General features: G+C 44.1%; 3 pseudogenes; 1 reads left to right on the top strand and 2 right to left on the bottom strand.

Moving 5' to 3' along the window:
• Positions 1-26,374: 26,374 nt before the first annotated feature.
• Positions 26,375-30,544, bottom strand: LOC133052960 (PI-PLC X domain-containing protein 1-like; annotated as a pseudogene).
• Positions 30,545-30,598: 54 nt separating this feature from the next.
• On the top strand, positions 30,599-35,810 carry LOC133052959 (PI-PLC X domain-containing protein 1-like; annotated as a pseudogene).
• A 153-nt stretch (positions 35,811-35,963) lies between these two features.
• LOC133052958 (melanoma-associated antigen B2-like) lies at positions 35,964-122,207 on the bottom strand (annotated as a pseudogene).
• Positions 122,208-144,179: the final 21,972 nt, after the last annotated feature.

Here is a 144,179-nt window from a genome sequence, read left to right as displayed (position 1 = left end):
TGTCATAAATATAGTGTGTGTGATGTCATAGATACGGTGGCTATGATGTCACATGTATATTTGATATGATGTCATATACACAGTGTCTAGACTTTCCTGGTGGCTCAGATGATAAAGCGTTTGCCTACAATGCGGGAGACTCGGGTTCAATCCCTGAGTCAGGAAGATCTCCCGGAGGAGGAAGTGGCAACCCACTCCAGTGTTCTTGCCTGGAAAATCCCATGGACGGAAGAGCCTGGTAGGCTACAGTCCATGGGGTCTCAAAGATTCGGATGTGACTGACCAAATTCACTTTCTTTCATGTACAGTGGATGTGATGTCACATGTAGTGGATGTGATGTCATGAATACAGTGGATTTGATGTCCTAACTACAGTAGTTTGGTGTCATAAAGAGTGGATGTGATGTCATATATAGTGCATATGATGTCACACATACAGTGGGTGTGACATCGATACAGTTGGCTTGATGACACAGATACAGTGGATGTGATGTCATATATAGTGGGTTTGATGTCATAAATACTGTGTTTTGATGTTGTAAAGATTGAATGTGATGTCATGTGTAGTCCATGTGGTGTCATGCATACACCAGACTGATGTCATACGTAGAGTGGGTGTGATGTCATCAACAGAATGGGTATGATGACAAAGATACAGTGGATTGGTGTCAGATACAGTGGGTGTGATGTCACACAGAGTGGCTGTGTTGTCATACTCACAGTGTGGGAGATGGCACATATAGTGGACATCATGTCCTAAACATAGTGGTAGTGAAGTCATAGATGCAGTGGCTGTGATGTGACATGTATAGTGGGTGTCATATCATATAATGGACTTGATGTCATATATTGAGGGTGTGATGTCATGAACACAGTGGATGCGATAGAATGGTTGTTGCTGAACCTCGAAAAGATGCCGGGATTCTTGGCCTCCAGAAATGAGGCTTGATCGCTCAGAGGCTTTGTGTAATAAAATTTTATTAAGTATAAAGGAGATAGAGAAAGCTTCTGATATAGGCATCAGAAGGGGGCAGAAAGAGTACCCCCTTGCTACTGTTAGCAACGACGTTATATACTCTCAAATTAGTTATTAAAATGAATCAAAAGTATGTCTTGATGTTTTAAAGTCCTCACTAGACCTATTCCCATAATTTACATTTGAAAATACCAGGATTAGTCAGAAGATATTTTCCAGAGATTGTCCTCAAGCAGGATACATTATTGTTATATAATCCTAAGGAATGTAGAGGGAATGAGGGAAAAAAAAAAAAAAAGTCTGTCCTTTTTTCCTCCTTGAGAATTCCAGACCTCTCACTCCTTGGCTCTCCTTGGGGACCCCTGGACTTCCTGTCAATCTGCCTGGGAATCGACTCTCTCATGATGTCACAAATACATTGGTGTGATATCATAGAGAATGAATATGATACCATATATAGTGCATATGTTGTCATATATATAGTGAGTATGATATCAATACAGTGGGTGTGATGACACAGTTACAGACGATGTGATATCAGATATAGTAGGTGTGATGTCAGATATAGTTGTGTTCTCATCCACAGAGTGTGTGTGGTGTCATATATAGAGAATATGATGTTATAAACATCATGGGAGTGATGTCACCGTTACAGTGGCTGTCACATGTATAGTTGAAGTGATGTCATAATCAGTGGATGTGATATCATATACAAGGGTGTGATGTCAGGAATACAGTGGTGTGATGTCATTTATACAGTGGGTGTGATGACACAGATACAGTCGATATGATGTCAGATATAGTGGATGTGATGCCAGATATAGTGGCTGTGTTGTCATACACACATTGTGTGTGATGTCAGATGTAATGAATATGATGTCCTAAAATAGTTGTTGTGATGACACACATATAATGGCTGTGATTCACATGTATAGTGGATGTGATGTCATGAATAACGTGGATATGAAGTCAAAAACACGGGAATGATTTCATAAAGAATGGATGGTATGTCATATATACTGCATGTGATGTCATATATATGGGGCTGTGGTGTCATATGTACAGTGGGTATGATATCATCGATTCAGTGGGTGTGATGACAGAGATACAGTAGATGTGATGTTAGATAAAGAGGTTCTGTTTTCATTCACATAGTGTGTGTGATGTCATATATAGAGTGGATATGATGCCATAAACATAGTGGGTGTGATGTCACATATAGTGGATGAAATCATAGATACAGTGGATGCAATATCACATAGAGTGGATGTTTTGTCATCAATACAGTCTGTGTGATGTCATAGATATAATTTGTGGGATATCATAGTTTTACTGGTCATGATGTTATATGTAGTGGACAAGATAGCATGTGTTAAAAATAAACTCAAAATGGATTAAAGATCTAAATGTAAGACCATACACTATAAAATTCCTAGAGAAGAACATAGGCAAAACACTCTCCGACATAAATCACAGCAAGATCCTCTATGAGCCACCTCCCAGAATATAGGAAATAAAAGCAAAACGAAACAAATGGGACCTGATGAAACTTAAAAGCTTTTGCACTACAAAGGAAACTATAAGTAAGGTGAAAAGACAGCCCTCAGATTGGGAGAAAATAATAGCAAATGAAGAAACAGACAAAGGATTAATCTCAAAAATATACAAGCAACACCTGCAGCTCAATTCCAGAAAAATAAATGACCCAATCAAAACATGGGCCAAAGGACTAAACAGACATTTCTCCAAAGAAGACATACAGATGGCTAAGAACACATGAAAAGATGCTCAACATCACTCATTATCAGAGAAATGCAAATCAAAACAACAATGAGGTACTATTACACGCCAGACAGGATGGCTGCTATCCAAAAGTCTACAAGCAATAAATGCTGGAGAGGGTGTGGAGAAAAGGGAACCCTCTTACACTGTTGGTGGGAATGCAAACTAGTACAGCTGCTATGGAAAACAGTGTGGAGATTTCTTAAAAAACTGGAAATAGAACTACCAGCAATCCCACTTCTGGGCATACACACTGAGGAAACCAGATCTGAAAGAGACACGTGCACCCCAATTCTGCCCCCTCCAGGTCCGCGAATTCCACACCGCCTTCAACCTGAAGAGAGCAACCACCTCGCCTGGAATGTGTCCTGGTGCCTTCAACGTCCCTGATGACGCCACGGTGCTGGCAGGCTGCAGGGGCCCTGCCCCCCGAACCCGGGATCACAACTACAAATTTCCACAGTTCTCCACAGCTCCGGCCTTCTTCTGGCTGTCTCACTCTCCACATGGCCCTGGGCTTGACCCCGAGCTGGGGCAGCAGTTAAGGGGCTGGACATGACAACACGGCAGGTGGCATGTCCAGCCTGTCCACAGGCTGCCGTCACCCTCTGGAGATAGCTTGATTCTTCTGGGGGTGTTCTGAGACTGAAGAAAACGGTGGGGAATGGCCTGGGGCACGGCGTACATTCCAGCCTGAATCACCCAGGCACTCGGGCCCCCTAGGCTGCTGGAGCTGTGAGTCGTACCCAGGTTACTGGGCAAAAATCTCAACCAATCACAGAGAAGGTAGTGGGAGGCACCTTCCAGGGACACGCCCCTAGCCCAGACGGAATTGCTCCAGAGGGTCCTGGGCTCCAGCGCCCACACGTAGCTCCCTTTGCTCCAGTCAACGTGCTTGTCCACATACTTTCCCTGCCTTGTATCTGGCGCCTTCCGGGTGCCAACGGCAATTTACTTGGCCTCCGGAAATTCAAACCACGAGTTCCTTGCTTCCATATCGAAAAAGCACATTCCCGTGTCCCAGACGACCTTTAACCATTGAGAGCTCTCCCAATGTGTCCAATGAAAGGCAGGGGGGCAATGTGTCAGGTGCATCCAGGGGAGATCCGACTTTGTCAGTCCACACAGTCGGATGATGCTTTCTCAAACTTGAGAGGCCAACACAGGCAATCTCTGCTGAACCACAGCAGGGAACAGGCGTCCTTCCGTCCCTTGCATGAAAGACATGAACACTGCACAGGACTAAGACAACTTGGCCACACTTTGGAGAGAGGCAGAAACAAGGTATGCTCTTCCTGGCATGAAGGAACTCCCAGAACCCTGTTGGAATGCCAGTCAGTGAGATATTAAGGACAGCACTGCATTAAGGGTCATGATTCTTTGGTACTAGAGGAATTGAAGCCTGCCCATTTACCATATAGAGGCCCTTTGCAAGTTGTTCTGTTCTCATCCAGCCTCCACATGAGAACACATCACAGCCTACCCTGTCTCCCCAGCCCTGTGGGGATGGGAGCAGTGAGAGAATCAACCTAATCCATGCTTTGCATAGTCCTTATACCCAAGGGTCCTGCAAAGAATACAAAGAGTGATGTTTCAAACTGGCAAACTCTGCAGGTAGCAGCGGCTTATGCTGCAGTGCCTGTTTGTCTCCCAAAGCTCACAAAAAAGGCAAGGTGTGCTCATGTGCCTGGTCATGCCAGGGAATGTTCCTACACTTGAGAAGGACAGAAATGTCTCTGTAGCTGGGCGTCCAAAGGCTGTAGGTCCTGCCTCTTCTGTGCCTGGGAATCTACCCCATTCTCTTTTTCATATTCTGTGCATTCTCCCTGACTACCCCCAGTTGCTTTCTCCCAGCATTTCCTTTCTGGCAGGGATCCAGGGTGCAGCAGCTCGTTTCCAATTACAGCTTGCTTGCTTGGTGAGATCCTTGGGCTCATTTCCCTGGCTTCCATGCTTCAGCTGTCCCATGGTCTGTGTACTTTACACAAGTTCTTTCACGTTTTTGGTGTCCATTCTTCCATCTCCCAGCCCAGCCCGTTCTGATAGCTCATACACAGACACACGCATGCAACCTTAAAGGAGACTTGCACATATATAGAACTATAGGTCTACTTATCCAGAATAATGGAATTTATAAGCACCCCTCTTTTTTTTTTTCCTGATCACATTCTTTCATTCGCTATTCAATCAAGTCAATGTCCTCTTCCACCTCTATGACTTTCCCTGGAAGGCTTTACAGTCCTTGGATTTGCTCGTGAGGGGAAGCGACCTATAAAGAGGTGGGTGGGTTTGGGAGTTCTCCCCATGGAGAGCTGAGTGATGTGCCCCTGTGTTCTGTGTCCTCCCTTTATGTTGGACAGGTTCACAGTGCCCATCACTTTGGCATGCTTCCTTTCCCTGGGCTTTCCTTCCAGGAGCCACACAGAGATGGCCAGGGGTTTTGCACTTGGCTGACTTCTGTTCAGTTCAGTTCAGTCTCTCAGCCGTGTCCCACTCTTTGCAACCCCAAGGACTTGTAGCACTCCGGGCTTCCCTGAACATCACGAACTCCTGGAGCTTCCTGAAACTCATGTCCAATAGTCAGTGATGCCATCTAACCACCTCATTGCCTGTCATCTTTCCCCTTGTACCTTTGATCTTTCCCAGCATCAGGGTCTTTCCCAATGAGTCAGTTCTTCACGTCAGGTGGTCAGACATTGGAGTTTCAGCTTCAGCTTCAGTCCTTCCATTGAATAGTCAGGACTGATATCCTTTAGGTTGAACTGATTTGATCTCCTTATAGTCCGAGGGACTCTCAAGAGTCTTGTCCAACAACACAGTGGAAAAGCATCAATTCTTCAGCACTCACCTTTCTTTATAGTCCAACTATCATGTCTATACATTACTAATGGAAAAACCATAGCTTTGACTAGATGGACTTTTGTCATCAAAGTAATGTTTCTGCTTTTAAATATGCTGTCAAGGTTACTCATAGCTTTTCATCCAAGGAGCAAGAGTCTTTTAATTTCATGACTGCAGTCACCATCTCTAGTGATTTTGGAGCACCCCCCAAATAAAGGCTGTCACTGTTTCCAGCATTTCCCCATCTATTTGCTATGAAGTGATGGGACCAGATGCCATGATCTTAGTATTTGGAATGCTGACTTTTAAGCCAACATTTTCACTTGCTTCTTTCTCTTTTATCAAGAGGCATTTCAGTTCCTCTTTGCTTTCTGCCATAAGGGGGGTGTCATCTGCGTATCTGAGGTTGTTGATATGTCTCCTGACTATCTTGATTGTAGCTTGTGCTTCATCCAGCCTGGAATTTCGCATGATGTACTCTGCATATAATTTAAATAAGCAGGATGACAATATATAGCTTTGACACACTCCGTTTCCAATTCGGGACCAAACAGTATGAAAAGGCAAAAAAGACGTGACACTGAAAAATGAACTCTCCGAGTCAGTAGGTGCCCAATATGCTACTGGAGAAGAGTGGAGAAATAGCTCCACAAAGAATAAGGAGACAGAGCCAAAGAAAAATGTGACTGATGTTGGAAGGAAAATCTGATGCTATGAAGAACAACATTGCATAGGAACTTGGAATCTTAGGTCCATGAATCAAGGTAGTTTGGAAGTGGTCAAATAGGTGATGGCAAGAGTGACCATTGACATTATAGGAATCAGTGAACTAAAATGGACTTGATTGGGTGGATTAATTCAGATGACCAATATATTACTATGGGCAAGAATCCCTTAGAAGAAATGGCATAGCCCTCATAATCAACAAAAGAGTCTGAAATGCAGTATTTGGGCGCAATCTCAAAAAGGACAGAAAGATCTCTGCACATTTCCAAGGCAAACCATTCAATATCACAGTAATCCAAGTCTATGCCCTAACCAGCAATGTTGAAGAAGCTGAAGTTGAATGGTTCTAGGAAGACCTACAAAACCTTTTAGAACTAACACCAAAAAATATGTCTTTTATATCATAGGGGACTAGAATGTTAAAGTAGGAAATCAAGAGATGCCTGGAGAAAAAGGCAACATTGGGCCTGGGAGTACAAAAGGAAGCAGGGCAAAGCCTAACAGAGTATTGCCAAGAGAATGCACTGGTCATAGCATACACCCTTTGCCAACAACACAAGAGAAGACTCTACACATGGACATCACTAGTTGGTCAATACGAAAATCAGATTGATTATATTGTTTGCAGCCAAAGATGGAGAAGCTCTATAGAGTCAGCAAAAAGAAGACCAAGAGCTGACTGTGGCTCAGATCGTGAACTCCTTACTGCAAAATTCAGACTTAAATTGAAGAAAGTAGGCGAAACCACCAAGCCATTCAGGTATGATCTAAATGAAATCCCTTATGATTATACAGTGGAAGTGACAAATAGATTCAAGGGATTAGATCTGATAGAGAAATGCCCTGAAGAACTATGGATGGAAGTTCATGACATTGTTCAGGAGGCAGTGATCAAGACCATCCCCAAGAAAAAGAAATGCAAAAAGGCAAAATGGTTTTCTGAGGAGGCCTTTCAAATAGCTGAGAATCTAAGAAAAGCTAAAGGCAAAGGAGAAAAGGAAAGCTATAGCCATTTGAGTACAGTGTGCCAAAGAATTAGCACAGAGAGATAAGAAAGACTTCCTCAGTGATCAATGCAAAGAAATACAGGAAAGCGACAGAATGGAAAAGACTAGAGATCTCTTTGAGAAAATTAGGGATACCAAGGTAAAATTTCATGCAAAGATGGGCACAATAAAAGGCAGAAATGGTTTGGACCTAACAGAAGCAGAAGATATTAAGGAAAAGTGGCAAGAACACAGGAGATCTATAAAAAAAAAAAAAAATGATCATCATGACCCAGATAACCACAATAGTGTGATCACTCTCCTAGAGCCAGACATCCTGGAATGCAAAGTCAAGAGAGCCTTGGGAAGCATCACTACCAACAAAGCTAGTGGAACTGATGGAATTCCAATTGAGCTATTTCAAATCCTCAAAGATGCTGCTGTGAAAGTGCTGCACTCAATATGCCAGCACATTTGGAAAACTCAGCAGTAGCCACAGGACTGGAAAAGGTCAGTTTTCATTCCAATCCCAAAGGCCATGCCAAAGAACGTTCAAATGACCACACAGTTGCCCTCATGTCACACTCTAGGAAACTAATGCTCAAAATTCTCCAAGTCAGGCTTCAACAGCTTGTGAACCATGAACTTCCAGATGTTCAGGCTACATTTAGAAAATGCAGATGAACCAGAGAGATCAAATTGCCAACATCAGTTGGAACATCAAAAAAGCAACAGAGTTCCCAGAAAACATGCACTTCTGCTTTAATGACTACCTCAATGCCTTTCTTGTGGATCACAGCAAAATGTGGCAAATTCTTATAGAGGTGGGAATAGCAGACAACCTTACCTGCCTCATGAGAAATCTGTGTGCAGGTGAAGAAGCACCAGTTAGGACTGGACGTGGAACAACGGACATGGAGCTGACTTAGAGCATCCTTTTCTCAGCGTGCACCTCTCAAGATCATTCCTTCCCAATGCCGTGCTTGTCGCAGGGCCAGCACGCCCTCCCCGGAGCTGACACCTTCTGAGCAAGGTTCCCCTGCTCTTCCTAACTCTGTACTTTTCTGTTTGCAACTGTTTTCCTTTTCACCCAATTGCTATCTTCCTGTAGCAGGAAAAGGCCAAATCGATGCTGGGTCCCCCAAAAGGTCAAAGAGAATGTGACAGGCCTCTCACTCTGATACAGTGCCATGAAGACGGTGCACATGGATCCAGAGGGGCTCTGCCAAAACGAAGCAGTGAACCCACAGCTGAAATTGTAAGCTGGCCTCCCTTCATGTCGGCTCTACAGTTTACTACTACCAACAGACAGAGAGCCCCACACGAAAGGCACCCTGGCATGTCTGCCTGCCCTACGCCCAAAGCTCTCCTCTCCCTTGTACAGGAAGCAGCATTCCGCTCCTAAATGCACCAAGAGGGGTTGATTCCACCAGGCCTCACTGACTTGCTGAATGGCAAGGCTCTCTTTCTGCTGCCCTCGCTAGCCTGTGGTAGGTCTGCCTACAGCACGGGCATTCCCTAACTCTTCTACACAGTGTGGGCCACCGAACCCACCTAATGGTTGGGCCGGGAGAAATCCAAGACACTCACTTAGAATCCAGGGTCCCTGTGAGAGTCACGTGGTGCAGGTCTCCTTCAGGAACTCTATTAAGAAAGCAGAAGTTGTGCTCCTGTGAGGCTTTCAGGACTCTCCTTCAGGTGCAGACTGACACCTTTTACCCTTTGCCCTCCATGGCCAAGGAGGAAACTGCCAAGAAAGGAGGAAATTAATGTCAAAACTTCTGGAGCAAGCAATGGGGCCTATTTGGCAGGACTGCTATGCACTAAACCCTGGAGCCTGAAAACCAGCAGGCTCTGAACTGCCAACTGTCTCTCACTGCCCCAGGGTCCCTGCATACAAACGGCCCACCAACCGTGCTTCATTGCTGTTCTCTCTCTCACAGACACACACCAGCACAGGGGCACACTCATGCACCCCACACAATTGCTTTTCTCACCTTTCTGCATGGCCATTAACCAGGAGGTGCCCGGATGGAGGCCATACCCATGCCGTATCTCTCCTGGGATGCTTGGGCTTGCAAACTGAGCACTTACCTTAGCATGTTATTTGTCTTGCATGGTGCCAATATGTGCCACCCTGGGGGTGGGAGGGTACTGGCTGACAGGCTGATGCTAGGCAGCACTAGCCCAGGACCTCCAGCTATCTCGTTCTCACATGTGTGAGAGAAGTAAGTCTCCAGCGAAGCAGGCTCTCTTTCGTTGCCTCCTCCTCCCAGTCTCTACCTTTTTCTCAAGGACCTTGGTCTCTTCACAATCCTGGGTCCTGCACCAGCCATACCTACCGTTCCCATGGCAGCCAATGCCCCACAGACGGAGGGGTCCACAGGCAGTGGTTTTAAAGCCCCACACCACTTGATCTACTCTGGGTGACTCCTCAAACCCTCTACCCCTGCTTAACAACACACACAGAGAAAACAACACAGGAGAAATTGTGAGCTTGTTTATGTCTCTTTCTCTAATTGCAGAGTTGTGCACTCACTGTCAGGAGCTGTCCCTGGCCATCCTTCTTTCATTGCTGTCCTGGGCATGGGCACCACACAGATGCATGGGCCAGTCTCCCCTAGGCTGTGGATGCCTTGGGCCTCCTCTTCTGGTTGTTGCACGTCTCATGTTCTGTCACCCTCATCTCTGTGTCTGCAGTGTGCCAGAACCATGCACCACCCACAAACACAGGCGACATGAACCCACGCCTGTACACAGTCACGTGCGAGGCACAGGGACAGAACCATTACAGAGAACACATGTTTCAGTGCCTGAGAACCAGTGATTCACACGAAATACAGAGATTTCCATAGTTCTCATGGGAAATTCCCCATTCTGATCTTCAAATGTGAGATACAGAGAAGCCCAACTTTATGAAAGAGTATTAGCACCCAGATTTTTATATAAGAGATACAGAGAATTCCATATCTCATGGCAGAAAATTGTCTTGGTATATGTGTGAGAAATACAAAGAATTCCATATTTCATGAAGAAACAGTGATGCCCATGGTGGTCATGGCGACCTCATTCAAAAGGACTTATGGCAGGACTGTTAGAGTCAGTGCTCCTGAAGCCATGGCAGGCCACTGTCCACACACGGCTCCACCAGAGACTCCTGAACACCCATTGGCCTCTCTCGCGGCCTCACTGCTCCTTGCTCCTGGGCCCTGGTGCACAGAAGTTTGTGTCTGTGCCTTCCAAGTGTCTGTTTCCCTTGTCCTCTGGAAGCTCCGTAACCAAACCCAGTGGTCTCCAGAATAAAATATGCTGGGAGGTGTCAGTCCCTCTGCTGGATCCACAGGGTGGGAAATCTGTTTTGGGTCCTACAACTTTCATAACAGTGAGAGGACTTCTTTGGGATAATTTTTCTCTAGTTTATGGGCTGTCTGCTTCCAAAACCTATGGGAATCAGTAAAAGCAGTGCTAAGAGGGAAGTTGATAACAATACAAGCCTACCTCAACAAACAAGAAAAACGTCAAATAGACAGCCTAACTCTACACCTACAGCAGCTGGGAAAATAAGTTAAAAAATCCAAACTCTAAATTAGTAGAAGGAAAGAAATTACAAAAATCCGAGCCAAAATAAATGAAAAAGAAAGGAAAGTGGCAACAGTAAAGATTTACAAAGCTAAAAGTTGGTTCTTTGAGAAGATAAACAAAATTGACAAATAATTAGCCAGACTTATCAAGAAAACAAAGGAGAAAAATCACATGAAGAAAATTAGGAATGGAAAAGGGGAGTTTACCACAGACAACACAGACATACAAAGGATCATAAGAGACTATTATGAGCAACTGTATGCTAATAAAATGGAGATCCAGAGGATATGGACAGATTCTTAGAAAAGTTCAACCTTCCATGACTGAACCTGGAAGAAATAGAAATTATGAGCAGGACTATTACAAAAACTGAAGTCAAAACTGTGATCAAAAACACCCAACAAACCACAGCTCAGAGACAGATAGCTTCACAGGTAAATTCTATCAAACATTTAGAGAAAAGCTAATACCTATCCTCTGAAACTCTTCCCAAAATATGCCGAGAAAGGAACACTTCCAAACTCCTTCTATGACAGCACAACCACCCTGATACCAAATCCAGACAAAGATATCACACACACAAAAAATAATAACAGGCCAATGACACGGATGAACATAGATGCAAAAATCATGAACAAAATTCTAGCAAACAGAATGCAACATGACATTAAACGGATGACAAGTATGATCAAGTCAGATGTATCCAAGGGATGCAAGGATTCTTCAATATATGCCAATTGATCAATGTGATAGGCTATATTAACAAACTGAAAGACAAAATCCAAGTGATAATCTCAATAGATGCAGAAAAAGCTTTTGACAAATTTCAGCACCCTTTTATTGTAAAAACTCTTCAAAAGTAAGTATAGACGTAACCTGACTCAACATAGTAAAGGTCATACATGATAAACCCACAGCAAACATTATTCTAAATGATGAGAAGCTTATTGCATTTCCTCTAAGATGAGGAACAAGAGAAGGGTCCCCACGCTAGCCACTATTATTCAAATACTTTTGGAACTGCTAGCTACAGCAATCAGAGAAAACAAAGAAATAAAAGGAATCCAGATTAGAAAGGAAGAGGTGAAACTCACACTATTTGCCGATGACATGATACTGTACATAGAAAACCCTAAAAATAACATCAGAAAATAACTAGAACTAATCAATGAATTTAGAAGTTGCAGGATACAAAATCAATACACACAAATCACAAACATTCCTATATATTAACAATGAAAAATCAGAAGGAGAAATTAAGGAATCAATCCCATTTACCACTGCAACTAAAAGAAAAAAATACCTAGGGATAATCCTACCAAAAGAGGCAATAACACTGTATACAGAAAGTATAAGACACTGATGAAAGATATCAAAGATGATATAAACAGACAGAAGGATATTCCATGCTACTGGGTTGCAAGAATCAATATTGTGAAAATGACTGTACTACCAACTGCAATCTACAGATTCAATGCAATCCCTATCAAATTACCAATGGCATTTTTCTTGGAGCTAGAATTAAAAAATTTCACAGTTCGTATGGAAACACAAAAGACCCTGAATAGGTAAAGTAACCTTGAGAAAGAAGAATGGAACTGGAGGAATAGACTCACCTGATCTCAGACTATACTACAAAGCTACAGTCATCAAGACAGTATGTCACTGACACAAAAACAGAAATATTGGCCAGTGGAACAAGAGAGAAAGCTCAGAGAAAAACCCACACACATATGGGCACCTTATCTTTGACAAAGAAGGCAAGAATATGCAATGGGAACAAGACGGCATCTTCAAGAAGTTGTGCTGGAAGAACTAGACAAGTAAGTGCAAAAGAATGAAATTAGAAAACTTCCTAAAACCATACACAAGGGTAAACTCAAAATGGACTAGAGACCTAAATGTAAGACCAGAAACTATAAAACTCGGAAGAAAACATGGGCAGAACACTGAAGGACATCAATCATAGAAACATCCTCTATGACAAACCTCCTAGAATAAAGGAAATAGAAACAAAAATAAATAAGTTGGAGCTAATTAAATTTAAAAGATTTGCATAGCAAAGGATACTATAAACAAGGTGAAAAGATCACCCATGGAATGGGAGAAAATAACAGCAAAGGCAACAACTGACAAAGTATTAATTTCCAAAACATACAAGCAGCTCATACACATCACTATCAGAGAAACAAACAACCCAGTCGAAAAGTGGGCAAAAGTCCAAAACAGATATTTCCCCAAAGAAGACATATGGATGTCTAATAAACACATGAAGAGATGCTTGACATCACTCATTATTAATGAGTGTTAGTCGCTCAGTCGTGTCCGACTCCTTGCAACCCCATATCAGGTTCTTCTGTCCAAGGAATTTTCCAGGCAAGAATACTGGAGTGGGTTGCCATTTCCTTCTCCATGGGATCTTCCCAACCAAGGGACTGAACCCGGGTCCCCCACACTGAAGGCAGACTCTCCACCCCCTAAGGCATTAGGGAAGCTCATTATTAGAGAAATGCAAAACAAAACTACAATGTGGTATCACCTCACACCAGATGGAATGGGCATAATCAAAAAATCCAAACAACAAGTGCTGGAGAGGGTGTGGAGAAAAGGGAAGTCCCGTGCACTGCTGGTCAGAATGTAAATTGATAGAGCCACTATGGAAGACAGTATGGCAATTCCTCAAAAAACAAGGAATAAAACCACCTTTTGACCCATCAATCCCACTATTAGGCATACATCCTTCAAAATCCAAAGCTAAAAAGACACACACACCCCAGTGTTCATTGCAGCAGTATTGACAACAGCCAAGGCATGAAAGTAAGCTAGATGTCCATTGACAGAGAAATGGAGAAAGAAGCTTTGGTGTATATATACAATGAAATTTTACACAGCCATAGAAAAACAGGAATGCATCTGAGTCAGTTCTAAGAAGGTGGATGAACCCAGAGCCTATTATACAGAGTGAAGTAAGTCAGAACGAGAAAAACAAATATACATTAACACACATATGTGGAATCTATGGAAGGATGGTACTGATAAATTTGCTTGCAGAGCAACAATGCAGATGCGAATATAGAGAACAGACTTAGGCACAAATGTGGGGGAGCAGAGGGAGTGGGTGAGATCAATGGAAAGAGAGTAGCATGGATGCATATGCACTAACATATGGAAATAGAGAGCCAATGGGAATCTGCTGGATGAATCAGGGAACTCAAATGGGGGCTCTGTAATAACCTAGAGGGGTGGGAATGAGCGGGAAGTGGGAGGGATTCAAGAGGGAGGGGACATATGGACACCTACACCTATGGTTAATTCAGGTTGATGTATGACAGAAATCAAACCAATACTGTAAATAAGAATCAATCAATGAAAAAATATTTTTTAAAAAGCTAAAAAATCATTATTTGGAAATTATTTAGAATGCCACAGTTGTGAGAAAAAAATAAAACTTAGTAAGTGGTCTATTGCCTTCCAGGTTCTGTTCTCTTCATTTTTGAAAAGTATGAGATAGGGGAGTTAATGTCTTCATGATACTGTCTCTGCTGTTCTGTTTATCATTATACAATGGTTATGCCACTTTCCATAATAATGAGGGGGCTCCACTAATGTTGGTCACAGGAAACACATATTGAGGCCTTCATTTGGACCAGGAACTCTTCTCTGTGATGTGTGCCTGTTGACATGAAACCCCATGGTCTTTCATTCAGTTAGGAGACACTGTGTTCAATCCATACACAGATTCATACACAGTAATCTTTCCTGCAGATGGACATGTTGATCTGTCTTTTGATCCAGAGGACACGAGACACCGCACTGTATTCCAGATTGGGGGTCAGATACAACACGTCTCTTTTTCTCTCTGGCCTGGGCACCGATCTGATTCAGCTCTTGTCAGGAAGGTGACTTTGGGCAAATTCATTCACTCGTTAACCGCTATGTGTTTCTGCTTCCCCAGCTGCTGAAAAGGATGGTAGCAGTAAAAGTGCTTAACCTCATAGTGTTGCTCTGAGTACTCAAAAGATTTTATTATACGTGTACACATGGAGAGCTAACCACGGTTCAGAAGGGTGAGCTTATCTCCTTGCCTCTCTTCACTTCCGTTTCTGCTTGTACTCACATTCCCTTGTCCCTGCCCCCAGCCCTTCCCCCTCCCAGCCAACTCCACTCTCTCTCACCTGTGCCCCATCCGCAGACTCTACATCCAAAAACATGGCTGTAAATCTCATGATTTACCTCAGAAAAGATCCATACCATCACCCTTGGATTAAAAAAATCATGAATATTAGTGGAAGAAATCAGAAACACACTAAAACTGGCAGTGTGAAAACTACATAAGAAATAAAGCATTATTGGTGAAAGTTTGACTATGAACATTTTCATATCTTCGTCAGATTCAGATTTTCAGAATTCGATACAAGATAATTATACTTGATAGAAATAATGCCAAAAAATAAAAGTAAAAAACGATGTTATGAGGTTTCTTGGCCTTTAAATATCCCTCTACAAGGTTTTTAAAACTTTATATACTCATGTTCTATTACTGTCCCATGCCCACTTATTTCCTATCATTATACCAATCATGTGAAGGGGTCATTAGACCTGTAACTTCATATAGAATATGCACTAAATGTTTCCATACGAGCACACAATGAAACCTCAGTGTTGCATTTAGGCTTCACAATATCCCCATAAGAAGAGGCGAATACTCATTATGCTGAAAAAGAAAAATCCTTCCCCCGTCCCCCCATGCCTAATACACTCGGTTCTTGAGGCCCTGAAGGGCTGAATTGACAGTGCTAGGTCCATGCGGTGAGTCAAAGGTGCTGCTGACACTGCGTCCATGCAACAGGGAAATGTGGAACAGCAACAGTATTAACAACAGTAATGACAGCAGCTAGAATTGACTGGAACGTACCATATGTCAAATATTGTTCTGATGATTTCCCATGGCTTAACATGGTCAGTGTTCTATACTGTCCCATGACGTAGTTAACTTTACTCCAAGCTAGTGTTTCCATGGGGCTAATGGAGGAATGAGGCACAAAGACACTAGGTAACTAGGTCAGTGTCACCCAGCAGTAAGGGAGCCACTGTTCTGGATGCGTTGTGGAACATTGTGTGCTTCTGTTTATTCAGTCAAGGGTAAGATGCAACGGCTATGGCAAAATATGCAGAATAACAGCTACCACATAACACAAATATATATCACATTATGGAAAGGCACACTAAATAGAAATCTGATTTCTTCAGAAATCTTTCAGATACAGGCTTGGCAAGACTGGAATCAGAATGTTTTGTAGAAACGATGGTCTGAGAGTCTCCTGAGAACAGCAGACAGAATGGCAGTGAGTCTGCTAGACTGGAGGTCTTGGGTTTGTGTGTCAGAGACGGCAATAAACCCCTGTCACCTACACAAGCTCCCAATGGAGACAGAGGATGGAAGTAGGCAACAGAAGACCATTCCTCTGCTCTGGTAGTGCCCAGACAAGTTGTCCTTGTCAATCAGAACTGAGGGATTCTAAAAAAAAAAAAGAAAGAAAGAAAAAACTGCAGATTTCACGACCTTCGCTCAGAGAATCTCACAGCTACAAGAGTGCTCTAGAATCTGTGAGTTTTCACTCGGCTTGGGAAACTCTCAGGGACTTTATTAAACCCCTTTAGTACCGAGACTGTCAGCAAAATAAGGGAAATAGTGATCAGAACAGATATTAGAAAAAAAAAAATAGAGATTATCAACAAAACCCAAAGGTGGCAATGTCAAAAGTTCAATACAAATTCATAAACTTCTACTCATATAGACCAAAAAAGGCAAGAAAGCTAAAGACAACACTTACAAATATTGGGAGTAAAATACGTTTCAGATCCCACAGAGATTACAATGATTCTACGACTGATTCTACATAACTACATCTGGCAATTTTGGGGAAAGGAAATAACTAACTACGTTAAGAAAAAAGAAATTGATAATCTGTTTAAAAACCGAGCTTGCAGTTGAAAAATTTGCAGAAATCTCCAGACCCATGTGGTACCAATGGCACAAAAGAGAAAGGGACGGAAAAAGTGGGTAGGGACAGAGAAAAGGTGAATATATTCTAATACAATCAGTCACTCAAGGTATTTGAGCCAAATCCAAGCAATGTGATGAAGCCATTGGCTTTTACTTTCTCATTGTCCTCCAGCTTCCCCGTCCTGCCTCCCTCCTTTACCGCAGTTGCTTTCGCCTTCTTAAGTCCTGCCCTCCATCAAGAGTAGCATGATTATGATGCATGATTCCCACATTAAAACTGATATCCACTGGCTGACTGACATTCAGCGTGGATGCTATCATCCCTGCAGCTGGTATACTGAAGCTTTCTGTCTCTCATCATACTAGAAGGTTTCACTCCTAATTTCAGGTATAGCTAGGAGAGACTGGGCAGAGCACATGTTGGAGCCTTGAGTCCTTCATCTGTGAAATTTGCATGACGACAAATTGTGGGAGAAACAGAGACAGCAGCACCAGACCCCTTTCAATGAGTCCTAAGCCCACTGAAACATGCCAAACCCAGAGTATCACAGGAATCCTTGGCATTCAGAAGCATGTCAGGTGGATTTCCCTGCCAGGACATTAAAGTGTTGTCTTTATTGTTCATTTTGCTTGGAATGGTCTTCCCTTAGGTAACACTATGGCCTGCCCTCACTTCCTCCAGATCTCTGCTTAATTGCCATCTTTCAGGGAGACTTTCCCTCATTATCTTGAGTAAAATAATAACATCATACATACACACACCCTTTCCGTGATCTAGCAACTCATGTCCATTGAGTCTGTGATGCCATCCAACCATCTCATCCTCTGTCGTCCCCTTCTACCCCATCTTTGATGTACATTTCTCTAATAATTAGTGATGTTGAACATATTTTCATGTCTTTTTTTAGCCACTTGTATGTCTTCTTTGGAGAAATGTGTGCTTAGATCTGCCCATTTTTGATTGAGTTCTTTTTTTTTTTTTTTTTTGGATACTGGCCTACATAAGCCTTTTGTATAATTTGGAGAATAATGTCTTGACAACTAATGAGGTTTGTGACTTACACAGGAGGCAGTGATCAAGACCATACACAAAAAAAACAAATGCAAAAAGGCAAAATGGTTCTCTGGGGAGGCCTAACAAATAGCAGAGAAAAGAAGAGAAGCTAAAATCAAAGGAGAAAAGGAAAGGTATACCCATTTGAATGCAGAATTCCAAAGGATAGCAGGGAGAGATAAGAAGCCCTTCCTCAGCAATCAATGCAAAGAAATAGAGGGAAAAAATAGAATGGGAAAGACTGGAGATCTCTTCAAGAAAATTCGAGATACCACAGGAATATTTCATGCAAAGATGGACACAATAAAAGACAGAAAGAGGATGGACTAAAAGAAGCAGAAGATATTAAGAAGAGGCGGCAAGAATACACAGAAGAACTACAGAAGAAAGATCTTCATGACCCAGATAAACAAAATGGTGTGATCAGAATCAAAGGATCAAACCCAGAATATATATTCGTACCCAACATAGGAGACGCTCAATATTCATAATGCAAATGCTAACAAGCAGGAAAGGGGAAATTAACAGTAACACAATAAGAATAGAAGACTTTAATACAACATTCACGCCTATGGATAGATCAACCAAACAGACAATTAGCAAAGAAACACAAATTTAAATGATACAATGGACCAGTTAGTCCTAATTGATATCTATAGGACATTTCACCACAGAACAATGAAACTCACCTTTCTTTCAAGTGCACATGGAACATTCTCCAGAATAGATCACATTCTGGGCCATGAATCTAGCCTTGGTAAATTCAAAATAATCGAAATCATTTTGAGCATCTTTTCTGATTACAATGAGGTAGGATCAGATGTCAACATCAGGAAAAAAAAACTATTAAAAACAAAAACATATGGAGGCTAAACAACGTGTTTCTGAATAACCAACAAGTTACAGAAGAAATAAAAAAGAAATCAAAATATGCATAGAAACAAATGAAATTTAAAACACGAGAACCCAAATCTATGCCATTCAGTAAAGCAGTGCTAAAGGGAAAGTTGATAGCAATAAGAGCTTACCTCAAGAAACAAGAGAAACATCAAATAAATGACCTAACTTTACACCTAAAGCAACTAGAAAAAGAAGCAGTGCAGAACCCCAGGGTGAGCAGAAGGAAAGACAAGATAAAAATCAGGGCAGAAAGAAGTGGGGAAAAAAAAAAAAAAAGAGAGAGATGATAGCAAAACTCAACAAAACTAAAAGCCGGTTCTCTGAGAAGATAAATAAACTCTACAAACCACTAGCAGGACCCATCAGGAAGAAAAGGGAGAAGAATCAAACCAGTCAACAAAATTAGAAATGGAAATGAAGAAATCACAACAGACAACACAGAAATACAAAGGATCACAAGAGGCTACTATCAGCAGCAGGAAGAAATGGACGAATACTTAGAAAGTATAACCTTCTAAAACTGAACCAGGAAGAAAGAGAAAATTTTACCAGACCCATCAAAAGCATGGAAATTGAAACTGTAATAAAAAAAAATCTTCAGACAAACAAAAGCCCAGGACCAGTTGGCTTCACAGGTGAATTCCTCCAAACAATTAAAGAGCTAACACCTATCCTACTCAAACTCTTCTAAATTATTGCACAATGTAAACCCCCAAACTCATTTTATGAGGCCCCCATCACCCTAATCCCAAAACCAGAGAAAGATGCCACAAAAAAAGAAAACTACAGGCTAATATCACTGATGAACATACAGGAAAAATCTTCAACAAATTCTAGCAAACAGAATCCAACAACATATCCAGAAGGTCAGACATCATGACCAAGTGGGTTTATTCCAGGGATGCAAGGATTCTTCAATATTTGCAAATCAGTCAATGTGATATATTGCATTAACAAACTGAAAGGTAAAAACCATATGGTTATCTCCATAGATGCAGAGAAAGCCTCTGACAAAATTCATGCATTTATGATAGAAACAGTCAAGAAAGCAGGCACAGAAAGAACACAAATCAACATAATAAAAGACATATATAATAAAATCATAGCAAACTTTATCCTCAAAGGTGAAAAATTGAAAGCATTTCCCCTAAAGTCAGGAACAAGACAAGAGTGCCCACTCTCACCACTACTATTCAACATAGTTTTGGAAGCTTTAGCCATAGCAATGAGAGAAGAAAAAAATTAAAGGGTATCCAGATTGGAAAAGAAGAAATGAAACTCTGTTTGCAGATAACATGATCCTCTACACAGAAAGCCCTAAAGACACCACCAGAAAATGACTAGAGCTAATCAATGAATACAGAAAAGTTGCAGGATATAACGTTAATACATAAATCCTTTGCATTTCAATACACTAACAATGAGAAAACAGAAAGTGAAATGAAGAAGCAATCCCTTTCAGCATTGCGGTGAAAAGAATGACATATTTAGGAATAAAACTACCTAAAGAAACGAAGGACCTATACATAGAAAACGTTAAGACACTGATGAAAGAAATCAAAGATGACAGAAATAGATGGTGAAATATACCTTGTTCATGGATCTGAAGAGTCAACATAGTGATAATGCATATACTACCCAAGGCACTCGTAGATTGAATGCAATCCCTATCAAGCTATCACTGGTATTTTTCACAGAACAAGAACACATAATGTCACAATGTGGATTGAAATACAGAAAACTTCGAAGAGCCAAAGCAATCTTGAGAAAGAAGAATGGAAGAGGAGGAATCAATCTGCCTGACTTCAGACTATATTACAAAGCTACAGCCATCAGGACATTATGGTACTGGCACAAAGACAGAAATATAGATCAACAGAACAGAAGAGAAAGCTCAGAGATAAACCCATGCACCCATAGACACCGTATCTTTAACAAAGGATGCAAAAATACACAATGGAGAAAAGACAATCTCTTTAACAAGTGGTGATGGGAAAACTGGCCTACCAAATGTAAAAGAAGGAAACTAGAACGCTTTCTAACACCACACACAAAAATAAACTCAAAATGGATGAAAGAATCAAATGCAATACGAGAACGTGTAAAACTGGAGCCTATTATACAGAGTGAAGTATGTCAGAAGGAGAAACACCCATAGAGTATATTAACACATATCTATGGAAACTTGAAATATAATAATGATGACTGCATACACGAGGCAGCAATAGAGACACAGATATAAAGAAGAGACTTTTGGACTCTGTGAGAGAAGGCCAGGGTGAGATGATTAGAGTGACTAGCATCAAAACATGTATGTTATGATATGTGAAATAGATCACCCATCCAACTTTGACGCATGACACAGGGCACTCAAAGCCGCTGTACTGGGGAAACCTTGAGGGAAGGATTGGGTAGAGAAGTGGTAGGAGTTTCAGAATGGGCAAGACATGTACGCCCATGGCTGATTCAACTCCTTATATGGCAAAATCCACCACAATACTGCAAAGTAAGGAGCCTCCAATTAAATTAAATACATTAATTTAAAAGAAAAAGACCCACGTGCATGTTGTCTACAAGAAACCCACTTCAGACCTAAAGACACATACAGACTGAAAGTGACAGGATGGAAACATATATGCCATGCAAATGGGAATCAAAAGAAAGATGGAATAGCAATCCTCATATCAGACCTTAAATGAAAGAAGATTACAATAGATAAGGAAGGACACTACATAGTGATGAAGGGATCAATACAAGATGAAGACATAACAAATGCAAACATCTCTGCCCCCAACACAGGAGCACCTCAATACATAAGACAGACATCAACACACATTAAAAGAGAAATTGACAGTAAAAAAATCAGAGTTGACTTTAACACCCCACTCACAACAATGGACAGATCATCAAAAAAGAAAATTAATGCAGAAACACATGTCTTAAATGATACATGAGATGAGATGAATCTCATTGATATCTTCAGGACATGCCATCCAAATGGAGAAGAATACACCTTCTTCTCATGTGCACAGGGAATATTTTCCAGGAGAGACCACATCTTGGGTCCCAAATCAAATCTCAGTAAAATGAACAAAACTGAAATTGTATCAAGCATCTTTTCTTACCAGAACACTATGAGACTAGATATCAATTAGGAGAAAGAAAGAAAACTGTAAGAAACACAAACACATGGAGATGAAACAACACGTTTCTAAATAACCAACAGATTGCTGAAGAAGTCAAAATGGAAATCGAAAATTTTCTAGAAAACAAGGACAAAGAAAACACGGCAGCTCACAATCTATGGGAGGCAGGAAAACAAGTTCTAAGAGGGAAGTTTGTAGCAATACAATCCTAACTCAAGAAACAAGAAAAGCATCAAACAGACAAGCTCAATTGACTCCTAAAACAACTGATAACGAAGAACAATAACAACAGCAAGAAAAAAACAGCCAAAATTAGTACATGGAAAAAAATCATAAAGATTTGAGCTGAAATAAATGAAAAATATTTGAAAGAAACAAAAGCAAAGATTAATAAGCTAAAAGCTGGTTCTTTGAGAAGATAATATTGACAAACCTTTAGCCAGATTCATCGAGAAAAATAGAAGAATGAAATCAACAAACTTAAAAATGAAAAAGGAGAGGTTACAACAGAAAATGCAGAAACACAAAGGCTTGTAAGAGACTATTATGAACAACTCTATGGCAATAAAATGGATAATCTGGAATAAATGGACAGATGCTTAGAAAAGCTCAATCTTCCAAGACTGAACCAGGAAGAAATAGAAATTATGAACCACTCAATTACAAGCTCCAAATCGAAGCTGTGATCAACAAATTCCAAACCGCAAAAGCTCAGGACCAGATGGCTTCACAGGTGAATTCCATCAAACATTCAGAGATGAGCAAATGCCTATACTTCTAAAACTCTCTCAAAAACACTGCAGAGAAAGGAACACTTCCAAACTCATTCTACAAGACTACCATCACCCTGATACCAAAACCAGACAAACACAAGACCAAATAAGAAAACTACAGGCCAATATCACTGATGAACATAGATGCAAAAAATTCTCAGCAAAATTTTAGCACACAGAATTCAACAACACATCAAAAATCATGATCAAGTTGGCTTTATTCCAGGGATGCAAGGATTCTTCAATATTCGCAAATCAATCAATGTGACACACCATATTAACCACAGCAAAGCTAAAAATCATATGATAACCTAAATAGATTCAGAAAAAGCCATTAAATTTAAAAATTTTCAATTATTAAATTAAAAATAAATAAACTTTAAAAAGAAATAAACTAAAAAAAGGAAAAAAAAAGTTGAAATAACTCAAATTGTCCATCAAAATGAATAAATAAAACAGGCAATACAAAATTATTTGGCCATCAAAAGAATGGAGTTCTTATAAAAGCTATAACATGCTAGAGCTCTGAAAAGATAATGTCAATTAAAAGAAGCCAGGAACAAAAGCCTGTGTATTGCATATTCTGTTCGTGTGAACTCGTGTGTCTCAGATTAGGTAATTCTCTAAAGACCGAAAATAGAGGAGTGAATGCAAGGGCCCAGATGAAGGGGGAAATGGAAAATGACTGCCAATTGGAGAGTGTTTCCCATTGGAGTGATGAAAATATTCTAGAATGAGGCTGTGGTTATGGTTATTCAACCTATGAATATGTTACAAATCAATGAATTATACAGCTTAACTAGTAAATTCATGGTACAGGTACATCATGTCAATGAGTCAAACTTTTTTTTTTTTAACTACTGAAATTAACTTCTACATCCAGGAATATTATCCTTCAAAAAAAAAGGAGAACTCCTTCTCACAGGAACACAAAATTGGGGAATTCATTTTCAGCAGATACCTTGTCCGTAACAAATGTTAAAAGAAGTTATTTACACAGAATAAGATGATATTTAAGAGAAACTATGAGTTAAGAAAGAGTGTTATGTTGAAGTTTGACAGAAAACAACAAAATTCTGGAAAGTAATTATCCTTCAATGAAAATTTAATTGAAAAAATAAATGAAAGCAAAGTGAAACGAAGGTTTTCTTCTTATTATTAATTGGTTAAAGATAAATGCTTCTTTGGGTTTCTCTGTTTTTCACTGATTATGAATCTTCATAGTTAATGTGGGTTTCACGTATACAAGATCCAGTTTCACTCAGTGGTAAAGAATCCGCGTGCAATGCAGGAGCTGTGGCAGATGCGAATTCCATCTCTGGGTCAGGAAGATCCCCTGCAGGAGAGCATGGAAACCCACCCCAGCATTCTTGCCTGGAGAATCCCCGTGAACAGAAGAGACTGGTGGGCTCACAGTTCATGGGGTGGCAAAGAGTTGGACACGACGGTGCAAGTAAACAACAGCAGACACAGATTTCTAATAGAAACTCTGAAGATACAAAATATAGATGAGAAAATTATCAGCCTAAACAAAGGAAAACAAACAAACAAAAATCCTAGAATGTAGAGCTGAATTAGAAAAGGTTTTAGGCAATAAAATATCTCCCAACACTAGTGTAAACAATGTGTTCCACACAAGGGAGAGGAGTCATTTTTAATACTCACTCAATAGAAAAACATTCTAGTTACATACATAAATTAAAGGAAATTAAAATGTCCAGAAAACATTGTATAAAATCTACTCATCATTTTGTATCTCATTTTAGCCTCCAACTAATAAAAATAGATTAAAAAAAAAACATTAAGGGAATTTTTAAGAAAAAACGTCTGTGAAAATTTAAGCAGCCTCCAAGGAAAAGAGTTGGACATGACTGAGTGACTGAACTGAACTGAAGCAGTCCCAATGAATGTAAATTTATTTTCTTTTCTCCATAGGCTCAAAGTAATTGACAATTAAGAATGAATTTCACTTTAACACATATTTTTCAATTTCACCAGGATGTTTTATATACAAATATAAGATTTTTCAAGCTAAAAAGGTTTGTACCTTGCAGTGAATACTTTGTTTCACTGAGTTAGACATAAAGACACATTGTGTGTCTCTATCTTGACCATCTTTGTGGTATCACCATGCATTTAGAATCAACTGTTTGAATGTGGGGTCTGTGAAGGTCTCAGGTCCCATACTGTTGAAGCCTAGCTTGAAGGATCTTGAGCATTATCTTGCTAGCATGAAAAATGAGTGCAGTCGTGGGGTAGTTTGAACATTGTTTGGCATTGCCCTTCTTTGGGATTGAAATGAAAACTGACCTTTCTCAGTCCTGAGGCCACTGCCAAGTTTTCCAAACTGGCTGGCCTATTGAGTGCACCACTTTAACAGCACCGTCTTTTAGGATTTGAAAGCTCTCAGCTGGAATTTCATCACTTCCACTAGCTTTGTTCATACTGCTGCTTCCTAAGGCCCACTTGACTTTGCACTCCTGGATGTCTGGCTCTAGGTGAGTCGTCACACCATCGTGGTTATCCAGGATAATAAGATCTTTTTTTTTTAAATTTACAGTTCTTCTGTGTATTCCTGCTACCTCTTCTTAATCTCTTCTGTTTTACTTAGGCCCATAACGTTTCTGGGCTTTATTGTGCCTGTCTTTGCATGAAATGTTCCCTTGGCATGTCTAATTTTCCTGAAGAAATCTCTAGTCTTTCCCATTCTACTGTGTCTCTGTGGTTCTTTGCTTTATTCAAATCCCTTGTGAGTATACTCTGGAAGGGACACATAGACTCAAGGGTTAGGCCTGGCACACACGGCACCAGAAGACCTATGGATGGAGGTTCCCAACATTGTGCAGGAGATGGTGATCAAAAGCATCCACAAGAAAAAGAATTGCAAAGAGGCAAAGTGATTGTCTGAGGAGGCCTTACAAATAGATAAGAAGAGAAGAGAAACGTAAAGCACACATGGAAAGATATAGCCACTGCCATACTGCCTCCCCCGCCTCCCGATCTGGGGGTCACCATCTGCTGCTCTCGGTACCAGGGGGAGGGGACAACCCAGACTCTCCTACTGGGAAGCCACGGACCGGGTGTGTCTCCCTGAGGATGTGATTGTATAAATCATGCACTCACCTTTAATCATCACCTCACACTCTGCATTCGCCAAGAGACACACGGAGGACCGAAGAGACCATGGACCCTGCTATCTGGCCACACCCCTGCAGTCTCCAACATTCAGTGGATGGGCGGACAGATGACCAGCCCCGCAGGACAGGGCTGAGAATAGCCTCCGCAATACCCAGCTCCTAAACGCGCCGTTCATCAGCCCCAAGGCGGCTTCCGATTTAGGCTGGTGACGGCACACGACGTGACTGAGACGCAGCCCCCGTGATGCCCAGCTCCACCCACGCGCCGTCCGGCGGCCTCGACGCAGCTTCCAGTTCAGCCCAGTGACGTCACAGGATTTGAACAAGGAGTGTCCTCCGCAATGCCCAGCCCCTCAGTGCGTCGTCCGTCAGCCCCGAGGCGGCTTCCAGTTCAGGCTGGTCACATCACAGAACGTGACTGAGACGCAGCCTCAGCGCTGCCAAGCTCCAGACGCGCCAGTCTGTTAGCCCTGGAGCAGCTTCCGGCTCAACTTGATGACATCACCAACAAGCCTGACAGCCGAGATGAAGTCGTCTGCGATGGTGTTGGTATAGCCGGCAGCTGACCCCGGGCACTGGCCCCGCACCCATGCGCAAAGGTAGTGGAGCCAGGGACCAGGCCGGGTGGATGAGGACAAAGTGCAGGTTCTCCATGAGGTTGATGCCGACCATGAACAAAAGAGGGGCTGCAGTTCATGGTGCGAGATGTGGGATCCGGTGCCCACGTGTGCAGTCACTAACCCACGGAGTCATGTGGCCAACCAAACCGTGTGGTCACCGGCTCACATGATTGGCCACCCACCCATGGGGGTCACTAACCTGAGAGGTCATGTGGTCACCTGTCCACATGATTACCCCCTCATGCCATCACCCACCCACGTGGTCACCCACTCACTGGGTCAGCAACTCACATGGTAACCCACCCTGCAGGCAGGATCTCAAACCGGTCACCCACCCACACACTTACCCACCCACGCGGTCACCAACCCACACATCTCCTGCCCATGTGAACAGTAACCCATGGGTCACCTGCCCACGCAGTCACCAAGCTGTGCCATCACCCACCCAGACTCTGGCCTCCTCCGTGGTCAGAGATTCAGATGTCCGACAGAGACCCAAGTTCAGACAGCAGGGACTCACAGAGGTGTTGACTGATGAATTTCTCCTGTTACAGAGGGCAGGCGGGCTGGACAGTGACCCTAGAGATGTCCACGTCCTGACCTCGTGTGGTGTACACAAAAATGTCCGCACGGATGTTCACGTCCTGTCTACACCCTGACCCACTGTGGTAGACACAGTAACATCCCCAAGGATGTCCATGCCATGGTCCCCAGGTGGTGAACAGAATAACGTCCCCCAGTATGTCCTGTTCCATTTCTCCTCTTGAACCCAAACCCAGCCCTATGTGCTAGGACAAGCGTGTGACCAGGTGTCCTGGTATGAAGGCAGCACTCACCTAGGTGGCTGCAGCTCTTCATGTGCTCCAGGTAGTGGACGAGGTCTAGGTGCTTCACCTGGTTCCCCCACCAGTAGGGGATACCAGGCCACAGTTCTGCATGCTGACTCATGGATGCCTCGTCCTTGTATGACAGGAAGACCTGCTGGCCCTGGGACCACGGCTGGCGCAGAGTTGGCACCTCCTGTGGGGAGAATCATCCAGGTGCCCATGAGACGTGTGCACAGGGGTTATTGGGGTGCCTTGTGACACAATGTGTCAGGTATTGGGGGTGTCCCAGAAGCTACAGCAGTGTGTGGATTATTGGGGTGTCTATGAGCAGTGATGGACTGGTTATTGGGTTCTCTGTGAGAAGAGACAGTCAAGGGTGGAATAATGGCATGTGTGGGTAGAGACACTAGTGGGTAGATTACTGGGGTGTCTGAGTGGAGAAGGTGGTGGGTGGGTTATTGGGGTGTCTTGAGCAGTGATTGGTAGATTTTTGGGGTGTTTGAGTGGAGACAGTGGTGGGTAGATTACTTGGGTGTCTTGAGCAGTGATGGGTCAATTATTGGGGTACATACCTGAGTGGAAACAGAGGTGGGTGGATTATTGGGATTTCTGATAGGAAATGGCAGGTGGATTACTGGGGCAACTTGAGGCGTGATTGATGGATTTTGGGAGTGTCTGAATAGAGACCGGGCAGGGTGCATTATTCGGGGTGCCTGTGACCAGTGATGGGCTGGTTACTGGGGTGTTTGAGTGGAGACAGTGGTGGGTGGATTACTTGGGTTCTGTGAGCGGTGTCACCTGGTATCTGAATCAGCTTCATGCAGCGAGCAGATAGTTGGATTACAGTGAAACCTAGTGCTCCCACTGCCAGGAGCATGGGGAGCCTGTGGCCCCTGCAGACCCCACGGAAACACAGCATGTCCCCAAAGATGTTCTTGATGCAGCCCATCACGTATTCATGCAGGTCCTCCATCATGCCCTCGGAGTTCCTGCATGCCAGGATGACCACCTCCTGGGGATGGTTCTCCAGCCACTCTGAGATCTCCGAGAGGGGGTTCTGGACGGGGGTGGAGGAGAGGGGCCTTGTAGTGAGAGACAGAGGGGCGTGGGTGGGGACTTCTCCCCGCACAGCCCCTCTACAGACGGGTTGGAGGTCTTCACACACAAAGACATAAAGCATGGTGCCTGCTCCCAAAGGACCCAGCCTCTTCTGAGTGGCAGTGGGGAGCTGTGGCATTGCTCTGGGGTGTGTGTGTGTGTGTGTGTGTGTGTTTCTGTGTATGTATGTAGATGCTCTGGTAGGTACAGGTGCACACACATGTGTGCATGTGTTCAGGGTCTGTGTGTGCACGGATATGCATGTGTGTGTGTGTGTGTGTGCACAGCAGCAGAGAGCAGTGCTTATAATACTATGTGAAGTCTGTACTCCAGGGAGCGTGGGAGGCCAGCGGCCAGAGTGAAACATTAAGTGACTTGTCCAGCAGCTGAGAGAATGGACTGGACACCCCAAAACTGGTAGACACAGGAAAAGATGTGTCAGGGGCCTGATTTAGCCAAATTCTGGGAGATATTCCAGAGTCCTGGGGTACAGCTGTGGGTTCAGAAATGCATGTTGGTCAGGAATTCTGAGTGCCTGATGCCAGAGGTCAGCCCTCTCCTGCTGGAAGTGGACGTCTGTCTGTACCCTTAGAGATCAGTGTCTTCTAACTGGAGTGGACCTGTGTGGTCCCCTTAGAGGTCTGCCTCTCCTGCCTGGAGTGACCAGATGTCCATCTGAGTGGACGTGTGCCCATCACCTCAGAGGCCCTCCATGTCCTGCCTGGACCAGACATGGGTGTCCCTGGCTGGCGGACCCCCGTCCATATCCTCTGCCCCTGCCCCCACCTCCATGACGGCCGTCGTGTACACCATGTGGCCAGAGTGCAGGTTCCCCTCGGTGCCCTCCTCTGTGTGCACCATCTGCAGGTCCTCACGCCCAGCATCCAGCTGCTTTCGTGATGCTCAGCACCTGCACATAGAGGTCGGTCACCTGTGCTGGGCACAGAGGGCAGCCCCCGCTCAGGGGCTGGGCATGCACTGAGGATGCCCAATGAGGGCCACATCATCCACTGTGAAATCAACAGTGTTGGTGCTGCCCTGCTTCTGGGAACAGGGTTGAGGCCCTGCTTCTGGGAACAGGGTCTCCAGGGTCACTGGTCACATGGAGCACACAGCCCGGGTCCAAATTGTGGTCTTGGGGGCAGTGTTCTTGCAGAGTCCAGCCTCACCCTCCTCTCAGGCAGTCCCTGGGTGGAAGCGCCCTGTGGGTTCACCAGCCCAGGCTCCAAACACCCAAGCTGGACCCTTGGACATGAGGACACACAAGACCCATGGTATCAGAGTCATCCTATTATAACTTTCCCCCCTCCACAGTAATAGTCCCCCACTACAGTAAGGGTCCTCCTTGATTATGAATCCCCTCTCCACAGTAGGGCTTCCCTGGTGGCTCAGCTGGTAAAGATTCTGCCTGCATTGTGGGAGACGTGGGTTCAGTCCCTGGGTTGGGAAGATCCACTGGAGAAGGGAAAGGTTATGCACTCCAGTATTCTGGCCTAGAGAATTCCATGGCCTGTCTAGAGTCAGACATGACTGATCAACTTTCACTTTCTCCACAGTGACATCCCCCCTACATGGTCATAGCCCTATTTATTGTTGTATCTCCCCTCTATCATATTAGTCAGCTCTCTACAGTAATGGTGCCCCTTGTGCAAATAAAGTCCTACCTCTATGTAATCACCCCCTCTATAGAATAATAGTCCTTCTCCCTGAAGAGCTCATCCTCCTGTAATACTCCCCTTTCCTCGTCACAATAACCTTTCAGAATAAAAGTCTCTTCTCTAATCCAAATAGTCAACGAGATGCAAGTAGAACACACAGCAAAACAGTATGTCAGAACCCCAAGCACCACGCCATGGGGACCCCTGTGGATGTGTGTGCCCCGCCACATAGGGCTCCTTTGGTGTGTCTGTGTCACCATCCTGGGGACACCTGAGGGTGTGTGTCTGTCTTCCCCTCACAGAGGAGACCTCCCCATAATACAGGTCACCTGCCTCCTGGGTGTCCTTTCCACAACTCTCCACCTAGCACAGGTCACCTGCCCACTCCCGAGTCGTCCTGTCTCCACATCCCTGGACCTCTGTTCCATCATAATCCGGGTCAGGGTGTCACAAGCGCTTCATCTTCCCATTTGCACTGGCCTGAGATGGTGGTGGGTTCATTGGGATGGGAGGAATAATGTCCCATCGCCTGTGGACACCAATCCTGTACTTGCAAGACACTTTCCCATCTCCCAGGCACATAGGTGTGGGTCACCTGTCCTCTCTTCCTTGTCTCTGAACCCCAGCAGTCTGGTTTCCCAGTGCAGATTCAGGAGTGCTCAGCAGTAGTGCCACCCAGCTGTGAGGCCTCAGACAGCACCCCAGGGAGCAAGCCGGGTGCCCCTGCACACCCTGATGGCGCTTCCTCCTGTGAGTCAGCTGCCCCCTCTGAGTTCTCAGCTGACTCAGGTGAGCAGGTGGGGCACGTGCCAGTGAGGTCCGCTTCTGCCCCCGCCGGCCCACAGTGAGACACTGGAGGAGGCCCCGTGTGACCTCATGCAGTAGACTGAGGTAGAGAACCCACCTGGGCCCAGGTGCCCCCAGGAGCAGGGGCCCACCTGGAGGGGACAGATGGCTGTCAAGCACAGCTCTTGCCTTGTGTAATTGCTTCCTCCTGGGAGATCCCCGGCTGCTGGAATCCTTCTCAGGGGATCTGATGGGCAGAGAGCCAGGGCTGGAATATGGGCAAACCTCATTCCTGCTTGCATCAGGTGCCTGCAGCCTGGCCTTAAGAGCTCACATCCAGAGGAGGGAGTGAGCAGTAGGGCTTCCATCAGAACCTGGGAGTCCTGCAGGACTGGGGTCCCTCTGCTCTGAGGGTCCCTTGGTGCCAGGGTCTCTCTGTTCTATGTCCCTCCAGGGCAAGGTCCCTCCATCCTGGGGGGCCCCAGTGCCATGGTTTCAAGTGGTATGGTTGCCAAGGAGAAGTGGGCTGTATGTGGGGTGGGGGACACGGGTGGTGGTCTTTCAAGGGGTGTTGAAGGTCATTTGCTGCAGCAGCACCTAATTTAATCCTTGTAGAGGTGGATGGCAAGTGCCTGTGTGTAGCTGACAATATTCATATGAGTCTTTGCTTTTTCTTTTAATTTGGATTGGGTGGGGGCACTGTGACTTCCTTTCCCAATTTTTCCCCATGTTTTATCCTCATATTTTCTTTTGTCTGTCATGACTCTCTACAGAGAACACAGTACCATTTTCTGCTACTAGTTTATATTAATATTAGTTTTTTGCGTTTTCTTTTATTTTGGATGGAGAGAATCTATTATTTTCTTTCCTTTTTTTATCCTTATGTTTTCTTGTTTTTCCATTATGACTCCTTGTAGAGGACACAGTACATTTTCTGCTACAAATTTATATTAGGGCTTCCTTGTGGCTCAGTTGGTAAAGAATCTGCTTGCAATGCTGGTGACATGGGTTCGATTCCTGGGTTGGGAAGATATCCTGGAGAAGGGAATGGAAACCCACTCCAGTAATCTTGCCTGGATAATTCCATGGACAGAGGGGTCTGGTGGGCTACAGTCCACTGGATAGAAAAGAGTTGGGAACAACTGAACAACTTTCACTTTTCAATTTATGTTAGTTATTTTTTGCTTTTTCCTGTCTTATTTGTGTGGCGGACAGATGTTTCTTCCTTTCATTCTCCCCGCTTGATTCCTTCTTGCCTTTCCTAGTACTGTTTCTGGGGGTGGGCACAGACCTTTGTGGGTCTTGTGTGTCCTCATGTTCAAGGGTCCAGCTTGGGTGTTTGGAGCCTGGGCTGTTGAACCCACAGGGCGCTTCCACCCAGGGACTGCCTGAGAGGAGTGTGAGGCTGGACTCTGCAGGAACACCGCCCCCGCCAAGACCACAATTTTGACCCGGGCTGTGTGCTCCATTTGACCAGTGACCCTGGAGACCCTGTTCCCAGAAGCAGGGCCTCAGTCCTGGCAGCACCAACACTGTTGATTTCACAGTGGACGATGTGGCCCTCATTGGGCATCCTCAGTGCATGCCCAGCCCCTGAGAGGTGGGCCGCCCTCTGTGCCCAGCACAGGTGACCGACCTCTGTGTGCAGGTGCTGAGCATCACGAAGCAGCTGGATGCTGGGCGTGAGGACCTGCGGATGGCGCACACAGAGGAGGGTACCGAGGGGAACCTGCAGTCTACCACATGGTGTACACGATGGCCCTCGTGGAGGTAAGGGTGGGGGCAGGGGGTATGGACGGGGGTCCGCCAGCCTGGGACACCCACGTCTGATCCAGGCAGGACGTGGAGGGCCTCTGAGGGGATGGGCACACGTCCACTCAGATGGACATCTGGTCACTCCAGGCAGGAGAGGCAGACCTCTAAGGGGACAACACATGTCCACTCCAGTTAGAAGATGCTGACCTCTAAGGGAATGAACACACATCCACTCAGATGGACACACGGTCACTCCAGGCAGGAGAGGCTGACCTTTAAGGGGACAACACAGGTCCACTCCCATTAGAAGACATTGATCTCTAAGGGGACGGATACACTCCTCCTGGCAGGAGAGGGCTTACCTCTGGCATCAGGCACTCAGAATTCTTGACCAACATGCATTTCTGAACTCACACCTCTAGCCCTGGCCTCTGGGGTGTCTCCCAGAATTTGGCTAAACCAGGTTCCTGACACGTCTTTTCCTGTGTCCCGTTTTGGGGTGTCCAGTCCATTCTCTCAGCTGCTGGACAAGTCACTTAATGTTTCACTCTGGCCTCGGCCTCCAGTGCCCCCACAACAGAACCTAGTGACCCTTGGAGGTTCTGGCCTGGGCCTCACTGTGAATGTACCCTGCTGGCCTCCCATGCTCCCTGGAGTACAGACTTCTCACAGTATTATAAGCACTGCTCTCTGTTGCTGTGCACACACACACACATGCATATCTGTGCACACACAGACCCTGAACACATGCACACATGTGTGTGCACCTGTACCTACAGGAGCATGTACATACACACACAGAAACACACACACACACACAGACCCCCCAGAGCAATGCCACAGTTCCCCACTGACACTCAGAAGAGGCTGGGTCCCTTGGGAGCAGGCGCCATGCTTTATGTCTTTGTGAGTCAGGACTCCCCAACCAGTCTGTAAATGGCTGAGCTGGGGGAAGTCCCCATCCACGCCCCTCTGTCTCTCAATACAAGGCCCCTCTCCTCCACCCCCTCCAAGAACGCCCTCCTGGAGATCTTGGAGTGGCTGGAGAACAACCCCTAGCAGGTGGTTATCCTGGCATGCAGGAACTTCAAGGGCATGATGGAGGACCTGCACGAGAACCTGATGGGCTGCATCAAGAACATCTTTGGGAACATCCTGTGTCCCCGTGGGGTGAGCAGGGGCCACAGGCTCCCCATGCTCTTGTCAGCGGGAGCACTAAGCTTCACTGTAATCCAACTATCTGCTCGCTGCATGAAGCTGATTCAGACTCCAGGTGATGCTGCCCACAGAACTCCAGTAATCCACCCACCATTGTCTCCACTCAAATAACCCAGTTACCAGCCCATCACTAGTCACAGGCATGCCCAATAATCCACCCTGCCCGGTTTCTATTCAGACACTCCCAAAATCCATCAATCACGCCTCAAGTTGCCCCAGTAATCCACCTGCCATTTCCTATCAGAAATCCCAATAATCCACGCACCTCTGTTTCCACTCAGGTATGTACCCCAATAATTGACCCATCACTGCTCAAGACACCCAAGTAATCTACCCACCACTGTCTCCACTCAAACAACCCAAAAATCTACCAATCACTGCTCAAGACACCCCAATAACTCACTCATCACCTTCTCCACTCAGACACCCCAGTAATCTACCCACTAGCGTCTCTACTCAGACATGCCATTATTCCACCCATGACTATCTCTTCTCACAGAGAACCCAATAACCAGTCCATCACTTCTCATAGACACCCCAATAATCCACACACTGCTGTAGCTTCTGGGACACCCCCAATACCTGACACATTGTGTCACAAGGCACCCCAATAACCCCTGTGCACACGTCTCATGGGCACCTGGATGATTCTCCCCACAGGAGGTGCCAACTCTGCGCCAGCCGTGGTCCCAGGGCCAGCAGGTCTTCCTGTCATACAAGGACGAGGCATCCATGAGTCAGCATGCAGAACTGTGGCCCAGTATTCCCTACTGGTGGGGGAACCAGGTGAAGCACCTAGACCTCGTCCACTACCTGGAGCACATAAAGAGCTGCAGCCACCTAGGTGAGTGCCGCCTTCATACCAGGACACCTGATCACACGCATGTCCTAGCGCAAGGGGCTGGGTTTGGGTTCAAGTGGATAAATGGAACAGTACATATTAGGGGACGTTATTCTGTTCAACACATGGCGAACAGGGCATGGACATTCTTGGGGATGTTACTGTGTCTATCACAGGGGCTCAGGATGTAGACAGGATGTGAACATCTGTGTGGACATTATTGTGTCCACTACACGGGGTCAGGACGTGGACATCTCTGGGGTCACTGTCCAGCCCGCCTGCCCTCTGTAACAGGAGAAATTCATCAGTCAACCCCCTGTGAGTCCCTGCTGTCTGAACTTGGGTTTCTGTCGGACATCTGAATCTCTGACCACTGCAGAGGCTAGAGTCTGGGGGGTGATGGCACAGCTTGGTGACTGCATGGGCTGGTGACCCCATGGGTTATTTGTCACATGGGCAGGAGATGTGTGTCTTGGTGACCCTGTGGGTGGGTGACCATGTGGGTGGGTGACTGGTTTGAACTCCTGACAGCAGGGTGGGTTACCATGTGAGTTGCTGACCTGGTGAGTGGGTGACTGCGTGGGTGGGTGATGGTGTGAGGGCGTAATCATGTGGACAGGTGACCACATGACCTCGCAGGTTAGTGACCACATGACCTCGCAGGTTAGTGACCCCCATGGGTGGTTGACCACGTGGGTTGGTGGCCACTTGGAGGGATCACCACATTATGAAGTGACCCCGTGGGTGGGTGACCGACCATGTGAGTCGGTGACCACATGGTCTGGTTTGTCACATGACTCTGTGGGTTATTGACTTCACATGTAGGCGGCTGACCCCACAGCTGGCACCATGAACTGCAGCCCCTGTCTTGTCCCAGGCAGGCTGTTCATGGCCGGCATGAACCTCACATTGAACCTGCAGCTTGTCCTCATTCCCCTGGCCTGGTCCCTGGCTCCACTACCTTTGCGCATGGGTGCGGGGCCAGTGCCCGGGGTCAGCTGCCGGCTATACCAACACCATCGCAGGCGACTTCATCTGGGCCGTCGGGTTTTTTTGGCGATGTCATCAGGTTGAACCAGAAGCTGCTTCAGGGCTGAAAAATGGCACGTGTCTGGAGCTGGGCATCACGGAGGCTGCGTCTCAGTCACGTTCGTGTTACCAGCATGAAACGGAAACCGCCTCGGGGCTGACGGACGACGCACTGAGGGGCTGAGCATTGCGAGGCCACTCCTGGTTCACATCCTGTGACGTCACTGGGCTGATCCGGAAGCTGCTTCGAGGCCGCCAGATGGCGCGTGGGTGGAGCTGGATGTCACGGAGGCTGCATCTGAGTCACGTCCTGTGCCATCACCGGCCGAAACCGGTAGCCGCCTTGGTGCTGATGGATGGCATGTTTAGGAGCTGGGCACTGCAGAGGCTATTCTCAGCCCTGTCCTGCGGGGCTGGTCATCCGTCCGCCCGTCCACTGAATGATGGTGACTGCAGAGGTGTGGCCAGGTGGCAGGGTCCATTTTCTCCTCGGTCCTTCGTGTGTCTCTTGGCGAATGCAGAGTGTGAGGTGATGAATAAATGATTTATAAAATCACATCCTTAGGGAGACACACCCGGTCTGTGGCTTCCCAGTAGGAGAGTCTGGGTTGTCCCCTCCCCCTGGCACCGAGAGCAGCAGACAGTGAACCCCAGATCGGGAGGCGGGGGAGGCAGTATGGCAGTGGCTATATCTTTCCATGTGTGCTTTACGTTTCTCTTCTCTTCTTATCTATTTGTAAGGCCTCCTCAGACAATCACTTTGCCTCTTTGCAATTCTTTTTCTTGTGGATGCTTTTGATCACCATCTCCTGCACAATGTTGGGAACCTCCATCCATAGGTCTTCTGGTGCCATGTGTGCCAGGCCTAACCCTTGAGTCTATGTGTCCCTTCCAGAGTATACTCACAAGGGATTTGAATAAAGCAAAGAACCACAGAGACACAGTAGAATGGGAAAGACTAGAGATTTCTTCAGGAAAATTAGACATGCCAAGGGAACATTTCATGCAAAGACAGGCACAATAAAGCCCAGAAACGTTATGGGCCTAAGTAAAACAGAAGAGATTAAGAAGAGGTAGCAGGAATACACAGAAGAACTGTAAATTAAAAAAAAAAAAAAGATCTTATTATCCTGGATAACCACGATGGTGTGACGACTCACCTAGAGCCAGACATCCAGGAGTGCAAAGTCAAGTGGGCCTTAGGAAGCAGCAGTATGAACAAAGCTAGTGGAAGTGATGAAATTCCAGCTGAGAGCTTTCAAATCCTAAAAGACGGTGCTGTTAAAGTGGTGCACTCAATAGGCCAGCCAGTTTGGAAAACTTGGCAGTGGCCTCAGGACTGAGAAAGGTCAGTTTTCATTTCAATCCCAAAGAAGGGCAATGCCAAACAATGTTCAAACTACCCCACGACTGCACTCATTTTTCATGCTAGCAAGATAATGCTCAAGATCCTTCAAGCTAGGCTTCAACAGTATGGACCTGAGAACTTCACAGACCCCACATTCAAACAGTTGATTCTAAATGTATAGTGATACCACAAAGATGGTCAAGATAGAGACACACAATGTGTCTTTATGTCTAACTCAGTGAAACAAAATATTCACTGCAAGGTACAAACCTTTTTAGCTTGAAAAATCTTGTATTTGTATATAAAACATCCTGGTGAAATTGAAAAATATGTGTTAAAGTGAAATTCATTCTTAATTGTCAATTACTTTGAGCCTATGGAGAAAAGAAAATAAATTTACATTCATTGGGACTGCTTCAGTTCAGTTCAGTCACTCAGTCGTGTCCAACTCTTTTCCTTGGAGGCTGCTTAAATTTTCACACACTTTTTCTTAAAAATTCCCTTACAGTTTTAACATCTTCATTAGATACAAAATGATGACTAGATTTTATACTATGTTTTCTGGACATTTTCATTTCCTTTAATTTATGAATGTAACTAGAATGTTTTTCTATTGAGTGAGTATTAAAAATGACTCGTCTCTCTTGTGTGGAACACACTGTTTACACTAGTGTTGGGAGATATTTTATTGCCTAAAACCTTTTCTAATTCAGCTCTACAATCTAGGATTTTTGTTTGTTTATTTTCCTTTGTTTAGGCTGAGAATTTTCTCATCTATTTTTAGTATCTTCAGAGTTTCTGTTAGGAATGTGTGTCTGCTGTTGCTTACTTGCACCGTCGTGTCCAACTCTTTGCCACCCCATGAACTGTGAGCCCACCAGTCTCTTCTGTTCACGGGGATTCTCCAGGCAAGAATGCTGGGGTGGGTTTCCATGCTCTCCTGCAGGGGATCTTCCTGACCCAGAGATGGAATTCGCATCTGCCACAGCTCCTGCATTGCACGCGGATTCTTTACCACTGAGTGAAACTGGATCTTGTATACGTGAAACCCACTTTAACTATGAAGATTCATAATCAGTGAAAAACAGAGAAACCCAAAGAAGCATTTATCATTAACCAATTAATAATGAGAAGAAAAACCTTCATTTCACTTTGCTTTCATTTATTTTTTCAATTAAATTTTCATTGAAGGATAATTACTTTCCAGAATTTTGTTGTTTTCTGTCAAACTTCAACATAACACTCTTTCTTAACTCATAGTTTCTCTTAAATATCATCTTATTCTGTGTAAATAACTTCTTTTTAACATTTCTTACAGACAAGGTATCTGCTGAGAATGAATTCCCCAATGCTTTGTTCATATGAAAATATCTCCTTCTCCTTTGTTTTTGAAGGATAATATTCCTGGATTTAGAAGTTAATTTCAGTAGTTTAAAAGAAAAAAAGAATACATTTGACTTATTGAAATGTTGTACCTGTTGCATGAATATACTAGTTAAGCTGTATAATTCATTGATTTGTAACTTATTCATAGGTTGAATAACCATAACCACAGCCTCATTCTATAATATTTTCATCATTCCAATTGGGAAACACTCTTTTGCTGGCAGACATTTTCCATTTCCCCCTTCATCTGGGCCCTTGCATTCACTCCTCTATTTTCGGTCTTCAGAGAATTACCTAATCTAAGACATACGTGTTCACACGAACAGAATAATGCAATACACAGCCTTTTGTTCCTGGCTTCTTTTAATTAACATGATCATTTCAGAGCTCGAACATGTTATAGCTTATATAAGAACTCCATTCATTTGATGGCCAAATAATTTTGTATTGCATGTTTTATTTATTCGATCACCAGTTGATGGTCATTTGAGTTATTTCAATGTTGTTTTCCTTTTTTAAGTTTATTGCTTTTGAAAAATTATTTTTTAATTTAATAATTGTAAAATTTTAAATTTAATGGCCTTTTCTGCATCTATTTAGGTTATCATATGATTTTTAGCTTTCCTGTGGTTAATATGGTGTGTCACATTAATTGATTTGCGAATATTGAAGAATCCTTGCATCCCTGGAATAAAGCCAACCTGATCATGGTTTTTGATATGTTGTTGAATTCTGTGTGCTAAAATTTTGCTGAGGATTTTTTGCATCTATGTTCATCAGTGATATTGGCCTGTAGTTTTCTTATTTGGTCTTGTCTTTGCCTGGTTTTGGTATCAGGGTGATGGTAGTTCTGTAGAATGAGTTTGGAAGTGTTCCTTCCTCTGAAATATTTTTGAGAGAGTTTTAGAAGGATAGGCATTTGCTCATCTCTGAATGTTTGATGGAATTCACCTGTGAAGTCATCTGGTCCTGGGATTTTGTCTTTTGGGAATTTCTTGGTCACAGCTTCGATTTGGAGCTTGTAATTGGGTGGTTCATAATTTCTATTTCTTCCTGTTTCAGTCTTGGAAGATTGAGCTTTTCTAAGCATCTGTCCATTTCTACCAGGTTATCTATTTTATTCCCATAGAGTTGTTCATAAGAGTCTCTTATAATCCTTTGTGTTTCTGCATTTTCTGTTGTAATTCTCTCTTTTCATTTCTAAGTTTGTTGATTTCATTCTTCTCTCTCTGTTTCTTGATGAGTCTGGTTAAAGGCTTGTCAATTTTTTTTTTTATCTTCTCACAGAACCAGCTTTAGTTTGTTGACCTTTGCTATTGTTTCTTTCATTTATTTCAGCTCAGATTTTTATGATTTCTTTCCATGTACTAATTTTGGCTATTTCTTTGTTTTGTTTTGTTTTTCTTTATCAGTTGTTTTAGGAGTCAATTGAGCTTGTCTATTCAATGCTTTTCTTGTTTCTTGAGTTAGGATTGTATTGCTACAAACTTCCCTCTTAGAACTTCTTTTCCTGCATCCCATAGATTTTGAGTTGTTGTTTTTTCATTGTCATTTTTTTCTAGAAAATTTTCGATTTCCATTTTGACTTCTTCAGCAACCTGTTTGTTATTTAGAAACGTGTTGTTTCATCTCCATGTGTTTGTGTTTCTTACAGTTTTCTTTCTTTATCCTAATTGATATCTAGTCTCATAGTGTTCTGGCAAGAAAAGATACTTGATACAATTTCAATTTTGTTCATTTTACTGAGATTTGATTTGGGACCCAAGATGTGGTCTCTCCTGGAAAATGCTCCCTGTGCACTTGAGAAGAAGGTATATTCTCCGTTTGGATGGCATGTCCTGAAGATATCAATGAGATTCATCTCATCTCATGTATCATTTAAGACATGTGTTTCTGCATTAATTTTCTTTTTTGATGATCTGTCCATTGTTGTGAGTGGGGTGTTAAAGTCAACTCTGATTTTTTTACTGTCAATTTCTCTTTTAATGTCTGTTAACGTTTGCCTTATGTATTGAGGTGCTCCTTTGTTGGGGGCATAGATGTTTACAATTGCTATGTCTTCATCTTGTATTGATCCCTTCATCACTATGTAGTGTCCTTCCTTATCTATTGTAATCTTCTTTCATTTAAGGTCTGATATGAGGATTGCTATTCCATCTTTCTTTTGATTCCCATTTGCATGGCATATATGTTTCCATCCTGTCACTGTCAGTCTGTATGTGTCTTTAGGTCTGAAGTGGGATTCTTATAGACAGCAGGTACATGGGTCTTTTTCTTTTAAATTAATGTATTTATTTTAATTGAAGGCTACTTACTTTGCAGTATTGTGGTGGTTTTTTCCATATATAGAGCTGAATCAGCCATGGGCGTACATGTCTTCCCCATCCTGAAACCCTTACCACTTATCTCGCCATCCTACTCCTCAGGGTTTCCCCAGTACAGCGGCTTTCAGTGCCCTATGTCATGCATCAAAGTTGGGACAGGTGATCTGTTTCACATATCATAATATAAATGTTTCGCTGCTAGTCTCTCAAATAATCTCACCCTGGCCTTCTCCAACAGTGTCCAAAAGTCTCTTCATTATATCTGTGTCTCTTTTACTGCCTTGCATATGTGGTCATCGTTACCATCTTTCTAATTTCTATATATATGTGTTAATATACTTTATGGGTCTTTTTCCTTCTAACATACTTCACTCTTTATAATAGGCTCCAATTTCATCCACCTCATTAGAAGTGATTCAGATACATTCTTTTTAATAGCTGAGTCGTGTGTATCATGGTTTTCTTTTCCATTTGTATGTTGAAGGACATCTAGGTTGCTTCCATATCCAAGTTATTGTAAACAGTGCTGCGATGAGCATTATGGTACTCATGTCTTTTTCAGTGCTGGTTTCCTCAGTGTGTATGCCCAGCAGTGGGATTTCTGGGTTGTTTGGCAATTCTGTTTCCAGTTTTTTAAGGAATCCCCACACTCTTCTCCATAGGGCCATTCTAGTTTGCATTCCCACCAACGGTGTAAGAGGGTTCCCTTACTCTGCACCCTCTGCAGCATTTATTGTTTGTAGACTTCCTGATAGCAGCCATCTTGACCAGTGAGAGATGATCCCTCATGTGGTTATGATTTGCATTTCTCTGATAATGAGTGATGCTGAGCATCTTTTCATGTGTTTGTTAGCCATTTGTATATCTTCTTTGGAGAAAAGTCTCTTCAGTTCTTTGTCCCGTTTTTTTGATTGGGTCATTTATTTTTCTGGTGTGGAGCTTCTTGTATATTTTTGAGATTAATTCTTTGTCGGTTGCTTCATTTGCTATTATTTTCTCCCATTCTGAAGGCTGTCTTTTCACCTTTCTCATACTTTCCTTCCTTTTACCCAAGCTTTTAAGTTTAATCAGGTCCAGATTGTTTAATTTTGCTTGTATTTCCATTACTCTGAGAGGTGTGTCATAGACGATCCTACAGTGATTTATGTAAGGGAGTGTTTTGAATATGTTCTCCTCTGGGAATTTTATAGTGTCTAGTACTGCATCTTTCATCAATTTTGAGTTTAGTTTTGTGTACAGTGTTAGAAAATGTTCTAGTTCCCTTCTTTTACATTTGGTAGACCAGTTTTCCCATCACCACTTGTTAAAGAGATTGTTTTTTCTCCATTGTATATTTTTGCATTCTTTGTTAAAGATACGGTGTCTATGGGTGCGTGGACTTATCTCTGAGCTTTCTGTTTTGTTCCATTGATCTATATTTCTGTCTTTGTGCCAGTACCATACTGTCCTGATGGCTGTAGCTTTGTAATATAGTCTGAAGTCAGGCAGATTGATTCCTCCTCTTCCATTCTTCTTTCTCAAGATTGCTTTGGCTCTTCGAGATTTTCTGTATTTCAATCCACATTGTGAAATTATGTGTTCTTGTTCTGTGAAAAATACCAATGATAGCTTGATAGGGATTGCATTCAATCTATGAGTGCCTTGGGTAGTATACTCATTATCACTATGTTGACTTTTCAGATCCATGAACAAGGTATATTTCACCATCTATTTCTGTCATTTTGATTTCTTTCATCAGTGTCTTAACGTTTTCTATGTATAGGTCTTTTGTTTCTTTAGGTAGTTTTATTCTTTTCACCACAATGCTGAAAGGGATTGCTTCTTCATTTTACTTTCTGTTTTCTCACTGTTAGTGTATCGAAATGCAAAGGATTTATGTGTATTAATTTTATATCCTGCAACTTTTCTGTATTCATTGATTAGCTCTAGTCATTTTCTGGTAGTGTCTTTAGGGCTTTCTGTGTAGAGGATCATGTTATCTGCAAACAGAGAGAGTTTCATTACTTCTTTTCCAATCTGGATACCCTTTAATTTTTTTCTTCTCTCATTGCCATGGCTAAAGCTTCCAAAACTATGTTGAATAGTAGTGGTGAGAGTGGGCACTCTTGTCTTGTTCCTGACTTTAGGGGAAATGCTTTCAATTTTTCGCCTTAGAGGATAAAGTTTGCTATGATTTTATCATATATGTCTTTTATTATGTTGATTTGTGTTCTTTCTGTGCCTGCTTTCTTGACTGTTTCTATCATAAATTTGTGAATTTTGTCAGAGGCTTTCTCTGCATCTATGGAGATAATGATATGGTTTTTACCTTTCAGTTTGTTAATGCAATATATCACATTGACTGATTTGCAAATATTGAAGAATCCTTGCATCCCTGGAATAAACCCACTTGGTCATGATGTCTGACCTTCTGGATATGTTGTTGGATTCTGTTTGCTAGAATTTGTTGAAGATTTTTCCTGTATGTTCATCAGTGATATTAGCCTGTAGTTTTCTTTTTTTGTGGCATCTTTCTCTGGTTTTGGGATTAGGGTGATGGGGGCCTCATAAAATGAGTTTGGGGGTTTACGTTGTGCAATAATTTAGAAGAGTTTGAGTAGGATAGGTGTTAGCTCTTTAATTGTTTGGAGGAATTCACCTGTGAATCCAACTGGTCCTGGGCTTTTGTTTGTCCAAAGATTTTTTATTACAGTTTCAATTCCCATGCTTTTGATGGGTCTGGTAAAATTTTCTCTTTCTTCATGGTTCAGTTTTAGAAGGTTATACTTTCTAAGAATTCGTCCATTTCTTCCTGCTGCTGATAGTAGTCTCTTGTGATCCTTTGTATTTCTGTGTTGTCTGTTGTGATTTCTTCATTTCCATTTCTAATTTTGTTGACTGGTTTGATTCTTCTCCCTTTTCTTCCTGACGGGTCCGGCTAGTGGTTTGTCCAGTTTATTTATCTTCTCAGAGAACCGGCTTTTAGTTTTGTTGAGTTTTGCTATAGTCTCCTTTTTTTTTTCCCACTTCTTTCTGCCCTGATTTTTATCTTGTCTTTCCTTCTGCTCACCCTGGGGTTCTGCACTGCTTCTTTTTCTAGTTGCTTTAGGTGTAAAGTTAGGTCATTTATTTGATGTTTCTCTTGTTTCTTGAGGTAAGCTCTTATTGCTATCAACTTTCCCTTTAGCACTGCTTTACTGAATGGCATAGATTTGAGTTCTCGTGTTTTAATTTTCATTTGTTTCTATGCATATTTTGATTTCTTTTTTATTTCTTCTGTAATTTGTTGGTTATTCAGAAGCAAATTGTTTAGCCTCCATATGTTTTTATTTTTAATAGTTTTTTTTCCTGATGTTGACATCTAATCTTACCTCGTTGTGATCAGAAAAGATGCTCAAAATGATTTTGATTATTTTGAATTTACCAAGGCTAGATTCATGGCCCAGAATGTGATCTATTCTGGAGAATGTTCCATGTGCACTTGAGAGATAGGTGAATTTCATTGTTTTGGTGTGAAATGTCCTATAGATATCAATTAGGTCTAACTGGTCCATTGTATCATTTAAATTTGTGTTTCTTTGCTAATTGTCTCTTTGGTTGATCTATGCATAGGTGTGAATGGTGTATTAAAGTCTTCTATTCTTATTGTGTTACTGTTAATTTCCCCTTTCCTCTTTGATAGCATTTGCATTATGAATATTGAGCTTCTCCTATGTTGGGTACGTATATATATACTGGGTTTGATCCTTTGATTCTTATGTAGTGTCCTTTGTCTCTTTACACAGCCTTTCTTTCATAGTCTATTTTATCTGATATGAGTATTGATACTCCTGCTTTCTTTTGGTCTCCATTTGCATGACATACCTTCTTCCAAACCTTTATGTTCACTCTGTATGTGTCCCTTGGTATGAGGTGGGTCCCTTGTAGACAGCAAGTGTAGGGGTCTGCTTTTGTAACGATTTTACAATACTTCCTTTGTCGTGTAGCTATCCATTTGCCGATGCCTCTGTCCAGTCATCAATTGACATTTTTCCTTCATGCATTTTCTGGTAAATTGCAGACATCAGTGTGTCTCTCTGTAAGTATTTCAGCAGGCCTGCCATTTAGTAGTGAGCTGTGTTTGTTTACAGCAATTTTCTTTGGATATAAACTTTATATACAATGAAATGCCCCAATCTTTTTTTTTTTTTTCCAGTCATGCTACTTTTTAATTGAAGTATATTTGATTTACAATGTTGTGTTCAGCTCAGTTCAGTTCAGTTGCTCACTGATGACTAACTCTTTGCGGCCCAGTGAACCACAGCACGCTAGGCCTCCCTGTCTATCACCAACTCCCAGAGTTTACCCAAACTCAGGTCCATTGAGTTGGTGATGCCTTCTAACTATCTCATACTGTGTCGTCCGCTTCTCCCCCTGAACTCAATCTTTCCGAGCATCAGTGTCTCTACAAAGGAGTGAGCTCTTCGCATTAGGTGGCCAAAGCATTTGGAGTTTCAGTTTCAACATCAGTCCTTCTAATGAACACCCAGGACTGATCCCCCTTAGGATGGACTGGTTGGATCTCCTTGCAGTCCAAGGGACTCTCAAGAGTCTTCTCCAACACCACAGTTTAAAAGCACCAATTCTTCAGGGCTCACCTTTCTTTATAGTCCAAATCTAACATCCATATATGACTACTGGAAAAACCGTAGCCTTAACTAGATGAACCTTTGTTGACAATGTAATGTCTCCGCTTTTTAATATGCTGTCAAGTTTGGTCATAACCTTTCTTCCAAGGACTAAGCGTCTTTTAATGTCATGGCTGTAGTTACCCTCTGCAGTGATTTTGGAGCCCCCCAAAATAAAGTCAGCCACTGTTTCCCCATCTATTTTCCATGAAGTGATGAGATCGGATGCCTTGATCTTAGTTTTCTGAATGTTGAACTTTAAGCCAACTTTTCACTCACTCCTCTTTCAGTTTCATCAAGAGGCTCTTTAGTTCTTCTTCACGTTCTGCCATAAGGGTGGTGTCATCTGCATATGTGGGTTTATTGATATTTCTCCCGGCAGTCTTGATTCCAGATTGTGCTCATTCCAGCCTAGCGTTTCTCCTGATGTACTCTGCATATAAGTTAAAAAAGCACGGTGACAATATACAACCTTAACGTACTCTTTTCCCTATTTGGAACCAGTCTGTTGTTCCATGTCCAGTTCTACCTGTTGCTTCCTGACATGCATACAGGTTTCTCAAGAGGCAGGTCAGGTGGTCTGGTATTCCCATCTCTTTTAGAATTTTCCACACTTTATTGACATCCACATAGTCAAAGGCCTTGCCATAGTCAGTAAAGCAGAAATAGATGTTTTTCTGGAACTCTGTTGATTTTTCGAGGATCCAGTGGGTATTGGCAATTTGATCTCTGGTTCCTCTGCCTTTTCTAAAACCAGGTTGGACATATGGAATTTCACAGTTCAAGTATTGCTGAATCCTGACTTGGAGAATTTTGAGCATTACTTTACTAGTGTGTGAGATGAGTGCAACTGTGTGGTAGTTTAAGCATTCTTTGGAATTGCCTTTCTTTGGGATTGGAATGAAAACTGGCCTTTTCGAGTCCTATGGCCACTGCTGAGTTTTCTCAATTTGCTGACATATTGAGTGCAACAGTTTCCCAGCATCATCTTTTAGCATTTGAAATAGCTCAACTGGAATTCCATCGCCTCCTCTAACTTTGTTCACATTGCTGCTTCCTATGACCCACTCGACTTCAGATTCCAGGATGCCTGGCTCTAGGTGAGTGTTCACACCATTGTGATTATCTGTGTTGTGAAGATCTTTTTTGTAGAGTTCTTCTGTGTACTCTTGCCATCTCTTCTTAATATTTTCTGCTTCTGTTAGGTCCATACCATTTCTGTCCTTTACTGACTCCAATTTGCATGAAATATTCCTTTGGTATCTCTCATTTTCTTGACAAGATCTCTAGTCTTTCCCATTCTATTGTTTTCTTCTATTTCTTGGCATTGACTGCTGAGGAAGGCTTTGTTATCTCTCCTTGCTATTCTTTGGAACTCTGAATTCAAATGGATGTATCTTTCCTTTTCTCCTTTGCTTTTAGCTTCTCTTGTTTTCACAGCTATTTGTAAGGCCTCCTCAGACAGCCCTTTTGCTTTTTTGCAAATCTTTTTCTTGGGGATGGTCTTGCTCCCTGTCTCCTATACAATGTCATGAACCTCCATCAATAGTTCATCAGGCACTCTGTCTATCAGATCTAGTCCCTTAAATCTATTGCTCATTTCCACTGTATAATCATAAAGGATTTGATTTAGGTCATACCTGAATGGTCTAGTGGTTTTCCCCACTTTCTTCAATTTAAGTCTGAATTTGGCAGTAAAGAGTTCATTATTGTTCATCACATTATTGCCTGTGATCTGGTCATGTTTTTGCTGATTGTATAGATCTTCTCCATCTTTGGCTGCAAAGAACACAATCAGTCTGATTTCGATGTTGAACATATGGTGATGTCCTTGAGTAGAGTCTTCTCTTGTGTTGTTGGAAAAGGGTGTTTTCATGACCAATGTGTTCTCTTGGCAAAATTCTATTAGCATTTGCCCTGCTTCATGCTGTACCCCAAGGCCAAATTTGCCTGTTACTCCAGGTGTTTCTTGATGTCCTACTGTTGCATTCCAGTCCCCTATCATGAAAAGGACATCTCTTTGGGGTGTTAGTTCTAAAAGGTCTTGCAGGTCTTCATAGTACTATTCAACTTCAGCTTCTTCAGTGTTACTTGTCGGGGCATAGACTTGGATTACTGTGATGTTGAATGGTTTGCCTTGAAAACGAAGAGAGATCATTCTGTCATTTTTGAGATTGCATCCAAGTACTGAATTTCAGAATCTTTTGTTGCCTACGATGTCTACTTCATTTCTTCTAAGGGATTCTTGCCCACAGTGGTAGATTTAATGGTCACCTGAGTTAAGTTCATCCATTCCAGTCCATCTGTGTTCACTCTTGCCATTTCATTTGACCATTTCCAATTTGCCTTGATTCATGGACCTAACATACCAGGTTCCTATGCAATATTTCTGTTTGCAGCATCAAACCTTGCTTCTATCACCAGTCCCATCCACAGCTGTGTGTGGTTTTTGCTTTGGATACATCCGTTCATTCTTTCTGGAGTTATTTCTCCACTGATCTCCAGTAGTATATTGGGCATCTGCCGACCTGGGGAGTTCATCTTTCAGTGTCCTATATTTTTGCCTTTTCATACTGTTTCTGGGATTCTCAATGCAAGAATACTGAAGTGGCTTGCCATTTCCCTTCTTCTTTATAGCACAGTGATTCAGTTAAACACATATATTGTATATATACATTGTGTATATGTATATATATATGTATGTATGCATTCTTTTGTTTCATCTTTAATTTTTGTTTTTCTTTTGACTACACTTTAACCACGTGGGTTTAGTTCCTTTACCAGGAATTGAACATGCATGCCCTACAGTGGAAGTGTGGAGTCGTAACCACTGAACTGCCAGGGATGTCCCATATATATTCTTTTCCATCATGATTTATCATAGGATACTGAATATAGTTCTCTGTCCTCTACAGTAGGAACTTGTCAATCCATTCCGTATACTCTACTCTATATCTCTTAACTCCAATCTCATACTCCATTGCTCCCCCAATTCTCTCAGCCTTGGAAGCCACACGTCTGTTCTCTATGTCCACGAGTGTGTTTCTGTTTCATACATGTGCTCATTTGTGTTATATCTCTTTTTTTGGTTTATTTTTATTAGTTGGGGGCTAAATACCTTACAATATTGTAGTGGTTTTTGCCGTACACTGACATGAATCAGCCATGGGTTTACATGTGTTTCCCATCCTGAACATCCCTCCTACCTCCCTCCCCATCCCATCCCTCCGGGTCATCCCAGTGCACCAGCCCTGAGCACTTGTCTCATGCATCAAACCTGGACTGGCGATCTGTTTCACATTTGATAATATACATGCTTCCATGCTATTCTCTCAGATCATCCCACCCTCGCCTTCTCTCATAGAGTCCAAAAGTCTGTTCTATACATCTGTGTCTCTTTTTCTGTCTTACATATAGGGTTATCGTTACCATCTTTCTAAATTCCATACATATGCGTTAGTATACTGTATTGGTGTTTATCTTTCTGGCTTCCTTCACTCTGTGTTATATCTTAGATTCCACATTTAAGCGATATCGTTTGTTGTTTGTCTTTCTCTGTGTGCCTCACTTCAGCTAGTATGATCATCTCTCAGTCCATGCGTGTTGACTCAAATGGCCTTATTGTTGTAGCTGTACAGATTCTTGTACTCTTTTAACCACACATAGAGGTATTCATCTGTGGTTATTTTCCCGGATATATTATGAAAACTTGTGTAGTACACCACTCGTGGAATAGCACGTCCATTTTGAAGCTGTATTAGCATTTTATACGTTTTTGTCAGTCAGTTCAGTTCAGTCGGTCTGTCGTGTCTGACTCTTTGCGAGCACATGCACTGTAGGACACCAGGCTTCCCTATCCATGACCAACTCCTGGGGCCTGCTCAAACTCATGTCCATTGAGTGGGTGATGCCATCCAAACCTCTCATCCCCTGGTGTGCCCCTCACCTTCTGCCTTCAATCTTTCCCAGCATTAGGGAGTTTTCAAATGAGTCAGTTCTTCCCATCAGTTGGCCAAATTATTGGAGTTTCAGCTCAGCATCAGTCCTTCCAATGAACATTCAGGACTGATTTCCTTTAGGATTGACTTGTTTGATTTCCTTACAGCCCAAGGGAGTCCCCAGAGCATATGTGGGTACGAATAAACATTTACTGTGCTTATGCTGACCTCTCGTGGAGAAAGAGAAGATTGCTTATTAATGTAATTTATAAAATCCAAATGTGTTCTCTCAAATGTATATGTGAGTCCAGTTCAGTCCGTCAGTGTGTCTGACTCTTTGTGACCACATGGACTGCAGCACGCCAGCCTTCCTTGTCCATCACCTCTCCTGGAGCTTACTGAAACTCATGTCCATTAAGTCGGTTATGACACCCAACCATCCCATTCTCTGTCGTCCACTTCACCTCCTGCCTTCAGTCTTTCCCAACATCAGGGACTTTTGCAATGAGTCAGCTCTTCACATCAGCTGGCCAAAGTATGTGGGTGTGAATAATTATTTACTGTACCTTTGCTGCCCTGTCGTGGAGAAATAGAAGAATGGTTATGAATGCAGTTCATAAAATCCAGATGTTCTCACATATGTATATGTGGGTATGAATAAATATTTACTGTGCATATGATGCCCTCTCGAGGATAAACAAAAATGCTAATGAGTGTAATTTACAAAATCCAAGGTATTCACTCATATGTATATGTGTGTATGAATGCATATTTTCTGTGCTTATGCTGACATCTCATGGAGTAATAGAAGAATGCTTTGGAATGTAATGTATAAAATCCAGATGTATTCTCTCATAAGTACATGTGGGTATGAATAAACATATACTGTGCTTATTCTGCCCTCTCGTGGAGAAATAGAAGAGTGCTTATGAATGCAATTTATATTTTTATTTTATTTTATTTTTTCTCCTTTATTTATTTATTTATTTATTTTTTCAGTGGGTTTTGTCATACATTGATATGAAGCAGCCATAGATTTACACGTATTCCCCATCCCGATCCCCCCTCCCACCTCCCTGTCCACCTGATTCCTCTGGGTCTTCCCAGTGCACCAGGCCCGAGCAATTAATAAAAACCAGATGTTTTCTTTACGTGTTGGAAATGATACTGTATAACATTTAAAAAAATTAATACATGCTCATAACAGAAAATGTGAAGTTGCTAGAAAAATACAAAGACAGAAAAAAATCACCCATGATTTCATATAGCATTGCCTCAGAATTCTGAGTTCCTGGGAAGGGGAGATAAAAAGATGAGAGTGTACTAGTTCTTTTAGTATAAAATCATCTTTTCTGCTATTTGAATGCTAACGTAGAACTTGGTTCTGATACATGATTCTTGCTTTGTTTACTTATCTTTAAGCTTGTATTTTTACAAATGCCTAGTAATTTGACCACCTGTTTAGAGACTCTTTGTTGCAAGGAGGTTTTGTGTGTGTGTGTGTGTGTGTGTGTGTGTGTGTGACTTATTGCTATGACTAAAAAATGTTGCAAGTCGTGGCTATGGAAAATAATGTTGCAATGAACATTGGGGTGCATGTACCTTTTGGAAATAAGGTTTTCTCCAGGAATATGCACAAGAGAGGGGTTGCTAGGTCATATGGTAATTCCCTTTAACTTTGAAAGGAGCTGCCATACTGTTCACCATATTGGCTGTGCCAATTTACATGCCCACTGACAGTGCAAGAGGGTTCCCTTTTCTCCCCACTCTCCCTAGATTTATTCTTTGTAGAATTTTTGATGACAGCTATTCAGACTGAATAGCTCATTGTAGTTTTGATTTGCATTTCTCTAATAAGTACTGATGTTGAGCCTCTTTTCATGTGTTTTATCTCAATCTGAATGTCTTCTTTGGGGAAATGTCTGTTTAGATCTGCTTGTTTTTTGAGTGTTTTTTTTTTTTTTTTTTTATACTTGGGTACATGAGCTGTTTTTATGTTTTGGAGAATACTGCCTTGATAACTAATGGGAACTACCTCTGTAGCACAGGTAAGTGTCCTTAATGATCTGTGGTGACCTAAATGCAAAGGAAATTCAAAAAGTAGGACATATATACACACACAAACACACAGCTGATTTAGGTTGCTGTCCTGCAGAAAGTAGCAGGACATTGTAAAGCAACTGCATGTGTACATACTGTAGGCTCCATTTATAGGAAGTTCTAGATGAGGCAAAAGCAATCTCTACTAATGGAACTGAGAAGAGGGGTTTCATGTGGGAAGGGCAGTGTGGGCAAGGGTACCAAAGAGCTTTTCTAGGATGCTGAGAAAAAATTGCACTGAGCATCATAATCTTGGTGAAATTGCATAAATATTTCTGCAGTGTAAATTCCAAACAGGGTCTTGCTAAGTGGCTCCATGTATTTATAAATTTACTAGATAGTGTCAAAGTATCCTTCAGAAAGTTGCATCACACTATGTTTTCACAGCACTGCATGAACACTCATTTTCCAATCCCTCATCCTCAATTTGGAGGAAACATTTGGGACCTTTCAACTTTCTCATTGAACTTTGACAAATTGCATGGTTAGAAATCACATTCCATTATTGTTTTGGCTTGTCTTTCTTTTATTTCTAATTAGTTTCTACATTTCCTCCTGTTTTTTGGTAATTGTTCTTTTTTTTTCCTTTTGAATAATTTGTGTTTGTTTGTACTGAATGTTTACTTCCTGGTTGTCTCCTATTGGATTTTTCATCTTCTTTTCTTATTTTGACTTTTTAACTCTGCATAAATTAAGTAAATGAGCCCTCTGTCCAATATCTTCCAAATATTTCTCAATTCTCTTTTTATAATTCCTTGTTAATTATTTATTTACAGGAATTTTACTACACAGTGTAAATTTTCCCTTTTTAGCTTCTGGACAAAGATCACTTAAATTAAGAAATTTAAATAACTGAGAGAACTCCAGGGTGCTAGAGGGTGTACACTAAAAGAATTATGGGGTGGCGGGCAACTCACTCTGAGTTCACCTGTGTGCCTTTCCACATGTACTTTTCAATAAACTATTTACTTTGCACTGAAATATACATATATATAGAGAGAAAACAGTAAGTGAAGGCGGGTAGTGCCATGATGGGCCAAGATGAAGCCAGGACGGGGTGGTGCTGCACCTGGGACTCCAAACAGATGAATCAGCCATAGGCTTGGTCAGCCCTGTAAAGCCAAAAGGGATGCGTCTCTCGAGCTCTGATTGGAGGACTCAGGAGCCCCAGCATGTGCTCAGAGCCAAGGTCACGAGGAGGGAAGCACAAGCAGGGTGATGATGCTGCCCAGTTAGCCTGTCTCCCTTGGGCCAGTGGGAAGGTGATGCTTCTTTTATTATGGAAAATGTAGTCTGTGGCTACTGGGAAAAGAACTTGGTCAGTGCACGGAGTGTGAAAAAGTAAGCAGAAACCATGATTCCTTTCACCACAGTGCACATTCTACCCCATTTCCTCCCCATCATGGTTCAGCCCATATTTTTAAAGTTGGAATTACACTTCGTGTGCATTTTGGTTTTCATTGTTCTTTGCTCTGTACTTTCCTGAATATTTTATTATAAAATCTTCCAAACATTCCACAAAGTTGAAAATTTTTTCTAGCTAAGACACAGACTTCCCACCTTGATTCTACTGTAACCATTTTAAGGTACTTCCTTTGTCATGTAATTATCCATGTGTCCATCCTTCTATCCATCTGTGAATCCCTCATTCCCTCCTGCACTTTGTGATAAATTGCAGACATCAGTATGCATCTCCATAAGCATTTTAGCAAGCCTGCCATTCAGTAGTGAGCTATGTTTGTTTACAGTAGTTTTCTTTGAAATATAAGCTTTATGTACAATGAAAAACACCCATCTTTTTTTCCCAGTCTTGTTATTTTTTATTTGAAGTATAGTTCCTTTCCAGTGTTGTGTGAATTATTGCTTTACAACAAAGTGATGCATTTATTTACATATATGTCTTAACATATATTGTGTGTATACACACACACACACATATATATATACATATATATTCATTTATTTAATCTTTTTTAATGGCTACAATGTGCAACATGTGGGATTAGTTCCCTGACCAGGAATTGAACCTGCATCCCCTGCAGTGGAAGTGTGGGGTCTTAGCCAGTGGACCACCAGGGACGTCCTATATATATTCTTTTCCTTTATGATTTATCATCGGATACTGAATATAGTTCTCTATTTCCTACAGTAGGAACTAATCTGTCCATTCCATATACTCTAGTTTATATGTATAGTCCCCAATCTCTTACTATCCCTCCACCAATTCTCTCTGCCTTGGAAGCCACAAGTCTGTTCTCTATGTCCATGAGTGTTGGGTTTTTTTTTTTTTTTTTTCTGTTTCATACATATGTTCATTTATATTGCATCTTAGATTCCATATTTAAGCAATATCATTTGGTATTTGTATTTCTCTGTGTGCCTCAGTTCACTTCATGTAATCATCTTTCGCCCCATGCATAGTGAAACAAATGGCCTTATTGTAATTGTACACATTCATGTATCCTTTTAACCATATATAGAGGTATTCATCTGAGGTTATTTTCATGAATATACTATCAGTTAAATAAGCAGGGTGACAATATACAGCCTTGAGGTACTCCTTTCCCAAGTTGGAACCAGTCTGTTGTTCCATGTCCAGTTCTAAGTGTTGCTTTTTGACCTGCATACAGATTGTTGTGATCCATACAGTCAAAGGCTTTGGTGTTGTAAATAAACAAAAGTAGATGTTTTCCTGGAACTCTTGCTTTTTCCATGGTGCAGCAGTTGTTGGCAATTTGATCTCTGGTTCCTCTGCCTTTTCCATATCAAGCTTGAACATCTGGAAGTTCATAGTTCAGGTACTGTTGAAGCGTGTCTTGGAGACTTTTGAGCATTACTTTGCTAGCGTGTGAGATGAGTGCAATTGTGTGGTAGTTTGAACAGTCTTTCGCATTGCCTTTCTTTGGGATTGGAATGAAAGCTGACGTTTTCCCCTCCTGTGGGCACTGCTGAGTTTCCCAGATTTGCTGGCATAATGAGGGCAACATTTTCACAGCATCATCTTTTAGGATTTGAAAGAGCTCAACTGGCATTCCATCACCTCCACTAACTCTGTTCGTAGTGATGCATCCTAAGGCCCACTTGACTTCACAGTCCAGGATATCTGGCTCTAGGAGAGTGATTACACCATTGTGTTTATCTGGGTCATGAAGATCTTTCTTCTGTAGTTCTTCTGTGTATTCTTGCCACTTCTTCTTAATATCTTCTGCTTCTGTTAGTCCATCCCTTTTCTGGTTTTTATTGTGCTCATCTTTGCATGAAATGCTCCCTTGGTATCTCAAATTTTCTTGAAAAGATCTCTAGTCTTTCCTATTCTATTGTTTTCCTCTATTTCTTTGCACTGATCACTGAGTAAGGCTTTTTCGTCTCTCCCTGTTATTCTTTGGAATTCTGCATTCAAATGGGTATACCTTTCCTTTTCTCCTTTGACTTTAGCTTCTCTTCTTTTCTCAGCTATTTATAAGGCCTCCCCAGAGAACCATTTTGCCTTTTTGCATTTGTTTTTCTTGGGTATGGTCTTGATCACTGCCTCCTGTGTAATGTCCCAAACCTCATTAGTGGTCAAGGCATTATTCTCCAAAATATACAAAGGGCTCATGTAGGCCAGTATCCAAAAAAAAAAAAACAATAAAAACTCAATCAAAAATGGGCAGATCTAAACAGACATTTCTCCAAAGAAGACATACAACTGGCCAAAAAACACATGAAAAGATGTTCAACATCACTAATTATAAGAGAGATGCACATCAAAGAGGGGGGAGAAGGGGACGACAGAGGATGAGATGGATGGCATCACAGACTCTATGGACATGAGTTGCTAGATCACGGAAAGGGTGTGTGTAGGTATGATATCATTATTTTACTCAAGATAATGAGGGAAAGTCTCCCTGAAAGATGGCAATTAAGCAGAGATCTGGAGGAAGTGAGGGAGGAGGCCATACTGGTACCTAAGGGAAGAGCATTCCAAGCAGAAGGAACAATAAATGCCACAGTCCTGGCAGGGAAATCCACCTGACATGCTTCTGAATGTCAAGGATTCCTGTGATACTCTGGGTTTGGCATGTTTCAGTGGGCTAAGGACTCATTGAAAGGGGTCTGGTGCTGCTATCTCTGTGTCTTCCACAATTTGTGGTCATCCAAATTTCACAGATGAAGGACTCAAGGCTCCAACATGTGCTCTGCCCAGTCTCTCCTAGCTATACCTGAAATTAGGAGTGAAAACTTCTGGTGATGAGAGACAGAAAGCTTCAGTATACCAGCTGCAGGGGATGATAGCATCCATGCTGAATGTCAGTCAGCCAGTGGATATCAGTTTTAATGTGGGAATCATGCCTCATAATCATGCTACTCTTGATGGAGGGCAGGACTTAAGAAGGCGAAAGCAACTGGGAAAAAGAGGGAGGCAGGATGGGGAAGCTGGAGGACAATGAGAAAATAAAAGCCAATGGCTTCATCACATTGCTTGGATTTGGCTCAAATACGTTGAGTGACTGATTGTATTAGAATATATTCACCTTTTCTCTGTCCCTACCCACTTTTCCCCTCCCTTTCTCTTTTGTGCCAAGGGTACCACATGGGCCTGGAGATTTCTGCAAATTTTTCAACTGCAAGCTCGGTTTTTAAACAGATTATCAATTTCTTTTTGCTCAACATAGTTAGTTATTTCCTTTCCCCCAAATTGCCAGATGTAGTTATGTAGAATCAGTCGTAGAATCATTGTAATCTCTGTGGGATCTGAAACGTATTTTACTCCCAATATTTGTAAGTGTTGTCTTTAGCTTTCTTGCCTTTTTTGGTCTATATGAGTAGAAGCTTATGAATTTGTATTGAACTTTTGACATTGCCACCTTTGGGTTTTGTCGATAATCTCTATTTTTTTTCTAATATCTGTTCTGATCACTATTTCCCTTATTTTGCTGACAGTCTCGGTACTAAATGGGTTTAATAAAGTCCCTGAGAGTTTCCCAAGCCGAGTGAAAACTCACAGATTCTAGGGCACTCTTGTAGCTGTGAGATTCTCTGAGTGAAGGTCGTGAAATCTGCAGTTTTTTCTTTCTTTCTTTGTTTTAGTATCCCTCAGTTCTGATTGACAAGGACAACTTGTCTGGGCACTACCAGAGCAGAGGAATGGTCTTCTGTTGCCTACTTCCATGCTCTGTCTCCATTGGGAGCTTGTGTAGGTGACAGGGGTTTACTGCCGTCTCTGACACACAAACCCAAGACCTCCAGTCTAGCAGACTCACTGCCATTCTGTCTGCTGTTCTCAGGAGACTCTCAGACCATCGTTTCTACAAAACATTCTGATTCCAGTCTTGCCAAGCCTGTATCTGAAAGATTTCTGAAGAAATCAGATTTCTATTTAGTGTGCCTTTCCATAATGTGAAATAAATTTGTGTTATGTGGTAGCTGTTATTCTGCATATTTTGCCATAGCCATTGGATCTTACCCTTGACTGAAGCACACAATGTTCCACAACGCGTCCAGAACAGTGGCTCCCTTACTGCTGGGCGACACTGAGCAAGTGACTTAGCGTCTCTGTGCCTCATTCCTCCATTAGCCGCATGGAAACACTAGCTTGGAGTAAATTTAACTACGTCATGGGACAGTATAGAACACTGACCATGTTAAGACATGGGAAATCATCAGAACAATATTTGACATATGGTACGTTCCAGTCAATTCTAGCTGCTGTCATTACTGTTGTTAATACTGTTGCTGTTCCACATTTCCCTGTTGCATGGACGCAGTGTCAGCAGCGCCTTTGACTCACCGCATGGACCTAGCACTGTCAATTCAGCCCTTCAGGGCCTCAAGAACCGAGTGTATTAAGGCATGGGGGAATGGGGGAAGGATTTTTCTTTTTCAGCATAATGAGTATTCGCCTCTTCTTATGGGGATATTGTGAAGCCTAAATGCAACACTGAGGTTTCATTGTGTGCTTGTATGGAAACATTTAGTGCATATTCTCTATGAAGTTACAGGTCTAATGACCCTTTCACATGATCTGTATAATGATAGGAAATAAGTGGGCATGGGACAGTAATAGAACATGAGTATATAAAGTTTTAAAAACCTTGTAGAGGGATATTTAAAGGACAAGAAACCTCACAACATCATTTTTTATTTTTATTTTTTGCCATTATTTCTATCAGGTATAATTCTCTTGTATCAAATTCTGAAAATCTGAATCTGATGAAGATATGAAAATGTTCATAGTCAAACTTTCACCAATAATGCTTTATTTCTTGTGTAGTTTTCACACTGCCAGTTTTGGTGTGTTTCTGATTTCTTCCGCTAATATTCATGCCTTTTGTGAATCCAAGGGTGATGGTATGGATATTTTATGAGGTAAATCATGAGATTTGCAGCCATGATTTTGGATGTAGAGTCTGAGGATGGGGCACAGGTGAGAGAGAGTGGAGTTTGGCTGGGAGGGGGAAAGGGTGGGGCAGGGACAAGGGAATGTGAGTACAAGCAGAAACGGAAGTGAAGAGAGGCAAGGAGATAAGCTCACCCTTCTGAGCCGTGGTTAGCTCTCCATGTGTACACGTATAATAAAATCTTTGAGTACTCAGAGCAACACTATGTGGTTAAGCACTTTTACTGCTACCATCCTTTTCAGCAGCTTTCATAGCGGTTAACGGGTGAATGAATTTGCCCAAAGTCACCTTCCTGGCAAGAGCTGAATCAGATTGGTGCCCAGGCCAGAGAGAAAAAGAGACGTGTTGTATCTGACCCCCAATCTGGAATACAGTGCGGTGTCTCGTGTCCTCTGGATCAAAAGACAGATCAACATGTCCATCTGCAGGAAAGATTACTGTGTATGAATCTGTGTATGGATTGAACACAGTGTCTCCTAACTGAATGAAAGACCATGGGGTTTCATGTCAACAGGCACACATCACAGAGAAGAGTTCCTGGTCCAAATGAAGGCCTCAATATGTGTTTCCTGTGACCAACATTAGTGGAGCCCCCTCATTATTATGGAAAGTGGCATAACCATTGTATAATGATAAACAGAACAGCAGAGACAGTATCATGAAGACATTAACTCCCCTATCTCATACTTTTCAAAAATGAAGAGAACAGAACCTGGAAGGCAATAGACCACTTACTAAGTTTTATTTTTTTCTCACAACTGTGGCATTCTAAATAATTTCCAAATAATGATTTTTTAGCTTTTTAAAAAATATTTTTTCATTGATTGATTCTTATTTACAGTATTGGTTTGATTTCTGTCATACATCAACCTGAATTAACCATAGGTGTAGGTGTCCGTATGTCCCCTCCCTCTTGAATCCCTCCCACTTCCCGCTCATTCCCACCCCTCTAGGTTATTACCGAGCCCCCATTTGAGTTCCCTGATTCATCCGGCAGATTCCCATTGGCTCTCTATTTCCATATGTTAGTGCATATGCATCCATGCTACTCTCTTTCCATTGATCTCACCCACTCCCTCTGCTCCCCCACATTTGTGCCTAAGTCTGTTCTCTATATTTGCATCTGCATTGTTGCTCTGCAAACAGGTTTGTCAGTACCATCCTTCCATAGATTCCACATATGTGTGTTAATGTATATTTGTTTTTCTCATTCTGACTTACTTCACTCTGTATAATAGGCTCTGGGTTCATCCACCTTCTTAGAACTGACTCAGATGCATTCCTGTTTTTCTATGGCTGTGTAAAATTTCATTGTATATATACACCAAAGCTTCTTTCTCCATTTTTCTGTCAATGGACGTCTAGCTTACTTCCATGTCCTGGCTGCTGTAAATAGTGCTGCAGTGAACACTGTGGTGCGTGTGTCTTTTTAGCTTTGGATTTTGAAGGATGTTTGCGTAATAGTGGGATTGATGGGTCATATGGTGGTTTTATTCCTAGTTTTTTGAGGAATTGCCATACTGCCTTCCATTGTGGCTCTATCAATTTACATTCCGACCAGCAGTGCACGGGACTTCCCTTTTCTCCACACCCTCTCCAGCACTTGTTGTTTGGATTTTTTGATTATGCCCATTCTGTCTGGTGTGAGGTGATATCACATTGTAGTATTGCTTTGCATTTCTCTAATAATGAGCTTCCCTAATGCCTTAGGGGGTGGAGAGTCTCCCTTCAGTGTGGGGGACCCGGGTTCAGTCCCTTGGTTGGAAAGATACCCTGGAGAAGGAAATGGCAACCCACTCCAGGATTCTTGCCTGGAAAATTCCTGACAGGCTACAGTCCATGTGGTTGCAAGGAGTCGGACACGACTGAGCGACTATCACTCATTAATAATGAGTGATGTCAAGCATCTCCTCATGTGTTTATTAGCCATCCATATGTCTTCTTTGGGGAAATATCTGTTAGGACTTTTGCCCACTTTTCGACTGGGTTGTTTGTTTCTCTGGTAGTGATGTGTACAAGCTGCTTGTATGTTTTGGAAATTAATACTTTGTCAGTTGTTGTCTTTGCTGTTATTTTCTCCCATTCCATGGGTGATCTTTTCATCTTGTTTATAGTATCCTTTGCTATGCAAATCTTTTAAATTTAATTAGCTCCCACTTATTTATTTTTGTTTCTATTTCCTTTATTCTAGGAGGTTTGTCACAGAGGATGTTGCTATGATTTATGTCTTTCAGTGTTCTGCCTGTGTTTTCTTCCGAGTTTTATAGTTTCTGGTCTTACATTTAGGTCTCTAGTCCATTTTGAGTTTACCTTTGTGTATGGTTTTAGGAAGTTTTCTAATTTCATTATTTTGCACTTACTTGTCTAGTTCTTCCAGCACAACTTCTTGAAGATGCCGTCTTGTTCCCATTCCATATTCTTGCCTCCTTTGTCAAAGATAAGGTGCCCATATGTGTGTGGGCTTTTCTCTGGACTTTCTCTCTTGTTCCACTGGCCAATACTTTTGTTTTTGTGTCAGTAACATACTGTCTTGATGACTGTAGCTTTGTAGTATACTCTGAGATCAGGTGAGTTGATTCCTCCAGTTCCATTCTTCTTTCTCAAGGTTACTTTACCTATTCAGGGTCTTTTGTGTTTCCATACGAACTGTGAAATTTTTTTTTTATTCTAGCTCCATGAATTATGCCATTGGTAATTTGATAAGGATTGCCTTGAATCTGTAGATTGCAGTTGGTAGTACAGTCATTTTCACAATATTGATTCTTGCAACCCAGTAGCATGGAATATCCTTCTGTCTGTTTATATCATCTTTGATATCTTTCATCAGTGTCTTATACTTTTCTGTATACAGTGTTATTGCCTCTTTTGGTAGGATTATCCCTAGGTATTTTATTCTTTTAGTTGCAATGATAAATGGGATTGATTCCTTAATTTGTCCTTCTGTTTTTTCACTGTTAATATATAGGAATGCATGTGATATGTGTGTATTGATTTTGTATCATGCAACTACTAAATTCACTGATTTGTTCTAGTTATTTTCTGATGTTATATTTAGGGTTTTCTATGTACAGTATCATGTCATCGGCAAATAGTGTGAGTTTCACCTCTTCCTTTCTAATCTGGATTCCTTTTATTTCTTTGTTTTCTCTGATTGCCGTAGCTAGCACTTCCAAAAGTATTTGAATAATAGTGGCTAGCGTGGGGACCCTTCTCTTGTTCCTGATCCTATAGGGAGTGCTTTCATTTTCTCACTATTTAGAATAATGTTTGCTGTAGGTTTATCATGTATGACCTTTACTATGTTGAGTAAGGTTACATCTATACTTATTTTTGAAGAGTTTTTACAATAAAAACGTGATGAAATTTGTCAAAAGCTTTTTCTGCATCTACTGAGATTATCCCTTGGATTTTGTCTTTCAGTTTGTTAATATAGTGTATCACATTGATCAGTTTGCATATATTGAAGAATCCTTGCATCCCTGGAATACATCTGACTTAATCATACTTGTGATCTTTTTAATGTGATGTTGCATTCTGTTTCCTAGAATTTTGTTCATGATTTTTGCATCTATGTTCATCCGTGTCATTGGCCTGTTATTATTATTATTATTTTTTTGTGTGTGATATCTTTGTCTGGCTTTGTTATCAGGGTGGTTGTGCTGTCATAGAAGGAGTTTGGAAGTGTTCCTTCCTCTGCATATTTTGGGAAGAGTTTCAGAGGATAGGTTTTAGCTTTTCTCTAAATGTTTGATAGAATTTACCTGTGAAGCCATCTGTCCCTGAGCTGTGTGTTTTTTGGTGTTTTTGATCACAGTTTTGATTTCAGTTTTTGTAATAGTCCTGTTCATAATTTCTATTTCTTCCAGGTTCAGTCATGGAATGTTGAAGTTTTCTAAGAATCTGTCCATATCCTGTGGTTGTCCATTTTATTACCATACAGTTGCTCATAATAGTCTCTTATGATCCTTTGTATGTCTGTGTTGTCTGTGGTAAACTCCCCTTTTTCATTCCTAATTTTCTTCATGTGATTTTTCTCCTTTGTTTTCTTGATAAGTTTGGCTAATTATTTGTCAATTTTCTTTATCTTCTCAAAGAACCAACTTTTTGTTTTGTAAATCTTTACTATTGCTGCATTCATTTCTTTTTCATTTATTTTGGCTCAGATTTTTATGATTTCTTTCCTTCTACTAACTTAGGGTTTGGATTTTTTACTTATTTTCAAGCTGCTTTAGGTGTAGAGTTAGGCTGTCTACTTGATGTTTTTCTTGTTTGTTGAGGTAGGCTTGTATTGCTATCAACTTCCCTCGTAGCACTGCTTTTACTGATTCCCGTAGGTTTTGGAAGCAGACAGCCCATAAACTAGAGAACAATTATCCCAAAGAAGTCCTCTCACTATTATGAAAGTTGTAGGACCCAAAACAGATTTCCCACCCTGTGGATCCAGCAGAGGGACTGAGAACTCCCAGTGTATTTGATTCTGGAGGCCAGTGGGTTTGGTTACGGAGCTTCCAGAGGACAAGGGAAACAGACGCTTGGAAGGCACAGACACAAACTTGTGTGCACCAGGACCCAGGAGCAAGGAGCAGTGAGGCCACGAGAGAGGCCAGTGAGTGTTCAGGAGTCTCTGGTGGAGCCGTGTGTGGACAGTGGCCTATCATGGCTTCAGGAGCACTGACTCTAACAGTCCTGCCATAAGTCCTTTTGAATGAGGTCACCATGACCACCATGGGCATCACTGTTTCTTCATGAAATATGGAATTCTTTGTATTTCTCACACATATACCAAGGCAGTTTTCCACCATGAGATATGGAATTCTCTGTATCTCTTATATAAAAATCTGGGTGCTAATACTCTTTCATAAAGTTGGGCTTCTCTGTATCTCACATTTGAAGATCAGAATGGGGAATTTCCCATAAGAACTATGGAAATCTCTGTATTTCGGTGAATCACTGGTTCTCAGGCACTGAAACATGTGTTCTCTGTTACAATTCTCTCCCTGTGCCTTGCACGTGTGTGTGTACAGGTGTGTGTTCGTGTCGCCTGTGTTTGTGGATGGTGCATGGTTCTGGCCCACTGCAGACGCAGAGATGAGGGTGACAGAACATGAGACGTGCAACAACCAGAAGAGGAGGCCCAAGGCATCCACAGCCTAGGGGACACTGGTCCACGCATCTGTGTGGTGCCCATGCCCAGGACAGCAACGAAAGAAGGATGGCCAGGGACAGCTCCTGACAGTGAGTGCACAACTCTGCAATTAGAGAAAGAGACATAAACAAGCTCACAATTTCTCCTGTGTCGTTTTGTCTGTGTGTGTTGTTAAGCAGGGGTAGAGGGCTTGAGGAGTCACGCAGAGTAGATCAAGTGGTGTGGGGCTTTAAAACCACTGCCTGTGGACCCCTCCGTCTGTGGGGCATTGGCTGCCATGGGAACGGTAGGTATGGCTGGTGCAGGACCCAGGATTGTGAAGAGACCAAGGTCCTTGAGAAAAGGGTAGAGACTGGGAGGAGTAGGCAAGGAAACAGAGCCTGCTTCACTGGAGACTTAACTTCTGCCACACATGTGAGAAGGAGATAGCTGGAGGTCCTGGGCTAGTGCTGCCTAGCATCAGCCTGTCAGCCAGTACCCTCCCACCCCCAGGGTGGCACACATTGGCACCATGCAAGACAAATGACATGCTAAGGTATGCGCTCAGTTGGCAAGCCCAGGCATCCCAGGGGAGACATGGTATGGGTATGGAATCCATCCAAGAACTTCCAGCCTAAATGGTTGTGCAGAAAGGTGAGAAAAGCAATGGCGCGGGGTGCATGTGTGTGCCCCATGTGCTGGTGTGTGTGTGTGTGTGAGAGAGAGAACAGCAATGAAGCACGGTTTGTGGGCCGTTTGTATGCAGGGACCCTGGGGCAGTGAGAGACAGTTGGCAGTTCAGAGCCTGCTGGTTTTCAGGCTCCAGGGGTTCGTGCATAGCAGTCCTGCAAAAGAGGCCCCATTGCTTGCTCCAGAAGTTTTGACATTAATTTCCTCCTTTCTTGGCAGTTTCCTCCTTGGCCATGGAGGGCAAAGAGTTAAAGGTGTCAGTGTGCACCTAAAGGAGAGTCCTGAAAGCCTCACGGGAGCACAACCTCTGCTTTCTTCATGGAGTTCCTGAAGGAGACCTGCACCACGTGACTCTCACAGGGACCCTGGGTTCTAAGTGAGTGTCTTGGATTTCCCCCGGCCCAACCATTAGCTGGGTTTGGTGGCCCACACTGTGTAGAAGAGTTAGGGAATGCCCGAGCTGTAGGCAGACCTACCCCAGGCTGGCGAGGGCAGCAGAAAGAGAGCCTTGCCATTCAGCAAGTCAGTGAGGCCTGGTGGAATCAACCCCTCTTGGTGCATTTAGGAGAGGAATGCTGCTTTCTGTACAAGGGAGAGGAGAGCTGTGGGCATAGGGTGGGCAGACATGCCAGGGTGCCTTTCGTGTGGGGCTCTCTGTCTGTTGGTAGTAGTAACCTGTAGAGCCGACATGAAGGGAGGCCAGCTTACCATTTCAGTTGTGGGTTCACTGCTTCGTTTTGGCAGAGCCCCTCTGGATCCATGTGCACCTTCTTCATGGCACTGTATCAGAGTGAGAGGCCTGTCACATTCTCTTTGACCTTTTGGGGGACCCGGCATCGATTTGGCCTTTTCCTGCTACAGGAAGATAGCAATTGGGTGAAAAGGAAAACAGTTGCAACGGAAAAGCTCAGTTAGCCCCAGGGAGAGCGTGCTGACCCTGCGACGAGCACGGCATTGGGAAGGAATGATCTTGAGAGGTGGACACTGAGAAAAGGTTGATCTAAGTCAGCTCCATGTCCGTTGTTCCACGTCCGGTCCTAACTGGTGCTTCTTCACCTCCACACAGATTTCTCATGAGGCAGGTAAGGTGGTCTACTATTTCCACCTCTTTAAGAATTTTCCACATTTTGCTGTGACCCACAACAAAGGCTTTTACTGGTCATTAAAGCAGAAGTAGATGTTTTCTGGGAACTCTCTTGCTTTTTTGATGAGCCAACCAATGTTGGCAATTTGATCTCTCTGGTTCATCTGCATTTTTTAAATCTAGCCTGAACATCTGGAAGTGCACGGTTCACAAGCTGTTGAAGCCTGACTTGGAGAATTTTGAGCATTACTTTCCTAGAGTGTGACATGAGCGCAACTGTGTGGTCATTTGAACTTTCTTTGGCATGGCCTTTGGGATTGGAATGAAAACTGACCTTTTCCAGTCCTGTGGCTACTGCTGAGTTTTCCAAACGTGCTGGCATATTGAGTGCAGCATTTTCACAGCAGCACCTTTGAGGATTTGAAATAGCTCAATTGGAATTCTGTCAGTTCCACTAGCTTTGTTGGTAGTGATCCTTCCCAAGGCTCACTTGACTTTGCATTCCAGGATGTCTGGCTCTAGGACAGTGATCACACTATCGTGGTTATCTGGGTCATGATGATCATTTTTTTATAGACCTTCTGTGTTCTTGCCACTTCTCCTTAATATCTTCTGCTTCTGTTAGGTCCAAGCCATTTCTGCCCTTTATTGTGCCCATCTTTGAATGAAATGATCCCTTGATATCCCTAATTTTCTCGAAGAGATCTCTAGTCTTTTCCATTTTGTCGCTTTCCTGTATTTCTTTGCATTGATCACTGAGGAAGTCTTTCTTATCTCTCTGTGCTAATTCTTTGGCACTCTGTACTCAAATGGCTATAGCTTTCCTTTTCTCCTTTGCCTTTAGCTTTTCTTCAATGCTCAGCTATTTGAAAGGCCTCCTCAGAAAACCATTTTGCCTTTTTTGCATTTCTTTTTCTTGGGGATGGTCTTGATCACTGCCTCCTGAACAATGTCATGAACTTCCATCCATAGTTCTTCAGGGCATTTCTCTATCAGATCTAATCCCTTGAATCTATTTGTCACTTCCACTGTATAATCATAAGGGATTTCATTTAGATCATACCTGAATGGCTTGGTGGTTTCGCCTACTTTCTTCAATTTAAGTCTGAATTTTGCAGTAAGGAGTTCACGATCTGAGCCACAGTCAGCTCTTGGTCTTCTTTTTGCTGACTCTATAGAGCTTCTCCATCTTTGGCTGCAAACAATATAATCAATCTGATTTTCGTATTGACCAACTAGTGATGTCCATGTGTAGAGTCTTCTCTTGTGTTGTTGGCAAAGGGTGTATGCTATGACCAGTGCATTCTCTTGGCAATACTCTGTTAGGCTTTGCCCTGCTTCCTTTTGTACTCCCAGGCCCAATGTTGCCTTTTTCTCCAGGCATCTCTTGATTTCCTACTTTAACATTCTAGTCCCCTATGATATAAAAGACATATTTTTTGGTGTTAGTTCTAAAAGGTTTTGTAGGTCTTCCTAGAACCATTCAACTTCAGCTTCTTCAGCATTGCTGGTTAGGGCATAGACTTGCATTACTGTGATATTGAATGGTTTACCTTGGAAACGTGCAGAGCTCTTTCTGTCATTTTTGAGATTGCACCCAAATACTGCATTTCAGACTCTTTTGTTGATTATGAGGGCTATGCCATTTCTTCTAAGGGATTCTTGCCCATAGTAATAGATATATTGGTCATCTGAATTAATCCACCCAATCAAGTCCATTTTAGTTCACTGATTCCTATAATGTCAATGGTCACTCTTGCCATCACCTATTTGACCACTTCCAAACTACCTTGATTCATGGACCTAAGATTCCAAGTTCCTATGCAATGTTGTTCTTCATAGCATCAGATTTTCCTTCCAACATCAGTTATATATTTCTTTGGCTCTGTCTCCTTATTCTTTGTGGAGCTATTTCTCCACTCTTCTCCAGTAGCATATTGGGCACCTACTGACTTGGGGAGTTCATTTTTCAGTGTCACATCTTTTTTTGCCTTTTCATACTGTTTGGTTCCAAATTGAAAATGGAGTGTTTCAACACTATATATTGTCATCCTGCTTATTTAAATTATATGCAGAGTACATCATGCGAAATTCCAGGCTGGATGAAGCACAAGCTACAATCAAGATAGTCAGCAGAAATAACAACAACCTCACATATGCAGATGACAACACCCTTATGGCAGAAAGCGAAGAAGAACTGAAATGCCTCTTGATAAAAGAGAAAGAGGCTAGAGAAAAAGTTGGCTTAAAAGTCAGCATTCCAAAAACTAAGATCACAGCAGCTTGTCCTATCATTTCATAGCAAATAGATGGGGAAATGCTGGAAACAGTAACAGCCTTTATTTGGGGGGGTGCTCCAAAATCACTAGAGATGGTGACTGCAGTCATGAAATTAAAAGACTCTTGTTCCTTGGAAGAAAAGCTATGAGTAACCTTGACAGCATATTTAAAAGCAGAAACATTAATTTGCTGATGAAGGTCCATCTAGTCAAAGCTATGGTTTTTCCATTAGTCATATATGGACATGAGAGTTGGTCTATAAAGAAGGTTGGGCATTGACGAATTCATGCTTTTGTACTGTGGCATTTGAGGAGACTCTTGAGAGTCCCATGGACTGTAAGGAGATCAAATCAGTCAAACCTAAAGGATATCAGTCCTGAATATTCCATGGCAGGACTGAAGCTGGAGCTGAAACTCCAATATCTGACCACCTCACATGAAGAACTGACTCATTGGGAAAGACCCTGATGCTGGGAAAGATCAAAGGTACAAGGGGAAAGATGACAGAGGATGAGGTGTTTAGATGGCATCACTAACTATTGGACATGAGTTTCAGTAAGCTCCAAGAGTTGGTGATCTTCAGGGAAGCCTGGAGTGCTACAAGTCCTTGGGGTCGCAACCAGTGGGACACGACTGAGCAACTGAACTGAAGTCAGCCAAGTGTAAAACCCCTGGCCATCTCTGTGTGGTTCCTGGAAGGAAAGCCCAGGGAAAGGAAGCATGCCAAAGTGCTGGGCACTGTGACCCTGTCCAACATGATGGGAGGACACAGAACACAGGGGCACATCACTCAGCTCTCCATGGGGAGAACTCCCAAACCCGCCCACCTCTTTACAGGTCACTTCCCCTCACGAGCAAATCCAAGGACTGTATAACCTTCCAGGGAAAGTCATAGAGGTGGAAGAGGACATTGACTTGATTGAAGAGCGAATGAAAGAAAGTGACCAGGACAAAAATAGAGGGTTACTTACAAATTCCATTATTCTGTATAAGTAGACATATATTTCTGTATACTTGCAAGTCTCCTTTAAGGTTGCATGTGTGTGTCTCTGTGTGAGCTATCAGAACAGGCTGGGCTGGGATATGGAAGAATGGACACCAAAAAGGCGAAAAAACTTGTGTAAAGTACATAGACCATGGGGCAGCAGAAGCATGGAAGCCAGGGACCAAGCAAGCAAGCTGTAATTGGAAACGAGCTGCTGCACCCTGGATCCCTGCCAGAAAGGAAATGCTGGGAGAAAGCAACTGGGGGTGGTCAGGGAGAATGCACAGAATATGAAAAAGAGAATGGGGTAGATTCCCAGGCACAGAAGAGGCAGGACCTACAGCCTTTGGACGCCCAGCTACAGAGACCTTTCTGTCCTTCTCAAGTGTAGGAACATTCCCTGGCATGACCAGGCACATGAGCACACCTTGCCTTTTTTGTGAGCTTTGGGAGACAAACAGGCACTGCAGCATAAGCCGCTGCTACCTGCAGAGTTTGCAGTTTGAAACATCACTCTTTGTATTCTTTGCAGAACCCTTGGGTATAAGGATTATGCAAAGCATGGATTAGGTTGATTCTTTCACTGCTCCCATCCCCACAGGGCTGGGGAGACAGGGTAGGCTGTGATGTGTTCTCATGTGGAGGCTGGATGAGAACAGAACAACTTGCAAAGGGCCTCTATATGGTAAATGGGCAGGCTTCAATTCCTCTAGTACCAAAGTATCATGACCCTTAATGCAGTGCTGTCCTTAGTATCTCACTGAGTGGCATTCCAACAGGGTTCTGGGAGTTCCTTCATGCCAGGAAGAGCATGCCCTGTTTCTGCCTCTCTCCAAAGTGTGGCCAAGTTGTCTTAGTCCTGTGCAGTGTTCATGTCTTTCATGCAAGGGACGGAAGGACGCCTGTTCCCTGCTGTGGTTCAGCAGAGATTGCCTGTCTTGGCCTCTCAAGTTTGAAAAAGCATCGTCTGACTGTGTGGACTAAGTCGGATCTCCCCTGGATGCAACTGACACATTGCCCCCCTGCCTTTCATTGGACACTTTGGGAGAGCTCCCAATGGTTAAAGGTCGTCTGGGACACGGGAATGTGCTTTTTCGATATGGAAGCAAGGAACACGTGGTTCGAATTTCTGGAGGCCTAGTAAATTGCCGTTGGCACCCGGGAGGTGCCAGATACAAGGCAGGGAAAGTATATGGACAGGCACGTTGACTGGAGCAAAGGGAGCTACGTGTGGGCGCTGGAGCCCAGGACCCCCTGGAGCAATTCCCTCTGGGCTAGGGGCTTGTCCCTGGAAGGTGCCTCCCACTACCTTCTCTGTGTTTGGTTGAGATTTTTGCACACTAACCTGGGCACGACTCACAGCTCCAGCAGCCTAGGGGGCCCGAGTGCCTGGGTGACTCAGGCTGGAATGTGCACCATGCCCCAGGCCATTTCCCTCCGTTTTCTTCAGTCTCAGAACACCCCCAGAAGAATCAAGCTATCTCCAGAGGGTGACGGCAGCCTGTGGACAGGCTGGGCATGCCAACTGCCATGTTGTCATGTCCAGCCCCTTAACTGCTGCCCCAGCTCGGGGTCAAGCCCAGGGCCATGTGGAGAGTGAGACAGCCAGAAGAAGGCCGGAGCTGTGGAGGACTGTGGAACTTTGTAGTTGTGATCCCGGGTTCAGGGGGCAGGGTCCCTGCAGCCTGCCAGCACCGTGGTGTCATCAGGGACGTTGCAGGCACCAGGACACATTCCAGGCGAGGTGGTTGCTCTCTTCAGGTTGAAGGCGGTGTGGAATTCGAGGACCTGGAGGGGGCAGAATTGGCAGGGATCGTGCTACTACTGGTTCCAGCTGCTGGTGGTAGACATTATGCAGGAGATGGAGGTGGTGGTTGACAAGGAGAAGGAGCAGGTGTCCTCGTAGGTGTGTGAGGAGAAGCCAAAGGAGTAGAGCCAGGAACATTCAAGGCCAGGAGCCCCAAGTGACTGGCCTGCACTGGAGAGACTAGATTCAGTGGCAGCCCTGCAGGTGGAGATGAGCTCTCAGGATGAGAAAGACCACAGGACCTGTGCTCCTATCAGGAGTAAGAACCAAGAGATGAAGAAGGCTCACGTGGCTGGAAGAAATGCCATCATCCAGGGCATCCCTGGCTTCTGGGCCAAAGCCATATCCTGACCTCTACTCCATGGGTTCGGCTTCTCAGGAGGAAGACATGGAGGGGTGGCAGGAGGAAGTTTTGGGAAGAGGGCACAGGCAAGGTGAGGGGGCTGAGGGAAGAGGGGCTGGTGGAGTGGCGGTCTCCAAAGGCACCTCGAGAGGAGAGCCTGGGCAGGGCCACCACAGCTGTGGGTGTCAGAGGCATGACTCTTGGTGCCTCTTTTACTCCTGCATCTGAAGAGCAGGTACACAGGAGTCTCCTGATGGGGACACTATGTCAGGAGTTAGCAGTGACAGTAGGCTAGAGGAACATTCCCAGAGAGCTTTCATCACAACTGTGGATAATCCTGGAAAATAGTAGAGACAGCAGAAGTCTCATAACCCATCCCGGTCAGTCAGAGCCCCTGACGGTTTCCCCACGAGTGCAGTGCAGAAGCACGGGGGTGTCCACCATTGTGGAGCTGGAAGGGACTGCTCTCCTTGTATGCTACGAGTGAAAGATGACTGCAGACACATCCTTGCCACCCCCCCCCCCCTTTTTTTTTTCTTGCCACCCCTTTTGAAGACAGGTAGCAGACCAGAGACCCAGGGCTTTCTTGCTAAACAGACACAGAGACACAAAATGATACCCACACACAACACACACACTTACCGCAGACAAGATGTGCCACAGAGACTGCAGTTCCTGACATTCTAAACAGTGACATGGCACTACCTAACAAACACAGGCCAGGCAGATATCAGGAGCAGTCAGAAACACTCTCCCTAGGCAGATGCAGATAGCCTCAGATGCAGGAGACCACGGGGGACTCAGACTCATGAGCATGCCTGATGGTATGGCAGGGGCTGGGGACAGCGGTGGGGTGGCTGGGCACGAAGGAGTGCCCAGAGCCCTTGCAGATGCCTGTGTCAGCGTCCTTGTTTTGCCCCAGACAAGCCCTGTTGCTCGTGGCACTCCCTTGCCCAGCAGTTGACATGACTGGCTCCTTGACGTAAAGCAGCTTATGAACCACCCCCAGGTGGCCATCATTATCAGTAACCAACATGAAGACTTGGTTAACGGCATGATGGATTTGAAGGTCTGTGAGGGAGACTCAGAGGACTGGTGGGTAGGGGAGCTGAATGGGGAAGGATGAGGGGGAAACATGTTATCCCTGTGCATGTGGTGTGAGCATTCGGAGAGGAGTAGCAGAAGCTGTTGATGCCTGCCTGGCAGGCAAGCTGAGGCCCCTAGAAGCTTGCACCTTTTCCCTCTTCCTGGTCCTGAAATGTGCAGGAGCTGAGCCGTCCCTGGTCTCGCTGCAAGCTGATATTTTCCTTTTGGAACAACCCCTACTTGTGGAAGACAGTGATCATTAAGGAATACCACCTTGACATTGCTGTCACAGCTTAGCTCCCAGTGCAGTGTGAGTGGGTGGGGGAGGGAGTGCATGCCCCTCTGCATGATCCTACCCTGTCTCCCCTGTATTCCTCCAGGATACAGGATTCCTCCAGGGTGCGTCATTCGCCTCTAGGCCACTAACTCTGGGATTATGAAAGGGGAGCTCCCAGCCAATGGGCTGCACAGCAGGAGCCTTAACTTCCTCAACTGGCTGTCAGACCACAACTGCCCAGGATCAAACAGGATTGCTGAGGTGGAGTCTGTGTGGGCCTCTGCAGAATTGATGATTGCTATTAGAGTTCTTGGCTGCTCATGGGAGGGTTTGGGGCCTGGTCAGCCCAGTGCTGGCCTTGTTCGTGTTGCCAGCAGAACATCAACAAAGACTTGTTGATGGATCCCCTGCAGCACTACCCAGGTAGAAGGTTCTGAAACGAGAGGGAACTGGGAGAACATGGGTTGTGAGGGGATCAGAAGCTGGGCCCTGAAGGCACAGCCATGTAGAGGCCAGGACACTCCTTTCCCACATGGGGAATCTCAGGCTCATGCAGGCTGAATGTGGAGCCTGGATTCGTGTCATGCACATAGACTGGATGATTGAGGACCTCACCCTCAAGTCATGCTCAAGTCACTTCATCTCCACGTCCTACACGAAGCAGCTGTGCTTACAGCATGAGAGTCCTATGTGGTTCTGATAGAGGCAGGGTTAATCTAGCTCCTTGGTCAGAATCTTCTTTCCCTGGATCCTGCCATCCACAGGCCTCCTGAGCTCATTGAGTTTGAGATTTCTTTGGTCATTCACCCCGACCCCTTCTCTTGGGAAGCCCCACCATTTGCAACGGGCTTCTGTCTGCTGTCACATTGCACTTTTGTGCTGAATTTGGAGTCTTCCCTGAATTTCCACATCCACCGCTTGGCCTCTTACCACCAAGACACAGTCAAAGCTGGAAATGGCTTAAGAGTGGCTGGTGATAATACTGAAGGGCTGGGGAAGAAATGGACAGGGATCCCAAAAGGGCAGGACATGGAGCCTCCTGACATCGTCTCCCACATTGCTGGAGATGGGCGTCTTCAGCTACTGAAACACCTGTGTTCTCTGTTTGTGTTTATGTCCCTGTATCTTGCACGAGTGTGTGTACACAGGCGTGGTTGTGTTGTCTGTCTTTGTGCGTGTGTCTGGCCCGCTGAAGACACAGAGGTGAAGGCGACGGAACGTAAGATGTGGAGCAACCAGAAGAGGAGGCACGAGGCATCCACCGACTCGGGGAGAGTGGTCATGGTATCTCCGCAGTGCCCATTTCCAGGACAGAAGTGAGGAAAGGATGGCCAGTGACAACAGTCCTGCAAGTGCCAGCCAATCACACAAATAGTATCTCCTGAACTAGGCCATTGCACTGCAGTTGGTGTAGTCTGGTATTCTGCTCTCTCGTGGAGAAATAGAAAAATGCTTATGAATGTAATTTATAAAATCCAGATGTATTCTTTACATGTTGAAAAAGATATCGTATAATTTGGATGACCACAAATTGTGGGAGAAACAAAGACAGCATCACCAGACCCCTTTCAATGAGTGCTAAGCCCACTGAAACATGCGAAAACCAGAGTATGATAGGACTCCTTGACATTCAGAACCATGTCAGGTGGATTTCCCTGCCAGGACTGTGGCATTTATTGTTCCTTCTGCTTGGAATGCTCTTCCCCTAGGTACCAATACGGCCTGCTCCCTCACTTCCTCCTGATCTCTGCTTAATTGCCATCTTTCAGGGAGTCTTTCCCTCATTATCTTGAGTAAAAGAATAACATCATACCTACACACACCCTTTCCATGATCTAGCAACTCATGTCCATTGAGTCTGTGATGCCATCCAACTGTCTCATCCTCTGTCATCCCTTCCCCCCAATCTTTGATGTGCATTTTTCTAATAATTACTGATGTTGAGCATTTTTTCATGTCTTTTTTTAGCCACTTGTATGTCTTCTTTGGAGAAATGTTTGTTTAGGTCTGCCCATTTTTTTATTGAGTTTTTTTTTTTTTGGATACTGGCCTACCTAACCCTTTGTATGTTTTGGAGAATAATGACTTGAAAACTAATTAAGTTTGTGACATTACACAGGAGGCAGTGATCAAGACCATACCCAAGAAAAACAAATGCAAAAAGGCAAAATGGTTCCCTGGGGAGGCCTTACAAATAGCTGAGAAAAGAAAAGAAGCTAAAGTCAAAGGAGAAAAGGAAAGGTATACCCATTTGAATGCAGAATTCCAAAGAATAGCAGGGAGAGATAAGAAACCCTTCCTCAGTGATTAATGCAAAGAAATAGAGGAAAACAGAATGGGAAAGACCTCTTCAAGAAAATTTGAAATACCAAGGGAACATTTCATGCAAAGATGAGCACAACAAAAGCCAGAAAAGGGATGGATTTACAGAAGCAGAAGATATTAAGAAGAGGTGGCAAGAATACACAGAAGAATTCTACAAAAAAAGATCTTCACAACCCAGATAATAATAATGGTGTGATCACTCACCTAGAGCCAGGCATCCTGGAATCTAAAATCGAGTGGGCCTTAGGAAACATCACTATGAACAAAGTTAGTGGTGGTGACGGAATTCCAGTTGAATTATTTCAAATCCTAAAAGATGATGCTGTGAAAGTGTTGCACTCAGTATGTCAGCAATTTAGAAAACTCAGCAGTGGCCAGTGAACTCAAAAAGGCCAGTTTTCATTCCAATCCCAAAGAAAGGCAATGCCAAAGAATGCTTAAACTACCACACAATTGCACTCATCTCACATGCTTGTAAAGTAATGCTCAAAATTCTCCAAGTCAGGCTTCAGCAATACATGAAGCGTGAACTTCCAGATGTCCAAGATGTGTTTAGAAAAAGCAGAGAAACCAGAGATCAAATTGCCAATACCCACTGGATCCTCGAAAAAGCAAGAGAGTTCCTGAAAAACATCTATTTCTGCTTTATTGACTATACCAAGACCTTTGACTATGTGCATGAAAATAAACTGTGGAAATTCTGAAAGAGATGAGTAGCATACCACGAGACCTACCTCTTGAGAGAACTGCATGCAGGTCAGGAAGCAACAGGTAGAACTGGACATGGAACAACAGACTGGTTCCAAATAGGGAAAAGAGTACATCAAGGTTGTATATTGTCACTCTGGTTATTTAACTTATATGCAGAGTACATCATGAGAAATGCTAGGCTGGAATGAGCACAATCTGGAATCAAGACTGCTGGGAGAAATATCAATGAACTCAGATATGCAGATGACACCACCCTCATGGCAGAACATGAAGAAGAGCTAAAGAGCCTCTTGATGAAACTGAAACAGGAGAGTGAAAAGTTGGCTGAAAGCTCAACATCCAGAAAACTAAGATCATGGCATCTGGTCCCATCACTTCATGGCAAATAGATGGGGCAACAGTGGCTAATTTTATTTTTGGGGGCTCCAAAATCACTGCATATGGTCACTGCAGCCACCTACTCCTTGGAAGGAAGGTTATGACCAACCTTGACAGCATATTAAAAAGCGGAGACATTACATTGTCAACAAAGGTCCATCTAGTCAAGGCTATGTTTTTACCGGTAGTCATGTATGGATGTGAGATTTGGACTATAAAGAAAGGTGAGCCCTGAAGAATTGGTGCTTTTGAACTGTGGTGTTGGAGAAGACTCTTGAGAGTCCCTTGGACTGCAAGGAGATCCAACCAGTCCATCCTAAGGGAGATCAGTCCTAGGTGTTCATCAGAAGGACTGATGTTGAAACTGAAACTCCAGTGCTTTGGCCACCTGATGTGTAGAGCTGACTCCTTTGTAAAGACGCTGATGCTGGAAAAGATTGAGGGCAGGAGGAGAAGCGGATGACAGAGGATGAGACGGTTGGATGGCATCACCAACTCAGTGGACATGAGTTTGGGTAAACTCTGGGAGTTGGTGATGGACAGGGAGGCCTGGCATGCTGTGGTTCACAGTGTCGCAGAGACAGTCATGACTGAGCGACTGAACTGAACTGAACACAACATTGTAAATCAACTATACTTCAATTAAAATGTAGCATGACTGGGAAAAAAAAAAAAAAAAAAGATTGGTATATTTCATTGTATGTAAATTTATATCCAAAGAAAACTGCTGTAAAAAAAAAAAAAACATGGCTTACTACTAAGTGGCAGGCTTGCTGAAATACTTCCAGAAAGACATACTGATGTCTGCAATTTACCAGAAAAATGCACCAAGGAAAAAGGTCAATTGATGATTGGACAGAGGCATCAGCAAATGGATAGATACATGACAAAGCCAGTATTGTAAAATCGCTACAAATGCAGACCCCTACACATACTGTCTACAAGAGACCCACCTCATAGCAAGGGACACATACAGAGTGAACATAAAGGTTTGGAAGAAGGTATGTCATGCAAATGGAGACCAAAAGAAAGCAGGAGTATCAATACTCATATCAGATAAAATAGACTTTGAAACAAAGGCTGTGAAAAGAGACAAAGAAGGACACTACATAAGGATCAAAGGATCAAACCAAGAAGGTATAACAATTATAAACAAATACACACCCAACATAGGAGAAGCTCGTTATACATAATGCAAATGCTAACAATTAGGAAAGGGGAAATTTACATTAGCACAACAAGAATAGAAGAATTTAATACACAATTCACGCCTATGGATAGATCAACCAAACAGAAAATTAGCAAGGAAACACAAAGTTTAAATGATGCAATGGACCAGTTAGACCTAACTGATATCTATAGGACATTTCACCCGAAAACAATGAAATTCACCTTTTTATCAAGTGCACATGGAACAATCTCCAGAATAGATCACAGTCTGGGCCCTGAATCTATCCTTGGTAAATTCAAAAAAATTGAAATCACGTCAAGCAGCTTTTCTGATCACAATGAGGTAAGATTAGATGACAACTACAGGGAAAAAAATATTAAAAATAAAAACATATGGAGGCTAAACAGCATGCTTCTTAATAATCAACAAATTACAGAAGAAATAAAAAAGAAATCAAAATATGCATAGACACAAATGAAAATTAAAACATGGGGACCCAAATCTATGGCATTCAGTAAACCAGTGCTAAGGGGCAAGTTGATAGCAATAAGAGCTTACCTCAAGAAAGAAGAGAAACATCAAATAAATGACTTAACTTTACACTTAAAGCAACTAGAAAAAGGAGAAATGAAGAACCCCAGGGTTAGTAGAAGGAAATAAATCATAAAGTAAGGGCAGAAAAAAGTGGAAAAAAAAGCAGACTGTAGCAAAACTCAAAAAAACTAGAAGCTGGTTCTTTGAGAAGATAAATAACATATACACACCACTAGCCAGACACATAGGAAAAACAGGGAGAAGAATCAAATCAACAAAATTACAAATGGAAATGGAGAAATCACAACAGACAACACAGAAATATAAAGGATCACAAGAGACTACTATGAGCAGCTATATGAAAATAAAATGGAAAACTTGGAAGAAATGGACGAATTCCTAGAAAAGTATAACCTTCCAAAACTGAGCCAGGAAGAAATAGAAAATCTTACTAGACCAGTCAAAAGCATGGAAATTGAAACTGCAATGAAAAATATTTGAACAAATAAAAGCCAAGGACCAGTTGGCTTCACATGTGAATCCACCAAACAATTAAGAGCTAACACCTATCCTACTCAAACTCTTCCAAATTATTGCACAAGGTAAACCCACAAACTCAATTTATGAGGCCCCCTTCACCGTAATCCCAAAACCAGCCAAAGATGCCGCAAAAAAAGAAAACTACTGGCCAATATCACTGATGAACATATGTGAAAAGTGTTCAACCAATTCTAGCAAACAGAATCCAACGACATATTCAAAAATTTAGACATCATGACCAAGTGGGTTTATTCAAGAAAGCTCCATGTGGAACAAGGTCAAGTGTATTCACTGCGTTCTCACAGCCTGAAGACAAGGGTTTCTGACTGGAGACCAGAAAACAGAGGAGAGATCCTGGAATGCGGAGAAAAGGAGGCGGGATGGGAAAGGTTTCTGTCGGCTGGCCCAGAATAAAGTGGTCTTCGAGGTGCATTAAGACCAAATTGCAGGAGGAACGTGGGATGATTCTCGCTTCCACAGACACTTAAACACAACCTAGTTGTCATGGAGGGAGTTTAGGCAAGATATGAAAAGCTAAATAATGGTGAAAGCTGAGAGAGAACAGAATGAATGCCCGAGGAGTGTGGCTGTGGGGCAAGGTTTGGAGGAGATGCACTCTGCCTGCTGTGTGACCCATCAGAGTTGACATAGAGGTGAGGGTGGCAGGTGAGTTTGGAGGCCTCTTTAGGGAATTGCAAATGCCTCATTTCTCACAGCAAATCATCTGAATTGCTCCCCATCCCCCGCTAGACATGTCAAGATGGAGCTTTGTGATGTCAAAGCTCACCCAGGGCCACCATTGGCTGGGGAAGAGACTTGCTGACCTCATAAAGCATGAGGGTGAGGCTCCATGGGGACGGGTATATATAGGGGTGCTCAGGGGCTCTGAGCAGACCACTGTGACTCCTCCAAATGACTGAGGTGACTAGGAAGCCACAAGGCTCCAGAGTAGTTATGGAACATGCACGTCCTGTTACCCAGGAGAAGATGAAGACCTCCTATCAACTGAGGTCCAGAAAAAATGTCTAGGTGAGCTGAACCCAGCCAAACTCTCTTGCCCATCGGCCCCACCCGAAAAGACCCCCTCCCTTGTCCTTGCCTGGCACATAACCCTTCTCTGCCCACACCCCTTCTCCTGAAGGCATCATTCCCACCTGTCTTCACACTCTTCCCTAAACCAGTGCCATATGTTACTCCCCTTCTTGTTTTCTCTAGGTGGCCTGGGTAACCATGAGAGTGAATAATCCCATTCCGGCAAAGCTGCCTAAGAAAACTCAGAAAACTCCCACCACCAAAAAGCTTAAGAAAATCAGATGCTCAAAGCTCTGTAGCCAGAGTTCCAAGGCAAATGAACAGCTGAATCAGAAGGAACCAGAGGAGGTCCCAGAGACCACAGAGACCCCTGCCATTCCAGCTACTCAGAAGGAACCAAAGGAGGTCCCAGAGTCCACAGAGACCCGTGCCATTCCAGCTAATCAGAACGAACCAGAGGAGGTCCCAGAAGCCATGGAGACCCCTGCCATTCCAGCTGGACCAGTGGACAGCCACTGACTTCGGGGCATGGCTAGAGACTTCAGAAATGCACGGGGGTCTCGCCGCTGAGTACTCGCCAACAGTACAGATGCTGAATATTATAACAACTGCATATATTAATAACGGAAATAAAATCAACCTGATGTGAAATTATGTTTGTCTCTGAGTTCTCTGATAGTGGGGGGCAGAGAGGGCAGGGAAGGGATAAGTGTGTGAGGAGGGAGGGAGATGGCTTCTGTGGAGTTGGAGATGGGACAAGAAGGCCCAGGTTGCCAGAAAGTAGGGGGAAGAACTGGTTCCACACTGAGCTTCAAAGACACACTTCCCATGGGAGAAGAGAAGAGGACTTGATGTTTCTCTGTGTGAGTGCAGAGATGGATACTGAGCTGGGGAGCTGTGTCGAGAGGGGTGGGGGCGTGCCATTTGCTAAAAAGGCATACAAAGGAGCTGCCCCATCAAAAGAATGGAATATTGGCATAGGAGCATCATGGAAGGTAGAATATTGAGTAAAATAACTCACAGAGATAGACAAATACTCTATGATATCACTTATAAAATCTAAAAACACCACAAAGTAGAGAATATGATAAAAAATGGAGGCGTGCAGATATAGAGAAGCATCTACTGGTTACCAGTGGGGAGGGGAAGAGGAAGGGGTAATACAGAGGTGGGGGAGTGGGAGGCACGCAGTGTTTGTTAGGTGGAAGATGAGCTCAGGGATGCATTGTACAACAAGGGGAATAGAGCCAGGACTTTGTCATAACTATAAATGGAACACAAGCTTTAGCAGATGTATAATAAGAAAGAAAAGGAAAGAAAGTGGGAGGAAGGAAGGAGGGAAGAAAGGAAGGAAAAGAAGGGAGTTTTTGGAGGTCAAAAAGCCAATACTGATTAGGCCCTTTTTAGCAAAGGAATGTATTTTATTTTAATTTATTTATTTTAACTGGTGGTAATTACTTTACAATATTGTGGTGGTTTCTGCCATGCATTAACATGAATCAGGCATGAGTGTACATGTGTTCCCCATCCTAATCCCCCCTCCCACCTCCCTCCCCATTCCATCCCTCTGGGTCATCCCAGTGCACCAGCTCTGAGCACCCTGTCTTATGCATTGAACATGTACTGGTTATCTCTTTCACATATGATAATATACACGTTTCAATGCTATTCTCTCAGATCATCCCACCCTTGCCGTCTCCCATAGACTCCAAAAGGCTGTTCTGTAAATCTGTGTCTCATTTGCTGTCTCCCATATAGGGTTATTATTACCATCTTTCTAAATTCCATATATATGCCTTAGTAAAGTGTATTGGTGTTTTTCTTTCTGACTTACTTCACTCTGGATAATAGGCTCCAGTTTCATCTACCTCATTAGAACGGATTCAAATGTGTTCTTTTTAATGGCTGAGCAATATTCCATTGTGTCTATGTACCACAGCTTTCTTTCCCACTTGTCTGCTGATGGACATCTAGGTTGCTTCCATGCCCTGGCTATTGCAAACAGTGCTGTGGTGAACACTGGAGAACACGTGTCTTTTTCACTTCTGGGTGAATCAGGATTTGAATGAGGAGAAACCATGATGACTGTTAGCCTGTTAGTGGGAAACCCTGCATATGAGTTTGGTTGAAGGACTGGGACCAAAGTTGGTGATGGCTGTTTCAAACCGTCTGAGAGTGCTCAGATGGACATGTGGGGTGCTGTCCTGCTGGGGGACATCTCTGGTTGCTCTGTTCTCACCAGCAAGAGAGGACTTTCTTTCCTTCCTTTCATTTCCCTTCTTTTCCTTTCTCCCTCTTTCCTCCCTACCTGCCTTTCTTTCACAAATATTCAATGTGCTGTGCTTTGCTGTATTTCACTGCTCAGCTGGGTCTAACTCTTTTTGATGCCATGGACTGTAGCCCAACAGGCTCCTCTGTCCATGGGGATTTTCCAGCAGGCATACTGGAGCAGGCTGCCATTCCCCCCTCCAGGGGATCTTCCCAACCCAGGGATTGAATCCAGGTCTCTCATGTTGCAGGTGATTTTTTTTTTTTCTTTACTGTCTGAGCCATCAGGAAACCCTTAAAATGGGCTTCATCTGACACTACGTTTTTCATATCTGTAAGATCAAATTGGGTTTATTTTAGGATTTCCATGTCACTTCTTACTTTTAGAACACACAAAACACAGTTATTCCAAGTATCTTAATGTCTCTGTCTGCAATTTCTAAAATCTATGCCACCTGTGCCTGAATTTGAGTTCTCAAGGCAATTTTAGTATGATTTTTCTTACCTTCATGAGATTTAATATGTTCTTAACGTGATTCGGGGCTAGTTCCATACTCTTCTTGTGAATTGGCTGCTCATGTCTTCAAACATGTCTTCATAAATTTAAAGACCAATGATACATCTTTCTTATAAAGTGTTGACTCGTGGATCTTGCCCATTTTTCTTTCAGGTTTTAAGATCTTTCTTCTAACAATTGTAAGAGTCATCTTTTGAGCTTGTTTATGGCATGTTTTTTCCACCTCTTAAAATATTCAGCAGTGTGATGGACCCTGGGTGAGTAAGCAACAAATGACCACCAGGATGTGAACACTTGACAGGAAGTTCAGGGAGATCCACTAAGCCAACAAAATGTCCCCAGGGGTGCACCTCAGGCTGGTTGACCCTTCGAGTCAATTGGAAAAATGAGTACTGAGGTGGAGCACATAATCCATTCCCCTTTCCTCCAGAGCCAACCAACTCAATGAGAGGCCGTGGGAAATAGATGCACAGGACAGGATGACTCAGTGTTTTATCCAAGAAGCTGGAAGCTTGTGGCAGCTGCTCATGGAGATGAATTCCACCATGGTTTTGGCTGTGAGGTCAGCTCCAAGGGAGCTTCCAGCAGGAAAACAAGATGAGAAAAGATATTTGTGAGGGCACGTGTTGAGAAGACCCTTGCACACAAGGCTCACACAGCTCTGGGCAAGCTCCACCCCTTGCTGGGAATACTAATCAGCCGCAGGTGGTCATTTCCTGCATGGGATCCCCCAGCACAACCTGAAACAAGCATTTCTCTGCCCCATCCCCATCACCCTGTTCAAACGCAAGCCTGGGTAGTACTCCTAGTGAGGTGACCCTGAGTCCTAAACTTGAAACGAGACAGCTCCGTGTGGAGCAAGGGCAAATGTATTCAATGCGTTCTCACAGCCTGAAGACAAGGGTTTCCGACTGGAGACCAGAAAACGGAGGCGAGTTCCAGGAACACTGAGACAAGGAGGCGGGATGGAAAGGTTTCTGTCGGCTGGCCCAGAATTCAATGGGCTTCACGGTGCATTAAAACCACACTGCAGAGGGAACGTGGAATGATGCTCGCTTCCACAGACACTTAAACACAGCCTAGTTGTCGTGGAGGGATTTCAGGCAAGATAGTCAAAACTAGAAAAAGGTGAAAGGTGAGAGAGAACAGAATGAATGCCCGAGGAGTGTGGTTGTGGGGAAGGTTTGTAGGAGATGCACTCTGCCTGCCGTGTAACCCAAGAGTTGACGTGGAGAGATGAGGGTGGCAGGTGAGTTTGGAGGCCTCTTTAGGGGAATTACAAATACCTCATTTCTCCCACAAAATCATCTGAGTTGCTCCCCATCCTCCACTAAACATGTCAGGATGGGTCTTTGTGATGTCAACGCTCACCCGGGGCCACCATTGGCTGGGAAGAGACTTGCTGAGCTCATAAACCGTAACGGTGTGGGCCTCTGGAGATGGGTATATATAAGGGTGTTCAGGGGCTCTGGGGCAGACTCCTGGGAGGCTTCAGAATGACTAAGGTCACTGGGAAGCCACAAGGCTTAGAGCAGGTATGTAACAGCCATCTCCATATACCCAGGGGGAAAAGATGAAGACCTCCTATCAACTGAAGTCCAAAAGGTGAGCTGAACCCACCTAAGCTCCTCTTATCTTTCTCTGTTTGACTTACTTTGTATGATCATCTCTCGGTGCATCCATGTTGACAAAATAGCATTGTTTCATTCTTTCTTAAGGTTAATATTCCATTGTATGTATAAAATATCCTTCTTTATCCATTCACCTATGTATGGGCATGTAAGGTTCTTTCCATTTCTTTGCTACTGTACTTGGTACTACTATAAACATTGCTGTGCGTGTCTCTTTTCTGATGGGAGTTTTCATCTTTACTGGATATGTGCCCAGTAGTGGGATTGCTGGATCATATGCTAACTCTGTTTTTAGTTTGTTTCAAAAGCTTCATACTGGGGAGGCAGAAGGGCAGGAGGCTCTAAAAGGAGGAGACATATGTATACATATGGCTTATTCATTTTGAGGTTGGACAGAAAACAACAAAATTCTGTAAAGCAACTTTCCATCAATAAGAAAATAAAAACTAATTTAAAAAGAACTGCTTACTGTTTTCAATAGTGACAGCATCAGTTTCTTGACTTTCATGTATAGGATGTTGTTAAGCTTGCTGCAGTGCATGGTCGACTTACACGTGCTTTTCAAAATCTGTGTTTCTTTATTTTTTAAAGCACTTTGAGCTGTATTTAACTGTTGATGTTTTCTTCCTGAGAGTGTTGTGGATTTTCTTTTCCACTTTTTTTCTTTCTTGGATGAATCACCCCTGACATGGTCAAGGGTAGGTCTCATGTTTAGTCCAGCGGCCTTGTCTATATCACATATCCATCAGCGATAGTTTGAAGGCTGCCATTACAGAGAAAACCCTCTACGCTGCAAGGCTTCATGATACCCTCCTCTTTTGGGATGGCCTGCCCCATCTGAGAGTTTTTGTCAGGCCCGGTTGTACAGTAGAGTAGAACGAGCCAGAGGATGCCACAAAACCCGGTGTCTCCTCACTCTCGGATTTTTGAAGTAAATCTTCCTATTCTCTTTCAGTTGAAGACAAGGGGAGCTGGTTTTACATGTACAAATTCTTGTTCCGTGACACTGACACTACTCTATGTATTCAGCTGTGCTTATTTTCACCTACATATTATTAGAAGGTGTTTCGACTACCACTCTTGCTGCAATAGGTTTATGTGCATTCTGTATTTTATATGTATCTGTGGGAAGAAATTAAGGCCAAACTACAGATGTTTCCCTTCCATCCACCAGGGTCCACCCATAGGTTTCTTGCCAGGTTGGATGTCCATGTCACCTTTGTGTGGGTGCTCACTGCAGTGGATTTTTGTATCCCACCTCTCTGTTGCATCACCTGATGTTTCTTGAATCGAACCTCCTTCACTCAGTGGGATGATCTCCGGGTTTATCTATCTCTGAAGTTGTCCGACTTTCAGATTTCAATCCTTGATTCCAAATTCATTCTAGACCTGTATCAATTTCCTTACACATTCCTCTGTCCAGGTATACTATCTTAACTTTCATCTCTTTGATGTTTGGAATGGTTTCCATGGGACCTGGTTTGCGGTGTGTGGTGTTCGAAATCTGTTCATTTCTGAACTACTCCAGGAGAGGACCTGGTTTATCATACTGTCTCTGCCTCTTTGTTTATTTATTTGTCTTTCATGGGAGTGCAGTTTTCTAATCATGCTCATAGTGCCTCTTATCAGGTCCATCCCACCAGTAACCTAAAGTGTCCACTGTACTAATGCTATTCTACCACTGATTCCATGTACAGCTTTAGACGGTGACCTTCTTACGTGCTGAGGCAGAAGTGATCATATCCTCAGCAGCTTAGATGTTCGTATCTCTTAGACTTCATCCTACGTGCAAATTGTCATCAGCTTTTTTAATGAGACACGGAATTGTGTCTACCTGTTCATATCCTCTACCTCTTAGCTTCCCCTGTGTTTTTCTTTCTCCTATGTGAGCCCTGGCGATTTGTAAAGAGTGGGTATGGGTTAGAGGTCGGCACCATTGTGAACACTGGGTCCATCAGTATTCTAAGGTTGCTGTTATAGAAAATGTCCACAAGGCGGCAGCATTTCTTCATTCCCTCCTCTTGCTATGGTAACAGCCCCCTCTGAGTTTCTCCCAGGACTGCTTGTAAATGAGAGGAAAAGGGGAACCTGGAAGTCACCAAAAGCTTTTGTCTCTTCAGCCTTTGAGGTTTTTTCTTTAAGTGAAAATTTTATTTCTCATTTAAGACAGTTTACAGCGTTGTAGTTGTTGCAGGGAACCAGTTTCTCCTTCCGTTCCACAGACACCTGGAGGTGTTCAGCTGTGGTTACTGTCACAGCTGTTTTTAGAATCTATTGAGCACATTTCTCTTGATACAAGAAGTCCATGTGGATTGTAAATTGCATAGGCATTTGTGGGAATAAATTTATTCCAGCCTTCACCTTTCAGGCTCTCACACACAAACACCCTTTGCTAACCGTAATTTTCTTACCAGGAGTGCAAGTCCATTTCACTTTTTTTTTTTTTTTTTTTCACTCATCGTCATCAATATTTTCTTTTTAATCCCCTCTCGAAGGTATATGATATGATATCTCTTTAATCTGCCCTTCTTTACTTACTGTGATTAACTCTAGATGTTTGCGTATCTCTGAAAATGGAATTTTATCCAATTTCATAATTTTGGCATCATATTTCATTGTGTATCTCTGTCACATTTCTTTCTCTTTTCATCTGCACCCAACAATTCTCTTTCCCTTCATCTCTTGGTCGTTGAGAATGCTGCAGTGCAAGCAACAGTCAACACAGAAATACAAAGGATCACAAGAGACTACTATCATCAGCTGTATGAAAATAAAGTGGAAAACTTGGAAGAAATGGACGAATTCCTAGAAAAGTATAACCTTACAAAACTGAGCCAGGAAGAAATAGAAAATCTTACTAGACCAGTCAAAAGCATGGAAATTGAAACTGCCATGAAAAATCTTTGAACAAACAAAAGCCAAGGACCAGTTGGCTTCACAGGTGAATCCACCAAACAATTAAGGGCTAACACCTATCCTACTCAAACTCTTCCAAATTATTGCACAAGGTAAGCCCCCAAACTCAATTTATGAGGCCCCCTTCACCCTAATCCCAAAACGAGCCAAAGATGCCGCGAGAAAAGAAAACTACTGGCCAATATCACTGATGAACATATTTCAAAAATGTTCAACAAATTCTAGCAGACAGAATCCAATGACATATTCAAAAAGTTAGACATCATGACCAAGTGGGTTTATTCAAGAAAGCTCCATGTGGAACAAGGTCAAGTATATTCACTGCATTCTCACAGCCTGAAGACAAGGGTTTCCGACTGGAAACCAGAAAACCGAGGAGACATCCTGGAACGCGGAGAAAAGAGGCGGGATGGGAAAGGTTTCTGTCGGCTGGCCCACAGTTAAGTGGTCTTTGAGGTGCATTAAGACCATATTGCAGGAGGAACGTGGAATGATTCTCGCTTCCACAGAGACTTACACAACGTAGTTGTCATGGAGGGAGATTAGGCAAGATATGAAAAGCTAAATAATGGTGAAAGCTGAGAGAGAACAGAATGAATGCCCGAGGAGTGTGGCTGTGGGGCAAGGTTTGGAGGAGATGCACTCTGCCTGCTGTGTGACCCATCAGAGTTGACATAGAGGTGAGGGTGGCAGGTGAGTTTGGAGGCCTCTTTAGGGCATGACAAACGCCTCATTTCTCCCAGCAAATCATCTGAATTGCTCCCCATCCCCCGCTAGACATGTCAGGATGGGGCTTTGTGATGTCAAAGCTCACCCAGGGCCACCATTGCCTGGGGAAGAGACTTGCTGACGTCATAAAGCATGAGGGTGAGGCTCCATGGGGATGGGTATAGATAGGGGTGCTCAGGGGCTCTGAGCAGACCACCATGAGTCCTCCAAATGACTGAGGTGAATAGGAAGCCACGATGCTCCAGAGTATTAATGGAACACGCAGCTCCTGTTACCCAGGCAAAATGAAGACCTCCTATCAAGTGAGGTCCAGAAAAAATGCAAGGTGAACTGGACCCAGCCAAAATCCTCTTGCCCATCGACCCCACCCTAGAAGACACCCTCCCCTGTCCTTGCCTGACACATAACCCTTCTCTGCCCACACGCCTTCTCCTGAAGCCATTGTTCCTCCTGTCTTCACACTGTTCCCTTAACCAGTGCCATTTTTGCTCCCTGTCTTGTTTTCTCCAGGTGCCCAGGGTAACCATGAGGGTGAATAATCCCATTCCAGCAAAGCTGCCCGAGAAAACTTCTCTGAAAACTCCCACCACTAAAAACCTTAAGTAAATCAAATGCCCAAACCTCTCAATTCAGAGTTCCAAGGCGAATGAACAGCTGAATCAGAAGGAACTAGAGGAGGTCCCAGAGACCATGGAGACCCCTGCCATTACAGGTAATCAGAAGGAACCCAAAGAGGTCCCAGACACCATGGAGAGCCTTCCATTCCAGATAATCAGAATGAATCAGAGAAGGTTCAAGAGACCATAGAGACCCCTGATTTCCAGCTAATGAGAATGAACCAGAGGAGGTCCCAGAGACCAAGGAGACCCCTGCATTTCCAGCTAATCAGAATGAACCAGAGGAGGTCCCATAGATCATGGAGACCCCTGCCATTCCAGCTAATCAGATCGAACCAGAGGAGGTCCCAGAGACCACAGAGGCCCCTGCCATTCCAGCTGGACTAGTGGGCAGCCAGTGACTTCGTGGCATGGCTAGACACCTCAGAATTGCTTGGGTGACTGGCCGCTGAGTACTAGCCAAAATTACCTTTGCTGAATATTATAGCAACTGCATACACTAATAATGAAATTAAAATAAAATCAAGCTGATGTGAAATTATGTTTGTCTCTGAGTTCTCTGATAGTGGGGGGCCGAGAGGGCAGGGAAGGGATAAGTGTTAGAGGAGGGAGATGTCTTCTGTGGAGTTGGAGATGGGACCAGATAGTCCAGGTTGCCAGAGAGTAGGGGGAAGAACTGGTTCCAGACTGAGCTTCAAAGACACACTTCCCATGAGAGAAGAGGAAGAGGACTTGGAGTTTCTCTGTGCGAGTGCAGAGATGGACACTTAGCTGGGGAGCTGTGTCATGTGTGGGGGGGCTGTGCCATTTGCTAAAAAGGCATACAAAGGAGCTGCCCCATCAACAGAATGGAATATTGGCATTTGCAGCAACATGGAAGGTAGAATATTGAGTAAAATAACTCAGACAGTGATTGACAAATACTGTATGATATCACTTATAGAATTTAAACATACCACAAAGTAGAGAATATGATAATAATGGAGGTGCACAAATATAGAGAAGAATCTACTGATTACCAGCAGAGAGGGGAAGAGGGCGGGGCAATACAGAGGTGGGGGAGTGGGAGGCATGCAGTGTTAGTTAGGGGGAAAATGAGCTCAGGGATGCATTGTACAACATGAGGAATAGAGCCTGGACTTTGTCATAACTATAAATGGAAAGCAAGCTTTCACAGTTGTATAATCCGAAAGAAAAGGAAAGAAAGAGGGGGGAGGAAGGAGGGATGAAAGGAAGGAAAAGAAGGGCATTTTTGGAGGTCAAAAAGTCAATACTGATTAGGAACTTTTTGGAAAAGGAATGTATTTTTATTTTATTTTATTTCATTTTAATTGGTGAGTAATTTCTTTACAATATGGTGGTGTTTTTTGCCACACATTGACATGAATCAGCCATGGGTGTACATGTGTTCCCCATCCTGATCCTCTCTCCCACCTCCCTCCGCATCCCATCCCTCTGGGTCAGTCCAGTGCAACAGCCCTGAGAACCCTGTCTTATGCATCAAACATGGACTGGCTATCTCTTTCACATATGATAATATACATGTTTCAGTGCTATTCTCTCAGATCATTCCACCCTCGCCGTCTCCGACAGAGTCCAAAAGACTGTTCTGTAAATCTGTGTCTCTTTTGCTGTCTCCCATATAGTGTTATCATCTTCATCTTCCCCAATTCAATATATATGCCTTAGTATAGAGTATTGGTGTTTTTTTTCTGACTCACGTTGCTCTGTATAATAGGCTCCAGTTTCATCCACCTCATTAGAATGGATTCACATGTGTTCATTTTAATGGCTGAGCAATATTAAATTGTGTCTATGTACCACAGGTTTATTACCCATTTGTCTGCTGATGGACTTCTAGGTTGCTTCCATGCCCTGGCTATTGTAAACAGTGCTGTGATGAACATTGGGGCACACATGCCTTTTTCACTTCTGGGTGAATAACGATTTGAATAGGAGAAAACACGATGACTATTAGTCTGTTAATTTTAAACCCTGCACATGAGTTTGGTTGAAGGAGTGAGACCAAAGTTGGAGATGGTTGTTTCAAACCGTCTGAGAGTGCTCAGATGGACCTGTGGGGTGCTGTCCTGCTGGAGGACATATCTGGTTGCTCTGTTCTCACCTGCAAGAGAGGATTTTCTATCCTTCCTTTCATTTCCCGTGTTTCCCTTTGTCCCTCTTTCCTCCCTACCTGTCTTTCTTTCACAGATATTCAATGTGCTGTGCTGTGCTGTATTTCATTGCTCAGCCGGGTCCAACTCTTTTTGACCCCATGGACTGTAGCCCGCCAGGCTCCTCTGTCCATGGGGATTCTCTAGGCAGGCATACTGGAGCAGGCTGCCATTCTCCCCTCTAGGGGATCTTCCCAAACCCGGGATTGAATCCTGGTCTCCCATGTTGCTGGTGGGTTTTTTTGTTTGTTTGTTTGTTTGTTAACTGTGTGAGACATCAGGAAGCCCTTAAAATATGCTTCATCTGACATTATGTTTTTGATATCTGTAAGATCAAATGGGGTCTATTTTAGGATTTCCATGTCTCTCCTTATTTTTAGAACACACAAAACACAGTTATTCTAAGTATCTTAATGTCGCTGTCTGCAATTACTCAAATCTACGTCACTTCTGCCTGCGTTTCAGTTCTCAACGGAATTTAAGTATGATTTTTCTTACCTTCGTGGGATTTAATATGTTCTTAATGTGGTTCCGGGCTAGTTCCATACTCTTCTTGTGAATTGGCTGCTCATGTCTTTAAACATGTCTTCATAAAATTAAAGGACAGTGATACATCTTTCTTATGATGTGTTGGCTCGTGCCTCTTGCCCATTTTTCTACCAGGTGTTAAGTTCTTCAAAAACTCTAAGAGTCATCTTTTGGGTTTCTTTACGGCGTGCTTTTTCTACCTCTTAAAATGTTCAGCAGTGTGATGGACCCTGGGTGAGTAAGCAACAAATGGACAACAGGATGTGAACACTTCACAGGAAACCCAGGGAGACCCACTAAGCCAAAAAACTGTCTCCAAGGGTGCACCTCAGGCTGGTTGACCCTACGAGTCAATTGGATAAACAAGGACTGAGGTGGAGCACACAATCCATTCCCCTTTCCTCCAGAGCCAACCAGCTCAATGAGAGACCATGGGAACTAGATGCACGGGACAGGATGACTCAGTGTTTTATCCAAGAACCTGGAAGCTTGTGCCAGCTGCTCATGGAAATGAAATCCACCTTGATTTTGGCAGTGAGGTAAGCTCCAATGGAGCTTCCAGCAAGAAAACAAGATGAGAAAAGAGATTTGTGAGGGAATGTGCTGAGAAGACCTTTGCACACAAGGCTCACACAGCTCTGGGCAAGCTCCACACCTTGCTGGGAATACTAATCAGCCGCAGGTGGGCATTTCCTGCATGGGATCCCCCAGTACAACCTGAACCAAGCAATTCTCTGCCCCTTCCCCATCACCCTGTTCAACCCAAGCCTGGGCAGTACTCCTAGTGTGGTGACCCTGAGTCCTAGACTTGAAACGAGACAGCTCCGTGTGAAGCAAGGGCAAGTGTATTCACTGCATTCTCACAGCCTGAAGACAAGGGTTTCCGACTGGAGACCAGAAAATGGAGGTGAGCTCCTGGAACACTGAGACAAGGAGGCAGGATGGAAAGGTTTCTGTCGACTCATCCAGAATTCAATGGACTTCAAGGTGCATTAAGACCACATTGCAGGATGAACGAGCAATGATTCTCACTTCCACAGACACTTAAGCACAACCTAGTAGTCATGGAGGGAGTTTAGGCAAGATATGAGAAGCTAGATAATGGTGAAACTGAGAGAGGACAGAATAAATCGCCAAGGAATGTGGCTGTGCGGCAAGATTTGGAGGAGATGCACTCTGCCTGCTGTGTGACCAATTAGAGTTGACATAAAGGTGAGGGTGAAGTGAGTTTGGAGGTCTCATTAGGGCATTACAAATGCCACATTTCTCCCATAAAATCATCTGAATTGATCCCCAAACTCTGCTATACATGTCAGGGTGCAGCTTTGTGTTGTCAAAGCTCACCCTGGGAATCCTTTGGCTGGGGAAGAGACTTGCTGACCTCATAAAGCATGAGGGTGTGGTTCCATGGGGACGGGTATATATAGGGGTGCTCAGGGGCTCTGGGCAGACCACTGTGAATCCTCCAAATGGCTGAAGTGACTGGGAATCCACAAGGTTCCAGAGTAGTTATGGAACACCCACTTCCTGTTACCCAGGAGAAGATGAACTCCTCCTATCAACTGAGGTCAAGAGAATATTTCAAGGTGAACTGAATCCAGCCAAACTACTCTTGCCCATTGACCCCACCCCAAAAGACACCCTCCCCTGTCCTTGCCTGGCACATAACCCTTCTCTGCCCACACCCTTTCTTCTGAAGACATCGTTCCAACCTGTCTTCACACTCTTCCCTAAACCAGTGCCATTCTTGCTCCCTGTCTTGTTTTCTCCAGGTGGCCATGATAACCGTGAGGGTGAATAATCCCATTCCGGCAAAGCTACCCAAGAAAACTTCTCTGAAAACTCCCACCACAAAAAAGCTTCAGAAAATCAGATGCTCAGAGCTCTGTAGCCAGAGTTCCAAGGTGAATGAACAGCTGAATCAGAAGGAACCAGATGAGCTCCCAGAGACCATGGACACCCCTGCCATTCCAGTTAATCAGAATCAATCAGAGGAGGTGCCAGAGACCACAGAGATCCCTGCCATTCCAGTTAATCAGAATGAACCACAGGAGGTCCCAGAGTCCATGGAGACCCCTGCCATTTCAGCTAATCAGAATGAATCAGAGGAGGTCCCAGAGACCATGGAAACTCCTGCCATTTCAGGTAATCAGAATGAACTAGAGCAGGTTCAATAGACCATGGAGACCCCTGCTATTACAGCTAATCAGAACGAACCAGAGGAGGTCCCAGAGACAATGGAGACCCCTGCCATTCCAGCTGGACAAGTGGACAGCCAGTGACTTCGGGGCATGGCTAAAGACCTCAGAAATACTCGCGGGTCTCGCCGATGTATACTGGGTAACAGTACAGATGCTGTACATTATAGCAACTGCATACATTAATAATGAAAATAAAATACAATCAACCTGATGTGATATTATATTTGTCTCTTAGTTCTCTGATAGTGGGGAGCAGAGAGGGCAGGGAGGAGATAAGTGTGTGAGGAGGGAGGGAGATGGCTTCTGTGGAGCTGGAGATGGGACCAGAAGGCCCAGGTTGCCAGGAATTCGGGGGAAGAAGTGGTTCCAGACTGAGCTTCAAAGACACACTTCCCATGGGAGAAGAAGAAGAGGACTTGGTGCTTCTCTGTGTGAGTGCAGAGATGGACACTTGGCTGGGGAGCTGTGTCCTGTTTGGGGGGTCAGTGCCATTTGTTAAAAGGCATACAGAGGAATTGCCCATCAAAAGAATGAAATATTGACATTTGCAGCAATATCAAAGGTAGAATATTGAGAAAAATAACTCAGACAGAGATACACAAATACTGTATGATATCACTTATAGAATGTAGACATACCGCAAAGTAGAGAATATGATAAAAATGGAGGCGCACAGATATAGAGACGCACCTACTGGTTACCAGCGTGGAGGGGAAGACCGTAGGGGAATACAGAGGTGGGGGAGTGGGAGGCACGCAGGGTTAGTTAAGTGAAAGATGAGCTCAGGTATGCAATGTACAACATGGGGAATAGAGCCAAGACTTGGTCATAACTATAAATGGAAAGCAAGCTTTAACAGCTGTATAAAGAGAAAGAAATGGAAAGAAAGCGGGGGTAGGAAGGAGTTAAGAAAGAAGGAAAGAATGGCGTTTTTGGTGGTCAAAAGCCAATACTGTTTAGGCCCTTCTTGGCAAAGGAGTGCATTTTATTCTATTTTATTTATTTTAATTGGTGGGTAATTACTTTACAATATTGTGCTGTATTTTACATACATTGATATGAATCAGCCACGGGAATACATGTGTTCCCCATCCTGATCCCCCCTTCCACCTCCCTCCCCATCCCATCCCTCTGGGTCAGCCCAGTGCACCAGCCCTGAGCACCCTGTCTTATGCATCGAACATGGACTGGCTATCCCTTTCACGTATGATAATATACATGTTTCAATGCTATTCTTTCAGATCATCCCACCCTCCCGATCTCCCGCAGAGTCCAAAAGACTGTTCTGTAAATCTGTGTCTCTTTTCCTGTCTCCCATATAGGTTTATCATCTCCATCTTCCTAAAATCAATATATATGCCTTATACAGTGTATTGGTGTTTTTCTTTCTGACTTACTTCGCTTTGTAAAATAGGCTACAGTTTCATCCACCTCATTAGAATGGATTCACATGTGTTCTTTTTAATGGCTGAGCAATATTCCATTGTGTCTATGTACCACAGCTTTCTTACCCTTTTGTCTGCTGATGGACACCTAGGTTGCTTCCATATCCTGTCTATTGTAAACAGTGCTGTGGTGAACTTTGGGGCACACATGTCTTTTTCACTTCTGGGTGAATTAGGATTTGAATGAGGAGAAACCATGATGACTATTAGCCTGTTAGTGGGAAACCCTGCACATGAGTTTGGTTGAAGGAGTGAGACCAAAGTTGGAGATGGTTGTTTCAAACCAGCTGAGAGTGCTCAGATGGACATGTGGAGTGCTGTCCTGCTGAGGGACATCTCTGGTTGCTCTGTTCTCACCAGCAATGGAGGATTTTCTTTCCTTCCTTTCATTTCCCTTGTTTCCGTTTCTCCCTGTTTCCTCTCTACCTGCCTTTCTTTCACAAACATTCAATGTTCTGTGCTGTGCTTCGTTGCTCAGCCGGGTCCAACTCTTTTGACTCCATGGACTGTAGCCCACCAGGTTCCTCTGTCCATGGGGATTCTGCAGCAAGCACATGGGAGCAGGCTGGCATTTCCCCCTCCAGGATATCGTCCCAACCCAGGGACTGAATCCTTGTCTCCCAAGGTGCGGGTTTTTTTTTTTTTTTTTTTTGCTTTTTAATGTCTGAAGTATCAGGAAACACTTAAAATATGCTTCATCTGACACTATTTTTTTTTTTATATCTGTAAGATCAATTGGGGTCTATTTTAGGATTTCCAAGTCTCTCCTTCCGTTTAGAACACACAAAACAGAGTTATTCCAAGTATCCTAATGTCTCTGTCGGCAATTACTCAAATCTATGCCACTTCAGCCTGCGTTTCAGTTCTGAAGGGAATTTTAGTAGGATTTTTCTTGCCTTCGTGAGATTTAATATATTTTAACATGTTTCAGGGCTAGTTCCATACTCTTCTTGTGAATTGGCTGCTCATGTCTTTAAACATGTCTTCATAAATTTAAAGGCCAGTGATATTTCTTTCTTATAAATTTTTGGCTCGTGCCTCACTCCCGTTTTCTGATCAGGTTTTAAGATCTTCTAAAAATTCTAAGAGTCATTTTTTGCATTTGTTTGCAGTGTGCTTTTTCTTCCTCTTAAAATATTCAGCAGTGTAATGGACCCTGGATGAGTAAGCAACAAGTGGACACCAGGAAGTGAACCCTTCACAGGAAACCCAGGAAGACTCACTAAGCCAACAAACTATCCCCAGGGGTGCACCTCAGGCTGGTTGACCCTATGAGTCAATTGGAAAAACGAGGACTGAGGTGGAGCACACTATCCATTCCCCTTTCCTCCAGAGCCAGCCACCTCAATGAGAGACAATGGGAACTAGATGCACAGGACAGGATGACTCAGTGTTTCCTCCAAGAAGCTGGAAGCTTGTGGCAGCTGCTCATGGAAATGAATTACACCATGGTTTTGTCTGTGAGGTAAGCTCCAAGGGAGCTTCCAGCAAGAAAACAAGATGAGCAAAGATATTTGTGAGGGCACGTGTTGAGAAGACCTTTACACACAAGGCTCACACAGCTCTGGGCAAGCTCCACCCCTTGCTGGGAATGCTAATCAGCTGCAGGTGGGCATTTCCTGCATGGGATCCCCCAGCACAACCTGAAACATGCATTTCTCTGCCTCATCCCCATCACCATGTTCAAACCCAAACCTAGGTACTACTCCTAGTGAGGTGACCCTGAGTCCAAGACTTGAAACGATACAGCTCCATGTGGAGCAAGGGCAAGTGTACTCACTGCATCCTCACAACCTGAAGACAAGGGTTTCCAACAGGAGACCAGAAAACGGAGGCGAGCTCCGGGAACACTGAGACAAGGAGGCGGGATGGAAAGGTTTCTGTCGGCTGGCCCAGAATTAAGTGATCTTCGAGGTGCATTAAGACCACATTGCAGGAGGAATGTGGAATAATTCTCGCTTCCACAAACACTTAAACACAACCTACTTGTCATGGAGGATGTTTAGGCAAGATATGAAAAGCTAGATAATGGTGAAAGCTGAGATAGAACAGAATAAATGCCCGAGGAGTTTGGCTGTGGGGCAAGGTTTGGAGGAGATGCACTCTGCCTGCTGTGTGACCTATCAGAGTTGTCATAAAGGTGAGGGTGGCAGGTGAGTTTGGATGCCTCTTTAAGGCATTACAAATGCCTCGTTTCTCCCAGCAAATTATCTGAATTGCTCCCCATCCTCTGCTAGACATGTCAGGATGGAGCTTTGTGATGTCAAACCTCACCCAGGGCCACCATTGGCTGGGGAAGAGACTTGCTGACCTCATAAAGCATGAGGGTGAGGCTCCATGGGGATGGGTATATCCAGGGGTGCTCAGGGGCCCTGCGCAGACCACTGTGAGTCCTCCAAATGACTGAGGTGACTAGGAAGCCACAAGGCTCCAGAGTAGTTATGGAACACGCATCTCCTGTTACCCAGGATAAGATGAAGTCCTGCTATCAACTGTGGTCCAGAGAAAATGTCAAGGTGAGCTGAAACCAGACAAACTCATCGAGCCCATGGACCCCACCCCGAAAGACACCCTCCCCTGTCCTTGCCTTGCACATAATACTTCTCTGCCCACATCCCTTTACCTGAAGCCTTCATTCCCACCTGTCTTCACATTCTTTCTTAAAGCAGTGCCAGTCTTTGCTCCCTCTCTTATTTTCTCCAGGTCGCCAGGGTAACCGGGAGTGTGAATAATCACATTCTGCCAAAGCTTCCCAAGAAAACTTCTCTGAAAACTCCCACCACCGAAAAGCTTCAGAAAATCAGATGCTCAAAGCTCTGGAGGCAGAGTTCCAAGGCGAATGAACAGCTGAATCAGAAGAAACCAGAGGACGTTCGAGAGAACATGGAGACCCTTGCAATTCCAGCTAATCAGAATGAATCAGAGGAGGTCCCAGAGACCATGGAGACCCCTGACATCCCAGTTAATCAGAATGAACCACAGGAGGTCCCAGAGTCCATGGGACCCTGCCATTCCAGCTAATCAGAATAAATCAGAGAAAGTCCCAGAGACCATGGAGACCCCTGCCATTCCAGGTACTCACAATGAACTAGAGGATGTCCAATAGACCATGGAGACCCCTGCCATTCCAGCTAATCAGAAGGAACCAGAGGAGGCCCCAGAGACCATGGAGATCCCTGCTATTCCAGCTGGACAAGTGGACAGCCAGTGACTTCGGGCCATGGCTAGACTACTCAGAAATGCTTGGGGATCTGGCCGCTGAGTACTGGCCAAAAGTGCAGATGCTGAATATTATAGCAACTGCATACACTAATAACGAAAATAAAATAAAATCAAGCTCATGTGAAATTATGTTTGTCTCTGAGTTCTCTGATAGTGGAGGGCAGAGAGGGCAGGGAAAGGACAAGTGTGTGAGGAGGGAGGGAGATGGCTTCTGTGGAGTTGGAGATGGGACCAGAAAATCCAGGTTGCCAGAAAGTAGGGGGAGGAACTGGTTCCAGACTGAGCGTCAAAGACACATTTCCCATGGGAGACGAGGAAAAGGACTTGGAGTTTCTCTGTGTGAGTGCAGATATGGACACTTAGCTGGGGAGCTGTGTCGTGGGGGGGGGGGGGGCAGGGCCATTTGTTCAAAAGGCATACAAAGGAGCTGCCCCATCAAAAGAATGGAATATTGACATTTGCGGCAACATGGAAGGTAGAATATTGAGTAAAATAACTCAGACAGAGATTGGCAATACTCTATGATATCACATATAGAATGTAAGCATACCACAAAGTAGAAAATATGATAATAATGGAGGTGCACAAATATAGAAAAGCATCTACTGGTTACCAGCAGGGAGGGGAAGAGGCTGGTTCAAAACAGTTTTGGGGGTGTGGGAGGCATGCAGTGCTAGTTAAGTGGAAGATGAGCTGAGGGATGCATTGCACAACATAGGGAATAGAGCCAGGACTTTGTCATAACTATAAATGGAAAGCAAGCTTTAACAGTGGTATAATCAGAACGAAAAGGAAAGAAACTGGGGGGGAGGAAAGAGAGAAGAAAGGAAGGAAAAGAAGGGCGTTTTGGAGGTCAAAAACTCAATACTGATAAGGCCCTTTTTATCTAAGGAATTTATATTATTTTATTTTATTTATTTAAATTGGTGGGTATATAATTTACAATATTGTGGTGGTTTTTGCCATATATTGACATGAATCAGCAATGGGAGTACATGTATTCTCCATCATGATTCCCCCTCACAACTTCCTTCCAATCCAATCCCTCTGGGTCAGCCCAGAGAAACAGTCCTGGGCACCCTGTCTTATTCATCGAACATGGACTGGCTATCCCTTTCACATAAGATAATATACTTGTTTCAATGCTATTCTCTCAGATCATCCCACTCTCACGATATCCCACAGAGTCCAAAAGACTGTTCTGTAAATCTGTGTCTCTTTTGCTGTCTGCCATATAGGGTTATCATCTCCATCTTCCTCAATTCAATATATATGCCTTATTATAGTGTATTGGTGTTTTTCTTTCTGACTTACTTCCCTCTCTATAATAGGCTCCAGTTTCATCCAGCTCATTAGAATGGATTCACATGTGTTCTTTTCAATGGCTGAGCAATATTCCATTTTGTGTATGTACAACAGCTTTCTTACCCATTTGTCCGCTGTTGGACATCTAGGTTGCTTCCATGCCCTGGCTATTGTAAACAGTGCTGTGATGAACATTGGGGCACACGTGTCTTTTTCACTTCTGGTTGAATCACGATTTGAATGAGGAGATACCATGATCACTATTAGCCTGTTAGTGGTAAACCCTGCACATGAGTTTGGTTGAAGGAGTGGGTCCAAAGTTGGAGATGGCTGTTTCAAACCGGCTGAGAGTGCTCAGATGGACATGTGTGGCGCTGTCCTGCTGGGGGACATCTCTGGTTGCTCTGTTCTCAGCAGCAACAGAGGATTTTCTTTCCTTCCGTTCATTTCCCTTGTTCCCCTTTATCCCTCTTTCCTCCCTACCTGAATTTCCTTCACAAACATTCAGTGTGCTGCACTGTGCTGTGCTTCGTTGTTCAGTCATGTCCCACTCTTTGTGACCCCATGGACTGTAGCCTCCCAGGCTCCTCTGTCCATGGGGATTCTCCAGGCCAGCATACTAGAGCAGGCCGGCATTCCTCCCTCCAAGAGATCTACCCAAACAAGGGATTGAATCCTGGTGTCCCATGTTGCAGTTGGTTTGTTGTTGTTGTTGTTGTTGTTTGTTTTTTTTTTTTTTGTTTTTTTGTTTGTTTTTGTTTTTACTATCTGAGCCATCAGGAAACTCTTAAAATGGGCTTCATCTGACACTACGTTTTTCATATCTGTAAGATCAAATGGGGTCTATTTTAGGATTTCCATGACTCTCCTTATTTTTAGAACACACAAAACACATTTATTCCATATATCCTAATGTCTCTGTCTGCAATTACTAAAACCTATGCCACTTCTGCCTGAGTTTCAGTTCTCAAGGGAATTTAAGTATGATTTTTCACAACTTTGTTAGATTTAATATGTTCTTAACTAGGTTTGGGGCTAGTTCCATACTCTTCTTGTGGATTGGCTGCTCATTTCTTTAAACATGTCTTCATAAATTTAAACTCTATTGATACATCTTTCTTATAAAGTGTTGGCTCAGGCCCCTTGCCCATTTCTCTATCAGGTTTTAAGATCTTCTAAAAATTCTAAGAGTCACCTTTTGGTTTGTTTACGGTGTGCTTTATCTACCTCTTAAAATGTTCAGCAGTGTGATTGACCCCTAGTGAGTAAGCAACAATGGACAACAGGATGTGAACACTTCACAGGAAACCCAGGGAGATGCACTAAGGCAACAAACTGTCCCCAGGGGTGCACCTCAGGCTGGTTGACCCTACGAGTCAATTGGAAAAACGAGGACTGACGTGGAGCACACAATCCATTCCCCTTTCCTCCAGAGCCAACCAGCTCAATGAGAGACCATGGGAACTAGATGCACAGGACAGGATGACTCAGTGTTTCCTCCAAGAAGCTGGAAGCTTGTGGCAGCTGCTCATGGAAATGAATTTCACCTTGGTTATGGCTGTGAGGCAAGCTCCACGGGAGCTTCCAGCAAGAAAACAAGATGAGAAAAGAGATTTGCGAGGGCACGTGTTAAGAAGACCTTTGCACACAAGACTCACACAGCTCTGGTCAAACTCCACCCCTTGCTGGGAATACGAAACAGCTACAGATGGGCATTTCCTGCATGGGATCTGCCAGCACAACCTGAACCATGCATTTCTCTGACCCTTCCCCATCACCCTGTTCAAACCCAACCCTGGGTAGTACTCCTAGTGAGGTGACCCTGAGTCCTAGATTTGAAATGAGACAGCTCCGTTTGGAGCAAGGGCAACTGTATTCACTGCGTTTTCACAGCCTGAAGACAAGGGTTTCCGATTGGAGACCACAAAATGGAGGTGAGCTCTGGGAACACTGAGACAAGAAAGCGGGATGGAAAGGTTTCTGTCAGATGGCCCAGAATACAATGGGCTTCAAGGTGCATTATGACCACATTGCAGGACGAATGAGCAATTATTCTCACTTCCACAGACACTTAAACATAGCCTAGTTCTCATGGAGGGAGTTTAGGCAATTTATGAAAATCTAGATAATGGTGAAAGCTGAGAGAGAACAGAATGACTGCCCGAGGAGTGTGGCTGTGGGGCAAGGTTTTGAGGAGATGCACTCTGCCTGCTGTGTGACCCATCAGAGTTGACATAGAGGTGAGGGTGGCAGGTGAGTTTGGAGGCCTCTTTACGGCATTACTAATGCCTCATTTCTCCCAGCAAATCATCTAAATTACTCCCCATCCTCCTCTAGGCATATCAGGATGGGGCTTTGTGATGTCAAACTCACCCAGGGCCACCATTGCCTGGGGAAGAGACTTGCTGACCTCATAAAGCATGAGGGTGAGGCTCCATGGGGATGGGTATATATAGGGGTGCTCAGGGGCTCTGGGCAGACCACTGTGAGTCCTCCAAATGACTGAGGTGACTGGGAAGCCACAAGGCTCCAGAGTAGTTATGGAACACCCACCTCCTGTTACCCAGGAGAAGATGAAGACCTCCTATCAATTGAGGTCCAGAGAAAAATGTCAAGTTGACCTGAACCCAGCCAAAATCCTCTTGCCCATCGACCCCACCCCAGAAGACACCGTCCATTGTCCTTGCCTGGCACATAAATCTTCTCTGCCCACACGCCTTCTCCTGAAGGCATCATTCCCACCTGTCTTCACACTCTTCCCTAAACCAGTGACATTCATGCTCCATGTCTTGTTTTCTCCAGGTGGCCAGGGTAACTATGATGGTGAATAATCCCACTCCAGCAAAGCTGCCCAAGAAAACTTCTCTGCAAACTCCCACCACAAAAAAGCTTCAGAAAATTAGATGCTCAAAGCTCGGTACCCAGAGATCCAAGGCGAACAGCTGAATCAGAAGGAACCAGAGGACGTCCCAGAGACCATGGAGACCCCTGCCATTCCAGGTAATCAGAAGGACCAGAGGAGGTCCCAGACACCATGGAGACCCCTGCCATTCCAGGTAATCAGAATGAACCAGAGCAGGTACCAGGGACCATGGAAACCCCTGCATTTCCAGCTGATCAGAATGAACCAGAGGAGATCCGAGAGTCCATGGAGATCCCTGCCTTCCAGCAAATCAGAATGAATTAGAGAAGGTCCCAGTGACCTTGGAGGCCCCTGCCATTCCAGCTAATTATAATGAACCAGAAGAGGTCCCAGAGACCATGGGGACCCCTGCCATTCCAGCTGGACCAGTGGACAGCCAGTGACTTTGGGCCATGGCTAGACTGCTCAGAAATGCTTGGGGATCTGGCCGCTGAGTACTGGCCAAAAGTGCAGATGCAGAATATTATAGCAACTGCATACACTAATAACAAAAATAAAATAAAATCAAGCTCATGTGAAATTATGTTTGTCTCTGAGTTCTCTGATAGTGGGGGGCAGAGAGGGCAGGAAAGGGACAAGTGTGTGAGGAGGGAGGGAGATGGCTTCTGTGGAATTGGAGATGGGACCAGAATGTCCAGCTTGACAGAAAGTAGTGGGAAGAACTGGCTCCAGACTAAGCTTCAAAGACACATTTCCCATGGGAGACAAGGAAAAGGACTTGGAGTTTCTCTGTGTGAATGCAGAGATGGACACTTAGCTGGGGAGCTGTATCGTGTGTTGGGGGGCAGGGCCATTTGTTCAAAAGGCATACAAAGGAGCTGCCCCATTAAAAGAATGGAATATTGACATTTGCAGCAACATGGAAGGTAGAATATTGAGTAAAATACCTCAGACAGAGATTGACAAATACTGTATGATATCACTTATAGAATGTAAACATACCGCAAAGTAGAGAATATTATAATAATGCATGTGCACAAATATGAAGAAGCGTCTACTGGTTACCAGCAGGGAGGGGAAGAGGCCAGTTCAAACAGCTTTGGGGGTGTGGGAGGCACGCAGTGCTAGTTAGGTGGAAGATGAGCTGAGGGATTCATTGTACAACATGGGGAATAGAGCCAGGACTTTGTCATAACTATAAATGGAAAGCAAGCTTTAACAGTGGTATAATCAGAAAGAAAAGGAAAGAAACTGGGGGGAGGAAGGAGAGAAGAAATGAAGGAAAAGAAGGGCGTTTTGGAGGTCAAAAACTCAATACTGATAAGGCCCTTTTTATCAAAGATTTTATATTATTTTATTTTATTTATTTTAATTGGTGGGTATTTAATTTACAATATTGTGGTGGTTTTTGCCATATATTGACATGAATCAGCAATGGGAGTACATGTATTCTGTATCCTGATTCCCCCTCACAACTTCCTTCCAATCCAATCCCTCTGGGTCAGCCCAATGAACCAGTCCTGGGCACCCTGTCTTATTCATCGAACATGGACTGGCTATCCCTTTCACATAAGATAATATACTTGTTTCAACGCTATTCTCTCAGATCATCCCACTCTCATGATATTCCACAGAGTCCAAAAGACTGTTCTGTAAATCTTTGTCTCTTTTGCTCTCTCCCATATAGGGTTATCATCTCCATCTTCCTCTATTCAATATATATGCCTTAGTATAATGTATTGGTGTTTCTCTTTCTGACTTATTTCACTCTGTATAATAGGCTCCAGTTTCATCCACTTCACTCAAATGGATTCACATGTGTTCTTTTCAATGGCTGAGCAATATTCCGTTGTGTCTGTGCACCACAGCTTTCTTACCCATTTGTCTGCTGATGGACATCTAGGTTGCTTCCATGCCCTGGTTATTGTAAACAGTGCTGTGATGAACATTGGGGCACATGTGCCTTTTTCATTTCTGGGTGAATCACGATTACAATGAGGAGATATCATGATGGCTATTAGCCTGTTAGTGGTAAACCCTGCACATGAGTTTGGTTGAAGGAGTGGGTCCAAAGTTGGAGATGGTTGTTTCAAACCGGCTGAGAGTGCTCAGATGGACCTGTGGGGTGCTGTCCTGCTGGGGGACATCTCTGGTTGCTCTGTTCTCAGCAGCAATGGAGGATTTTCTTTCCTTCCTTTCATTTCCCTTGTTTCCCTTTATCCCTCTTTCCTCCCTACCTGAATTTCTTTCACAAACATTCAATGTGCTGCACTCTGCTGTGCTTCATTGTTCAGCCATGTCCAACTCTTTGTGACCCGATGGACTTTAGCCCAGCAGGATCCTCTGTAATGGGGATTCTCCAGGCAAGCATACTGGAGCAGGCTGCCATTCCACCCTCCAGGAGATCTGCCCAACCCAGGGATTGAATCCTGGTCTCCCATGTTGCAGGTGGGATTTTTTTTTTTTTTTTTTTTTTTTTACGATCTGAGCTATCAGGAAACCCTTAAAATGGGCTTCATCTGCTACTATGTTTTTCATATCTGTAAGATCAAATGGGGTCTCTCTTATGATTTCCATGACTCTCCTTATTTTTAGGACACACAAAATACATTGTTTCCAAGTATCCTAATGTCTCTGTCTGCAATTACTAATACCTATGACACTTCTGCTGAGTTTCAGTTCTCAACGGAATTTTAGTATGATTTTTCTTACCTTCATTACATTTAATATGTTTTTATCGTGATTTGGGGCTAGTTCCATACTCTTCTTGTGAATTGGCTCCTCATGTCTTTAAACATGTCTTCATAAATTTAAAGGCCAGTGATACATCTTTCTTATAAAGTGTTGGCTCGTGCCTCTGGCACATTTCTCTATCAGGTTTTAAGATCTTGTAAAAATTCTAAGAGTCATTTTTTGGCTTTGATTACAGCATGCTTCTTCTACCACTTAAAATGTTCAGCAGTGTGATGGACCCTGGGTGAGTAAGCAACAAATGGACAACAGGATGTGAACACTTCACAGGAAACCCAGGAAGACCCACTAAGCCAACCAACTGTCCCCGGGGGTGCACCTCAGGCTGGTTGACCCAACAAGTCATTTGGACAAACGAGGACTGAGGTGGAGCACACAATCCATTCCCCTTTCCTCCAGAGCCAACCAGCTCAATGAGAGACCGTGGGAACTAGATGCACAGGACATGATGACTCAGTGTTTTATCCAAAAAGCTGAAAGCTTGTGGCAGCTGCTCATGGGAATGAACTCCACCTTGGTTTTGGCTGTGAGGTATGCGCCAAGGGAGCTTCCAACAAGAAAACAAGATGAGAAAAGAGATTTGTGAGGGTACGTGTTGAGAAGACCTTTGCACACAAGGCTCACACAGCTCTGGGCAAGCTCCCCCCCCCCCCCCCATGCTTGCTGGGAATAGGAATCAGACACAGGTGGACATTTCCTGCATGGGATCCCTCAGCACAACCTGGAACATGCATTTCTCTGCCCCTTCCCCATCACCCTGTTCAAAGCCAAGCCTGGGGAGTACTCCTAGTGAGGTGACCCTGAGTCCTAGACTTGAAAGGAGACCGCTCCCTGTGGAGCAAGGGCAAGTGTATTCACTGCATTCTCACAGCCTGAAGACAAGGGTTTCCGACTGGAGACCAGAAAATGGAGGCGCACTTCGGGAACACTGATACAAGGAGGAGAATGGAAAGGTTTCCCTCGGCTGGCCCAGAATTCAATATGCTTCAAGGTGCATTAAGACCACACTGCAGGACGAATGAGCAATGATTCTCACTTCCACAGAGAGTTAAACACAACCTAGTTGTCATGGAGGATGTTTAGGCAAGATATGAAAAGCTAGATAATTGTGAAAGCTGAGAGAGAACAGAATGAATGCCCGAGGAGTGTGGCTGTGGGGCAAGGTTTGGAGGAGATGCACTCTGCCTGCTGTGTGACCCATCAGAATTGTCATAGAGGTGAGGGTGGCAGGTGAGTTTAGAGGCCTCTTTAGGGCATTACTAATGTCTCATTTCTCCCAGTTAGTCATCTGAATTGCTCCGCATCCTCCGCTAGACATGTCAGGATGGTGCTTTGATGTCAAAGCTCACTCAGGGCAACCACTGTCTAGGGAAGAGACTTGCTGACCTCCTAAAGCATGAGGGTGAGGCTCCAAAGGGATGGGTATATATAGGGGTGCTCAGGGACTCTGAGCAGACTACTGTGAGTCCTCCAAATGACTGCGGTGACTGGTTAGCCACAAGGCTCCAGAGTAGTTATGAAACACCCATTTCCTCTTACCCAGGAGAAGATGAGGACCTCCTATCAATTGAGGTCCTGAAAAAAATGTCTAGGTGAACTGAACCCAGCCAAACTCCTCTTGCCCATCGACCCCACCCCAAAAGACACCCTCCCCTCTCCTTGCCTGGAACATAACCCTTCTCTGCCCACACTCCTTCTCCTGAAGCCATTGTTCCGACCTGTCTTCACACTCTTCCCTAAACCAGTGCCAATCATGTTCCCAGTTTTCTTCTCTCCAGGTGGCCAGGGTAACCGTGAGTGTTAATAATCCCATTCCAGCAAATCTGCCCAAGAAAACTTCTCTGAAATCTCCCACCACAAAAAAGCTTAAGTAAATCAGATGCTCAAAGTTCTGTAGCCAGAGATCCAAGGCAAATGAACAGGGGAATGAGAAGGATCCAGAGGAAGTCCCAGAGACCAAGGAGACCCCTGCCATTCCAGGTAATCAGAAGGAACCAGAGGAGGTCCCAGACACCATGGAGAACCCTGCCAATCCAGGTAATCAGAATGAACCAGAGGAGGTCTCAGAGAATATGGAGACCCCTGCATTTCCAGCTAATCAGAATGAACCAGAGGAGGTCCCAGACCATGGAGACCCCTGCCTTTCCAGCTAATCAGAATGAATCAGAGGAGTTTCCAGAGACCATGGAGACCCCTGCATTTAAAGTTAATCAGAATGAACCAGAGAAGATCCCAGAGACCATGGAGACCCCTGCCATTCCAGTTAATCAGAGCGAACCAGCGGAGGTCCCAGAGACCATGGAGACCCCTGCTATTCCAGCTGGACCAATGGACAGCCAGTGACTTCGGGCCATGGCTAGACTACTCAGAAATGCTTGGGGGTCTGGCCACTGAGTACTGGCCAAAAGTGCAGATGCTGAAAATTATAACAACTGCCTACACTATTAACGAAAATAAAATAAAATCAAGATGATGTGAAATTTTGTTTGTCTCTGAGTTATCTAATTATGGGGGGCAGAGAGGGCAGGGAAGGGATAAGTGTGTGAGGATGGAGGGAGATAGATAATGTGGAGTTTGAGATGGGACCAGAAGGTCCAGATTGCCAGAAATTAGTGGGAAGAACTGGTTCCAGACTGAGCTTCAAAGACACACTTCCCATGGGAGAAGAGGAAGAGGACTTGATATTTCTCTGTGTGAATGCAGAGATGGACACTTAGCTGGGGAGCTGTGTCCTGTGTTTGGGGGGCAGTGCCATTTGTTCAAAAGGCATACAAAGAAGCTGCCCTATTAAAAGAATGGAATATTGACATTTCCAGCAACATGGAAGGTAGAATATTGAGTAAAATACCTCAGACAGAGATTGACAAATACTGTATGATATCACTTATAGAATGTAAACATACCACCAGTAGAGCATATGATAAAAATGGAGGTGCACAAATATAGCGAAGCATATACTGGTTACCAGCGGGGAGGGGAAGAGGGCGGGACAATACAGAGGTGGGGGAGTGGGAGGCACAGAGTGATAGTTAGGTGGAAGATGAGCTCAGGGATGCATTGTACAACATGGGTAATAGAGCCAGGACTTTGTCATAACTATAAATGGAAAGCAAGCTTTAACAGTGGTATCATCAGAAAGAAAAGGAAAGAAAGAGGGGGGAGGAAGGAGGGAAGAAAGGAAGGAAAAGAAGGGCGTTTTTGGAGATCAGAAAGTCAATACTTATTAGGCCCTTTTTATCAAAGGATTTTATTTTATTTTATTTATTTTAATTGGTGGGTATTTACTTTACAATATTGTGGTGGTTTTTGCCATACATTGACATGAATAATGGGAGTACATGTATTCTGTATCCTGATTTCCCCTCACAACTTCCTTCCAATCCAATCCCTCTGGGTCAGCCCAGTGAACCAGTCCTGGGCACCCTGTCTTATGCATGGAACATGGACTGGCTATCCCTTTCACATATGATATTATACTTGTTGCAACGTTATTCTCTCAGATCATCCCACTCTCACGATATCCCACAGAGTCCAAAAGACTGTTCTGTAAATCTGTGTCTTTTTGCTGTCTCCCATATAGGGTTATAATCTGCATCTTCCTAAATTCAATATATATGCCTTAGTAAAGTGTATTGGTGTTTTTCTTTCTGACTTACTTCCCGCTGTATAATAGGCTCCAGTTTCATACACCTCATTAGAATGGATTCACATGTGTTCTTTTCAATGGCTGAGAAATATTCCATTGTGTCTATGTACCACAGCTTTCTTACCCATTTGTCTGCTTATGGACATCTAGGTTGCTTCCATGCTCTGGTTGTTGTAAACAGTGCTGTGATGAACATTGGAGAACACGTGTCTTTTTCACTTTTGGGTGAATCACGATTACAATGAGGAGATATCATGATGACTATTAGCCTGTTAATGGTAAACCCTGCACATAAGTTTGGTGGAGGGAGTGGGTCCAAAGGTGGAGATGGTTGTTTAAATCCAGCTGAGAGTGCTCAGATGGATATGTGGGGTGCTGTCCTGCTGGGGGATATCTCTGGTTGCTCTGTTCTCAGCAGCAACAGAGGATTTTCTTTCCTTCCTTTCAGTTCCCTTGTTGCCCTTTCTCCCTCTTTCCTCCCTGCCTGAATTTCTTTCACAAACATTCAATGTGCTGCACTGTGCGGTTCTTCGTTGTTCAGCCATGTCCAACTCTTTGTGACCCCATGGACAGTAGCCCACCAGGCTCCTCTGTCCTTGGGGCTTCTCCAGGCAAGCTTACTGGAGCAGGCTGCCATTCCCCCCTCCAGGGTTCTGCCCAACCCAGGGATTGAATCCTGGTCTCCCATGTTGCAGGTGGCTTTTTTTTTTTTTTTTTTTTTTAACTATCTGAGCCATCAGGAAACCCTTAAAATGCGCTTCATCTGACACTATGTTTTCATATCTGTAAGATAAATGGGGTCTATTTTATGAATTCCACGACTCTCCTTATTTTTAGAATACACAAAACACATTTATTCCAAGTATCCCAATGACTCTGTCTGCAATTACTAAAACCTATGCCACTTCTGCCTGAGTTTCAGTTCTCAAGGGAATTTTAGTATGATTTTTCTTACCTTCGTTAGATTTAATATGTTCTTAACGTAGTTCAGGGCTAGTTCCATACTCTTCTTATGGATTGGCTGCTCATGTCTTTAAACATGTCTTCATAAATTTAAAGTTCATTGATACATCTTTCTTATAAAGTGTTGGCTCGTACCTCTTGCCCATTTTTCTTTCAGATTTTAAGATCTTGTAAAAATTCTAAGAGTCATCTTTGAGTTTGATTACGGCATGCTATTTCTACCTCTTAAAATGTTCATCAGTGTGATGGACCTTTGGTGAGTAACCAACAAATGGACAACAGGATGTGAACACTTCAAAGGAAACCCAGGAAGAGCCACTAAGCCAACAATCTGTCCCCAGGGGTGCACCTCAGGCTGGTTGACCCTAGGAGCCAATTGGACAAACAAGGACTGAGGTGGAGCACACAATCCATTCCCCTTTCCTCCAGAGCCAACCAGCTCAATGAGAGACCATGGGAACTAGATGCACAGGACAGGATGACTCAGTATTTTGTCTAAGAAGTTGGAAGCTTGTGGCAGCTGCTCATGGAAATGAAATCCACCTTGGTTTTGGCTGTGAGGTAAGCTCCAAGGTAGCTTCCAGCAAGAAAACAATGAGAAAAGAGATTTGTGAGTGCACGTGTTGAGAAGATCTTTGCACACAAGGCTCACACAACTCTGGTCAAGTTCCACCCCTTCTTGGGAATACGAATCAGCCACAGGTGGGCATTTCCTGCATAGGACCCCTCAGCAAAACCTGAAGCATGCATTTCTCTGCCTCCTCCCCATCACCCTGTTCAAACCCAAGCCTGGGGAGTACTCCAAGTGAGGTGATTCTGAGTCCTAGACTTGAAACGAGAAAGCTCCGCGTGGAGCAAGGGAAAGTTTATTCACTGCATTCTCACAGCCTGAAGACAAGGGTTTCCGACTGGAGACCAGAAAATGGAGGCGACCTCCGGGAACACTGAGACAAGGAGTCGGGATGGAAAGGTTTCTGTCATCTGGCCCAGAATTCAGTGGGCTTCAAGGTGCATTAAGAACACATTGCAGGACGAACGAGCAATGATTCTTGCTTCCACAGACACTTAAACACAACCTAGTTATGGAGGGAGTTTAGGCAAGCTATGAAAAGCTGGATAATCGTGAAAGCTGAGGGAGAACAGAATGAATGCCTGAGGAGTGTGGCTGTGGGGCAAGGTTTGGAGGAGATACACTCATCCTGCTGTGTGACCCATCAGGGTTGACATAGAGGTGAGGGTGGCAGGTGAGTTTGGAGGCCTCTTTAGGGCATTACAAATGCCTCATTTCTCCCAGCAAATCATCTGAATTGCTCCCCATCCTACACTAGACATTTCAGGATGGGGCTTTGTGATGTCAAACTCACCCAGGGCCACCATTGGCGGTGGAAGAGACTTGCTGACCTCATAGAGCATGAGGGTGAGGCTCCATGGGGACGGGTATATATAGGGGTGCTCAGGGGCTCTGAGCAGACAACTGTGAATCCTCCAAATGAATGAGGTGATTGGGAAGACACAAGGCTCCTGAGTAGTTATGGAACACCCACCTCCTATTACCCAGGAGAAGATGAAGACCTCCTATCAATTGAGGTCCAGAAGAAAATCTCAAAGTGAACTGAACCCAGCCAAACTCCTCTTGCCCATCGACCCCACCCCAGAAGACACCCTCCCCTGCCCTTGCCTGGTACATAACCCTTCTCTGCCCACACCCCTTCTCCTGAAGCCATTTTTCATACCTGTCTTCACACTCTTCCCTAAACCAGTGCCATTCATGCTCCCTCTCTTGTTTTCTCCAGGTGGCCAGGGTAACTGTGAAGGTGAATAATCCCATGCCAGCAAAGCTGCCCAAGAAAATTTCTCTGAAAACTCCGACCACAAAAAAGCTTAAGAAAATCAGATGCTCAAAGTTCTGTAGCCAGAGATCCAAGGCAAATGAACAGCTGAATCAGAAGGAACCAGAGGAGGACCCAGAGACAATGGAGACCCCAGTCATTCCAGATAATAAGAAGGAACCAAAGGAGGTCCCAGACACCATGGAGACCCCTGCATTTCCAGGTAAACAGAATGAACCAGAGGAGGTCCCACAGACCATGGAGACCCCTGCATTTCCAGCTGATCAGAATGAATCAGAGGAGGTCCCAGAGCCCATGGAGACCCCAGCCTTTCCAGCAATTCAGAATGAATCAGAGGAGGTCCCAGAGACCATGGAGACCCCTGTATTTCCAGCTAATCAATATCAAACAGAAGAGGTCCCAGAGACCATGGAGACCCCTGCCTTTCCAACAAATCAGACTGAATCAGAGGAGTTCCCAGAGACCATGGAGACCCCTGCATTTCCAGCTAATCAGAATGAACCAGAGAAGGTCCCAGAGACCATGGAGACCCCTGCTATTCCAGCTGGAGCAGTGGACAGCCAGTGATTTCGGGCATTGGCAAGACTACTCAGAAATTCTTGGGGGTCTGGCCGCTGAGTACTGGCCAAAAGTACAGATGCTGAATATTTTAACAACTGCCTACACTAATAACGAAAATAAAATAAATTCAAGCTGATGTGAAATTATGTTTGTCTCTGCGTTATCTACTAATGGGGGCACAGAGGGCAGGGAAGGGATAAGTGTGTTAGGAGGGAGGGACATGGCTTCTGTGGACTTGGAGATTCTCTGTGTGAGTGCAGAGATGGACACTTAGCTGGGGAGCTGTGTCATGTGTGCGGGGGCAGTGCCATTTGTTAAAAAGGCATACAAAGGAGCTGCCCCATTAAAAGAATGGAATATTGACATTTGCAGCAGCATGGAAGGTAGAATATTGAGTAAAATACCCCAGACAGAGATTGACAAATACTGTATGATATCACTTATAGAATGTAAACATACCGCAAAGTAGAGAATATGATAATAATGGAGGTGCACAAATATAGCGAAGCATATACTGGTTACCAGCGAGGAGGAGAAGAGGGAGGGGCAATACAGAGGTGGGGGAGTGGGAGGCACGCAGTGATAGTTAGGTCGAAGATGAGCTCAGGGATGCATTGTACAACATGGGGAATAGAGCCAGGACATTGTCATAACTATAAATGGAAAGTAAGCTTTAATAGTTGTATAATCAGAAAGAAAAGGAAGGAAAGAGGTGGGAGAAAGGAGGGAAGAAAGGAAGGAAAAGAAGGGCGTTTTTGGAAGTCAAAAAGTCAATACTTATTAGGCCCTTTTTATCAAAGGATTTTATTTTATTTTATTTATTTTAATTGGTGGGTATTTACTTTACAATATTGTGGTGGTTTTTGCCATACATTGACATGAATCAGCCATGGGAGTACATGTATTCTGTATCCTGATTCCCCCTCACAACGTCCTTCCAATCCAATCCCTCTGGGTCAGCCCAGTGAACCAGTCCTGGGCACCCTGTCTTATGCATGGAACATGGACTGGCTATCCCTTTCACATAAGATTATATACTTGTTTCAATGCTATTCTCTAAGATTATCCCACCCTCACCGTCTCCCACAGAGTCCAAAAGACTGTCCTGTAAATCTGTGTCTCTTTTGTTGTCTCCCATAAGAGGTTATCATCTCCACCTTCCTCAATTCAGTGTATATGCCTTAGGAATGTGTATTGGAGTTTTTCTTTCTGACTTACATCGCTCTGTGTAATAGGTTCCAGTTTCATACAACTCTTTAGAATGGATTCACATGTGTTCTTTTCAATGGCTGAGCAATATTCCATTGTGTCTATGTACCACAGCTTTCTTACCCATTTGTCTGCTCATGTACATCTAGATTGCTTCCATGTCCTGGTTATTGTAAACAGTGCTGTGATGAACATTGGACACACGTGTCTTTTTCACTTCTGTGTGAATCACGATTTGAATGAGGAGCTACCGTGATGACTATTAGCCTGTTAGTGGTAAACCCTGCACATGAATTTGGTTGAAGGACTGGGACCAAAGTTGGTGATGGTTGTTTCAATCCGGCTGAGAGTGCTCAGATGGATATGTGGGGAGCTGTCCTGCTGGGGGACCTCTCTGGTTGCTCTGTTCTCACCAGCAACGGAGGATTTTCTTTCCTTCTTTGCATTTCCCTTGTTTCCCTTTCTGCTTCTTTCCTCCCTACCTGAATTTCTTTCACAAACATTCAATGTGCTGAACTGTGCTGTGCTTCATTGTTCAGCCATGTCCAACTCTTTGTGACCCCACGGACTGTAGTCCACCAGGCTCCTCTGTCCATGGGATTCTCCAGGCAAGCTTACTGGAGCAGGCTGCCATTCCCCCCTCCAGGGCATCTGCCCAACCCAAGGACTGAATCCTGGTCTCCCATATTGCTGGTGGGTTTTTTTTTTTTTTTTTTTAAGTATCTGAGCCATCAGGAAACCCTTAAAATGCGCTTCATCTGACACTATGTTTTCATATCTGTAAGGTAAATTGGGGTCTATTTTATGATTTCCACGACTCTCCTTATTTTTAGAACATACAAAACACATTTATTCCAAGGATCCTAATGACTCTGTCTGCAATTAAAAAAACCTATGCCACTTCTGCCTGAGTTTCAGTTCTCAAGGGAATTTTAGTATGATTTTTCTTACCTTCATTAGATTTAATATGTTCTTAACATAGTTCAGGGCTAGTTCCATACTCTTCTTGTGGATTGGCTGCTCATGTCTTTAAACATGCCTTCATAAATTTAAAGGCCAGTGATATATCTTTCTTATAAACTGTTGGCTCGTGCCTCTTGCCCATTTTTCTTTCAGATTTTAAGATCTTGTAAAAATTCTAAGAGTCATCTTTGAGTTTGAATATGGCATGCTATTTCTACCTTTTAAAATGCTCAACAGTGTGATGGACCCTGGGTGAGTAAGCAACAAATGGACAACAGGATGTGAACACTTCACAGGAAACCCAGGAAGACCCACTAAGCCAACCAACTGTCCCCAGGGATGCACCTCAGGCTGGTTGATGCTACGAGTCAATTGGACAAACGAGGACTGAGGTGGAGCGCATAATCCATCCCTCTTTCCTCTAGAGCCAACCAGCTCAATGAGAGACCATGGGAACTAGATGCACAGGACAGGATGCCTCAGTATTTCATCTAAGAAGTTGGAAGCTTGTGTCAGCTGCTCATGTAAGTGAATTGCACCTTGGTTTTGGCTATGAGGTAAGCTCCAAGGGAGCTTCCAGCAAGAAAACAATGAGAAAAGAGATTTGTGAGTGAACCTGTTGAGAAGACCTTTGCACACAAGGCTCACACAGCTCTGGTCAAGTTCCACCCTCTGTTAGGAATACGAATCAGCCACAGGTGGGCATTTCCTGCATGGGATCCCTCAGCAAAACCTGAAACATGCATTTCTCTGCCCCATCCCCATCACCCTGTTCAAAGCCAAGCCTGGGGAGTACTCCAAGTGAGGTGACCCTCAGTCCTAGACTTGAAACGAGAAAGCTCCATGCGGAGCAAGGGAAAGTGTATCCAGTGCATTCTCACAGCCTGAAGACAAGGGTTTCCGACTGGAGACCAGAAAATCGAGGCGAGGTCCGAGAACACTGAGGAAAGGAGTCGGGATGGAAAGGTTTTTGTCAGCTGGCCCAGAATTCAGTGGGCTTCAAGGTGCATTAAGACCACATTGCAGGACGAATGAGCAATGATTCTCGCTTCCACAGACACTTAAACACAACCTAGTTATCATGGAGGGAGTTTAGGTAAGATATGAAAAACAAGATAATGGTGAAAGCTGAGAGAGAACAGAATGAATGCCCAAGGAGTGTGGCTGTGGGGCAAGGTTGGGAGGAGATACACTCTGCCTGCTGTGTGACCAATCAGAGTTGACATAGACGTGAGGGTGGCAGGTTGAGTTTGGAGGCCTCTTTAGGGCATTACAAATGCCTCATTTCTCTCAGCAAATCATCTGAATTGCTCCCTATCCTCCACTAGACGTATCAGGATGGGGCTTTGTGATGTCAAAGCTCACCCAGGGCCACCATTGGCTGGGGAAGGGACTTGCTGACCTCATAGAGCATGAGGGTGAGGCTCCATGGGGACGGGTATATATAGGGGTGCTCAGGCGCTCTGAGCAGACCACTGTGAGTCCCCCAAATGAATGAGGTGATTGGGAAGACACAAGGCTCCTGAGTAGTTATGGAACACCCACCTCCTATTACCCAGGAGAAGATGAAGACCTCCTATCAATTGAGGTCCAGAAAAAAATCTCAAGGTGAACTGAACCCAGCCAAACTCCTTTTGCCCATCGACCCCACCCCAGAAGACACCCTCCCCTGTCCTTGCCTGGCACATAACCCTTCTCTGCCCACACCCCTTCTCTTGACGCCATTGTTCCCACCTGTCTTCACACTCTTCCCTAAACCAGTGCCATTCATGCTCCCTCTCTTGTTTTCTCCAGGTGGCCAGGGTAACTGTGAAGGTGAATAATCCCATGCCAGCAAAGCTGCCCAAGAAAATTTCTCTGAAAACTCCGACCACAAAAAAGCTTAAGAAAATCAGATGCTCAAAGTTCTGTAGCCAGAGATCCAAGGCGAATGAACAGCTGAATCAGAAGGAACCAGAGGAGGACCCAGAGACAATGGAGACCGCTGTCATTCCAGATAATAAGAAGGAACCAGAGGAGGACCCAGACACCATGGAGACCCCTGCCATTCCAGGTAATCAGAATGAACCAGAGGAGGTCCCAGAGACCATGGAGACCACTGCATTTCCAGCTAGTCAGAATGAATCAGAGGAGTTCCCAGAAACCATGGACACCCCACCCTTTCCAGCTAATCAGAATGAATTAGAGGAGGTCCCAGAGACCATGGAGACCCCTGTATTTCCAGCTAATCAGTACGAACCAGAAGAGGTCCCAGAGACCATGGAGACCCCTGCCTTTCCAACTAATCAGACTGAATCAGAGGAGTTCCCAGAGACCATGGAGACCCCTGCATTTCCAGCTAATCACAATGAACCAGAGTAGGTCCCAGGGACCACGGAGACCCCTGCCATTCCAGCTGGACCAGTGGACAGCCAGTGACTTCGGGGTATGGCTAGACATCTCTGAAATGCTTAGGGGTCCAACCGCTGAGTACTGGCCCAAAGTACAGATGCTGATAATGATAGCAACAACCTACACTAATAATGAAAATAAAATAAAATCAAGCTGATTTGAAATTATGTTTGTCTCTGAGTTCTCTGATAGTGTGGGGCAGAGAGGGCAGGAAAGGGATAAGTGTGTGAGGAAGAAGGGAGATAGCTTCTGTGGAGTTGCTGATGGGACCAGAAGGTCCAGATTGCCAGAAAGTAGGGGGAAGAACTGGATCCAGGCTGAGCTTCAAAGACACACTTCCCATGGGAGAAGAGAAGAGGAGTTGGTGTTTCCCTGTGCAAGTGCAGAGATGGACAATTAGCTGTGGAGCTGTGTCGTGTGTGGGGTGGCAATGCCATTTGTTCAAAAGGCATACAAAGGTGCTGCCCCATCAAAAGAATGGAATATTGACATTTGCAGCAACATGGAAGGTAGAATGTTGAGTAAAATAACTCAGACAGTGATAGACAAATACTGTATGATATCACTTATAGATGTTCTGCCTGTAGTCCAGATCCCCGATCAGGAAAGGTGACTCCACGAGACAATGCAACTTGCAGTAGGAGAATTTATACTGACTCGAGCCAGGGCCTCCTGCCCTCATCATGGATGTGAGGACGAAAAAGCCCTGAGTCCCAGTTCTCTCAAGTCTTTATGGATACAATCAGGTAGTTGGCAAAGTGGATTGGTTACACAGTTGCAAGGCAATTTTTGTTGGCCCAATCCTTGTGGGCTTTCAGCTTTCCCCTGATAGGTTCCCTTTTTCTTGCTAGGCACATGTTGATTGGCTGGCTCTAGGTGGCCTGATAATTATGTTACTCCGGGAAGCCAGGCCTACTCCTAATCTAGGCTGCCTGTCTTGTCGTTAGCCGTGACAGCCTCATATTTCCCCCCTGTCTTTGTACTTTTTGTAGAGGAATCTTTCTCTCTACCCTGTGAAATTGGCTGATATTTTTGTCTCAATACCTTAATTTGGATGGTATTTTGGTGCTCTCTAATAAATGAGACCAGATGGTTTAAAATGCATGGACCAAAGGTCAGTAACAATGTTAATATTATGAGTGGACCCAGGAGGGTGGAAATCAAAGTGGTCAACCAGGGGGAGCGCTGAAACCAAGATTCAAACCAGCCTTGTTGGGCTTTTCCTTCTCTCTTCTGCTGGGCTAGTCCCTCTCTTACTTTCTGGAGAGATTTTTGTACCACCCCTGAATGGTCGATATAGAAACAGCATTCTTCTCCCAGTGCTGCACATAATCCTCTTTATTGCAGAAACAACAAATCAAAACCTCTCTTATTATGTTACACTACTTCAGCCAAGGAGCTCAATATCTCCATCTATTGCATCCCTTAGTTGATTATACTGTTTATCTTGCAACGTTAAGGCTGAAATCTCACTTCCCATTTTTATAGCACCCAATAGGACTGCCAAAGTCAGGGCAGTGATTGGTTCTTGTTTTACCCTATTTTGACCCGATGGGTCTAACCTTGGTTGCAGCTCTTCCTTTCAGTAATAATTTAGCCGGGGGATCAGGTGGACTAGGACACAGAAATCTTGGGAGGCATTAAGTTCTGCCTAATGGACACACGGGGTTAGTCTGGCGGAGAAAGTCTACCACCGTTTTCTGGCGGAAGTACCCACTGGTGAGTAGAATTGGGGAGGCTAGTCCTAGGGAATGAATTATTATCACCTAGGTGTTGATAAGTCTTAGGGATAGTTCCTATACAGGTGCCTATGCCCGTAATGGAGCCTACTGTCAACCGGCCTGACCCAGGTTGTTGCTGCCGTCTGCAGGCAGAGACATACTATAGCAAACCCAGCAACCATTTGTTAAGTCCGGACGAGAAGCATTTAGGGTGAGATAGGCCGAGGAGATTATTTTCATAAGGGGGTCTGTTGGTAGGGACATGTTAACCATGGGGGGTCCCACGGTGCATGGAGTCAAACTATTAGGGAGTCTTTGGGGTTGCTCTGTCACCTGGTTTGGTCCTAAGGCTACTTTGGGTGCCAAATAGAGCAGTCCCTGTTTTAATTTAAGCTCAAACCAGAATCCTGTGTCATAGCCAGTCTTGTAAAGACGGAGGCCCCAAGCTCGGCCAATATCCCACCTGGTAAATTTTTTTCCTTTGTCTGTGAATTTGATCTGTAAAGGGAAACATTGCCCGGGACTCTCTTAGTTGGACATTTCTGGGAATTCGTGGGTGATTTTACCTGAAAAAGGTCCTTGTCAGAGTAGTGAGCCAATGGACTGTTCACGTGGTTTCAACAACCCCAAGCGGCACAATAAAAAGAGTCAACTCCACCACATTTTTCAATTTGGTTCTGATCCCTTCCTCCCCCCAGGCAGACATAGAGAGGCACCTGTTCGTAGTACTGTGGGCCTTTTCGCTCACAGTTACGGGTGAACAGACTGAAAGAGCCGTGGGCAAAGAACTTGGTGAGTTGGTGGGGACCAAACCCATTACTGTCAGCTGCCAACAGGCACAAATCAAAGGTCAGTACTGGCCACCATGTCCCTTTGGGGTCACATTGAATTCGAATTAAGCACTTCTCCAGTCTCAGGATTGTAGATCACCCAAGTCAGGTTAGCTGGCTGATGGGGGTTGTGGCTGGTTGCTCTTGGGCCGATGAAAACTGTTATCAGCAGGAGAGTTAAGAGGGCTCCTGTCGTACTAGTTTCTGTTTCAAAGGATTTGACGGGTGAGGTCTTGCCTCCCATTCTGCGTGCGCCTTCTCTTGTTCTTCAGGGGTGGCTTGCCCCACGTGATTGCAGTGAACCCAGGGCCTGATCCCGTCGACCTTAACAGCAGTAGGAGTGGTAAGGAGAACAACATAAGGGCCTTTTCATCTAGGTTCTAATGATTTAGATTGGTGTCATTTTACCCAAACCCAATCACCCGGGCCAATATTACGTGAGGGGATGGTTCCCTTCCTTGGACCCTCGTGTATCTCTTGAATTAATTTTCAAACATGGCTATGCACCTTACTTAATGCCATCAGTGTTTGCTGGAATTGTCCCAAGGTAGGGGGTGGTAGGCATTTTTCCTCAAATATAGGACACACAGGAGGGTGTCTTCTATACGGAATCTCAAAAGGGGTAAGATTCAGCTTATAAGGGGTGTTACACGCTCAGAAGAGTGCAAAGGGAAGGACGGTCACCCAGTCCCCACCAGTCTCTATTGCCAACTTTGTCAAAAATTTTTTTAGTGTCTGATTCATTCTCTCAACCTGTCCTGAGCTCTGGGGATTATATTCACAACGTAACTTCCATTTTGTCCCCCGTTGTACAATCTGGCTCACTAAGGCAGGTCCATTATCAGAGCCCATAGTCACTGGCAGCCCGTACCTAGGCACTATCTCCTCTAAGATCTTTTTAGCAACCACTGTTGCTGTCTCTCCCTTAGTGGGGAAGGCTTCTACCCACCCCGAGAAGGTATCTACCAGAACCAACGGATAGCGATACCTGTAGTTGCCTGGTCTTACCTCAGTGAAATCTATCTCCTAGTGTTGCCCTGGCTCTTCCCCTCGGTACCTCTTTCCAGTGTGCTGCCTTTTCCCTGTCTTCATCAGCTGGCATGCTTTGCAAGCCTGGATTATCTCTCGTACAGTTGCATTTTGTCGAGGGAAACTCAGGCAGGCTGTCTGGAGAACTGTCAAGGTATTTTTCTCCCCCAAGTGTGTAGTTGTGTGCAGGTGTTCACATAGGTGATGACCCAGGGTGGCAGGCAATATCAGGTTGTTGTTTTGATCTTGGTACCATCCATCTTTCTCATCCTTCTGGAGGGTGGTATCCTCATTGATCCAAACGAGGTCAGGTAGGGAATAGTTGGGAACTGGCTGCAGAGTCCCCATACCAGGAAGTGGAAGTCACATGGCTAATATGGGGGCGGCGTAGTCCCAGCTGGCCGCTTCTTGTGCGGCCGCATCAGCAGCCCGATTGCCCCGTGTCCTAGGGTCTTTTCCTTTCTGGTGACCGGGAACATGTACAATTGTTACTGCCCGGGGCAGTTGAACAGCTTTAAGGAGCCTGCGGATCTCGGGCAAATTCTTGACTTTTTTTCCCTCTGCTGTTCTAAATCCCCTTTCCTGGTTTATCGGACATTGAATATGGACAGTGCTAAAAGCATATCGGCTGTCCGTAAAAATCGTGACTCTCTTTCCTTTTGCTTGTTCCAGAGCCTGTATTAGGGCAATCCATTTTGCTGTTTGCGCAGACGTGTTTGGGGGAAGTGTCTCAGCCCATCTTGTCTGTCCTGAATCATTAACTATAGTGGCTCCCGCCTTCCTCTGTCCATCTTTTACATAGCTGCTCTCATCAGTGAAGCATACTAGCTCACTGTTGTTTAGCGACACATAAGTCTTTTCGAGCCGCCAGGGCCTCAGCCAGTATCTCACTGCAATCATGGAGAGGCTGGTCCTTCTCTGGGTTAGGTAGAAGTGTGGCTGGATTCAGGAAGCAAGGGGTCTGAAAACCCACCCGTGGGGCATCAAGCAGCAGGGCCTGGTAATGTGTCAAATGGGCATTGGAGATTCACTTACCCGGCGGCTGCTTTAAAACCACTTTGATGGTATTGGGGGTGTCAACCCAGAGTTGCTGTCCATACGTCAACTTGGCATCGCGGACAAGGAGGGCAGTGGCTGCAATGATGCGGAGGCATGGGGGCCACCCAGAGGCCACCGGGTCTAATTGCATTGAAAGGTATGCCACCGGTCGCTTCCATGGTCCCCATTGTTGCGTCAAGACCCCCTTTCCTATTTTTTGCTTTTCATCTACAAGCAACTGGAATGGCTTCTTTGGGTGAGGCAGGGCATGGGCTGGGGCTTTTACTATGGCCCGTCTGAGCGTCTGCAAAGCCTGTTTCATTGGCTCAGTCCAAGTCCAGCCTGGGGTCTCTCTATTATTAAATACCTTTTCAGCTGCTTTCAGGAAGTCTTGGATTGTCTGTTCTCTTAACTCCTCTATCTTTTGTAATTTTCTCTTACTATCTGGGGCTGCCTGATTCACAAACGCTAGTAGAACTGCAGCGTGTGATTCCTCAGCCTGGAGGTCTATAGGTGTATATTGCCTAAAGGCTTCCATTAGCCTCTCTAGGAAGGCTGACGGGCTCTCAGTGGGCTCTTGCCTTACTAAATTTACCTTCACCAAATTTGTCGGCTTCCTATCTGCGGCCCACAGGCCAGCCATTAGAATCTGGCGGTACACTCGGAGATGCTCCCTAATTTCACTCGCTCAAAATCCCAGTTAGCACGCAACAGAGGAAACCCCTTGTCCATGAGATGAGGCTGGGCAGTTGGTCTCCCGTCAACCCCCGGGACCCATTTCCGCACCTCTACCAGGATTTGCTCCCATTCTTCCTTGGTGAAGAACACCTGCAACAGCTGCTGGCAACCATCCCAGGTGGGGTTATGAGTGAACAAAATGGAATCTAAGAGGTCAAGGAGGCCTTGGGGTTTCTCCAAAAAAGGAGGATTTTGGGTTTTCCAATTATACAGATCACTTGTGGAAAAGGGCCAGTACTGATAGGTTCACTCTCTGTCCGTGTTAGCTGGTCCCACTTGGACGGGGAGTGCCTGTAGAGTAGATGAAGGTAACTCTGGGTCCCCATGATCTTGCTCACCCATATTTCCTCTATTTCTTCTCCAGGGTCGGGGTTCCCTTATCCTTTCTGATTCATCGAGGGGGGGGGGCTCTTCCCCCGGGGGAACCTGCAACGGAGGAGGGGCATATGGCCGGGGCTTAATTTCCGTCTCTAAGTCAATCAGGTTCGGGTACGAGGACTCTTTCAAGACTGGTTTTGGGCCCTTGTTCTTCTCAGCTTCTTCTGGGGGAGCCCCAGGTTTCCATAACCAGGGTTTGTACATTAGGAGAATCAAGGAGTTTGTGAACAAAAGGTTTTAACCATTCGGGCAGATTTTCTCCTAGATCTTGCCAGACCATAACATATGGGACTTGTCCCGGGTGGCCCCCGGCATCAGGAGCCATAATTTTCTCTTTTACCACCTGAATAATAGAAGGTTGAAAAGTTCCCTCTGGAGGCCATCCAACTTGGAAGGTGGGCCACTATGCAGAGCAAAAGGTCATCACTGGTGCTCTATACTTCCTCTCTGGAAGACTCCTCAAAATGCTCCAGGAAGGTAGCAGGGCCCGTATCATTGACCTTGGCCAAAAACTCCAGGACTTTCTTCTTGTTGGATTCCATGAGTGCTCTTGGACCCCACAGGAACTCATAGCGAGGGGGATCACTGCAGGCACCTGGCGGTACTCCACGTACTCTTCCTGCACCAGATCTTTCTTGAGGAACTTCCTGGTATCTCCAAAGATGAAGTGCCTTCTTCCATCATAGATGCCCAGAAAATTCAGGATCGTCCAGATCGTCTCCTCAGAAAGGCGGTGGCCATTCAGGTAGATGATGCCTAGAAGAGGCATCAGAAGACCATTCTTTGGCAGCCCCCGGTCACCTCTCATAGACTCACTGTTGCTGAGATCTAGGTTGCTCACCAGGATATAGGAGTGACCATTGGGCCTGACTTCCTTCAGGACCAGGCCAAACACCATCTCTATGTGTTCAGAAGCTCTCTTGAGGATCTCAGGGAATTGCCCCCTATACTTTTATTGATTGTCTTCAGCATTTCTGACCTCTTAATGAGCTCCCTCACCTTATACTTATACAGCATCTTCTGCACCAACACCTCAACGTTCTTGGTCAGAGGATCTGTGTGAGAGCTCTCAGCAGCAGCTGAGGCCTGGGAGGAATTTTCACCTCCTTGACCTTGGCCCTTGGCACCTACACCAGCTCTTGAGTGTACTGTGGCACTGACACCAGCTCTTGCACGTGCTGTGGCACCGACACCAGCTCTTGAGCGTGCTGCACCACTGACATCAGATCTTGAGCGTGCTGCAGCACCGACACCAAATCTTTTGGGTATAGCACCTGCAGCAGCACTGGTGGTGACTTGGGCTCCCTGAGGCTCCTTCAGGGTTCCAGCAGCTGAGGAGCTTGAGGGAGCACTCTCTAAATCAGGAGGGGAGGAGGAGGTGGTCTCTTCTCCTCTAGATGTGGTGGCTTGATCATGAAGACCCTGGGTCTCAGCCCTGGCCTGGTGATGTTTCTCGTGACCACGGACCTTACTCTTCTGCCTACGGGGCATGATGGCCATGGACAGGAACTACAGGCAGGAGTCTGGGCCAAAGGACAGGAGATTGGTGCACTTGGAGGATAGAGAATGAGGCGATGTGAGCAACTTAAAATGGGGAGATTCCACCTTGACTTTATCAAAGGCCGCCTCTGCAGGTGTCCTTGAGGACACTGCCCGAGGAACCCACAAGGCTCCTGTTTCATGCTCAGCTGTCCCCACAGAATCCCACAGAGGAGGAACAGAGGCCTTCGATTTTCCCTCTGCATCCTCTCAGCCCTGCTTTGGATTTGCCAGCATTGGGGTCCTCTCAGCTCATCTTTTATTACCATATCAAGTCTTGGCGGAGCCAGGGCACCCTGCCTTCTGCTACTCTGATGCAGACAACTTTAGACCTCCACATCATCCAGAAGCCAAGTGAAGGGATATTTCAGGCCACCTCTCTCCCAGGGGATACCCAGTGCTGAGGGCTCAGTAGGCTTTTTTCCATCCTGAGTTCACTGGGATCACCATTCATGGTCTTTACCTTGGCTCCTTAAAACACTGGACACCATTCTCCATTTTCTGACTGGTGGCTGCACCTTCAGACTAGACATTTCCCCTCCCCTAGACTTGGTATAAAGCGGTGAAGTAGATACTCAAACTCACAGCCCTTCCCTGAGATTTCCTGGGCTCAAATCCAAGGGATGGGATAAATGAACTGAGTACTCACTCAGGTTCCTCAATTGGGCTCCTGGCAGAGAAGCTCCTGTTTCTCCTGAATTGATGCCTGTGAGATAGTAAATGTCAATCAGCCTGTGTCCCAACAGGAGGAAGTAAGATGACCTTATCTTACCAAACACAGTCTTCTAAGAACAGGTGCTATTACAGGCAGGTTGATGTCCCTGTGCTCCCACACAGGATCCCAATTCAAGGTCTACAATATCTTTTTGCTTCTCTTTCCTTCTCTCTCTCTTTTCATAATTAAATTTATTTACTATTAATTGGATGATAATTGCTTTACAGTATTGTTTTTGTTTCAGCCACACATCAATATGAATCAGCCATAGGTATACTGTATGTCCCCTCCCTCTTGAAGTTTCCTCCTACCTCCCATCCCATCCCACACCTCTAAGCTATCACAGAGCACCGGGTTGGAGCTCTCTGTATCATATGACTAAATCCCACTGGTTATCTATTTTACATATGGTAATGTGTGTGTTTTCAATGTTACTCTCTCAGTCTGTCCCTCCCTCTCTTTCCCCCCGTGTCCACAAGCCTGTTCTCTATGTCTGCAAATCCACTGCTGCCCTGCAAATAGGTTCATCAGTACCATCTTTCTGAAATCCATGTATATGTGTTAATATACAATATTGGCTTTCCTTTTTCTGCCTTAATTCACTCTGCATAGAAAATTAGGATTAAAATTTCCACATGGAAAGTGGAGCTAAGATGGCAGAGGAATAGGATGGGGAGACCACTTTCTCACCTACAAATTCATCGTAAGTACATTTGAATGCTGAGCAAACTCCATAATAACTTCTGATCACTAGCAGAGGACATCAGGCGCCCAGAAAAGCAGCCCATTGTCTTCGAAAGGAGGTTGGACATAATAGAAAAGATAAAAGGAGAGACAAAAGAGTTAGGGATGGAGACCCATCTCGGGAAGGAAGTCTTAATAGAGGAAGTTCTAAGCACCAGGAAACCCTCTCACTTACAGGTATGGGGGAAGTTTTGGAGTCTCAGAGAGCAACCTAACTGGGAGGAAAAATAAATAAAACCCAAGGATTACATGCCTAAAAGCAACTTTCAGCAGAAAAGTACCCGAGACGCTCGCATCCGCCACCAGCTAGTGGGGGCTGAACAGAAAGGAGCGGGAAGCATTGCTTATGGTAAGAAACAGGCCTGAATGCCCTGTGGGCAATCGGAAGGAGGTAACCTGAGATGGCAACTTAAACTGTGGGATAGCAAGAGAGAGAGAGAAAATTAACCTGTGAAAAGCTGTAACTGAAGACACTGCCGGCTGTTGGCAGAACAAAAGAAGGACTGAGCAATTCCGGAGAAGAGCTAACCAGCTGTGGCCTGGCCTGTCCCCCGCCGGTGGCAGGAGGCAGGGGAGAGGGGAAAGGGGCAAACCTGGCCCCAGAGACAGCATCCCCTAACAACTGCAAATAGGTTTCCAGTCTCTAACCAAAGACTTTCTGAGATTCTGGAGGATTGACATCTGTCAGGAGGGTCGCAGCTAGAGACCAGCTCCCCAGAAGAGACACAAGGCATGCCAGACAGGCAGAAACTGAGGCTGGGACCACGGAGGGGAGAAGGTGCACCACACCCAGGGAGAGTGAGCCCGTCAAGCTCCTGGCTGCCTGAGCTGCTCAGGCTGGGGAAGGCACAAAACACAGGCACAACTGAGTCCACGCTTTTGTGGAGGACCCGAAAACTGGAACCTGAGTGGCTTAGGCCTCAGAAGTGCACGCACCTCAGGGCCCACTCCCTGTAGAGCAACCTGGAGCCTTGGCACTGTAGATGGGGAAAGCACACATGCTGTGAGCAGGGACAAACCCAGTGTGGCGGGAACACTGCGAGTGCTCCCCACACACACCAGTGATATTTTTCCAGTGCTATCCCCTCCCCACAGCACGACTGAACAAGCGAACCTAAACAAGAGACCACCTCCACCCGTGTGTGTAAGGGCAGAAATTAGACACTGAAGAGACCTGCAAACAGAAGCCAAATAAACAAAAGGAACCACTTCAGAAGTGACAGGTGCAACAGATTAAAATCCATATAGTTAACACCGACAATACTAGAAGGAGTCTATAGATATTGAGAAGTGTAAGCTGGAAAAAGGAGCTATCTGAAACTGAACCAAACCCACCCTGCCCGCAACAGCTCCAAAGAAAAGCCTAGATGTAATTTACTATATTTTTAGTTAAAAAAAATTTTTTTTAATGTTTTTCTTTTCTTTTTCTGGAAATGGCAACCCACTCCAGTATTCTTTCCTGGAGAATCCCATGGGGGGAGTAGCCTGATAGGCTACAGTCCATGGGGTTGCAAAGAGTTGGACACGACTGAGCAACTTCACTTTTGCTTTCACTTTCTATTACTCCTCTATTACTCCTTAATTTTCATTTTCTTTCTTTTTTTTTTTTTTGTTTTTCTGACAACATTTTATCGCGAATTTTTTTTTTTTTTTGTATTAGTTGGAGGCCAATCATTTCACAACATTTCAGTGGGTTTTGTCATACATTGATATGAATCAGCCATGGATTTGCACGTATTCCCCATCCCGATTCCGGCTCCCACCTCCATCTCCACCCGATTCCTCTGGGTCTTCCCAGTCCACCAGGCTGGAGCACTTGTCTCATGCATCCCACCTGGGCTGGTGATCTGTTTCACCATAGATAGCATACATGCTGTTCTTTTGAAATACCCCACCCTCTCATTCTCCCACAGAGTTCAAAAGTCTGTTCTGTATTTCTGTGTCTCTTTTTCCGTTTTGCATATAGGGTTATCATTACCATCTTTCTAAATTCCATATATATGTGTTAGTATGCTGTAATGTTCTTTATGTTTCTGGCTTACTTCACTCTGTATAAGGGGCTCCAGCTTCATCCATCTCATTAGGAGTGGTTCAAATGAATTCTTTTTAATAGCTGAGTAATCTTAATTTTCATTTTCATAACCCATTATAACCTTGCAAAAATAAAAGACCCTATTTTTAAAGCAAACTTCATATATATTTCTTAAATTTTTGGGTTTTTGTTTTTAGTATTGTATTTTTGAGAGTCTAACCTCTACTCTAGATTTTTAATCTTTGTTTTCCAGTATTTGATTATCAATTTTGGACATTGAAGAATCCAATATTCAGTACCCATTTATACTCAGGAGTGTGATGATTACTCTCTCCCCGTTTTGACTCTCCTTTTTCTCCCCCAGATCACCTCTATTTCCTCCATCCCCCCTCTCTTCTCAGTCCAATTCTGTGAATCTCTGTGGATATTCTGGGCTACGGAGAACACTTAGGGAACATAGTACTGTGTAGATCTGTCTTTCTCCTCTTGATAGGGAACATAGTACTGTGTAGATCTGTCTCTCTCCTCTTGAGTCCCCCTTTTTCTCCTCCTGCTCATCTCTATATCCTTCCTCCCTCTCCTCTTCTTATAGTAACTCTGTGAACCTCTCTGGGTGTCTCTCACGGTGGAGAATCTTTTCACCATTAACATAGAAGTTTTATTATCAGTGCTGTATAGTTGGAGAAGTCTTGAGGCTACTGGAAGAATAAGACTGAAATCCAGAGACAGGAGACTTAAACCCAAAACCTGAGAACACCAGAGAACTCCTGACTACAGGGAATATTAAGTAATAAGAGATCATCCAAAAGTCTCCAGACCTACACTGAAACCAACCACCACCCAAGAGCCAATATGTTCCAGAGTAAGACATACCACACAAATTCTCCAGCAACACAGGAACATAGCCCTGAGCGTCGACATACAGGCTGCCCAAAGTCACACCAAACCCATAGACCCATCTCAAAACTCTCTACTGGACACTCCATGGCATTCCAGAGAGAAGAAATCCAGCTCCACATACCAGAACACCGACGCAAGCTTCCCTAAACAGGAAACCTTGACAAGCCAATCGTCCAACCACACCCACTGGGAGAAAACTCCACAATAAAAAAGAACCACAGACCACCAGAATACAGAAAGGCCACACCAAATACAGCAATCTAAGCAAGATGAAAAGGCAGAGAAATACCCAGCAGGTAAAGGAAAATGAAAAATGCCCACCAAGCCAAATAAGAGAAGGAGATAGGGAATCTACCTGAAAAAGAATTTAGAATAATGATAATAAAAATGATCCAAAATCTTGAAAACAGAATGGAGTTACAGATAAATAGCCTGGAAACAAGGATTGAGAAGATGCAAGAAATGTTTCACACAGACCTAGGAGAAATAAAAAAGAGTCAATGAAAACTGAATAATGCAATAAATGATATCAAAAACACTCGGGAGGGAACCATCAGTAGAATAACGGAGGCAGAAGATAGGGCAACTGAGGTAGAAGATAAAATGGTGGAAATAAGTGAAGCAGAGAGGGAAAAAGAAAAAAAAATCAAAAGAAATGAGGACAACCTCAGGGACCTCTGGGACAATGTGAAATGCCCCAACATTCAAATCATAGTAGTCCCAGAAGAAGACAACAAAAAGAAAGGCCATGAGAAAATACTTGAGGAGATAATAGCTGAAAACTTCCCTAAAATGGGGAAGAAAATAGTCACCCAAGTCCAAGAAACTCAGAGTCTGAAACAGGATAAACCCAAGGCGAAACACCCCAAGACACAGTAATCAAATTAACAAAGATCAAACACAAGGAAAAAATATTAAAAGCAGCAAGGGAAAAATAACAAATAATACACTAAGGGATTCCCATAAGGATAACAGCTGATCTATCAATAGAAACTCTTCAGACCTGAGGGGAATGGCTGGACATACTTAAAGTAATGAAGGAGAGGAATCTACAACCCAGATTACTGTACCCAGCAAGGATCTCATTCAGATATGAAGGAGAATGCAAAAGCTTTAGAGACAAGCAAAAGCTGAGAGAATTCAGCACCACCAAACCAGCTCTTCAGCAAATGTTAAAGGATCTTCTCTAGACAGGAAACACAGAAAGCTTGTATAAACATGAACCCAAAACAGCAAAGTAAATGGCAATGGGACCATACCTATCAATAATTACCTTAAATGTAAATGGGTTGAATGCCCCAACCAAAAGACAAAGACTGGCTGAATGGATACAAAAGCAAGACCCCTATATATGCTGTCTACAAGAGACCCACCTCAAAACAAGGGACACATAAAGACTGAAAGTGAAGGGCTGGAAAAAAATATTTCACGCAAACGGAGACCAAAAGAAAGCAGGAGTCGCAATACTCATATCAGATAAAATAGACTTTCAAATAAAGGCTGTGAAAAGAGACAAAGAAGGACACTACATAATGATCAAAGGATCAATCTAAGGAGAAGATATTACAAGTATAAATATATATGCAACCAACATGGGAGCACTGCAATATGTCAGGCAAATAAAATTAACACAATAATAGTGGGAGACTTTAATACCCACTCACATTTATGGATAGATCAACTAAACAGAAAATTAACAAGGAAACACAAACTTTAAATGACACAATGGACCAGCTAAACCTAATTGATATCTATAGGAAATTTCACCCTAAAGCAATCAATTACACCTTTTTCTGAAGTGCACATGGAACCTTCTCCAGAACAGATCACATCCTGGGCCATAAATCTAGCCTTGGTAAATTCAAAAAAATTGAAATCATTCCAATCATCATTTCTGACCAAAGTGCAGTAAGATTAGATCTCAATTACAGGAAAAATAATATTAAAAATTCAGACATATGGAGGCTAAATAACACGCTTCTGAATAACCAACAAATCTTAGAAGAAATCAAAAAGCAAATCAGAATATGCATAGAAATGAATGAAAATGAAAACACAACAACCCAAAACCTATGGGACACTGTAAAAGGAGTGATATGGGGAAGGTTCACAGCAATACAGGTTTACCTCAAGAAACAAGAAAAAAGTTAAATAAACAACCTAGGTCTACACCTAAAGCAACTAGAGAAGGAAGAAATGAGGAACCCCAGGGTTAGTAGGATAGAAATCTTAAAAATCAGGGCAGAAATAAATGCAAAGAAACTAAAGAGACCATGGCAAAAATCAACAAATCTAAAAGCTGGTTTTTTGAAAAGATAAAGAAAATTGAAAAACCATTATCAAGAGCCATTAAGAAACAAAGGGAGAAGAACCAAATCAACAAAATTAGAAATGAAAATGGAGAGATCACAACAGACAACACTGAAATACAAAGGATCATAAGAGACTACGACCAGCAGCTCTATGCCAATAAATTGACAACATGGAAGAAATGGACACATTCTTAGAAAAGTATAACTTTCCAAAACTAAACCAGGAAGAAATAGAAGATCTTAATAGACCCATCATAAGCATGGTATCAAAACTGTAATCAGAAATCTTCCAGCAAACAAAAGCCCAGGACCAGATGGTTTCACAGCTGAATTCTACCAAAAATTTAAAGAAGAGTTAACACCTATCTCACTCCAACACTTCCAGAAAATTGCAGAAGGTAAACTTCCAAGCTCATTCTATGAGGCCACCATCACCCTAATTCCAAAACCAAATATGCCACACAAAAAGAAAACTACAGGCCAATATAACTGATGAACATAGGTGCAAAAATCCTTAACAAAACTCTAGCAAAGAGAATCCAACAACATATTAAAAAGATCATACGTCATGACCAAGTGGGCTTTATCCCAGGAATGCAAGGATTCTTTAATATCCACAAATCAATCAATGTAATACACCACATTAACAAATTCAAAGATAAAAACCATATGATTATCTCAATAGATGTAGAAAAAGTCTTTGACAAATTCAACATCCATTTATGATTAAAACTCTCCAGAAATCAAGAATAGAAGGAACATACCTCAACATAATAAAAGCTATATATGACAAATCCACAGGCAACATTATCCTCCATGGTGAAAAATTGAAAGCATTTCCCCTGAAATCAGGAGCAAGACAAGGGTGCCCACTGTCACCACTACTATTCAACATAGTTTTTGGAAGTTTTGGCCACAGCAATCAGAGAAGAAAAATAAATTAATGGAATCCAGACAGGAAAAGAAGAAGTGAATCTATCACTGTTTGCAGATGACATGATCCTCTACATAGCAAACCCTAAAGACTCTATCAGAAAATAACTAAAGCTAATCAATGCATATAGTAAAGTTGCAGGATATAAAATTAACACACAGAAATCCCTTGCATTCCTATACACTAACAATGAGAAAACAGAAAGAGAAATTAAGGAAACAAGACCATTCACCATTGCAAAAAAAGAATAAAATATTTAGGAATATATCTACCTAAAGAAACTGAAGATCTATACATAGAAAACTATAAAACACTGATTAAACAAATTAAAGAGGACACAAAGAGACGGAGAAATATACCATGTTCAAGGATTGGAAGAATCAATATTGTGAAAATGAGTATACTACATTACTCTTCCAACAAAGTCCGTCTGGTCAAGGTTATGGTTTTTCCAGTGGTCATGTATGGATGTGAGAGTTGGACTATGAAGAAAGCTGAGCACCGAAAAATTGATGCTTTCAAACTGTGGTGTTGGAGAAGACTCTTGAGAGTCCCTTGGACTGCAAGGAGATCCAACCAGTCCATCCTAAAGGAGATCAGTCCTGGGTGTTCATTGGAAGGACTGATGCTGAAGCTGAAACTCCCAATACTTTGGCAACCTCATGCGAAGAGTTGACTCATTGGAAAAGACCCTGAAGCTGGGAGGGATTGGGGGCAGGAGGAGAAGGGGATGACAGAGGATGAGATGGCTGGATGGCATCACCGACTCGATGGGCATGAGTTTGAGTAGACTGCGGGAGTTGGTGATGGACAGGGAGTCCTGGTGTGCTGCGATTCATGGGGTCATGAAGAGTCGGACACGACTGAGCGACTGAACTGAACTGAACTGAACCCAAAGCAAACTATAGATTCAATGCAATCCCTATCAAGCTACCAATGGTATTCTTCACAGAACTAGAAAAAATAGTTTCACAATTTGTATGGAAATACAAAAAAACTCAAATAGCCAAAGCAATCTTGAGAAAGAAGAATGGAACTGGAGCAATCAACCTGTCTGACTTCAGGTTCTACTACAAAGCCACAGTCATCAAGACAGTATGGTACTGGCACAAAGACAGAAATATAGATCAATGAAACAAAATAGAAAGCCCAGAGATAAATCCACATAGCTATGGACACCTTATCTTTGACAAAGAAGGCAAGAACATACAATGGAAAAAAGACAACCCCTTTAACAAGTGGTGCTGGGAAAACTAGTCAACCACTTGTAAAAGAATGAAGCTAATACACCTTCTAACACCATACACAAAAATAAACTCAAAATGGATAAAGATCTAAATGTAAGACCAGAAACTATAAAACTCCTAGAGGAGAACACAGGCAAAACACTCTCTAACATAAGTCACTGCAAAATCCTCTATGAACGACCTGCCAGAATATTGGAAATAAAAGCAAAAATAAACAAATGGGACCTAATGAAACTTAAGAGCTTTTGCATGACAAAGGAAATAATAAGCAAAGTGAAAAGACAGCATTCAGAATGGGAGAAAATAGTAGCAAATGAAAAAAAAGACAAAGGATTAAACTAAAAAATATGCAAGCAACTCCTGCAGCTCAATTCCAGAAAAATAAATCACCCAATCAAAAAATGGGCCAATGATCTAAACAGACATTTCTCCAAAGAAGACATACAGATGGCTAACAAACACAGGAAAAGATGCTCAACATCACTCATTATCAGAGAAATGCAAATCAAAACCTCCATGAGATACCATTACACGCCAGTCAGGATGGCTGCTATCCAAAAGTCTACAAGCAATAAATGCTGGAGAGGGTGTGGAGAAAAGGGAGCCCTCTTACACTGTTGGTGGAAATGCAAACTACTACAGCCACTAGTACAGTGTGGAGATTCCTTAAAAACTGGAAGTAGAACTGCCATATGACCCATCAATCCCACTCCTGGGCATACACACCGAGGAAACCAGATCTGAAAGAGACACGTGCACCCCAATGTTCATCGCAGCACTGTTTATAATAGCCAGCACATGGAAGCAACCTAGATGCCCATCAGTAGACATGGATAAGAAAGCTGTGGCACATAACGCAGAGTACTAACCACTATACCTTCACGGCAAAGAAGGAAACTAGAACACTTTCTAACACCATACAAACAAACAAACAAAGAAAATCAAAATGGATTAAAGATCTAAATGTAAGACCAGAAACTATAAAATTCCTAGAGGAGAACATAGGCAAAATATTTTCTGACATAAATCACAGAAGGATCCTCTATGACCCACCAACCAGAATATGGGAAATAAAAGCAAAAATAAACAAATAGGACCTAATGAAACTTAAAAGCTTTTGCACAACAAAGGAAACTAAAAGCATTGTCAAAGGACAGCCCTCAGATTGGGAGAAAATAATAGCAAACGAAGCAACAGACAAAGGATTAATCTCAAAAATATACAAGCAACTCCTGAAACTCAATTCCAGAAAAATAAATGACCCAATAAAAAAATGGGCCAAAGATCTACACAGACATTTCTCCAAAGAAGACACAGAAGAATAAGAAACGCATGAAAAGATGCTCAACATGACTCATTATCAGAGAAATGCAAATCAAAACCACAATGAGGTACCATTACACGCCAGTCAGGATGGCTGCTATCCAAAATTCTACAAGCAATAAATGCTGGAGAGGGTGTGGAGAAAAGGGAACTTTTTTACACTGTTGGTGGGAATGCAAACTATTACAGCTGCTATGGAGAACAGCATGGAGATTTCTTAAAAAACTGGAAATAGAACTGTCATATGACCCAACTATCCCACTCCTGGGAATACACACCGAGGATACCAGATCTGAAAGAGACACGTGCACCCCAATGTTCATCGCAGCACTGTTTATAATAGCGAGGACATGGAAGCAACCTAGATGCCCATCAGCAGACGAATGGATAAGGAAGCTCTGGTACATATACACCATGGACTATTACTCAGCCATTAAAAAGAATTCATTTGAGTCAGTTCTAATGAGATGGATGAACCTGGAGCCCATTATACATAGTGAAGTAAGCCAGAAAGATAAAGACCATTACAGTATACTAATGCATATATATGGAATTTAGAAAGATGGTAACGATAACCCTATATGCAAAACAGAAAGAGACACAGATGTACAGAACAGAATATTGGACTCTGTGGGAGAAGGCGAGGGTGGGATGTTTCGAGAGAACAGCATCAAAACATGTATATTATCAAGGGTGAAACAGATCACCAGCCCAGGTTGGATGCATGAGACTAGTGCTTGGGGCTGGTGCACTGGGATGATCCAGAGGGATGGGATGGGGAGGGAGGTGGGAAGGGGGGATCGGGATGGGGAACACATGTAAATCCATGGCTGATTCATTTCAATGTATGGCAAAAACCACTACATTATTGTAAAGTAATTAGCCTCCAACTAATAAAAATAAATGAAAAAAAATTAAATAAATTACCACATGAGCCAACAATCCCATACTGGGCATGTCCCCTGAGGAAACAGTAACTTGAAAAACACTTCTACTCCAAAGTTCGTTGCAGGACTCTTTACAATAGCTAGGGCATAGAAGCAAGCAAGGCCTACATTTGATTTATGACAGGATCTAAGATTTCTCAGTGTGCTGACCACGCCCCTCAGACCAGGGCAGAGTGCTCAGAGGGGACTTGCTTCCCCTTTAGGCTGCAGTGGGAACCGCCATGTATTCTTGAGGTCTCAAAGGGATGATGACAGGGAGGATTTGGTCTGAATGATGTGGTGTGGAACATCCCCACAGCCCCTGAGGTTCTCATCATCCCACCAGGGAACCTGAAACTCTCCCTTCCCAACCTGACGCTCCCCACTTTGACATGGTCTCTCTTCCCAGATCATCTCAGGGAAGTGTCATGTCAAAATGCCCGATTGCGACTCCATTTTTTATGGGAGGAGCCCCCATCCTCACTCAGCGTCACAACCATGAATATGTTGGGGACTAGGTCCCTTTGTTGAATTAAGTTGATTCCTTTAGAGCAAGCTTCTAACCTCCCTGATCCCACCTCCAGCAAATGATAGGGAGCACCACTGTCAGCCAGCTCCACGTGGGGCCTCCTAGAGCTGAGTGCAGGGGGGCCGCTCAGTGTGGCCCCCATGCAGTTTTCAAGTCTGATAACTGGCCCTCAGGGCCATTATCTAGGACCAAGAGTTCCTTCGAGGGTAGAATCCGGGCCTACCCACACAGACCATCGCCTTCACCTGAGACATGCTAGACCGCATTCAGCCAGTAGCTGTGAGGGACTCAAAAGAGCCACATCACAGGGTTGGGATGCGGGCTGGGTCAGTTTTCTTAACAGTGGGTTCCCAAAGTCCCTTCAGTTACATTCTGATCCTCACCTTGGTTCCGGACAAGTTCTGGACACTGAAACGCCACCAAAGAGACACCACAACTCCTGGTCAATCTCCTCGCCTTTGAAGCTGACGTGGACTGGAGCTGCATACGGTCCTACGTGGGGTCTCTTGGGAATGACGGCAGGGGCAAGGCACTATAGGAACCCCAGTAGCTCAAAATTCATCTGTCTCCAGGTCCTCCTTGTGCAGTGTGTTAGAGCCCGGGACATCTCCAGCTACGAATCCAAGTCCTCCAGCACCCAAACAAATCCCTCGTCTCCCTGAGTCCCTAGTGAGAGGAGTCAGGGCACTGCTCTGAGCATCTCTGTTTGTCAGCAGGGGCGCCACTCTGTGAGCTTCTCTCGTTGGGGGAGACCCTCTCACTAGCACTGATGGTCCTCACTTTAAGTCCGGTTATGGTCAAGATGTCCCCCTCTGCAGATCTGGGACCTAATTCTGCTAGAGGAGGCCCTGCCCTCCCCGAGATCACACAGGTCGAATGAGGGGACCACTTAGAAGTAGCTCTTCTCGTCTCTCAGGGCTAAGAATTTACAGAATTCTGTCTGGCTCCCTCTCCAGGGGTCCCCTCTAACAGTCAGCATTGTCATCTGAGGTCCTGCTTAGGCTCAGGTCCATTCCTCTGTGAAACGGAGGCTGATCCTATTAGACAGAGATCTCACCTCACTGAGACTTGCCAGACTGAAATCAACCTGACGTCTGTCCCCAGAGCTTCCCAGGGAGCCCAGCATCAGATATTTTCCAGGGCCACCTTTTATGGTGTATGCTACCATGAGTCCACTTTCAGGTCCTCATATTAACACATGATAAGTCCTGTAACTCCACTCTCTACTTTATGAAGCTTCTTGTCTTACATCAAGGTCCTAGTCTCCTGAGAATTCCACGTTGGAAGTCAGGGTGATCCCCTTGTGATCCTAGTCCATCAGGGCCTCTGAGAACAGACAGTGCGGATGCAACTTGAGTCCTTCCAGATTCCTCCTGCTCAGCATCCTCACTACATCTACCACAGCCAGGGACTACTCCCTCTACTGATCTAAGATTCATCTTCTTAGTCTTTGGGTGACCCCTGTATTCAGGGGTGATTGTCTCCTCAGCCCTCTTTCATGGAGGTTCCCATATCAGCTTCTGTCCCTTGATTAAAGGCTTCCTGGGAAATGCATATTCCTACACATATTGAGCAGATACCCTCTAGAAAATCTTGGAGAAAAGGGGACCCGGGCCCAAAAGTGATGTAAAATTAGGAAATCAGAGCAGAAATCTAGGAACTCAGGACATATGTTATGCTGTCAGAGAAAAAGAGCTGATATATTCTTTCTCTTCAGCCAGATTTAGGGGGTCTGCTTAGTCGCTCAGTTGTGTCTGACTCTTTGTGACCCCATGGACTGTAGCCCTTCAGGCTCTCCTGTCCATGGGAATTCTCCAGGCAAGAATACTGCAGTGTCTGGCCATACCCTCCTCCAGGGGATTTTCCGAATTCAGGAATCGAACCCAGGACTCCCATATTGCAGATGGATTCTTTACTTTCTGAGCCAGTAGATTTAGGGTAGTTCTGAAGTATTTAATCTCAGCACCTCCCTGTTGGTCCAGTGGTTAAGACTCTGCACTCCCAATACACAGGGCGTGGGTTCGATCCCTGGTCAGGTAACTGGATTACACATGCCAGAACTAAAAGTTCACATGCCACAACAAAAAGCATCACATGCTGCAGCTAAAGAGCCTGCATGTGGCATCAAAGATTCCGGGTGTCACAACTAAATGCAGTGGAGCCAAAAAATAACTATTTTTCATTGAAAAATAAAATGTTTACTTTCTACATAGAAGGATAGTGCCACATAGTCTTGTAAGCCCTCGATCATTTGAGGGTGTCTGAATTTGCACATGAAGATGATCATGTGGTTGCTGAGCATCATCTCCTTCTCTCCTTTATTCATACCTCTTAATTATTTTGGTGTTTGTATTGCCTTGGCTATGTATCCCAACCCAGTGTTTTGGTCACAGAGTTCTTCTTTCTATCACTCAAGATATATTTTGGAGTGCTAGAAGACAGTGAATTAACTGCCTCATGAGCATCTCAGGCCGGGGCAAATGAAAGCGTATGTGCTCTGGACAAGTTCAGACCAGCGCTCCTGTCCCAGCTATGTCTCTTATCAGTTGTGTGGACTTGGGTCCATCCCCAAACTCTGGGAGCCTCAGGTGAAGTGGCTTTTATAGGGGCTAGTGGCATGTAGCTAAAGCACCTGGCACAGTGCCTGGACCACACTGAGACTTTACACAATATCTGTTTTTACTATGATTATGATTATTTTGTTCCCAGAGGATACCACCTACCCTGAAGAAGTTTTAAATCCAGGAGTTGTCAGAGAATCTGTGGCATTCTTGGACATCAAACCCCAAATCAGTCCAAAATGCTGTTTAGAAAGAATCTTTCATTTCCACTACTAAATCATATTTTGAGTGTGGTGGTAGTTTTTTTTTTTTTTTTTTTTTTTAGCTGAATGAAATTCACATAGTTTAGAATTTGGTTCTGAGACTAATGCTTCCTTCCTTCCAAGCTGCTCTTTCATTTAAACAACTCCTAGATTTGTTTTGCCTTGGGTAAGGAAATTGCAACCCACTCCAGCGTTCTTTCCTGGAGAATCCCAGGGACGGCGGAGCCTGATGGGCTGACATCTATGGGGTTGCACAGAGTCGGACATGACTGAAGTGACTTAGCAGCAGCAGCAGCAGCAGAAGAGACTTGCCTACTGGCCCAGTAGCTATGTGGCTGAGAATCTGTGCTCCAAATGCAGTGGGCCTGGGTCCCATCCCTGATCAGGGAACTAGACCCCACTCCACACACCACAGGTAAAAGATCCTATATGCCACAACTATAACATTCCTCATGCTGTAACAAAAGAACTCTCAGTCTGCATGGAAATTCAAGGATCCTGGATGCCAAAGACAAGACCAGGAGTAGCCAAATAAATAAGGAACTTGCCTAAGCTTCATTAGGCCTGGGAAGAATTGATGGAGGAACACTGGGACATAACTGGCTTGGGCCCTCTCTTCCTCATCTTTCAAAGCTGTGATACCCAGGATCTCCGATAGCTCACAGAAGGGGTGGGGGTGGGGCTGGATGGGCGGGGGTGGAACTGGGTGGACTGGGGTGGGGGTGGGTCCGCTGGGGTGGGTGGGCTGGGAGTGGGTGTGGGGAGCAGCCTGATGGAGTGTTCTACAGTCCTCATTCACAGTCCCCATCTTCATATCTATCAGAGCCTGACAGTCCTCCCTTTACTGGACTGTGTCCACAAGCCTCCAAACAAAGTTTCAGCTCTTACAGTTCGGCAGGGGAGAAGTCCAGGAATTGAGCACATGGGTGCCGCTTTGTGTCGCCATCTTCACTGCCCCATGCCTCATTAGCACTCAGCGCTCTCCCGGGACTGGACTTAAGGCGTAGGTTTCCTTCATTTACAGAATCAAGTAATAGCTTATCTTACAGAATACCTTAGATCAAGGTATACAGAAGAAATCAGCCTAAGAGAATTGTAGGAACTGTCCCCTGCCGATCACAGAGATGAGACTTTGGGCATACTCTTTGTTACAGGACGGGGGAATGGTCCCTTGAGACTACATTCAGGTCCTCACCTTGCCTTCAGCTCAGTCCTGGGAGTCCACTCCTAGCCACACGAATGCACTGAACATCAGTCCAAGCTCTTCACCACCAGCTTGGAAGTTTTGCGGAGACACTTCCAGCTATGGCTGCCCTGTGCAGGATCTCTTAGGGATGATGACAGGACCAGGGCTCTGTGGGGACCCCGTCGTTCAGTGTTCAGCGGTCCTTGGGTCATCCTTTAGGGTCCTGAACATGCCGTCTGTCAGAGCCCGGTACCCTTTGCCCTACGGACTTGAGTCCTCCAGCCCCCAAACCAAGCCCTCACCTCTCCAAGTCCCTAGTGGGGAGTCAGGTCACTGCTCTGAGCATCTCTCCCTGACAGGGGCAGCGCCACTCTGTGAGCCTTCCTCCTTGGTGGCAGAGACCCTCTCATTAGCACTGATGGGCCTCATTTTCCCAGTGGTGATGGCCAAGATGCCACCCACCTAAGAACTGGGGTTTCTATCCTGATAGAAAAAGTCCTTCCCTCGCTGAGACTAGACAGAAATGAAGAGGCTTCTCATCCTTATAACTCTGCCTGGAACCTCTGGGGTTAAGAATAGGGGCAGGGGTCTGCAAAGCCTCCTCATTTGTGGGTCTAGTGATACTTCTTTCTTCACTCAGGGGTCTCACCATGATCCTGGCCAGTCCTGGGACCTGACCTTCCAACCTGAGATTCTCACTCCTCTGAACCGAGGCCATTCTTCTTAGACTCAGATTTTGACCTCACAGCGAACTACAAGGCTTCTAAGAGGGAATGTCTTGTCTGGGCATTCTAGGCCTGAGGGCAATTTTGGGCAGGTTTCTGAATGACCTGTATTTTAGGGTGGTTGTCTCTCCAGTCCTCACTTATGGGGGCCCAAATTTTGTCTATCTCTTGTATTAAAAGATTCCTGGGGAAAACCACATCCCTGCAAACTCTTGAGCGGTGTCCCTAATGCAAACCTTACAGTTTCATGTCCCAGACTGGACCTGAGATGGGGAAAATAACACAGAAGTTAGGGGGCAGGATGGGGTGTGCTCCTAGAAAAAAATGCTGACCCATCCTTTTGAAAGCCAGGGTCAGTCTCTTTTCATGACTTGTTTTAATGATTTACAGGCATACTTTTAAAACATTGTACTGCATGTAATCATGGTTCACAAATACTGTGTTTCATTACAAACTGAAAGTTTATGGTAACCATGCATTGAACATGTCTATGGCACCATTTTCCCAGCATCATGTATTCACGTGTGGTCCCTTTTCCACACATTGTTAATTCTTTAAATATTTTAAACTCTTTCCTTATTTTATTTCTTATGGTGCTCTGATCAGTTGTATTTGTTACTATTGTAACAATATGACATTTGTAAATTAAAATATGTGCATTTTTAAGACATCTTCTAGTACGCCTATAATAGGATTAACAACTTTTATAAGCACTGGGAACCCCCCAAATTCCTAATGATTTACCTTATGGCAGTTTTCGCTTTATTGCAGTGATCTAGAACCCAACTCACCATGTCTGAGATATGAGTACAATTCTAAAGGAAAAAGCCATCCAAGATGGTTTTGTGGTATTCTGATTGAGGTCATCTGACACTGCACAGAGAAACGATCTGACTGTCCCTGTCATCAGTTTCTCTTCCTTTTTCCTGTCATTTCCTGAGGTAGCCTTCAAGGCTTTTTGCCTAAAGAAGTGCATTGGAAAAACAAAAAAACAAAACAAAACAAAAGAAGTGCATTGGAATATATCCAGAGGCCTTACTTTTATCCCAAGATACATTTAAGTGGTAAGGAAAACAGCTCTGCTTTAGGACAAGAGGAATATAACAGAATAGGATCTAGAGTAATTCAAAGAAGAACCGAATTCCAGGCCTATCAGTCACGAGTGTTCCCCAGCAAGGGCTCACTGCCTGATGCACATGGAAGCGAAGACTATGGAATGGGCTTTCGAGAGAAAAACTTTAATGCAAGGTGAAGTAGCAATAAGACAGGAAGTCGGGCTCTCAAATCTGTCTCCTCAATCCAGAGTTTGGGGTAAAATTAAAGGGTTTAGTGGAACTGCAAACTTGGAAGCTAATTGGCTAGTCTTGAATTAGTTCATGTGAGCTATTCATGCTGCTAGAGGCCAAATTGTCCCTATTGAAGGACTTCATACAGTTCTCCCATGGCAACATTCCTACTCTGAGAGTTGCACAGACTGAACCCTCTTGGTTCAGGGCTCATCCTGGAAATGGGCTCCTTTTTTGCACTTGTATAGTGCTGCCTCTGAAAATAACTCAAAGTTTGATTAATCAATAACCTGTTTTAAGGAGGAAAAACCGGTTTAAACTGGTCAGTGCTTTATGTTTCAATCCCCTCATTTCTCTTTGTACATTCTTCAAGCTTGTGGAAAACCATCCTCAATTTGGTTAATGAATCTCAAATTGTGCAGAAAATGATAATCCCAGGTCACAGATTTTGTACCAACAAGACTGGAGTGTTATATAAGCATTGACAACGTTGGATTAATTGGTATTGAAGAAAGGTGATTATCAGAGGCTTTGTTTCCTTCACATGTGTCTTTACAGGATATTGCTTTAAATTTGGCATTTTGGTGGCTGCATGGAATTTATCACTACTGGGTCAGCTGTCTTGGCTTTTCCTGGACACTCATCAGCCCAACCTGAGCTCTGCAGTTGAATGATTAATTTCTTCTACTGTAGGACTCTTTCAAAATTAGTTTACATTTTGGCCAGCAAACAGAGCCTGGACCACCTGCATTTAACCAATGCTTGCTGCCTCTTCCTAGCCTTCACGGATTGCAATCGACATCAACCAGCACTCTTATCAGGAACTTGAGGTCTCTGGATGAGGCAGAAATGTTGGCTTCCCCTGGAAAACCCCTGCATTCATGGGAGCTGTAGGAAGGCCTTCAGGGCTTGTCTTTCTGTGGCTCAGAGTGCTTTGTTCCTTTCTAGGAAGAAAATGGGCAAACTAGAGGCACTGTCCCTTAATTTAGGACCCAATTATATCTCCTAGGTTGGTTTCTGGGTTGTATGAATTCCCTGGAGAAACCACTGAGAAGAATGAACAGTCTCAAGGTGACCAGCTTGGATCTGAGGGTTCACTTAAAGAACCCTGAAAAGTTTTCCATTACATGTGGTTATCAAACTGTAGCTTGAAAGGCACACGTGCTACACAGCTTCCAAGGAATCATCCCACCAGTTCCTAGACTGGAGCCCATTTCGTCAGAGGTTCCCAAAATTTCTGTGCCGCCATGTGATGAGGAGAAGCTTGTCCTCAAAGAGAGTCCTATGGAAGTTCAGGCTCTGCCTCACTCTCCACGTAGAGATACTTACCTAGTGAGGAGGAGGCTGAGATAGTGATTGCATGACACTGAAGAAGTGAAAGAGGAAGCTGTCTTAGATTCAGGCAGAGCTAACTTTCAAAGAGCAACTGAGGAGCACACATGTTTAAACACCAATTTCCTCACTTCCTATCTGCCCATGCTGGGGTTCAATATTTCTGGTTAATGACTGCACCACGTGGGAGGTCCACATCTACAACCAATATACATAGATATATAGCAATAACTGAAAAGCACCTAACATGCCCTGGGTATTGTAAACAGTGCTGTGATGAACATTGGGGCACACGTGTCTTTTTCATTTCTGGGTGAATCACGATTTGAATGAGGAGAAATCATGACGACTATTAGCTTGTTAGTGGTAAACCCTGAACATGTGTTTGGTTGAAGGAGTGGGAACAAAGTTGGAGATGGTTGTTTCTAACCATCTGAGAGTGCTCAGATGGACATGTGGGGTGCTGTCCTGCTGGGGGACATCCCTGGTTGCTCTGTTCTCACCAGCAACAGAGGATTTTCATTCCTTCCTTTCATTTCCTTGTCTCCCTTTCTCGCTATTTCCTCCCTACCTGTCTTTCTTTCACAAACATTCAATGTGCTGTGCTGAGTTGTGGTTCGTTGCTCAACTGTGTCCAACTATTTTTGACCCCATGGAATGCAGGCTCCTCTGTACATGGGGATTCTGAAGGTAAGGATACTGGCACAGGCTGCCACTCCCCCCTCCAGGGAATCTTCCCAACGCAGGGATTGAATCCTGGGCTCCCATGTTGCAGGTGGGTTTGCTTTTTACTGTCTGAGCCATCAGGAAACCCTTAAAATGGACTTCATCTGACACTATCAGATATTTCTGATCTGACAGATATTTCATATCTGTAAAATCAAACTGGGTCTATTTTAAGATTTCCATGTTTCTCCTTACTTTTAGAACACACAAAACACAGTTGTTCCAATTATCTTAATGTCTCTGTCTGCAATTACTACAATCTATGGCACTTCTGCTTGTGTTTCAGTTCTCAAGGGAATTTTAGTATGATTTTTCTTACCTTCGTGAGATTTAATATGTTCTTAACGTGGTTCGGGGCTAGTTGCATGCTCTTCTTGTGAATTGGATGCACATGTCTTTAAACATGTCTTCATAAATTTAAAGGCCAGTGATACCTCTTTCTTATAAAGTGTTGTCTCATGCCTCTTGCCCATTATTTTATCAGGTTTTAAGATCTTCTAAAAATTCTAAGAGTCATCTTTTGGGGTTGTTTACGGCATGCATTTTGTACCTCCTAAAATGTTCAGCAGTGTGATGGACCCTGGGTGAGTAAGCAACAAATGGACAACAGGATGTGAACACTTCACAGGAAACCCAGGAAGACCCCCTAAACCAATAAACTGTCCCAGGGGTACACCTCAGGCTGATTTACCCTACGAGTCAATTGGACACATGAGGACTGAGGTGGAGCACACAATCCATTCCCCTTTCCTCCAGAGCCAACCAGCTCAATGAAAGACCATGGCAACTAGATGCACAGGACAGGATGACTCAGTGTTTCATCCAACAAGCTGGGAGCTTGTGGTAGGTGCTCATGGAAATGAATTCCACCTTGGTTTTGGCTGCGAGGTAAGCTCCAAGGGAGCTTCCAGCAAGAAACAAGATGAGAAAATAGGTTTGTGAGGGCACGTGTTGAGAAGACTTTGCACACAAGGGTCACACAGATCTGGGCAAGCTTCACCCCTTGCTGGGAATATTAATCAGCCGCAGGTGGGCATTTCCTGCATGGGATCCCTCAGCACAACCTGAAACATGCATTTCTCTGCCCCATCCCTATCACCCTGTTCAAACCCAAGACTAGGGTGTACTCCTAGTGAGGTGACCCTGAGTCCTAGACGTGAAACGAGACAGCTCCGTGTGGAGCAAGGGCAAGTGTATTCACCGCATTCTCACAGCCTGAAGACAAGGGTTTCCGACTGGAGACCAGAAAATGAAGGCAAGCTCTGGGAACACTGAGAGAAGGGGGTGGAATGGAAAGGTTTGTGTCAGCTGGCCCAGAATTCAATTGGCTTCAAGGTGTATTAAGACCACTTTGCAGGACGACCGAGCAATTATTCTCACTTCCACAGACACTTCAACACAACCTAGTTGTCATGGAGGGAGTTTAGGCAAGATATGAAAAGCTAGATAATGGTGAAATCTGAGAGAGAACAGAATGAATGCCCGAGGAGTGTGGCTGTGGGGCAAGGTTTGGAGGAGATGCACTCTGCCTGCTGTGTGACCCATCAGAGTTGACATAGAGGTGAGGTGGCAGGTGAGTTTGGAGGCCTCTTTAGGGCATAACAAATGCCTCATTTCTCCCAGCAAATCATCTGAATTGCTCCCCATCCTCCCCTAGGCATGTCAGCATGGGGCTTTGTGATGTCAAAACTCACCCAGGGTCACCTTTGGCTGGGGAAGAGACTTACTGAGCTCATAAAGCATGAGGGTGAGTCTCCATGGGGACGGGTATATATAGGGGTGCTCAGGGGCTCTGAGCAGACCACTGTGAGTCCTCCAAATGACTGAGGTGACTGGGAAGCCACAAGGCTCCAGAGTAGTTATGGAACACACACCTCCTGTTACCCAGGAGAAGATGAAGTCCTCCTATCCATTAATGTCCAGAAAAAATGTCAAGGTGAAGTGAACCCAGCCAAACTCCTCTTGCCCATTGACCCCACCCCAGAAGACACCCTCCCCTGTCCTTGCCTGGCACATAAACCTTCTCTGCCCACACCCCTTCTCCTAACGCCATCGTTCCCACCTGTCTTCACACACTTCCCTAAACCAGTGCCATTCTTTGCTCACTGTCTTTTTTTCTCCAGGTGGCCAGAGAAACCGTTAGGGTGAATAATCACATTCTGGCAAAGCTGCCCAAGAAAACC

Source organism: Dama dama, chromosome X (genome assembly GCF_033118175.1).
Source record: "Dama dama isolate Ldn47 chromosome X, ASM3311817v1, whole genome shotgun sequence".
NCBI lineage: Eukaryota > Metazoa > Chordata > Mammalia > Artiodactyla > Cervidae > Dama > Dama dama.
The sequence above is the reverse complement of the archived record's forward strand: the minus strand, read 5'-3'. Positions and strand labels throughout refer to the sequence as shown.